The sequence below is a fragment of the Urocitellus parryii genome, chromosome 16, assembly GCF_045843805.1.
Source record: "Urocitellus parryii isolate mUroPar1 chromosome 16, mUroPar1.hap1, whole genome shotgun sequence".
Classification (NCBI taxonomy): Eukaryota; Metazoa; Chordata; class Mammalia; order Rodentia; family Sciuridae; genus Urocitellus; species Urocitellus parryii.
This window is the reverse complement of record NC_135546.1, coordinates 14,104,939-14,243,251: the sequence shown is the minus strand read 5'-3', so window position 1 is coordinate 14,243,251 and position 138,313 is coordinate 14,104,939. Positions and strand designations below refer to the sequence as shown.

Below are 138,313 nucleotides of genomic sequence, written 5' to 3'. Positions count from 1 at the left end.
AAAAGTGTGGGGAAGGGGTGTGTGTCAAACACCTCCAGACTTCAAGCTTTATGAGGGGTAAAGGTTGAGAGTTGCTGTTTTTTTTTTTTTTTTAATTTGTGGTCTCCCTGTGTTGTTCAGGCTGGCCTCCAACCACCCTTCAGCTTCGGCCTCCTAAGTAACTGCGTCTACACAAAGGCATGTGCCACAGTGCCTGGTTTAAAATAAACTTCAAGGTATGGCATGCAAACAAAGACTACATCTGCTTTTGCTCACTATTGTATCCTAACACAATGCAGAATGGGTAGAAGCTCAACAAGAATTTATGGAAAGAATAAATGAATGTAGAAAACAGCCCTTATGTGGGATTTTTTACAAAATTCATTTTAGGCAGGGACCCATTTTACACATTCCCTGAAACTGCCCAGAATAAAACAACTACCATGTATTATTACGTGATAGGCCCTATGCTATGTCCTTTACACGAGTTATTCGCTAATGCTTCATTAAAATCTAAAAGGTACATTATTTTCTCCCTCTGCAGATGAGGGAACAGAGGCTCAAGTAGAAATGAGGTTTTCAAGTTTCCAAGGTCACGTGGCATGACCAGCATTTACGCGACTCCAGAGCCCACGAAGGGCCGGATCCCCTAACGCAAAATCAATGGGCGAATCAATGGGTGGAGCTCGCGGGGGCGATGGGGTTTCCCCAGAACCGGGGAGGCCGTCACGGGCGGCGAGGGCTGGGGAGGTGTGCGGGTCTGGGGAGTAAAACGCTGAAACCGGACTGGTGTTGCCTCCCAGACCTTTGCAGGCTCCAGCCAGGAAGGCCTCCGTGCTCCTCGCCTCACTTCATACCTCATCTGGTAGTGCATGGCGACGCGCTCCCGGTGCTGAAAGTCGCTGCCGTCGGTGCCGGCTGCTCGCGGGCCTGCCCGAGACGCCATTGTGTCCGAACAGAACCCCAGAGCCCCTCGCGCCCACCGGCTACAACAACTACACAGTCAAGAACCCCAGGGACCCTGTTCGCGCCGCCTCAGCACAGTTACCCAACGGCCGCGCGGCTCTGCGAGGAGGACTTCCGGCCTCTCTGTCCCGGGAGGACCGCCTCTGTGGTTACTGCCCTCACGCATGCGCTCTCGCTCTCTCGGGCCCCTCCCCACGTCTGCGCGTGTGGAGCGCGCAGGAAATTAATCTCCAATCTAGGCGTCCCATGCTGTTTGCCCGAAGGCCTCTCCTGCATTGACAGTTTATTAAGCTCCAACTTGAATTTAAGACGCAGGTGTTCTCGTTTCACAGCCAGGGAAACGGATTGCCAGGAAGCGTTCTTTCACCCTGCTCCGTGCCAGCACTCATCATTCATAAATCCCCAAAATTTGGTTAAAATTGGGCTGAGGTTGTGGCTCAGCGGTAAAACGCTGGCCTTGCACGTCTGAGGCCCAGGGTTCGATCCTCAGCACCACATAAAAATAAATAAAATAAAGGTATTGTGTAAAAATGTGAGTGTGTAACCGATGTGATTCTGCAATTTTGTATTTGGGGTAAAAATGTTCAAAGTCAACCTCAGGAAGAGCAAGGGCTAAGCAACTGGGTGAAATTCTGTTTCTAAATAAAATACAAAATAGGGCTGGGGATGTGGCTCAATGGTTCATACATTGAGAACACAGCATCACTTCTGTGATACACCTGTCAGATGCTTAGCCTGAACCTCATCATAAAGAAATGCCAGATAAACCCAAATGGAGGGATGCTATATGAGGTAGTTGGACTGTAGTCAAACTTTTTCAAGATCATGACAGAAAAAAAGAAATAATTTCCAAATAAAATAGTATCTGTAAAATCAGAAAGTAGAAAGGTGGTTGCCTAGAAGTATGGATGGGGGAATGGGAAGTTATTGTTTAATGGGAGCAGTTTCTGTGTGAGATGATGAAAACATTCCGAAAATGGGTGGCGGTGATACTCTGTGAGATTTATGTTCTCTTTTCTGTCAAAGTTAAACCTGTAGGGCTGGGGTGGTAGAGCGCTTGTCTAGCATGTGTGAGGCATGGGATTTGATCCTCAGCACCACATAAAAATGAATAAATAAAATAAAGATTTTTTAAAAAGTTAAACATGTAGTCTGCGTTTTTTAATATGTAAAAAGAGTGTATTTATTGTCATCTAAACCATGTAGTTGAAATGTAACCATTTGAGCCCCCCCACAATCTCCCTTTGTCCTCAGTCTTCCAATCATAATGCCTACAGTGCAGTTGGTGATCAATCAACCATAGCCCTATCCTTGCCCTCCCTTCTTTTGGGAGGGGGGGGGGTGCAGGGGATTGTGTCAGGGGCAATCTGCCACCGAACTACATCCCCAGCCCTATTTTGTTTATTTATAGACAGGGTCTCACTAGGTTGCTTAGTGCCTCACTTTTGCTGAGGCTGGCTTTGAACTCAAACTCCTCCTGCCTCAGCCTCCTAAGTCGCTGGTTGCCGCGTCCGGCTAACGGGAACCGAGTCCGGCGAGAGACGTCGAGGTTAAAAAATAAAAAAAAAAAAAAAATCACAGGACACCAAGGTTCTTCATCCAGGAGGAGGCATGTGTGCCGTTTATTATCCAAGTTTGTTCCCTTATATACTTTCTATAACTGCAGTGGAAATTTAGCCAAAACAGAGGAGGAATAACACCTGCTACTCTTGGGTTACCGTGACCGTCCCTTATCAGAAAGCTCCGAGAAGGCCAAGATGTTCCCAAAAAGGCACATATGTCTGAGGCAGATAAACATGAAACCGCAAGCCTGCATCACAACCCTGTGAGCTGGCCACTTTGACATGCAGAACAAGAAACTCGGGGCTGAGCCCCAGGGGCCAGGGAAGGCCTGCCACCAGCAAGTCCCCCTCTTTAGTTTTTTGCATGTCAAAGGGAATCAAGTAGCCCCTGTCTTAGGTCGTCCACCGCCCCTGCACTGCTTACCCGTCTCTGGGGAGGCCCCATTCCCCTGGCTTAGGTTGCAGTGCAAGCGTGGAAGTTGCCCGTCACTGGGTACTACAAGATCAGCTCTTGTCCTAGTAAATGAACACTTTTCAGTTAGGATGTCATGGCCAGCAGGACACAACTGCGGATCCCAGTCATAATCTTTGCCAGTGGGATAGCTATGACCAGGGAGCTTTCTGAACGTAAGGGTCTGGGATGACGGCACCAAGTCAGCAGGGTAATTAGGGACCTGGGCAAAAGCAGGCACATAGGAGGGCTGGGTATTGGCTCCTGTCCATCTACATCTCATCTCCGGATGGGTCGTAAGTACACCTCGTGGGCGGAGTCATCCATCTCCAGGCGTTGATAGTGAACCTGTATTGGCTTGGAGGTTAAAATGTTAATCTGGTCCTTAATGAATTGAGTTATCCTATTTGCAACAGTCTGGCATAAGGTCAAGCAGTAGGTATTGTCTGCGATTTCCACTGTATTAAGTATTGCTATAACATTGGTGGTGGGCCCTTGCATTATATAAACCAACTAATGTTAAGAGATATCAGGAATAGAGATGATTAAGATGAAAGACTAAGAGGTAAGAGGGTAGAAAACTCTTTGCCATTTCAAGAAGTGAATAGGGAAAATGCAGTGGTGTTATAGGATGGGTTGCTTATGAAGAGGGAGGAGAAAAAAGTAGAAGTGAAAATTCAAAGAAGAGTGAAAGAGAACAGTCAAATTTGGCTGTTAGCAAAGGAAAAGAGAAAGAGGGAAACATGGAAAGAAGAGTAGTGAACAAGACAGTACAAAACAAAATTGAAATTCACTAATCAAAAACCCTAACCCTCAAAAAGCAGAGCAAGGAAAAAGGTCCCAATGTTGCAATCAAAAGAAGACTCAGTAAGGGCCCCAGGAGGGGAAGAAGGTAGGGCAGGAACCCATTCATCCCAGTCCAAAGAGGGTTCTCAAATAATTCTTTTCTCTAGGTCTTCTTGAAGCTCCTTGATTTTAGTGCGAACTATGCCCGATTTATTGGCATAGAAGCAGCACCTTTCTCCCAAAGCCAAGCAAATCCCTCCCTGATTGGTGGTCAGCAGATCTAGGCCTTGCCTATTCTGAAGGACTACTTCTGCCAAAGAGTCAATTTGGTCTTGTAGGTCCCCAATAGTGCCAGATAGGGTCTGCACATCATCTATAAGCTGCTGAGATAGACGGCGGTAAGAATGTATTGCTGTACCCAGTCCAGCTGTTCCTGTGCCCACAGCAGCCATTATCCCCAGTGTGGCGAGTAGCAGTAGAGCTTGTACAGCTCGCCTGTGTCTTCTCACTAGAGTCTCTAGGCTGGGGATGGGCAGGGGCTCATCCCCAGGGACAATGGTTATGTCAGGGAGGAGCAAGGCGAGGACACAGACACCTGTCCAATTTTCTGGGAGTTGGGGGAAGGCAGAGTTCCCACCACACATAAAAACAGTGCCATTAGGGGGGCAGAGGGCTGGAGTGGGTGAGGAATAATTTTTTACTGTTGAGCAATTTCCAAAGGAAGTAACTCCAACATCAACATCATAGGTGTTATTTTGCATCATACCCAGGAGACATTCTGTGAAAGTGCCCATAGGTTGGACCTTGAAAGGCAGCCCGGGCTGGCAGGTCTCATCATCAGATATGGTGGCATTGATAGGAACCGCCACGGGCATGACTGCCCCTGTTGTGATGCAGAGCCAGCAGTCACTAGCAAGCGTGGGATCAGAGTTGTTAAGTAAGAAAAGGGTGGTTTTTAAGATATCCCACGTATTGGCATCCAGATCTGGGAGCTGAGACTTAGGCAGCACCAAGGGGTGGTATATGAGGTCAGGGACCTGTGGTTGCAGCTGTACATCCTGCACTTCCTGGCGTTCCCCTGGGGAGTCTACAGATAGAAAGGGGTTGGTCCGTGGGAGGTGACGAAGCCGCCCACTCCCTGGGGCACCATTCCATTCCTGGATTGCCCCGTACACCTTGGCTTCCCGTTTTGAGGGCAGCGGCCAGAACCTGTCCAGTAATATGAGCTCCATCAATATCCTTACAAGCTCGAATCATGTCATCAACACTCTTTGCTCTGGTAGATTTAATGGCATTTTGGCAATAGGAATTTGCATTTTCAAGAGCCAATTGCTTAATGATTGGCATGGCTTGTTCCAAGTTAGGGAATATTTTTCCTGCTATCTGCATCAATCGGGCAATGAAGTCAGAATAAGGCTCAGAGGGTCCTTGAGCAATTTTTGAAATTTTTGTTTCAGCATTCGAAATAGGTAGAGCCTTCCAAGCCTGAACGGCTGCTGTAGCTATCTGAGCATAGACCCCAGGATCATAATTAACTTGTTGATTTATGATAGCATATTGTCCTGAGCCTGTTAACATTTCAAGGTTACGCCGTGGGAAACCGGCGTCCTGATTAACTCGGGCTAGCTCGCGACACCTCTCTTGATTTTCACTTTTCCACAACAAAAAATCCCCTCCGGACAACACAGCCCTGCAAAGCTGTTGCCAGTCACTAGGTGTCAGCTGATTGGCAGAGAAAGACTCGAAGAGAGTCAATGTAAAGGGGGCATGGGTTCCGTAATTAGTAACTGCCTCCTTTAGTTGTTTAATATCCTTAAAGGCTAGAGGAACATGCACTCTGGCCAGCTGTCCATTGGCATCCAGGTTTTCAATTACTGGAAAAGTTTGGGCCGTCTTAGGCTGCCACTGAACACCCCCCACCTTCTGAGGTTGTCCTCATGCCAATCGGGGTTATAAGGAGGGAGCTCAGCATCGATCGGGGCCATAGGTGCTTTAAATCTTGACTTTTTCAATCGACCCTCCAGTTCCTCTATCTCCCTTTCCAGTTCTTCCTCCTGCCAGCTGTTACCATGGAGCCCAGTTAGTAACTCCCTTATCTTAGAAATGTAGTCAGCACTGTGAAGCCCAGCTCAAGGCCAGAGGCCTTGTTTACATATTTTTGTGGAAAACTAGTAAGGGAGTGTCCAGCGCCTGGAGTGCTGATTTTTTCAGACAGTAGCCAAATAAAACAGAGCAACATGAAAATAGGAAGTTTATCTACATTGAACTTTTGTAGAGATTCTTTTGCTGAAAGTCCTAAAATAAGCCATGGTGAATATTCTGGAGAAGGTCAGTTAAGACTTTTCTGTGGGCCTGGTAGGGAGGGGGAAGATGAGAAGGCAGGGTTGAGAGCAGCTAGGGTGGATCTAAGAATGAAGAAGGAGATGTGAAAGAATAATGGGAAAGGGGTAAGAACTCTGCCATTTGCTCTTCCTGGACCTGATTAAGGGCCTGTTCACATTCAGCAAGCTGCTCCTTAATCTTTACTTTATCAGTTAAAAGAGCATCCTTTACCAATCTCCATAGGGAGAAAGTAGCAATCGGGACTCTATCCGGACCCTGGTCCCTCAACAACTTTTGGATATCCTGCTTTACCAAATCCCAATCACTGTTATTAAGAAAGCCTCCTGTCAGAAACCAAGGACAAGCCTGGGCTATAGCTTCAACGAATTCGGTTGCTGTCTTGGTTTTTATTCCTGTTCCTTGTTTGCTTAACAGTTCTTTAACTTCGTTGGCCAGACGAAGTTTCGCTGTTGAGTTACCCATGGTACGTACCCTGTCTCTTTTAAATTATCTTTATACCAATCCTCCCCCTTCTCCCTTAGAAGGTGAGCCTCGTCCGCTTACCTCTGCTTTCCGGATCTCGGTGGGACCTCCAGATGCCGAGTCCGGCTAACGGGAACCGAGTCCGGCGAGAGACGTCGAGGTTAAAAAATAAAAAAAAAAAAAAAAATCACAGGACACCAAGGTTCTTCATCCAGGAGGAGGCATGTGTGCCGTTTATTATCCAAGTTTGTTCCCTTATATACTTTCTATAACTGCAGTGGAAATTTAGCCAAAACAGAGGAGGAATAACACCTGCTACTCTTGGGTTACCGTGACCGTCCCTTATCAGAAAGCTCCGAGAAGGCCAAGATGTTCCCAAAAAGGCACATATGTCTGAGGCAGATAAACATGAAACCGCAAGCCTGCATCACAACCCTGTGAGCTGGCCACTTTGACATGCAGAACAAGAAACTCGGGGCTGAGCCCCAGGGGCCAGGGAAGGCCTGCCACCAGCAGCTGGTGAAAACAGAATTATTCAGGCAGTCGGTATAGATAGGTGAATCAAGTCAGGTTGGATTAAGTAAGGCAATTTGAAAGAGTCCTGGAAGTTGGAGACTGCCCCCTGAGGGACTGAAATGCCTTCAGAGCACTTCCTCCGCCCTATCAACCTGTTGCTAAGGTAACCAGCAATGTAAAAGTGTTTCTTTTTCTCCACATCCTCTCCAGCATTTATTATTATTTGTATTCTTGATAACTGCCATTGACATGACATGAAATCTCCGTGTAGTTTTGATTTATATTTCCCTAATTGCTAATGATGTTGAACATTTTTTTCAAATATCTGTTGGTCATGTGTATTTTTTTCTTTTGAGAAGTGTCTGTTTAACTTATTTGCCCACTTATTAACTGGGTTATTTGATATTTTTATGTAAAGTTTTTTGAGCTGAATTGTTTATGTTCTTATATTCATTTTTCTATTGTGTTGCCTTCTTAATTTATATGGAGAGGGGGAAGGGAAAAGAGAGACAGGGAGAGAAAGAGAATGAATTAGTTTCTTGTATATAATGTTAGTTGAACTGTATTTTCCCTATACATTGTATGTCAGGGTTTTCTTTGTTTTTGTTTAAGAGACAGGCATCTTGTTATATTGCCCATGTTTTCCCAGAACTCTTGAATTCAAGGCATCCTCCTGCCTCAGCCTCCCAAGCAGCAGTGACCAACAGGCTTGGGCCAGTTTGCCTGGCTCATTGCATGTCTTGACTTTGCTCATAGTGTTACAAGCTGAAAACACAGAGTTTGAGATTTTTTTTTTTAATCCAAGGACACTTAACCCCTGAGCCACATCCCCATCCCTATTTTGTATTTTATTTAGAAACAGGCTCTTAGTGAATTGCTTATCATCTCACTGTTGCTGAGGCTGGCTTTGAATTCATGATCTTCCTGCCTCAGCCTCCTGAGCTGCTGGGATTTCAGGCATGTGCCACCATGTCCAATCTTTTTAAAATTTTGAGACAGGGTCTTGCTAAGTTGCTGACGCTAGCCTCCTTGCAATCCTTCAGCCTTCAGAGTCCCTGGGATTACAGGTGTGTGCAACTATGCTTGCTCTAATGATTTTCATGCATAGAGTATGAGAATCATGCTTAGACATTGCCTCCCTCACTGGAAGATGAATTCTCCAAAGGAACAAACAAGAACAGCATAATTTGTGTCCCCAGAATCACTGACTGCCAGGCATAGTGTAAAAGTTGAAGAAAATGTTCATTGAATACATTAACTAAGCCCAAACCATCCTCCTCTCCTAGGCACCGTGCAGAATCCTCAGGTTCACCCTCCCCCGCAGACAGATGCTCTCTGGCTTTCGCTTGTGTTATCTCTTGTCTTTTTCTGAGTCTGCTTTCCACCATGTACTTGGAGTTACTCAAGATCCAGATTGCTTCTGAGTCATCCATTTGCCTGTCATTGGACACCAAGTACACAAGGAATGTTCAATAAATGTTTGAGGCGTGAATGTCCAAGGGAGGGGCCTGACCCTTTCCCCAGAACTTCCTCCCTGGTATGTAGTGTTTGAACTCTTGCACTTTTCCCGTGGCCCTTGGTCTGCCTTAAAATTTGTTTGTGTGTGTGCATATATGTGTGGGGTTTTTTTGTTTGTTTGTTTTTGTCATTCTGGGGACCAAACCCAGGGCTTCTCTCATGTAGGGCAAACACTTTATCACTGAACTACACCTCCAGCCCATTTTAAATTTGATTTTGAGGGGCTGGGGATGTGGCTCAAGCGGTAGCGCGCTCGCCTAGCATGCGGCCCGGGTTCGATCCTCAGCACCACATACAAAAACTAAGATGTTGTGTCCGCCAAATACTGAAGAATAAATATTAAAATCCCCTCTCTCTCTCCCACTCTCTCCCTCTTTAAAAAAAAAATTTAAAAAAATTAAATTTGATTTTGAGACAGAGTCTCCCTTAATTGCCCAGCTGGCCTTGAACTTGAGATTCCTCTGGCCTCAGCCTTCTGAGTAGAATAACACACAAGGCAAGCTCCACTACATCTGACTGATATCACTTTTAATCTTTGTGAAAACCTGATGGAGTAGGAGCTATTTGTATCCCCATTGATCAGCTCAAACTGAAGTTTACATAAATTAGATCCTATAGCTAGTGCTAGACCAGCAGTTCTCAAAGTGGGGTTCCAGTAGCCACAACTTTGGCTTTACAAAAGAACCTGTTAGAAATGCAAATTTTGGGGCTGGGGCTGGGGCTCAATGGTAGCACACTCGCCTGGCATGTGTGAGGCACTGGGTTTGATTCTCAGCACCACGTATAAATAAATAAAGGTCTATCAACAACTAAAAAAAAAAAGTTAAAAAAAAAAGAAATGCAAACTTGGGCCCACACAGTGGAGGTAATATCAGTGGCTAGAGAGTCTGAGACAGGATGATCACAAGTTCAAAGCCAGTCTCAGCAACAGCAAGGGCTAAGCAATTCAGTGAGACCCTATCTCTCAATAAAATACAAAACAAGGCTGGGGATGTGGCTCAGTGGTTGAGTTCCCCTGAGTTCAATCCCCCATACACCCCAAAAAAAGGGAAGAAATACAAATTTGGTCTGGCAAATGGAATCCAAAGGCATATTAAAAAACAGTGCACCCCAATCAAGTGGGGTTCATCCCAGGGATGCAAGGTTGGTTCAACTAATGGAAATCAATAAATGTAATTCATCATATCAATAGACTTAAAGATAAGAATCATATGATCATCTCAGTAGATGCAGAGAAAGCATTTGACAAAATATAACACACCTTCATGTTCAAAACACTAGAAAAACTAGGGATAATAGGAACATATCTCAACTCTGTAAAAGCTATCTATGCTAAACCCAAGGCCATCATTCTAAATGGAGAAAAATCAAAAGCATTCCCTTTAAAAACTGGAACAAGACAGGAATGCCCTCTTTCATCACTTCTATTTAACATAGTCCTTGAAAATCTAGCCAGAGCAGTTAGACAGATGAAAGAAATTAAAGGAACAGAAATAGGAAAAAAAGAACTCAAACTATCACTATTTGCTGATGACATGATTCTATACTTAGAGGATCTGAAAAATTCCACCAGAAAACTTCTAGAACTAATAAATTAATTTTGCAAAGTAGCAGGATATAAAATCAATACTCATAAATCAAATGCATTTCTGTACATCAGTAACGAATCCTCTGAAAGGAAAACTACCCCATTTACAATAGCCTCAAAAAAAAAATAACAAAAAAAAACTTGGGAATCAACTTAGTAAAAGAGGTGAAAAACCTCTACAATGAAAACTACAGAGGGGTTGGGGATGTAGCTCAGTGGTAGAGTGTTTGCCTAGCATTCATGAAGCCCATGTTTATAGCAGCACAATTCACAATAGCATAGCTAAATTGTGGAACCAACCTAGATGCCCTTCAACAGATGAATGGATAAAGAAACTGTGGTATATATACACAATGGAATATTACTCAGCATTAAAAGAGAATAAAATCATGGCGTTTGCAGGTAAATGGATGGAGTTGGAGAATATCATGCTAACTGAAGTAAGCCAATCTCAGAAAACCAAAGGCTAAATGTTTTCTCTGATAAGTGGATGCTGATCAATAATGGGGGTAGGAGGGCATGGGAGGAATGGAGGAACTTTAGATAGAACAAAGGGGAGGGAGGGGAAGGAGGGGGCACATGGGTAGGAAAGATGGTGGAGAGGGACATCATTATTCTAGATACATGTATGAAAACATGAATGGTGTGACTCTACTTTGTGTACAACAAGAGAAATGAAAAATTGTGCTCCATTTGTGTACTATGAACTATAGTGCATTCTGCTCTCATGTATAATAAATTAGAACAAATTAATTAATTAATTAATAAAAAAGGAAAGAAATGTAAACTTGGGGCAGGGGGTGTGGCTCAATGGAAGAGCATGGTGCTGCTGGAGGTCCTAGATTTGATTCCCAGCACCACAAAACAAAAACAACACCAAAAAAAAAAAAAAAAAAGAAAAAGAAAAAGAAAGAAAGAAGGAAAGAAAAAAAGAAAAGAAAAGAAAAAGAAAAGCAAATTCTTAGATGCCATTTCAGATATTCTGAGTTGGAAAATCTGGGGTGGAGCCCAGCAATCTGAACGTCAACAAGCCCTCAGGTGATTATGATTCACTAAAGTGTGAAAACCCTGTGCTAAAAGAAAGATAAGATTAAATTCTTATTTGTTTTTATTTTTTTTGGGGGGGTACTAGGGATTGAACTCACAGGTGCTTAACCATTGAGCCACATTCCAGCCCAATTTTGTATTTTATTTAGAGACAGGGTCTCACTGAGTTGCTTAGTGCCTCACTAAATTGCTAAGGCTGGCTTTGAACTGGAGATCCTCCTCCTGTCTCAGCCTCTGGAGCTGCTGAGATTATAGGCATGTGCCAGCTTATTAAAATATAATTCTATGTCAGGCGCAGGTGGCGGATATATATATATATATATATATATATATATATATATATATATATATATCCGCCACCTGTGTGTGTATATATATATATATATATACACACACACACACACACATACATACACACACACACACACATATATATATATATATACACATACATACACACACATATATATATACACATCTGCCCAATAATTCATCTGCCCAATCAAGTATACAATTCAATGAGATTTAGTATATTTATAGGGTTGTGCAACCAACACCAAAATACATTGTACTTAGATAAACAGATTAGCACATTTTCTTTCCCCTAAAAGAGACCCTGTACCCAATAGCAGCTACTCTCCATTTCCCTCTCACTCTACACTCACACCCCTAAGCAACCACTAATTTATTTTCTGATTTTATAGATTTGTCTATTCTGGGCATGTTATACATGTAGAATTGTTATAGGGCAGATTGCTCAGAAAACGTACCAAGTCTATTTTGTCCAATTTTGGTCCAAATTGGAGAATAGCATGGAGCCTGAGAATTTCAGGGTCTGTAAAGGCAAAAACTAGGGCTGGGGATATAGCTCAGTTGGTAGAGTGCTTGACTCACATGCACAAGGCCCTGGATTCAATCCCCAACACCAAAAAAAAAAAAAAAAATCAAAAAAAAAAAAATTAGTTCTTTATGGGGTTAGGGCCAGCTCAGTGGCAGAGCGCCCGCCTTGCACATGTGAGGCACTGGGTTCAATCCTCAGCACCACATAAAAATAAATAAACAAAATAAACATATTGCATCCATCTATAGCTAAAAAATATTTTTTAAAAACCCCGCAAAAAACACATCTGGTTTTACGTAGCTGCAAGCAAGCAGGGGTACAGAAGCTGAATTGAGTAGTTAGGGAAACAATGCAATGGGTACATTGGTATTTCCCAGGGGACTTTCCAGGTTGGCATAACAACAAGCAAGCAGAAGGGAACTGGGTCAAAATGACCCTAGTTGAGTACAAGATAGAGAATAGTTACTAATGTCTAGACAATCAATCTCTGACAGGCCAAGAAAAAAGGGAACCAAAGAGAGAACAATTTTACATTGTATAAGAATTGCCATTTTGTGTTGCCAAATATGCCATGCTAAGCAACTATAGATAGGTACAGAGGCAGAGTATTCCCAGGGGAGAAGCATTTCTTATATGACACGGAGTCTCGGGGTAAAATGGAGTCTGTTTGATCATTGCCCATGTATTCTGGTCCATAACAAAATCAGACAGTAGGTGTATGACATGATCTTTTGTGACGGCCCTCCTGCACTCTGTATAATGTTTGGGGTTGGTTTGTAAAACAACAATAACAAATAAATAAATAAATAAAACCCCATAAAACATTATGGGGTTTATTTTACAAAACATTATGTACTGGGATTTGGTGGAAGCTAGGCAAGCAGTCCACCATGGCACTACATTCCCAGCCCTACTCTGCATAATGTTTTCAAGGTTCATCCACATAGTAACATGTATCTTTTAATAAAATATTTTATTTATCTTTTTTTAAAAATATTTTTTATAACTTTATTTTACTTATTTATTTAGTTTTTAATGTGGTGCTGAGGATTGAACACCCAGGGCCTCACACGTGTTAGGCAAGCGCTCTACCATTGACCCACAATTCCCAACCCCAAGTGTGTTACTTTTGATGATTATCAGTTTATCAGTGTGTTCTTTTTTTTTTTTTCAAGAATTTTAATGTTTATTTTTTAGTTTTCGGCGGACACAACATCTTTGTATGTGGTGCTGAGGCTCGAACCCGGGCCGCACGCATGCCAGGTGAGCGCGCTACCGCTTGAGCCACATCCCAGCCCCTTTATTTATCTTTTTGATAAGTGATATACTGTGTATATACTCTATTTTCTTACCCATTATCAATTGATGAACGTTTGGGTTAGTTCTACCTTCTGGCTATTAAGAGATATGCTGTGACATTTGTATACAGTTTTGGTGTGAACATGTTTTCATTTCTCATAGGGGTGTGTTTGTATGTGTGTGTGAGCAAGAAAGAGGGAGAGAGAGATTGCTGTATTGTAGATCTTACTTTTGAGTTGAATCCAGGAGTGCCTTACCACTGAGTCACATTCCCAGCCCTTTTTATTTTTTATTTTGAAACAGGGTCTTTTTTTTTTTTATAAATACTATTTTTAGTTGTCAATGGACTTTATTTTTTTATATGTGGTGCTGATAATTGAACCCAGTGCTCACACATGCTAGGCAAGCGCTCTACCATTGAGCCACAACCCCATTCCCCACCCCGAAACAGGGTCTTGCTCAGTTGTTTAGGGTCTTGCTAAGTTGCTGAGGCTGGCTTTGAACTCACAATCCTCATGCCTCAGCCTCCGCAGCCAATCAAACACTCTTACCCACTACACATTTCAATTTCTTTTACTTTCTGCTATATTTAAAATTTACTGTGAATAACACCAACATCACTCCATCCATTCTCTACATTGCAAAACTGTTACCATCACTAATCCTCACCTCAACCCTATAAAACAGGAATCACCGTCTCTGTGGGGCTCACAGAAGAAAGAGGACTGGTTTGAACCGAAACAACCCATGTGGGGCAGAGGTAGAATCCTAACTTGCATATGCCTGCTTTCTGTGCCCTCTTACCTGATAGCATGGTCGGGACCATACCCATTTCCAAAGCTTTCAAAACATGCCTTCTTCCCTCCTTTCTAGACTTTTCTGGAAATCAGACTGGCTTGGAATCCCTAGGGAGAGCTGCAAACTTACTCCCTATGCTCTTTTCCCTGGCTGGGCTGAAGGCCAGGGGAGTGGCTTTCTGGGAACTGGAAATAAAATGGAGGGAGGCCTGGGCCAGGTTGGGCACAATTGCAAGGAGGCTAGGAGGCTGTGAGGGGGAGGTGAGGAGTCTGGGGTGTTTTTGCTCCTGGAGAGCAGGTGTGGTGGTGATTGGCAGAGTTTTCCTAGGGACAGGACTGAGGAGTGTGGCCAAAGCAAGTGGGCTGAGATAGTACTAAGTGCGAAAGCAGGGCTTTCCACCTCTGTGGGGGCTGGCTTGGGGAGAGCCTGGAGATCTTGGAAGAGCGATGCTACCTGTCTGGGGAGGGGGCTTTTGTTCCATGCCCACTCCTTGTGTCCCCTGCTCTGTGCCCAGCACACTCTATGCTGGGTGCTAAAAATAAGAGCGAGCAGCTCAAGGCCAGGTAGCCAGGGATTGGAGAGGCTAGAAACTGGGGCTTCAAGACTAAACATTCAGTTCCTTGTCAGGGAAAGACATTATAGGAAGGAGTGACTTGTGCAAAAGGTTTGGAGTATGCAAAAGTTTCAGTGTGGTGATTTAGGAGTAAACGTGGAGGCAGGTAAGCCCAGGGCTACCTGCCTAGACCTGTGCTGTTCAATGTAGGTGACAGGAGTCAGAGGCCACAGTGGCAATTTAAACTAAAATTAGCTAAAATTCAACAAAATTAAAAATCCAGCTTCTTAGTCATATTAGCCACATTTCAAGTGCTCGATTGCCCCATGTGGCTCATAGCTATGGTATTGGAGAGCACAAACAGAACATCTCCACCATCACAGAAAGTTCTTTGGGCCGGCGGGAAGTCTGAGTGATTTGATTGCTTAAGGACTCATGGGAGAGGGCAGACTCAGACCAGGCTGGCTGCCTAGGAAGTCTCTGGACTATAGGTGACCTTCAGGTCCCCAGAAGCAAGCATGAGGTGGTGTGACTCACCTCCTGCCAGTGTAAAGTGAACTCTGCCCTGGGGACAGGAGCAACCCAGGCAGGGCCTCTTCAGCCCCAACTTGGGATCCCTGTTCAGTGTGACAGAGCCAGTGACAGAGAAACATGGAGTGAGTGGAGCTGGGGCAGGGGAGCAGCTACCAGGGGGGCTGAGCCTGAGCACAGAGATGAGGATGGGAGCCTGTGGCTTAGTCATAGACATGCATGGGGGTGGTGTGTGTGAATTGGGATGAGAGACCAGTGTCGGGACTTGCTGGACCGGAGGCTGAGTTGTACTGTGTCCAATGACGGGAGAGAGGGACACCCTTCCTTCCCACTCTAATCACCCTTTTCTGCCTCCTTCCCAGATCCAAAACACTCCAGCTGAGGAGGATGGAATATGCCATGAAGTCCCTCAGCCTTCTCTACCCCAAGTCCCTGTCCAGGTAAGGAGAGTCAATGGTGGAGGGGTAGGAGAGCTACCTAGGAGTTGTGGGTGAGACCTTCTCAAATGTGAATGGTTGTGTAAGTCACGTGGGAATCTTGTTAAAATACAGCTTCTGATTCTGGAGATCTGAAGTGGTACCTGGGGTTTTGCAAGTCTGAGAAGCCCCTAGGTGACGTGAACGCTGCCACCCATCAAGCCACGACCACACTTGGGGTAGAGGTGGGCAGGCTCTGGGCTTGGTGCTTCCATTCCTGATCTTGGGTAGGCCTCACAATGACTATGGGAAGCAGGGGTCATTATACCAAATGGATAGATAAGGAAACTGAGGCACAGGGTGGGCACTCTCCCTCACCTAGCAGATCTGTAACAGAGCCAAGATTTGAACTTGGGCCTGTGCAAATCCAAGCTCCATCTTCTCTCCACTCCTTTGGTTCTGCTTTGTGCACCTCAGTGTCCAAAAACATCTCACAGGCTTCCCCGACTTCATCCCACTTTACAGGTGAAATTAGCAAGGCCATGAGAAGAAAGTGGTCTTTGGGGGGAATGCTGGGTGGGTCTTTTATCAACTTGCTACTCTTCATGGTCCAAGAACCAGCCAAATTGTCATTACTTGGGAACTTGTTAGACATATGAGACCCTCAGGTCCCGTCCCACCCAAACTAATCAGAATCTTCATTTGAGCAAGATCTGCAGGTGACTTATATGCCCATCAGAGTCTGCATAGGTTTTTGAGTAAGGCCATCTGGAGCACATCCCACTATCTGGGTGGGATGAAGGAGGCACATGATGATCCTAGTCTGAAGTGGTAGTTAAGTGGCTCATCCTGATGTTCCCAACTTCCCCCAGGCATGTGGCAGTGAGCACTTCAGTGGTGACCCAGCAGTTGCTGTCTGAGCCCAGCCTGGAGGCCCCCAGGGCCCGGCCCTGCCGAGTAAGCACAGCAGATCGGAGAGTGCGCAAGGGTGTCACGGCACACAGCCTTAAGGACCTGCTCCACAAGGTGAGGGGCCTGCCTGTACTCCACCCAGTCCAAGTCCTGGGGCCTTGGCTGAGAGCTGGCCCTGCCAGCTGCCCCTGTCTTCCAGGTCATGAGCTGGGATTTGACAGGGGTGGAAAGTCTTCCTTTCTGATATGAGCACCCATGGTGTTGTGGCACAACCCTCTTTCACAGAAAATCTTAATTAAGCTTCTCCAGAAATCTTCTTCACCATACTTGATCTTAGGACTATCAGCAAGAGTCTCTACAAAAGAGTTCAATGTAGTTAAACTTTGTATTTCCTATTGCTCTATCTTATTTGGCCACTGGCCTACAAGAGATCAGCACTCCAGGTGCTAAACACCCCTTTACTAGTTTTTCACAAACATTTATGGAATATCCAGTGTAGTAGTTTGTAAAAGTGTGTTTGCAAATGCAAGGTGTGATTAAAAAAAGACAGATCCTTTAACAAGGCCTCTGGTCTTGAGCCAGAGCTTCACAGAGATGTTTACTCCAAAGATAAGAGAAGATGTTCCTAATTGGGCTCTATGGTAACAGCTGGCAGGGGGAGGGAAGAAAGGGGAGAAGAAGCTCTCCCCTTCTCAGGTGTTGTCCTTGAAGGGTTAATTTCCCAGAAAGGTGAAAGAAAAAAGCTGCTTTCGTGTGAATTTCTGCAGACTGTGAACTTCTGAGCCCCTTCCCTTACATGCTGGGTATAAAGTTCTGAAACTGCCTGAACTTGGGGTTCAGGGGGACTGATTGATTACAGAGAAAGCTTTGCCCTCTGAACCTGGCTATAGCCAAATAAACCTGCTTCCTGATTCCTATGCAGTGTCCTGTCTCGTTGTCCCCGGTTCAAAAGGAGATTCTTGTAGCCACTGAGCTTTGGCATCCTCCACTCAGAGTCCTATTGCCAAAAAATGTGAGGAGGAACAACAGTGAGACTCCATCTTTTCAAGATGATAGACAGGTCTGAAGGGAATCCTACTGCAGGCTCATCTTGTATTTTCCTTGCCCTAGTCTTTGGATTGGCCATTTTTCTCCTAAAAATTCTGCTTCATTTCCAAGGAGAACGGTATTTCAAAAATCAGGATCTGGAAGCTAGGTATATTAATCTACTATGCTGACCCCAGACCCCTTTTGAAGAATTTTAAGCAGGAAAATATATTCTCTAGTGAAACAATCAAAAAATGTAAAGTGAGGGGCTGGGGCTGTAGCTCAGTGGTAGAGCGCTTGCCTAGCATGTGTGAGGCACTGGTTCAATCCTCAGCACCACATACAAATAAATAAAATAAAATGAAGGTGTTGTGTCCATCTAAAACTTTAAAAAGTTTTTTTTCAAAGAAATGTGAGAATTCTGTCATTCCAAAATAATTAATAATGTGGTTATAAATGTCCGGAATGGTCTATTCCTATATAAATATATATATTCTATGACATGTCATGGGTTTTTTCCCATTTTAATCAACACAGTATACAAGTGTAGTAAATGCTGCTTATGGATCATGTACTCTGCTAGATGATTTACAGCATTTCTTTTGGTATTTTTTTAAGATAGAAGAGAGAGAGATAATTTTTTAATATTTATTTTTCAGTTTTTGGTGGACACAACATCTTTATTTTTTTTCCTTATTTGTATGTGGTGCTGAGGATCGAACCCAGCGCCCCATGCATGCCAGGCGAGGGCGTTACCGCTTGAGCCACATCCCCAGCCCATTTTACAGCATTTCTTTTAATTAAAATCTTTAAGGCAGTTATTACAATTTCCATTTTCCAGAGGCAAAGGCTGAGTTTATTCTCTGAGATTTTTATTATCATTATTAATAGTAGTAGTAGTAGAGATTAATCTCAGGGGTGCTGGATTTACGTCCTCAGCCCTTTTTTTGGGAGGTGGGGGTGGTAACCAGGGATTGAACTCAGGGGTACTCAACCACTGAGCCACATCCCCAGCCCTATTTTGTATTTTATTTAGAGACAGGGTCTTGCTGAGTTGCTTAGCACCTCTCTTTTGCAGAGATTGGCTTTGAACTCGAGATCCTCCAGCCTCAGCCTCTTGAGCCACGGGGATTACAGGCATTTGGCACCACACCCAGCTGTAAGGCAGGGTCTCACTAAGTTGTCCAGGTTGGCTGGGCAAATGAGATCCTCCTGCCTTACCCTCCCAAGTAGTTGAGATTACAGATGTGACCATTGTGCCTGACCATATTCTGGCATTTAAACTCAGGAAGTGAGCTCAAGAACACTTGCAATTTTAGGGCCAGGGATATGGCTCAAGCAGTAGCGCGATGGCCTGGCATGCGTGAGGCACTGGGTTTGATCCTCAGCACCACATACAAATAAAATAAAGATATTATGTCCACCTAAAAAAGCTAAAAAACAAATATTTTTAAAAAGAACACTTACATTTTTTAAAAAAATATATATTTTAGTTGTAGGTGGACATGGTACCTTTATTTAATTAATTTATTTATTTTAATTAAAACCTTAAGGTAGTTACTACTATTTCCATTTGGCTCAATGGTTGAATGCCCCTGAGTTCAATCTCCACTACCAAAAAAAAAAAAAAAAAAAAACCCCAAAACAAAAAACTTGTACACAAGAGTTCCCCGCAGGGCTGGGCATGTGGCTCAAGCGGTAGTGTGCTTGCCTGGCATGCGTGTAGCCACATACAAAAACAAAAGATGTTGTGTCCGCCGAAAACTAAAAAAATAAATATTAAAAAAAAGAGTTCCCAGCAGCATTTTTATAGTAAAAAAGTGGAAACAACCCTAATGTTCATCAACTGTTGAAAGAATTAAAAAAATGATACATCTATCTAGTGGAATATTACTAGCCAAAATGAGGAATGAATCATGCTATGATATAGATGACTTTTGAAAACATTCTCAGACGTGAGTCTTAGGAGATCCCATGTTGTATAATTCAATTTATATGAAATGTCTGGAAAAGACAAACCCATAGATACAGACAGTAGAAAGTTGCTATCGGATGGGGAATGGGAAAAATGGATAGTAGGTTTATTTCGGGGGTAATGAAAATGCTCTGAAATTAGATAGTAATGATGGTTGTACAACTTAGCAAATATACTGAAAAGCACTTTAAAAGAGTGAAATTTATTGTACATAAATTATATCTCACTAAAACTTCATATATATATGAAATTTCATATATATAACCTCTGTTATATTTTATTGGACTGCACTGTTCTAGACTATTAACTCTGAAGTCAAGTACCAAGAGGTACCATAATATAAAAACCTTTGGTGGGGATGCCATGGTAGAATGATGCCTGGGTCTCTGTGCCATCCCCTGGTTTGAGACCCTGGCTCTTTACCTGGCAACTGAAGTGGTATGATGAGTGTCTTCCACACACCAGCTCTGTGGCTACATGTGGATGGCAGAAGCATCACTAACCTTATTCCCCAGGTTCAGGATGTCTTGATGCTGGCAAACAAACCCTTCTCCCTGGTGCTGGAGAAAGATGGCACAATTGTAGAGACAGAAGAGTATTTCCAAGCCCTGGCAGATGATACGCTGTTCATGGTCCTCCAAAAGGGGGAGAAATGGCAGCCTCCATCAAAACAGGTGAGCTCCTACCTATGTAGGGGAGAAAACTGAGAGCTTTAGAGAAGTCTTGAAGTATGCCAACCACGTTTGTCTTGCTGCAGGGGCTTAGGTACCAACTTTCCCATAAGCCCACCAAGAAGATTGATGTGGCCCGCATAACCTTTGACCTGTACAAGCTGAACCCACAGGACTTCATTGGCTGCCTGAATGTGAAGGCAACACTCTATAATACATACTCCCTTTCCTATGATCTACACTGCTACAAAGCCAAGAGCATGGTGAAGTGAGTGAACTGGGGTGAAGTGGGGTCGGAGTGGGTACAGAGCAATGGCAGAGCCCCTATCTGTCCATAATGAGCCCTGCCCTTCTCAGTGCCTGGGTCTGGCACTGGAGTAACAAGCATAACAGTAAGCATTCATGTAGGACTTACAATTATATCTAAGTGCTTGAGTTGCACTCCTAGTGTGTGCCAGAGGGGTACAGGTACTCCATGATGGAACCTTGATACAGGTAGTTGTTTACCTTCTACTATGGCAAACTGCATCTTTTCACCTAAAAAAGTAAGTTTTCTTAAGCAGTCTTCTAATTACCTTTTTTGGGGCAAAAGGAGGTAGGGATTGAACCCAGAGCCCCATATACACTGAACACATGCTCCAGCAATGAGCAGTGAATCAACTTTGTTTTTTTTGGGGGGTAGTACCAGTCGTTGAACTCAGGGGCACTTGGTCACTGAGCCCCATCCCAGCCCTATTTTGTATTTTATTTAGAGACAGGGTCTCACTGAGCTGTTAAGCACCTTTCCGTTGCTAAGGCTGGCTTTTGAACTTGAGATCCTCCTGCCTCAGCCTCCTGAGCCTCTGGGATTGTAGGTGTGTGTCACTGCACCCTGCGCCAGTGAATCAAGTTTTTAAAAACAAACATGTGTCAAAGATTTTATTGAACTCATCAATTAATGAGAGAACTAGCAAGAAGTTACAATCAGTTTAAAGAACAATTCAAATTCCCACATATGTAGTTCTGCTGATAATGATGAGTTAAAAATTTACAGATAACAAACTGAATTTTTCCATGGCGGTAGAAGAGATGAAATAAACTTCCTTCCATAGGGACAAATTAATTTGTATGTCTATGGAGAAGAAGCATTTGTGTTGTCTTAAACTTTTTCTTTTGAAAGTTTAATCAAGTATCACAAGAAACATGAAAGGATATGAAATCATAAAACAAGTACGGTTATGATGTGTTTCCCAAATCCTACTGCCCCAGTGTTGTTCTGGAGAATTCTTATCCCATTAGGCGGCTTATGATCCCTGAGGCTAAAGTGATACAATCTGTCCAAAGCCACAAAACTAGATAGCAGCAGAGCATGGCCTCCAGCTAGTTTCTTCTGCTAGATTCTAGTTGTCCACAATTGTTTTATTTAGTGTTTCCTGAGTACCTACTGTGTGCCTGGTCCTATGCTACAAACTAAAGATACAGAGATGAATCAGACGTGAGAACAAGAACAAGGTTCCATGAGAGCAAGAATGTCTGTTGCTTTTGGAATCTTGATGAATGCCAGCACATAGTAGTTACTCAAATAATCATAGAATTATTCAATAATCATAGAATTATTCAATTATTCAATAATCATAGAATTATTCAAATAATCTGCTGGGGGTGTAGCTCAGTGGTAGAGTGCTTGCCTATCACCACCGAAGCCCTGAGTAGAATGAATAAAAATGTATGTGATTGGGTCTGGGGATGTGGCTCAAGCGGCCCGGGTTCAATCCTCAGCACCATTTGGCTTGTTTAGTTTCCCCTCTGTGTAGCCAGTCTCAGATGGGGGAACTGAGGCTGTGAGGTGCTACCTGTCAGAGGCAGGTCAGGGGCAGGCTGGAGCCTGGTTCTGTGGCTAAAGCTTCTATTTTCCCCGTCATATTGCCATACCATTCCCTGTCTTGATATGAGATTACTGTCAGTATCTACCAGATTTCAAAATCTAAAGCAAGAAGTTTTAGCCTTTAAACTCAGTCCATTTATGGGAAATGGAACTCTCAGACCTAAGCAAAGTAGATATATCATTATCAAAAATCAAAAGCAGCTGGACACAGTGGCACACACCTGTCATCCCAGCAGCTTGGGAGACTGAAACAAGGGGATTGCAAGTTCAAATCCAGCCTCAGCAATGGTGAGGCACTAAGCAACTCAGTGAGACCCTGTCTCTCAATAAAACACAAAATAGGGCTGGGAATGTGGCTCTGTGGCCGAGTGCTACTGAGTTCAATCCTGGTACTGCTCCCCTCCCTCCCCCCAAAAAAATCAAAAGCAAGCTGGACGTAGCTTAGTATTGTCACTACTTTAAATTTTTTTTTTTTTTTTGTAGTTGTAGATGAACCGCATGCCTTTATTTTATTTTATGTGGTGCTAAGAATCTAACACAGTGCCTCTCACCTTACACGTGCCAAGCAAACACTCTGCCACCAAGCTACAGCCCTAGCCCCATCACTACATTTTTTAATAAAAATTCAGATAAAATATTGATAGCATAAAATTTACCATCTTCATCATTTTTGAGTGTACTATTTGGTAGCGTTGAGTACATTTACAATGTTGTGCAACCATGGCCACTATCCTTTTCCAGAACTTTTTCATCATCCTAACACAGAAACTGTACCCCTTATATAATAACCCTCATTCCTCCTGCCCTTAGGCCCTGGCAACCTCTATTCTACTTTTTCTCAACTTTTCTATTTAGGTCCCTCGTAAAAGTGGAATGACACAATATTTGTACTTTGGTGACTGGCTTTCTTCACTTAGCATACTGTTTTTCGTTTTGTTTTGTTTTAAGAGAGGGGGAGAGAGAGAGAGAGAAAGAGAGAGAATTTTTCAATTTTTTTTTATTTTTTAGTTTTCAGTGGACACAACATTTCCATTTCATTTTTTTTTCTATGTGGTGCTGAGGATTGAACCCAGAGCCCCGCACATGCCAAGCGAGCACACCACCGCTTCCGCAGCCCTAGCATACTGATTTTTTTTTTAATATTTATTTTTCAGTTATAGGTGAACACAGTGTCTTTATTTTATATTTATGTGGTGCTGAGGATTGAACCCAGTGCCTCATGCATGCTAGGCGAGCGCTTTACCTCTGAGCCACAATCCCAGCCCCATAGCATACTGTTTTTTGAGGTTCATTTGTATTGTAGCATATGACAGAAATTCATGGGGCTGGGGATGTGGCTCAAGCGGTAGCATGCTCACCTGTCATGCGTGCTGCCCGGGTTCGATCCTCAGCACCACATACCAACAAAGATGTTGTGTCCGCCGAAAACTAAAAAATAAATATTAAAAAATTCTCTCTCTCTCTCTCCTCTCTCACTCTCTCTTTAAAAAAAAAAAAAAAGAAATTCATTCCATTTTACGGCTGGTGAGCTAGGTTTAAAGCCTCAGTTTTCAAACTTAAGAAATGGGCTATTTCTCAGCTATATCCCTTAAGTATATTATTTCATTTTATAAATATATGTGAGTATATGTATGCGTGTATATATGTATGTCTCTCTATTTTTTTATTTTTATTTTTTGCAGTGATAGGTATCAAACCCAGGACCTTGTACGTGCCAGACAAGTGCTCTACTGCTGAGCCACAAGCCACACTCTTGGCACCCCTCCCCACATATTATTATAAATTAATCAAATAGGGCTGGGGATGTGGTTCAAGTGGTAGTGCGCTCGCCTGGCATGCGTGTGGCCTGGGTTCGATCCCCAGCACCACATATAAACAAAGATGTTGTGTCCGCCAAAAACTGAAAAATAAATATTAAAAAATTCTCTCTCCTCTCTCTCTCTCTCTTTAAAAAATAATTAATTAATTAATTAATCAAATAATTGGAAAAAATCTAGAGGTGGGCTAGTAGCTCAGAGGTAAAGTGCTTACCTAGCATGTACCAGGCCCTAGATTCAATCCTCAGTACTACAAAAAATACAAATAAAGGCCTTATTCAAGGAGCCTAAGTTTGCATGAGAAAGTTGAGGTTCCAGATAGCTTAGCTAATTTCTGTTAACCCAGTTCCATGGGCAGAGGGAAGACAACCCTTGCTCCTTTTTGCATGTTGCTCTAAAATCAAGAAGTGTTTTTAGTCTTTCTATCTCAGTGGACATTTCATTTTATTAATGGAGAAAGCTAACTTGAAAGTACTTCCTCCAGGCCAGTGTGGGAATCTGGGGGAGGATGCATTTGAGAGGATGCAAGGAGGGACATTGTTCATATTTTTGACTTGAGTGCTTTTTCATCCCCGCCCGTCCCCAGGGAAATGATTCGCTGGGTCCTCTTCAGCATGCAGGCCACAGGCCACATGCTGCTGGGCACCTCCTGCTACATGCAGCAGTTCCTGGATGCCACAGAGGAAGAAGTGCAGCCCTCCAAGGCCAGGGTCTCATCCCTCATTCCGAGTTGTCTGAAGATACTGCAATGAAAGCCCAGATCTCAAGGTCTTCCACCAGCCCAGGACGAGACTGGGGACCCTGTGCTCAGCTGGTAGCACCCACAAGCCTGGCAGCTACAGAGCTTCTTACCTCCCCCATACTTCCCTCACTGCAGAAGACCATGAATAAGGAAGCAGAGGAAGGACTGAGACCCTGGGGTGGGCTGGTCAAAGGAGAACTTTGGGTTCCTGGCCTAACCCAGCTCCTTCCTTCCCCAGGTAGCTTAGCTGACCAAGACTGGTCACCCTCAGTCTGTCCCTCAAAAATCTGTCTCTACATGCTGCACTTTATGCCACTCCCTCTCTCTTGCCTTCCCACCCTACTCCTGAGTGAATCCTCAAGCCCACTAACCTATGAGAGTAGAGAGTTCACAATAAACTATTTATACAAATACATCCTCTTTGCTTGTGTTCTTTGGGGGTGGGGTTCTGTTTGGAAGGTTGGAAAAGATCAAAGCAAGAGAAGAATCCCTGTCAAATAATTCTGTATGAGGTGGCATTACAGGGAACAGCACTTTTTATTTAAAAAAAAAAAAAAATCACAGCTGGGTGCAGTGGTGTGTGCCTGTCATCCCAGCAACTTGGAAGGCTGAGGCAGGAGGATCACAAGTTTGAGGCCAGCCTCAGCAACTAAGCCAGATCAAACGCAACTTAGTAAAAAATAAAACCAATAAATAAAAAGGGCTGGGGATGTAGCTTAGTTGTAAAGTGCCCCCTGGGATCAATCCCCAATTACCCCCGCCCCCCCCCCAAAAAAAAAACCCACAAGTTTGGATTTAAAGTCTGCTGAATCTGAGCCTTGAACAGACGATGTAACCAATACCAGGTCAACTTCAAAATGAAATTTGCCTATTGGAAGAGCTTCCATTAGTGGATTTAGTCATTCTTCTAACTCCTCAGTGTCACATTTTATAACAACTTTTTAAATGTTGAGGTGGAAAAGTACTAGTCAAGCAATAAGGCAATTCTCTGTTAATGCCTATCCTAGCTTGCTAGTTTATCTTTCATGATAAAATTTTGTCGTCTTTTTTTAGTACCTGGGTATTGAACCCAGGGGCACTGTGCCACTGAGCTAGATCCCTAACTCTTTTTAATTTTTTTTTTTTTTGTAGTTGAAGATGAACAAAATGCCTTTATTTTATTTGTTTATTTTTATGTGGTGCTAAGGATCGAACCCAGTGCTTCACACATACGAGGCAACTGCTGGGCCACTGAGCTACAGCCTCAGCCCCTCAAACCCTTTTTATTATTCATTTTGAGACAGTATCTTGCTAAGTTGCTGAGGCTGGCCTCAAACTTATGATCCTCCTGCCTCAGCCTTCAAATCATTGCAATTATAGTTGTACATCACTGGGACTGGCATGTTCAGAACTTTCAACCTCAGGATTTCAAGTGAGCTTTTATTGGTGGTAGAGCGCTTACCTAGCATATGTGAGGCACTGGGTTCAATCCTTGGCACTGTATAAAAATAAACAAATAAAATAAAGGCATGGTATCCATCTACAACTACAAAAACAAAATTAAAAAAAAAAATAAGCCCGTAGGGTAGCTTCAAATGTAAAGATTCATGTCTCATTGGTGTGAACTGGCATTTTTCAATCTCATGCAACTCACAAAACAAGCATGAAGGCTGGTGCATGGCACACTCTATAATCCCAGCAACTCAGAAGGTAGAGGCAGGAGGATTTCTTCAAGGCCAGCTTCAGCAATTTATTGAGGCCATAAGCAATTTAACAAGATCCTGTCCAAAAAAATAAAAAAAGGACTAGGCTGTGGCTCGGTGGTACAGCACCCCTGAGTTAAATTCCCAGTACCAGGAAGAAAGACAAAAATACATATAGTTCAATAAGTTGTGGCAAACATGGTCATGGTGGTCACGTAACCACCGTTTCCGGCATGCCCTAAATTCCTCCTATGTTCCTTCATCTATCCCCCCTTCACCTATTCCCACCCCAAACCTCTGGCAATCACTGGTTTCTGCCAATATAATTTTCCTTTTTAAAAATGTCATATAAATAGGATCATGCTGTCATTTATTGACTTAGTTATTGATACTGGGGCTGAACCCAGGGGTGCTATTGTTAGGTGCAGAACAGGCTGAACTATGTTATCTGCAGGGCAGGCTGAACAAATGTTAGCTGCAGGATGGCCCACACACTCAAACCCCCCTCTGTCTGGTCCTTTATCACCTGTTTGCGTCAAAGCTGAACAATTCAACCCCCCCCTTGTGCTAACAAGGCAGCTTGCAGACCCAGAGGCCCCGTTAGATTTGGGCTATAAAACCCCCTCCTGCTGGGCCCCTCTCTCTCTTGTTCTCTTGTTCTCTTGCTCTGTCTCTCTCTCTCTCTTGATCTCTCTGTCTCCCTTTCGCGCATGCTCTCCTCCCTCTCCCCCCCCCACCCTTTCTCTTTCTCTCTTTTCTCCTCTGTTGCACTGCTGCAAAAAGATCTCTTGGTCGCTTGAGTGCTGTGGTCACTTTCCTTTCAGCTCTATCATTGAGTTACGTCCTTTTTATTTATTATTCTGAGACAGAGTCTCACTAAGTTGCTTAGGGCCTACCTAAATTGCTGAGGCTGGCCTCAAACTTGAGATCACTGGGATTACAAACATGTGCTACCATATGCCCAAATAGTTAATTTTAAAAAATATGAATAAGACTAGCCGTGTCGCACACCCGTAATCCCAGTGATTTGGGAGGCTGAGGCAGGAGGATCATGAGTTCAAAACCAGCCTCAGCAGAGGTGAGGTGCTGAGCAACTCAGTGAGACCTTGTCTCTAAATAAAATACAAAATAGGGCTGGGGACGGGGCTCAGTGATTGTACCTCAGAATTCAGTCTCCAGTACAAAAAAAAAAAAAAAGATGCACAAGACTGACAAGAAATTTAGCAAAAATGTTCCACCTTGAGGGTATAACTGCATTGTTATAAGCTCTCAGTATTTGAGAATCCTTTTTAAAGTTCCTCTCTGCACTCAAGTACCAGTTGGAGCAAGAATTAAGGAAAAACTAAGTTTAAGGGTCTGGCTCACAGCCCACCGCAGTTGCAGCAGACCTCTCCTCCATTGGCTGTGCCTGGTCCAGGAAAGGCCATTCTCCCACTCGGACTGGCCCCTGGCACTCCAGAGGCCCTGGCTCCTTTGCTCTTTGGAATTTTGCCTTCCCAACCCCCCAATTCCCCCAAGGACTGCATTTTTCTCTTCACTTCCTACAGCTGCTTTGACTCCATTAGACCCTGAGCTCCTGGAAGAAAAGGAAGAACCTAATTTCCCCTGGGCTGAGAGGGCTCAGTGCCAAGAGACCACAGTCAGTCACTCAAGACTCACTTGTGAAACTCCTGGTCTTGAGAGGAATGGAGCTTGGGACAAACCAGCTTGCACTGCCCCTCTCCAACTCAGTTATTAATAACTTTACGGGAGCACAGAGTGGGTAGGCCACTGTTTCTGTGAGAGTGGAACAGGAATAACTTGTGTGCTAATACAAATGTTATGCCTCCCTGCCAGAAGACCCACCCCATGGAGCCAGCCTCCACCACAACTTGCAAGTTGCAGGACAGCCCAGAGTAGAAAGCTCTCTTTGGCTGAATTTGGGAGCTTTTCCCACATAACTGCAGGGCAGGGGACAGCTGCCAGCATTAGCTTCCCAGACTAGCTTTGATAACCCAACCCTTTGTCTTAGTAATTACTGAATCCAAATAGGCTTTATACTAAGTGTTAGGAATGACATAATTTTCAAATCTGAGAATCACAGATTTATACAAGGCCAGACTTCTGTATTTGTCTTTTTAAAAATTTTTAGGTGCTGGAGGCTGAACTCAGAGGCACTCTACCACTGAGCTACAGACATCCCCTGTCCATTTATTTTTTTTTTTTATTTTGAGACAGGGTCATTCTAAGCTGCTTAGAGACTCCTTAAGTTGCTAAGGCTGAATTCTAACTTGTGATCCTCTTGCCTCCATCTACGTAGGTGCTGGGATCACACCTGACTTTGTCTTTTAATTTTTTAATTTCTATTTTTGCATATTTAAAAAATATTATAAATCAGTCTTTTGTATCTGGTTTAGTTGTGTCTTTTTTTTTTTTTTTTGGTACTGGGATCACTGAGCCACATTCCCAGCCCTTTTAATTTTTTAATTTTGAGACAGGGTCTTAATAGATATGGAAAATGAAAAATCCCCAAGATAATATGACCTGAGAAAGAAAACCATCCATTGACAGCTTTCTTCCCTCAAGACAAATGCTTGTTGCAGGTGGGAGGAGGTGTTTCATTATACCTAAAGTAACAAATATCTGGGAGGCATTGATCTCCCTCAGAGTAAATTCCCCTCAGACATGGAACACAGATCCCCAACTCAAAAGTCCAAATTCCTAATCACTAAAACTGACACATTCACTGATCAATTAGACTCCAAATTCCTGAGTGCCCAAGAAAACTGATCACCTTTCAGGATAACCTATATAATCCAAGTCCCTTTTTTTGTTCGGGGGCTCATTTTCCACCAGGAAAGTGGGTCCCACCATGCAGTCACTTCTTCCCCTGTTCGTGTGTGAAACTTTGGTTCCTGAATAAAAGCACTGAGCTGTTTTGTGAAATTTGGTCTTTTTGTGCTAGCAGGTCTCACTAAGATGCTGAGGGTCTTGCTAAGTTGCTGAGGCTGGCCTCGAACTTGTGATTTTCCTGTCTCAGCCTCCCAATTGCTGGGATTACAGGCGTGTGTCACCACACTGGACTTTTTCCTTTTTTTTTTTTAGTTACAGATGGGCACAATACCTTTATTTTTATGGTGCTGAGGCTTAAACCCAGTGGCTCACATATGGGAGGCAAGCGCTCTACAGCTGAGCCACAACCCCAGCTCTCTGGCTTAGGTTTTTAAACTTTGTGTGCAAGGGTGTGAAGAAGAAATACATTGACGAAGTAAAAAATTTGAGTAGTTTTGTGTTTTTCAGCATTTTGTCACTATAACTGGAAAACCCAACAAGAACAATTTGGAGGAGAAGTTTAGTTTGACTCACCTTTCAAAGGGTTAGTTCGTGGTCAGCTGACTCCATTGCTCAGGGTCCCCATGAGGCAAGGACATCATGGCGGGAGGCCTGATGGAGGAGCACTGATCTGCGCATGGAAGCCCAGAAACAAAGAGTTAAAGGAGCCAGAGACAAAATTATAATCCCCAAAGGCACACTCCAGTGATCTGCTTTCTTCAGTCATACTCAATCTGCCTGCAATTACCATCCAGTAATCCAAATTATTAATCTATCAAATGGATTAATCCACTGGTGAGGTTACAGTTCTCAAAATCGAAAGTTTCACTTCTGAACTTTTTCTGCACTGCCTAACATGAACTTTTCCTGGAACACCTCATACCCAAACCATAACAAGTCCTAAAGGATAAAAATAATTAATCATATTTATCTCTACCTTTGTCTGTTTTTTGTTGCTATAACAAAATAGCTGAAACTAGGTAATTTATTTTAAAAATAGTTTATTTAGCTCATTTTCTGTAGGCTGCCAAATCCAAGTGTATGGCATAGGTTGTTCTGGGCATATGGCGAGGTCTTTTTTTTTTTTTTTTTTTAAGATATACATCATGACAGGGGCTGGGATTGTGGCTCAGCGGTAGAGCACTGGCCTAGCATGGGCGGGACCCCGGTTTGATTCTCAGCACCACAAAAAAATAAAGACATTGCGTCGTGTCCATCTACACCTAAAAAATAAACATATAAAAATATTTAAAATATATATATACATGATAGTAGAGTGTATTTTGATATATTATACACACATGGAGTATAACTTCCTCTACTTAGGATCCCATACATGATGTGGAGTTTCATTGGTGATGTATTCATACATGAACATACAAAGTTATGTAAGATTCATTCTACTGTCTTTTCTATACCCCCTCCCTTCCCCTAATCCACTGAACTTCTACGCACCCCCCCACCCCCCCCAACCAGAGCTTTCTTGCTCTGGAGGAAGAGGGTCTATCTTCCTACATAGACACTAATGCCATCATGTGGGCCCCACCTTCATGACCTCATGTAATCCTTACTACTTCCCAAAGGCCCCGCCTCCAAGTGCCATTAATATAAATCTAAGAAATAAATTTCCAACACCTGAATTTTGGGGAGACGTTCAAACCATAGCATCTCCTTTGACTCCTCCCCATTTCTGTATGCCTTTAAGAAATAGATTAGTATATAACACAATGAATAAATATATACACACACGTGTGTATGTTCTAGTCGCACTGTGCTTTACTTTTCTTTTTTGGTAAGGGGGATTGAACTCAGGGGCACTCAACCTCTGAGCCACCTCCCCGGCCTTATTTTGTATTTTATTTAGAGACAGGGTTTTGAACTCTAGATCCTCCTGCCTCAGCCTCCCGAGTCGCTGGGATTACAGGTGTGCGCCACTGCGCCGGCCCCTTTACTTTGCTTTTTTGATTTCATATGTTGTGAAGTTTGATTTACTTGGAACTCACAATAAACTTACGTATGTGCGTGCTGCAATTGATTTAACCACTCCTCTCGATGGATTTAGATTTATTTATAGTCTTTTGCTAATGCGAGCAATGATTTGAAAGTGACAGCGCCCTTAGCCTGCGGTGGTGACACGAGCCAGGACAGGAGCTCTGCCCCTGAGCTCATCTCCAGCCCTGACACTGGTAGCTTTAAATTGGAAGGTTCCTAAGAGTTTGAACGGCAATCTGAACACCTCGCCCTTACTGGTTTTGTCTTAAAACTAGATCTCCACCCCGGGTAAACACCGCTGTAGCGCTTTGGTTTGTCCTAAATCAACAGCGCGAATTTACGCTTTCCCTCCCGAGCGGAGGCAAAGCCCCACCTTCTCAAGGTTCTCAGTCCCTCCCCCAATATTCGGATTGACAGTTGACTTGACCAATCACCGTGCAGTGGGTGAGCCAGGACGCCCTTCTGAACGCACATGCGCACTAGTCTTATTCAGAAGATGGGTGGCTTCCGTATTTGGGGTCGGGGCACGAGTGGCTGGTGGAGGGGCCTGGGGGCCCACGCACCGCCCAAGGATTCAGGCTACAGCACCAAATCCCGGTGATTAAGCTCCCCCACCTTCGTGTAGGAGGGAGATTACGACAGGGGGAGGGGATGTACAAAATAAGGATTTAAGTACGTTGTAGGTTCCAATCCTGGTTCCGCTGTGTGACCCTAAACTAGTTCCTGAGCCTGTCTGAACCTCAGAGCCTTCCGCTGTAAAGTGGAAGTTAAAGTCGAACCTCAATTTTTCCAAAAACCCAGCTTGGACATTTTGAGGCTTTTGGAGGAGGCAGGATTTGAGAAGAGGTGGGCGGAGTTAGAAATGGAATGGACTTCGCCAAACCAGTGATTCCCCTGTTGCTTCTCCCACCTCTTCCAGGAATCAGCTGCAACCACAAGGCTCCAGTAAACGGTCGGGTGTCCCCCGGGACCAGCCCTTCCCGGGGGTGCTGCAGCCAAAGAACCTCAGCAGGGAGGAGCTGGTTGATGTGCTTAGGGAAGCCGTGGTGGACCAGAAAGGTGAGGGATGGAGGGACTGCTGCACAGAGACCCAGAACCGAGACTCACTCCTGAGCCAGCCTTCTGGGGTTTTGGCTACAGCCCTGGAGCCAAATCCTTTTCTGTTTCCCACTAGCAGCGTAAACTGCGACTAGCCACATAATCTCTCTGAGCCTCAGCATTATGGGAATAGGGTGGTGGGGCTGGGGTGTAAATAACCAGGCAGTCTTACCAATAGTAGGCAATCAGTAACAAAAATTGCTGTAATGATAAATTGTTCATTGATTGTCAAAATACTAACTTTGGAGTCACATGTATCTAGATTCTGTAAGCAGTTTGCTGTGTGACATTTGAAAAATAACCTCATTTTCCTGAACTTTGGTAAACTCTGAACCTTTAATGATTTGTTCATTTCCTCAATTATGTGCTGAACATGTGCCACCCACTGTCCTGGGTGGACTCTGCAGTGCTGTGAGAGAAATGGTTCCTATCCTACTTCTAGTGGGAGAAATTGCTTAATCAGCAAATAAATGTTACTAGTGATCAGTGCTTTGAATAAATTAAAACAGAGTTATCATGCCTGTAATCCCAGAGACTCAGGAGGCTAAGGTAGGAAGATTGTAAGTTCAAGGCCAGCCTGGACAACTTGGCTAGACCTTGGGTCAAAATAAAAAATTAAGAAGGACTGGGGATGAAGCTCAGTGATAAAGTGCCCCTGGGCTCAATCCTCAGTACAAAAAAAAAGTAGTTTAAAAAAAAAAGGTGGGGGCTGGAGATATAGCTCAGGAGTAGAGAAAGTGCCCCTAGGTTTTATCCCCAGTACCACAAAAATCAGTCTGTTAATCAGGATGTTATGATGGCAAGGAACTGGGTGGGGGGACACAGTACATTGGGAATTCACACCTCTGTTTCATGACATTTGAGCCAGGATGATATGGAGCCAGGCCTGTGAAAATCTGGGGCAGTGGAAACAGCAAGTGCCAAGGCCCTGAGGTGGCAGGGAGTTTGGCTTATGTGAGGTTGATAACTCTTGTCCAAGCGTCCTTGTGGTGTCCCATGCTAAGATGAATGGGAAGGTGCTTTGTAAATTCTTAAGTTCTGCATAAAGATTTAACGTTGCCTTTGTTGCTGTTCTTGCAATGTATGTTTCAGGACCCCTAGTGACATTGAACAAGCCCCAGGGTCTGCCAGTGACAGGTATGAGCAAGGGCTATGGGGAGGAAATGCAATGAAAGGGGGTTCAATGTGTCTGAGAGGGGGAATATGAATAGAAGGGGATGGTGGAATTCAGCTTTGGCTTCTGGCAGGAACTTGTACTTTCCCCTCTTATTTTCCAGGAAAATCGGGAGAGCTTACATTGCTCTCAGTGCTGCCAGAGCTGAGTCAGTCCCTGGGGCTCAGCGAGCAGGAGCTTCACATTGTCCAAGCACCTGGGAAGTAAGTGATGCAGATGGAGAATGTAGTTATTTGACAGTTAGTATATGTAAAATTCCAGGTACGGCACCAGGCATTTGGTAGACACTTAGTAATTGGTGCTCATTGTTGACATTTGACTCTGAGTTCCCTGGGAGCAAGGGCAAAATGAGAAATACATTGAGCGACATAGTCTTGGTATTCAACAAGGGGAGACCTTCCCTTTTTCTCAGGAAGTCTGGGTGATAGTCCTGGCGTTTCTTTTTGCCCTTAAGTGAGTCATTGTTCCTTCATAGGGTCTCCTTTTTTGTGAGCAAGCCCAAAGTAACCTGTGTGATTTATCCTGTTCTTTTAGGGAGGCCTCTGGGCTTGTACTTCTCTCCAGTTGTCCCCAGACAGCAAGCCGCCTCCAGAAGTTCTTCACCCACTCAAGAAAGGCCCAGAGACCCACAGCCACCTACTGGTGAGAGTGAGGGGAGGGCTTCTAGAACAATGGGGAGGTCCCAGAAAGCCACTTGGTGACCTCCTCCTGTCACCATTCTCAGTGCCATCACCAATGGGATCCCAGCTACTGCTGAGGGGAAGATCCAGGCTGCCCTGAGGTTGGAATGCTTTGATGGCGTCAATCTTGTGAGTTGGGGACTGGCAGGGAAGTAGAGGGGTCCCTCCAGATATATTAGTCCTGCAGAGGAATCCCAGGTCCAGACTGGGGTGGCTGGCTCTCTCTTGTCCCCTAACATAAGTGGGTGACCTTCTCTTATACTATGGGCCTAGCCTGAGTCTATTGGGAACAGGGTATAGCTCCCAGGTATATGTGAAGTTTGCTCACACCACAGGCAGTTCCAGTAAAGTCCCCATCCCGAAAGGACATCCTGGAAGGAGTCAAAAGGACTCTCAGCCACTTCCGTGTGATGGCCACAGGCTCAGGCTGTGCCCTGGTCCAGCTGCAGCCACTGACAGGTGGGTCTGGAGCCTCACGGCCTTTAGAATTGTACTTGGATCTGGGAGGCAAGGTGGGTGGGTGGAAGAGGGTGACTCCCTAAAAGCCTGGGGGGCATTTGATGGACCTAAGGGTATAAGTGACCACTCCAGTGTCACTCTCCACAGTTGAGCACCCCAGCAGGAAAGAGCAGTCCTCTTTGCCAGAAGGTGGAGACATCAGGGTGAAGAGCCCCAAAGGCTAGGCACATTGCCAGGTGACAGTCCTGAGCTGCTCCTGTGCCCTGCCCATAAGGCAGGGGCTACCTCACCGCCTCCTTGTGATCTGAGAATGGGGTAGTGTTTCCCCAGAGGGGAGCAGGGCGGATAGCTCTGGCTGAGATGAAAACAGGAGCTGCCCATCATCTCTCCTGTGTCCTGTCACCCAGTGTTCCCTGGTCAGCTGCAGGTACACATGATGCTGCAACTCTGCCCTCTGCTTGGGGACCACACCTATTCTGCTCGCCTGGGCACTGTCCTGGGTCAGCGCTTCCTGTTGTCAGCCCAGAGCACCAAGCCCCAGAGTCAGGTACCAAGCTCCTACTTCCTTCCAGGTTTGGGGGTGAGGGTGGCCAGCATCTCCAGGTATTAGCTATGTAGCTTGGGACTAGGAGACATCCCTCTTGGCCTCCAGGGCTGTCTGTACCCCTGTCTTGCTGTGTGGCTCAAACACTTGCTTTCTTGGGCTTCATTCTGCCCATCTGTTCAATAAGGGAGTTGAAGTGTCTGATTTCTAAAAGCCCTTCTGAGTCTGATGTTCTTTGAGTCTGGTGCAGGGGAGTAACACAGGTTGTGTGTATGAGGGCCCCTCTGCCTACTCTAACAAGTAATCCTGACGTCCAGGCTCTGAATCAGTGATCTCCTCCTTACATGAAATCTATTACATGGGAGTGGATGTGGAGTGGGCTTTGTTCCAGGCACTCAGGAGCCCAGGCTGTTGATAATCCAGCCAGATGATGACAGTGTAGATTCATATGGATGAGGATTTTATGAAACAGGTCTGGAAGTGGCATGTGTACTTCCACTCAGTGGCTAGAGCTCAATCACATGGCCTTACCAAACTGCATGAGGGGTTACAGAAGAAGCTTTAGCTGTGCGCCAGGAGAAAACTGGTTTGGTGGACCCCAAACCAGAATGTGTATGTGCATGCATGTGTGTCTTCCTACAGAGAGAGGAAATGAATAATAGCTGTAGGCCATAAGAGGAAGGGGAGGAGGAGGGAGGAGGTGCTTACTTCACTACCATTTAGATTAGAGCTGGTCCTTAGCTGGTGGGAACATGGGTGGCTGAGTGCTCACTCACTCCTCTCCAGGTCCTGGATGAAGCTCTCCTCAGATGCCTCGACCTGACTCCCTCCCAGTCTTCCCAGCTGCCCTTGCACCTTCACTTGCATCGTCTTCTCCTCCCAGGCCCTGGGCCCAGGGACACCCCCATGGAGCTTCTGGCACCCCTGCCCCCTTATTTCTCCAGGACCCTGCAATACCTGGGGCTCTGCCAACAATAGGCCTCTGTTCCTGACCCCACAGCTGGAGAGCAGAGTGCACTGAGGGGAAGGGGCCTGTGGCCAGCCAGGCCCAAAGAGAATGAGGTCAGTGTTCAACATGGTAAAGGCCCTGATGTAAGGTCCTGGGCTCTGTCGTCAGGCAAACCTGGTTAGGCCTCTTGCTTGCTGTGTGGTGTTGGGCAAGTGACTTCTGTCTGGACTTGAAATAATAGAAGCTCCTACACCTCATGATCTGGATTTGGAGATTTGTTGAGAAAGTAAATATTTACCATGGACCATGCTTTCTGCTGATTTGAATATGTGGTCTTTTTATTTGACAGTTTCTGTTGTGAACCTGACTAGGAAAAGATTTTAGATTTTTTTAAATTGTGGTTAAAAAAAAATACACCATAACTTACCATCTTAACCATTTCTCTCTCTTTTGAGATGAGGTCTTGCTATGTTGCCTAGGCTATCCTCAAACTCCTGGGCTCAAGTTATGCTCCTGCCTCAAGCTCCCTGGTAATTGTGTACTTAATGTATTCTATAACCAAAACCACTGTCGACCTCCAGAAAGGTCTTCATCTTCTAAAAGTGAAACTTCGTACCCAACTGGACACTAACTCATAATTTCCCCCACTCCCAGTCCCTGGTAGCCACCATTCTACTTTCTATGAAACTGACTACTCCAGGTATCTCCATTTAAGTGGATATATTAGACTTTTTACTTTAAAAAAAAATGTGAGGCTAGGTTTGGTGGTGTAATCCCAGAGGCTTGGGAGGCTAAGGCAGGAGGATTGCAAGTTCAAGAACAGTCTCAGAGGGCTGGGGATGTGGCTCAAGCGGTAGCGCGCTCGCCTGGCATGAGTGCGGCCCGGGTTTGATCCTCAGCACCACATACAAACAAAGATGTTGTGTCTGCCGAAAACTAAAAAATAAATATTAATTCTCTCTCTCTCTCTCTCTCTCTCTCTCTAAAAAAAAAAAAAAAAAAAAGAACAGTCTCAGCAATTTAAGTGACTGAGACTCTGTCTCAAATTAAAAATATATAATTAAAATTGCTAGGAATATGACTCATTGGTTAAGCACCCCTGGGTTCAATCCCCAGAACCAAATAAATAAATAATAAAATAAAAAATTGTGAAACAGCTGGGCTCAGTGGTGCTTGCCTGTAATCCCAGTGACCCAGGAGACTGAGGTTGGAGGATCATAATTCCGGGCCTGGGAAATTTAGCAGGACTCTGTTTCAAAATAAAAAATAAAACAGGCTGGAAATATATGTAGCTCAGTGGTAAAGTGTCCCTGGGTTCAATTCTGAGTACCCCCCCAAAAAAAGAAGTGACATAGAGTAGGGCTTGGGGTGTAGCTCAGTGGTAGAACTTATGCTTAGCATGTAGGAGGCCCTGGATTCCATCCCTAGCCGCTCCCCACACAAAACTTTTTGAAATATATCAAACATGGTGACAATGCCTAAAATATCAAAGACTAATGATAAAATGATACTCATATAAACCCCACTTGGAGCACATAGATATATTCCCTCTCCTTTCTGCAGAGCAACATTCCCAACCCTGAGCCCATGTTAGAATCCTCCTCCCCTCCTAGGAAGTTTAAATCCCTAGGACTCCCCATGATTCTGCAGCTGAAAGGTTCTAAATTGGCTTGGCATGGAGATCCTGACTGCAATGCTTGTTTATTTTTGCAGTGCTAGGGATTAAACCCAGGGCTTCCTCACACATGCTAAGCATACCCCCTTACTACTGAGCTACACCACCCCCAAGCCATCAGTCTTTTAAAAAAAGATCCCTAAGGGGTTCTGTTCAGTCTAGGTTAGAAGCCACTGCCCAACTTGCGAGGATTCGTTCCTTGCTTTTCTTTCTAAGTTATACTGCATGCTTAAGTATCTCTAAACAATACTCTTCATTTTGCCTTTTTCCCCCCACCTTTGGTACTGGCGATTGATCCCAAGGGTACTTTACCAGTGACCTATATCCCTAATCCTTTTTTTTTTTTTTGGTCCTGAGGATTGAACCCAGGGATGCTCAACCACTGAGCTATATCCCAGCCCTTTTTTATATTTTATTTAGACAGGGTCTTGCTGAGTTGCTAAGTGCTTCGCTAAGTTGCTGAGGCTGGCTTTGAATTCACAATCCTCCTGCTTCATAGCCTCCCGAACCCCTGGGATTACAGGCATGCACCACTGTTGCCCAGCCCTAACCCTTTTTTATTTTCAAACAGTGTCTCACTAAGTTTGTGAGGGTCTCATTAAGTTGCCAAGGCTGGCCTCTAACTTGTGATCTCCCTGCTTTGGCTTCCTGAGCTGCTTGGATGACAGGTGTGCTCCAACCACACCCTACATTTTTGTCATTTTTGATGCTTCTATAAAAGGGCTCATGCTGCCAAGTATGGTGACAGATACATGTAATCCCAGTGATTTTGGAGGCAGAGGCATGATGATTACAAGTCTGAGAACAGCCTCAGCAACTTAGAGAGGCCCTAAGCAACTCAGTGAGACCTTTTCTCAAAATGAAAAATAAAAAGGGTTGGGGATGTGGCTCAGTGGTTAAGCGCCCTGGGGTTCAGTCCCAGGTACCAAAAATAATCAAACAAAAAAGAGCTCAGGCTGTGTGTATTCTTTTGCAACCTGCTCTTGTTCTACATTGTGACCTGCAGTTGTGTTGTTTGGCATGTAAGTTTGAATTCCAGAATTTGAACAGACCACAATTATCCATTCTACCATTAATTGGACACTTACATCTTTTGGTTGTCACCACAAAGCTACTGTGAAACTGCTTGCACTCATTTCCTGGTTCAGGGATGCAAGAATTTCTGGGTCATAGCATTTGTATCTTCAACTTGACTAGTGTCAAGAGCTGCCTAGAGGGGCTGGGGATGTGGCTCAAGCGGTAGCTTGCTCACCTGGCATGCGTGCGGCCCGGGTTCGAGCCTCAGCACCACATACAAACAAAGATGTTGTGTCCGCCGAAAACTAAAAAATAAATATTAAAATTCTCTCTCTCTCCCCACCTCTCTCTCTTAAAAAAAAAAAAAAAAAAAAAAAAAAAAAAAAAAAAAAAAGAGCTGCCTAGAGCTGCCCTAACAAATTATCACAAGCTTGAATAGTTTAAACAAAAAAAAAAAAAAAAAAATAGAAGTGGATTTTCTCCTTTTGGGAGACCAGAAATCCAAAACCAAGGCTGCAAATCCAAAATGAAGAGCTCTAGGAGAGAACCACTCCTATATTCTTCTGTGGTTTCCAGTATCCCATACTAATTTGTCTCTCTTTTTTTGTGTGTGCTGGAGATTGAACCCAGGGCCTTACACATGCTAGGCAAATGTTCTACCACTGAGCTATATCCCCAGCCTTTCTTTAAAATTCTGAGACAGGGTGTCACTCAGTTGCCCAGGCAGGCCTTATACTTGTAATCCTCTTGCCTCAACTTCCCAAGTAGCTGGGGTTACAAGTAGGCACCACCACACCCAGTTTCACATGGTCATTGAAGGAGTTAAAAAATATACCACCCTGGGCCAGGTGCAGTGGTGTAGGCCTATAATCCCAGTTACTTGTCAAAATAAAAAGTTAAAATGGCTGGGGATATCATTTAGTGGTTAACTCTCTCTGGGTTCAATCCCCAGTACTGGGAGGGGGAAAAAAAATCCACCCTGGCAGATTGACTGTATGGAACTTGAAAGGCAGTAGGTGTGAGATCACTTTCGGGCTGTGCGTGTAGCTCAGTAGGAGAGTACTCACATAGCCTAATAGGCCCTGGATTTCATCCCTATTGGGCAAAATAGAAAAACATCACTTTGACCTTTGTGCAGCTTCTTAAAAGCAGATGAAACTCCATTCCAATATGAAAGGTACTCTCCCTATGCTAGAAATATACAGCATCCCTACTTATACCTAAGATGTCAAAACCAAGAGAATTCTCTGAAGACCTTGTTAAAATAACTCCAGGGCTGAGGACTGAGGTTGTAGCTCGATGGTTGAGTGCCTGTGTAGGATGCGTGAGGCTCTGGGTTCCATCCCAAACATGGCAAATAAATAAACAACTCCCATCTTTTAATCCTCCTTGCATAATTTAGTGGCTTCTTCACAACTATTCTTTATCTGAGCCGGAATCATAAGTAACTGACTGTGCCTCTTTGGGTCTTCATTTATAAGGGCTCCCCTGCCAAGTCAAACTTACATTAAATTTGTAGGCAGATTTTCTCTTGTTAATATAGCTTATGTAATTTAATTCTATGATCTAGTCAGGATCTAAGAAAATGGAAGTAGAATTTTTTGGCTCCCATATCTCTTATCATCTCTTCTGATTCTTTTTTTTTTTTTAAAGAGAGAGTGAGAGAGGAGAGAGAGAGAGAGAGAGAATTTTTAGTATTTATTTTTTAGTTCTCGGCGGACACAACATCTTTGTTGGTATGTGGTGCTGAGGATCGAACCCGGGCCGCACGCATGCCAGGCGCGAGCGCGCTACCGCTTGAGCCACATCCCCAGCCCTCTTCTGATTCTTATAAAGATGTTTATTGTTGGGTTTAGAGACCACTCAGATAATCTGGGTGCTTTCATCTCAAGATTGTAAAACTCCTTACCTGTTTAAGGACATACATGCAGGTGACAGACATATCTTTTAGGGGGCCACCATTCAATCCATTAAGACTAGGTAATACCAAATTTTTACACACAGGTGTGGTTTGTTGGATATTTCATTTTACCTGATATTAGTCTGTTGCTGAGAAAGGGACAAACCCACACCCTCTGGAGAAAGGCTGGGGTTTCATCAAGGTCCACCCTTTTCCCTGTGTTGTAACGTAAATGTTTCTATGCCTACTGGATGTCATTCTGCCAGCCTCTGGGGCTAGGGATTCCCAGTGGTCCACAGTCTGGCAATGTGTCCCTGACTTTTCACTGCCGTGTGATCTTGGTCAAGCCACATCTTCTTGTTCAGACTTAGTTTCCTCATATATATAAGTGAAGGCTCAGACATACCAAGGAAGTATCTGAACAGGAAGTCCCATGTCTGTCACTAAGTGGGAATTATGGCTGCTGTTAGCTCTTGATCTGGACTGTTGGGTAGAGACTTCACCCCATCTGTTTTTCACCCAATAGTGGTGGAGCCAAAGCCTACCACAATTCCACAGTTCGTTTGCTCCTCTTTATTTGGTGCTAGATCCAGGACAGAGGCAGTGCCCCACAAGAACAGAGCAAGATTTCCCTAGCCTTATAACCTCTGTACCCCTCAGCTTTTGGAATGTATCAGTAAGGGGCAGGGATATAGGATGGCCCAGCCTCTTCACAGGGTATGCCTCCGCCTTGGGTTTGTCGCAGAGTCTGGCCTTCAACTTGCCTTTGCCCTTGACCTTCCTATGGGTGCTGGGAAGAGTTCCGACTTCAAAGGTCTGAGGCCACAAGACACGGGCAGGTTGGGGACCTCGAAGGCGCTTGGGAGCAACAGCCTCGGTGTGAAAGGGGGGGAGAAAGAGAGAGATGATCAGGAATCTGTATAGGAAGGGGTTTTGAGGGGGACAAGTCCTTCCCTTTTATCTGATATTGGTCCCTTGCTGAGAAAGGGACAAACCCACACCCTCTGGGCAGCCTGGGAGCTGCTCTCTGCCTGTGCCCTCCAGCCCTGACCCCAGTGCTCAGCACTGTCCACCAGGGTATGAGTCATGGATCCAGGCCCACCTTTCTTGGTTTTGGGATGCTGGGTGCCATCTTGAGGTCAGAGTCTGGTGGAAGGGAAATCATAACCTTGGCCGTTGGTATAGTCATCAGGGCCTTGCCTGTGGGCGACAGGGCCTTAGTGCCCACCAGTTTGCAGGGCTGCACTCTGAGGATGCGCCCCTGGGGTTGGAGCACACAGGAAGAAGGAAGCCGTGCCTTGGCGTGGAGGCTGGGGAAGTGGTAAGGGGCTGTGGGAGCAAGGGAAGCTGTGAGGGCCTAGAGAGGCTGACCAGCTGCTCTGCTGCCCCATAGGGTATGTGCACAGGGTAGGGAAGACAGGGGCAGGGTGAGGGCAGTGGAGCCCTCCCGGTTCCTCCTCCAGAGGCAGTGGGAAGAATCCAGGGTTTGGAGTCCAACAGACCTGGGTCTGCATCCCAGCTCTGCCCCTTCTGGGCTGTGCAACCTCAGGCAACTTCCTTAAACTTTCTGCTACCTCGGCTGGAAAATGGGGACGATAGCACCTATCTCACTAGGTTGCTGTGAAGACTAAAGGAGCTGGTTAGGTAGTGGTAGTGAACATTTAAGTGATTAGATTCTTCCCCAAAGGCCATTCTGCATGGAAGCAAAGGAAGAATACTGCTTTGGCAAAAGCCTGGACTCTGGAGACAGAGCACCCTGGGATTGAGTCCAGGCAGGGTGACTGAGACTCTGGAGAGGACAATGCTTACTTGGCTGTATATTTTAAAAGATTACTTTGTGAGTAGTGGTTCTTTCCTTCTATTGGTGGTTCTGGTGGTAGGGCAAATCCAAGTGGTTGAGGGGCTTAGAGAACAGAAGAAATCACTTTGGGACACTGGGGTGTTTGAGGGAATGCTGTTACCCAGGGATTGAGGTCATCCTCATACTCAATGGCAGTCTTTTCAAGGAATGAGACTGCCGTTTCCCACTAACACAGGTCATGGTAACAATGTAGCCCATTTTGGTGTTGGGGGAGGGTCCCACTTATGGGGGATGGGGCAGAGCAGGGCTGTGGCACTTTTTGTCTTGCCTTTCTTCCCCTTCCCGGGGACGGAGGTGGTAGCAGTGGAGCCTGGCTTCTCAATGTGCCCCTGGCTCCTGGACCCAGCAACTTTCCTGGAAGCTGACCTGTGGGTAGGGGTCCCCAGCTCCTTGCCTTCCCCAGAGCCTTGCTGGGTTAGCAGATGAGGGAATGATGGGCGGACCCCCATCCGCTGATGACACAGTGCTGTGGGCTTCTTGATGGTGGAACCCTCCACCAGGAGCCGGATACCCACATACTGGGGCACCTCCACTGCAGGCTGTGGACAAGAAGAGAAGAGACAAGGCCTGTCAGTGGTGTTGGAATCCTTGCAGCAGGAGCCAGGGCAGAGATGGATAGAATTCACCTCTGAAGCACCTGGTCAAGTAGAATGAAAAATAAAATTAGAAATTTGCATTTTTTGCAATTCTAATAAAATAGGTAAGAATCAAAACTGAGCTGAGAAATGGGAAGCCCACCTCTGTCCTCCGGGAGACCCCTTAATCCTAGAGGGATTAAGAAGTCACAGAGCCCCAGGGACTAGTAACTCAGAAGAGGAGGGAATTCCAGTCAAGTCCCCACAACCACACCTCCACATCTACTGCCCTCTCAGGTTGCTTGTGCCCCCAGTCCATGATGAAATATGTGTGGCTGTGTTCTACAAGTCACTGCCAACAATCAGAGTCTCTACAGAGATAATTTGACTTATGATACCCACATAGACAGCAGGCTTAGAGACTGCCTGGAACCTTATATGAGCTCAAGTCACGGGGGAGCAGAAACTAAGAGCCTTAAAGAAGGCAGAGCATTGGGGCTGGGTTGTAGCTCAGTTGGTAAAGCATTTGCCTTGCACATGTGAGGCACTGAGTTCGATCCTCAGTACCACATAAAAATAAATAAAGGTATTGTGTCTGTCTACAACTAAAAAAGCTAAAAAAAAAAAAAAGAAGGCAGAGCACACCTGGTATGGTTATGTGCACCTATAGTCCCAGCTACTCGGGAGGCTGGGGCAGGAGGATCATGAGTTTGAGGCCAACCTGTCTCAAAATAAAAAGCAGAAGACTGGAGATGTAGCTCAGTGGTAGAGTACCCTGGGTTTTGAAATAAATGAATAAAACCATTGCAGAACCTGAGCTACCAAATAGCCCTAGGTGATTGGAGAAAGGTCATCTTTACAGAAGAAACCTCTTTTTTTTTTTTTTTTTTTTGGTAGTGGGGATTGAACCCAGGGGCACTTTACCACTGAGCCACATCCCTGGCCCTTTTAATGTTTTATTTTGAGACAAGGTCTTGTTAACTTGCTTTGGGCCTTGCTAAATTGCTAAGGCTGGCTTTGAATAATTCACAATCTTCCTGCCTCAGCCTCCTGAGCCTCTGGGATTACTGGCATGCACCTCCACACAGAAACCTCATTTAATAAACGTAGAGTGAACAATAAAACTAGAAATTGGAACTCTAATAGGGGTAAGAATCAAAACTGGATATCAAAACAAGTAGAAAGTATGACAAGAAATGGGTAAGTTGAAGACAGCCAAAGTACCATCTTACAAAGTGCTATGTTTGGATATTTTGAGTGTCCCTCAAGGGTTTATGTCTTGAAATATAATCACCATAGTGAGTTATTAAGAGGGGGGAACTTAATCTGACTATGATGTTTAGAGGTCAGGCTTTTGGGAGGTGATTAGGATTAGATAAAGTCATCAGGGTAGAGCCTGAATGATTGAGTGCTGGTGGCACACAGACACATATGCATGTCTGTCTCTCTTTTTTAGGACCTCACTAAGTTGCTGAGGTTGGACACAAACTTTTGATCCTCCCGATTATCTGGGATTATAGGTGTACGCTGCTGCACCAGGCTCGCTCGCTCGCTCTCTCTCTCTCTCTCTCTCTCTCTTTGTATGGTGCTGGGAATGGAACCAAGGACCTTATGCATGTGCTTAGGCAAGTGCTATATCACTGAGCTACATTCCAGTGCCTCTCTGTCTCTTGACATATGATGCCTTGTACCACCTTGGGACACTGCCAGCAAGAAAGCCAAAAGAAGCAAATGTGGCTTCTTGATCTTGCACATCTAGAACTGTGAGCCCAAACGAACCTTTTTTCTTTATATTTTTTCCAGTGTATGGTATTGTTATTAGCAACAGAAAATAGACTAATACACAGTATAATTAATAAGGTAGGAAGAGCTTCCAACGGAGAGACGTGGTAGCCACTACCTTAACCCATGGTCAAATTCAGCATCATTAATCTATCATGAGACACTCTAACAATAGGTTCCTTGTGATGTCACAAGAGGTACCCAGAGTCACCTCTGTTGTATTTTTGCTAAAAATGTTTTACCTGAACCTCATTCAAGCTGTTTGACCCAACTTCTAGTTTACAGGACATCTAGATAACAGAAGACCAAGTAAATGACACCATAAGGAAACAATCTGATAAATCCAGGATGTAGGACAGTTCTATAAAACAACCAGCTTGGTCCCTTCAAAAGATCAAAATAATGGGGGGGGGGGAGTAGTGGAGCTGTCCTAGATTAAAAAAGATTAAAGAGACAAAACCACCAGTACAGGGTGTGATTACACACTGGCCTAAAAAACAAATCAGCAATAAAAGACATTTGGAGCCAGGTGCAGTGGCACATGCCTATAATCCCAGAGAGAATGGGGTAGTTCATAGGATCAGCACCTTTCCTGTATATAACCAAACTTTGACAGAAACAGAATGCTGGTCAGAAGATCCTTAGCTGAAAAAAAAATTACTTCCTAAGCTCAAAAAAAAAAACTGAAAATAGCTTTCCAACTGATTATTCTACATTCTGTTTAGAGATGGGGTCTCACTGAGTTGCCTAGGGCTTCACTAAGCTGCTGAGGCTGGCTTTAAATTCACAGTCCTTTTGTCTCATTCTCATGAACTGTCCAGCCCTAATTTTATTTGGGGGTATGAGGGGGTACCAGGGATTGAACTCAGGAGCACTCAGGCACTAAGCCACATTCCCAGTCCTGTTTTGTATTTTATTTAGAGACAGGGTCTCACTGAGTTGCTTAGCACCTCACCATTGTTGAGGCTGGCTTTGAATTCGCGATCCTCCTGTGTCAGCTTCCCAAGCCGCTGAGATTACAGGTGTGTGCCACCACACCCAATTCCAGTCCTGATTTTTAAGAACCCTATCTTATCCTATAAAATAAAGAGCTGGGCTGGGGTTGTAGCTCAGCGGTAGAGCGCTTGTCTAGCACATGCGAGGCCCTGGGTTCAATCCTCAGCACCACATAAACATAAATAAATAAAATAAAGGTATTGTGTCCAACTACACCTAAAAAATAAATATTAAAAAAAAGGAGCTGGGAAGTAGCTCAGTAGTAAAGGGATCCTGGGTTCAGTCCTCAATACTCCCAAAAGATTATTAAAAATAATAGCAGCTGCCTGTAATCAACTCTTACTATATATATTCCAGGCACTTCACAAGTGATGCTATTTTTCATGAAACAACAATCTTATTAGGTTATAACAATAGCTAAAACTTGTACAGCATTTACTGTATGCCAGGCCCTATTCTGAAGTACCTCACTTATATTAACTATTTAATTCTTATAATCTTATGAATTAGGTAGTATTTTCGTTCGTTCTTTATAGATGAATAAACAGACCACCTAGAGGCTGGGAATTTGTTTTAAGTTATACAGCTTAGTTACTGACCCAGGATTTGAATCCAAGGATGTCGCAGAGTCCATGCCTTTTAGAAGTATTATCCAGGCATATTAACTCATTGTATTTACTCAGCTCATGAGAAAGATGGTAATATCTCTATTTTACAGATGAGGAAACTGAGGAGGGGACGTGGCTATATACTAGGACAACTTGGCAAAACCAGGCCTCAAGCCCAGGTTTTGAACTGGTCTGACTGCAGAGCCCTGTGCTTCACTGTGGAGCAGCCTAGAAAAGAAGGCACATTCCCTGGAGTTCTCCACCTCCACCTTACCTGCTTATAGATGAGTTCAAAGGCTCCTGTGTCACAGTTACGATCCAGCCGCCGGTCAATGACCACTCGCAAGGTGTCTGCTTGTACACCGGCACAGAGCCGGGCTGTGACAGCTGTGGAGGGTGCCATGGTGGGGCTGGCATTGATCTCAATCAACCAGGGCTGGAAATCCTCACCAAATACAAAGTCAGCACCATAGAGCTCAAAGCTGGCCTTCCGACACTGTACTGTGTCTTGGGAGGTCTGAAGCGCATGGATCACAGCAGCCTTCATGCCAGGCACGATGACAGTGGACCAAGCATTTGGTGCCCCTATCTCCTGCAGGTGGGCCTGGAACTTCTGGCTGGACCACATGTTGTCTGGGGGTAGCATGGGATGGCGATGGCAGGAGTTCTCCAGATGCTTCTGGATAGAGTTGTTGCAGAGGTGCACAGAGCTGAAACACAAAGTAGAAAGCTGGGATTCAAGCCGGGCACGGTGGCACATGCCTATAATCCCTGCGGCTTGGGAGGCTGAGGCAGTAGAATTGTGAGTTCAAAGCCAGCCTCAGCAACGGTGAGGCACTAAGCAATTCAGTGAGCCCTGTGTTTAAATAAATTACAAAATAGGGCTGGGGATATGGCTTAGTGGTCAAGTGCCTGAGTTCAATCCCAGTTATCAAAAAAAAAAAAAAGGAAAGAAAGAAAATTGGGGCTTAGCTCCTGCTGCCCCACCTATCCAAAATGAGGGAGGGCAGGAAAATTTCGACATCAACCCTGGGACACGCTGGTCACTTTGACTTGAAATAGGGCCCTACTGGGGAGGACAAGAATGACAAAGGCCTGGAGCCTATATTCTTCTAGGGCGACAATTAGTTTTATCTCTCAGGAGGCTTTGTGGGTGCCAATCATGGTAGCCACAGTATTAAGTGCTTGTGCCTAGTCTCAGTTTGTCCTCCCAATGCCTGGAAGATAAGCAGGTAGGTAAGAATAAAGCCTTGTAGTCAGTCTTCCTGTCTCAATCTCCAGAACTGCTAGGATTACAAGCATGTGCCACCATGCCCAGCCAGGTTCAAGTATTTTTGTATGTGTGGTGCTGGAGATCAAACTCAGGGCCTTACAAATGCTAGGCAAGGACTCTACACTACATCTCCAGCTCTTAAATAGGTTTTCACTTGAACAAAGGCCCACAGCTTGGAAGCTACAGAGATGGAATTTGAACTGAAGCCTCAGCAAGGTTTCCTCTCACCCCAACCAAATTAATACCACATCTTGCCTTTCTCCTCTGGAATTTCCAATGACATCCTTTAATCCTGTTCTATATTTTCTTTTTTTATAACACATATTGCACTTTATCCTATTAGATCAATGCTTTTGTGTTTCTCCCTGCTAGAATATGAGCACTTAAGAGCTGGGATCTCCATTTGTTTCTGTTGTATCCCAAGTGCCCAGAATAATGAATGGCACAGGGTACACTCTTGGTAAATATCTGTTGGATGGAAAGATGGTTGGGTGGATAGAGGTCCTGCCTGCCTGCTCAGTTTGTGTTTGGAACCCAGCAATGCTGCATAGATTCCACTGCATATTTTCATTGCCTTTTTTTGTTGTTGTGTTGTTTTGTTTTGCCAGCTCCCCAACTAGTCTGGGAGTTCATGGGAGGTGAGTGGTAGGGCTCACTTGTCCAGGTTCTTTAGGGAGAAGGGCTGTGTGGAAAAGCGAATGTAGCTATCGCGGTAAAACCACACAGTAAGTGGGTTCCAGTCGGTCACCAGGAACCACTGTCTCAGGTCGAACTTGGTGCCAAAGATGAGCAGGGGGCGCTCAATATACTTCTGTACCACCCATTTGCCATCCTTCATCATCATGGGGTTGCAGTCCACTAGCTTCAGCATCTCCTCCAGGTGGTCCATGCACATGATGCCTAGCAGGAAAAGGGGTAATCAGGGTCTAGGAGGTCAAACTTGGGCTGGCCCTTATCCCCACAAAACTGTCAGGCCACATGGGTAAGGATGTCTTTTGTCAATTAGTATCCTGTTCCCTTTGGGAAACTGAAAATGATTTTAATTTTTTTGGTAACAAGTCATTTTGGGTTGATTGAAAAGGAATATATGCATTGAAAATTTCTGAATAGTATTGATTTTTTTGTTGTTATTTTTGAGGTACTATAGATTAAATCCAGAGGTGCTCTACCACTGAGCTACATTCCCCAAACTTTTTGAGACAGGGTCCCACTAAAATGCTGAGGCTGTCCTCAACTCTTTGATTCTCCTGTCTCAGTCACTGGAGTTATAGGAATGTGTCACTGTGTCCTGCCATGTAATGGGCTGCTGCTTTTATTTTTTGTACTGGGCTTTAAAAGTATGTGCATACATTATTTTTCTCCAATAATTAACAAAATATAAACCAAAAAACCCAAAAATTAGTAAAAAAAATGGCATATTAAAAATACATCTCCCTTTTCAGAGGCAGCCAACTACTGCTTCTAAACATTTATGGAATCCTTAAGGATTTTCTTCCAGGTTATGGGAGAATAAACATGCCTTGGTTACACAGTATTACACAAATTAAAGCAGGATAAGGGTTTGGGATAGGGCTTGGCAAAAGGTAAACATTCAATAAATGTTAACACATATTACTATCACCTGTTTAATAAATTTCTACCCATCGGTTTGCTGGCTCAAAGGGTGTGTACATTCTTAATTTTTTTTTAGAGAGAGAGAGAGAATAAATATATATTTTGTAGATGGACATAACACAATGCCTTTATTTTTATGTGGTGCTGAGAATCGAACCTGGGTCCCGCCCATGCTAGGTGAGTGTTCTACCGCTGAACCACAATCCCAGCCCCACATTCTTCATTTTATATTGCCAAAGATGTTCTTCTAATTTTCAGTCCCAGCAAGAATGTATGAAATTGTGTTTGTTCAAATCCTACCCAACACTGTTGATTATGATGATCTATTTTAGACTTTCTTCTAGATAGAAAATGTTCTTTTTTTTTTTTTTTTTTTTTTGAGGAAAAGGAAAAAGAAGTTTTATTGCTTTGCTAACACAGCGGACCTGTGTCCCAAAGATTTTGATTCTGCCCATCAAGGTTTTTCTTTTTAGACAGGGTTCTCACTATGTTGCTTAGACTGGTCTGGAACCCCTGGGCTCAGGCAAGCTTCCAGCCTCAGCCTCTGAACTGGGATTTTGAATGTGCACCAGCTTGTTTGGCTTAAGGCATTGCTTTAATGCTAGTAAATATCAGAATCATATCACCAGACACAAAATCACAAATAATCTCATTTGCCCAAAGTAGCCTATTGCCTGCCAATGGCACAGAAAAAACTTGTGCCTGGTTCCCGGTCTGGATCTTTTCCTAAAGGGCCAGATTGGGGCTGGGGTTGTAGCTCAGTGGTGGAGCACTTGCCTAGCATGTGTGAGGCACTGGGTTCAAATTTTAGCACCACATATAAATTTAAAAAATAAATAAATAAAGGTCCATTGACAACTAAAAAATATTTTAAAAAGGTGGTGGGTAGGGCTGAGGTTGTGGCTCAGAGGCAGAGCATTTGCCTCCTATGTGTGAGGAACTGGGTTTGATCCTCAGCACTACATAAAAATATATAAACAAAATAAACGTTATTGTGACCATCTACAACTAGAAAAATATTTTTTAAAAAAAGGGTGGTGGGTAGACCAATCATCAGGATTTCCAGAATATAATATCTTTTTATTTTTTCTGAGTGGGGTGGTTATCAGGGATTGAACTCAGAGGCATTTGACTACTAAGTGCCTCATGCCCCCTTTTTTGAATTTTATTTGGAGACCGTCTCACTGAGTTGCTTAGTGCCTCGCTGTTGCTGAGGCTGGCTTTGAATTCACAGTCTTCCTGCCTCAGCCTCCCAACCCTGGAATTATAAGCATGCACACTGTGCCTGGCCCAAGACCATAATGCCTTGTATAAGAAAAGATTACATCTGCTGAGCTGGGGTTGTAGCTCAGTGGTGGAGCGCTTGCCTAGCACGTGTGAGGCATTGAGTTTGATCCTGAGCACCACATAAAAATAAAATATACAAAGGTATTGTGTTCATCTGCAACAAAAATATGTTTTTTAAAAATTATAACTGCCAGGTGCAGTGTAATCCCAATGACTCAGGAAGCTGAGGTAGGAGAATCGAAATTCCAACGCCAGCCTCATCAATTTAGCAAGGCCCTAAGCAACTTTGTGAGACCCTGTCTCGAAATAGAAAATAAAAAGGGCTGGGGAGTTGGCTCAGAGTTAAGTGCCACTGGGTTCAATCTCTGGTACCAAAATTTAAAAAAGGAGAAAGACTTATAATACACACACCAAATGCATAGAAACAAGTGTAGATAGAAACACATTAAAAAGTTAATAGGTTATCTTTTGGTGAAATCAAGGGACATTTGCTTCTAATTTCCTATATTGTTTTGTTTTATTTTTTTAAAACAATAAACACATATTTTCATGATTGGGAAAAAAAATCAAGTATTTCTAAAGTATAAAAAGAAAAGAATCTAATGCTTTTTTCGTTGTTGTTGTTTTGTGGGATTGATCCCAGGGGTGCTCTACCACTGAGATTTATCCTCAGACCTTTTTATTTTGAGACAGTGTCTCGTGTCAAGTTGCCCATATTGGCCTCGAACTTGAAATCCTCCTGCTTCAGACTCCCCAGTGGCTGGGATTACAGGTGTGTACCACTGTGAATGATAGTTGTTTAACAGTTTCTTTTGGTGATGTTGGAGATTGAAGCCAGAGACTCAAGCATGCTAGGCAAGTACTCGACTATTAAGCTATATCTCCAGCCCTCCTGGTTTTAATGTGACATCCTCCAATGTTTGGAGCTGCAATGGCTTCACCCTAGCATAAATAAACCTACTCAAGAGCAGTATTCGAAAGAAGCTGATACTGAAATCTGTTTTCTAGCTCTTGGGCATCCTTTCACAGTCTTTAAAGGCGGGGCTAAGGCACTGCTGGCTTTCCTTTTCAAATTCCAGTCACACTTGGCTGAGGAGTCTGAATAACAGCTAATAATAGAAGCATCAATGTGGCAGTTACTATGCACAGGTCCAGGACCTAAGTACTTTTTTTTGGTCCTGGGGATTAAACCCAAGGGCATTTAACCACTAAGCTACATCCCTAGCTTTTTTTATTTTTTATTTTATTTTTGCCTCCCCAGTTGCTGGGATTACAGGCATGTGCCACCATGCATGGCTTCTAAATGCTTTATAAACATTATACTCATTTAATTTTCTCAGGAAGTATTGGCTCCATTTTACCAGTGATGATGATGAGGCACAGAAAAGGTTAATTAACCCTGCCTGAAGTCTTATAAGTAGGGGAAGGATAACCTTGAACTAGGGGTCCTGGCCTTAGGACTATAGAGATGTGCTGGTGAAATCTGAGATCCTTTAGATAATAAGCAACTAAGTGCTTGTGAGTGTCACCAAACTTACCTAAAGCATTGATCCAAACTCAGGGGCAGGAGAGGAACAGTTGGGACTATCATCCCAGCAGCTCTCATATGGGGTTGACTATGCTGATCTACAACTTAAGATGTACTCTGCATTTAATCTCACCTGGTAGAAGGCTTTATCAATCTTCACTTCACAAAGGAGGAAACTGAGGTTCAGATAGGTGATGTGACTTGCTCTAGGTCACAAAGAATATTAGTGACAGAGCTGGGCTGTCAGTCCAGTTTGGCAGACTGCACTATTAACCTCCCTGGCCTCTAATGGGGGATAAGATCACAGGGTATTGGTGCAAAAAGCAGAGGCTGATCCCCCACCTCGTCCACGAGACTTGGCTCCTGGCTTCACGATCCAGATGTTGCGGTCCCCTTCCATATCAATCTGAGGCATCACAGCCCGAAGCTGCTGCAGGAGATCCTCACAGCGCTGGACCTGTGCATCCAGATGCTTGAGTTCTGCCCCCTCACTGTGGAGAGATGGTGGGACTTAGGCAGGGCAAGGCCTGGGGGCAGGCAGGAGGGCAGGACAAGGGGAGACATATCCTCCTTCACCCTAGGCCATGGTTCAACCACCTTGGTCATGCCTTCCCCCTAGAGATCCACATGGATCTCTCTCAAACCTCCATCTTCACCCTCAAGCCACCCCACGAGCCCTCTTGCCCAGACCATAGCAATAGGAATGACTGAGTAAATCCCATTTACTTCACAGTTCACATTCCACTCCAATATTCCATTTTCTGCCCACTCCCTTCCTATTAAAACTGAATCATTCCAGCTCCAAATGATGGGGCACCACACCAAGGGCTTTCCATATATTATCTCTAATCCTCTAGCAGCCCTTTCAGGGAGGTATCACCTGTCCCATTTTAGAGGAAAGTAAACTAAAGCTTGGAAAATTAGGGTATTTGCCCAAGGCTACCCACTTGGTGGCTGAACCAGGATTCAAATGCCTGATTAGTTCATCTGCAGGTGCTTTTTTGGCATTCCTGTCCTCTTTATCTAGACCTAATAATGCTTAAGAGGTGGGTTCCCTTCTAGATTAATTCACTCAAGCACATCTGTATCATAGCTCCCCTACCTTTCTCTTCCCATCACTCACCCCCACCTGACCCATTCATTTACTTGGTTATCATCTGGCTCCCCAAACTAGAACTTGTCTTTTTTTTTTAATGGTGCTGGAAATCGATCCCAGGGCCTTGCATATTCTAGGCAAGCACTCTTAACTATACCACCAGTCCAGAAAAGGAAAGTTCAAATAGATTAGTGATGTTGCCAAAGTCATAGAGCTTGGAAGTTGCAAAGCCAGGACTTGAACTTAGGTCTACCTGACAGCACAGGCCATCATCTTAGTGCCTACATTGTGCTAAGAGCCAGGAAGAGTGGTCTGGACTCTATCAAGGAGGCAGTGAGAATCCCTGAGGGTTCCTGAGCTGAAGAGTAGCAACAGGAACAAAAATGAGAGGCTTCAGGAGGAGGCGAGGGCTGTGTTAGATTGTGAGAGTCTGTTCCTAATTACCTGCCTCAGCCCATAGCCCTGGCTGCAGGAGTACTCACTGGACCACTTGATAGTAGCGCTGGAGGAAGAGGGTCCAGCCCTCAGGGCTGAGGTACAGTGGAGCCTCCAGGTCCTTGTCGATGTCCATGTGAGCCAGGTTGCTAAGGTGCTCCTCACATGCACACAAGGCCTCATCCACAAACTCTGGGGACACTGTCATGAGCTTTTTTTCCTGATTCTTGAGGTTCTTCTCTCCTGCAGAGATAGGGAAGAGTCTGTCTGTCACTAGAACACACCAAGGAAGGTGAAATGACACATGCTACAGTGCTTACCAACCCGAGGCTTGTCACTCACCTCAGGCCTCACCTGAAAGACACCTGAGGCCTACCATGAACCCAGATCCCCAGCTGCCCTGGGACTTGTCACTTACCTGAGGTTTTGCTCAAAATTTACCTGCAACTCTAGCACTTCATCCCTGGCCCCCACTCCACCCTAAATGTCCCCAAAGTCCTACAGCACCTAAAGCCCCAGCACATAGCTGTAGCCTCTCTAACCCTGGGACCTCTGACACATCTGAGACCCTGCACCTGGAAACCTTGGCCTTTGAACCTAGATATACATGAAACCAAACCTGACATGGCTTCTTTATTTATTTTATTATTTTTTTCACAGTGCTGGGAATTGAATGCATGCCAGGCAAACACTCTACCACTGAGCCACATCCCCAGCCCCCAATATGACTTCTTAAGTCTTGAAACACAACAGAAATCTACTCACTCCCAGAATCCTGACATAAATCAACCATCATCAACCCATAGAAACACTAACCTTACATGTGCAATGCGAGGCCCTGACACACACCTGAAAATGAATCTCTAGAAACTGACATCTCAGAAGACTCAATGCACACCTACAGCCCTGACTCATTCCTGAACATCCTGAAATATAAGTGAGCCCTTAACCCCCTGCAGCCTGACCCACACCTGAGCCCATTGCCAGAGAAAGCTTAAGTGCAGGGTCTCTGCCCAGTAGGGGACCCCTGTGCTACTAATCCTAGCACATAATAAGAGTCATCTTGTACCTGGCACAGTTATGTAAAAGACAGAATGGAGAAGAGACAGGGATTTTTTTCTCCTTCCCTTATAGTTGCCCTTTACTTCTCTGAATCCCTGGCTAAGGAGCCCTTGCATTTAAAGGATTAGTGGCTTGGAGGTAGGAGCTAAATACATAAAGGGAAGGGGCAAGTAATGGGCTGTGTTCTTCTGTGTGCCCTTTACTCCCAGATGTTCCTTATTTTTAAAAAAAAATTTTTAATATTTATTTTTTAGGTGTAGATGGACACAACACAATGCCTTTATTTTATATGTGGTGCTGAGGATCAAACCCAGGTCTCGCCCATGCTAGGCGGGCGCTCCACCGCTGAGCCACAATCCCAGTCCCAGATGTTCCTTATTTTTGGTCACATAGGGTGCTCAGGACTCCTGTAAACTGTGGGTTCACTTCTTCCTTCTCCTAGACCTATCTCCCTCAGACAAGGATGGACCATGTCTTCTTAGTCTGCTCTCTGTAGGGTGCTCATTTACATGCCAGGCCCATGCACAGGCTGATCACCAAACAAACCAGAAGACATGTATATGGGAAGTTGGGAAATAGAAAAATGGTTGAGTGAGCAGACTAGAGGGTATATAAACAGTAGTTAGGAAGATAGAATAATACATGGATAAATGGTTTTGTAGAAGGATGGGAAGGAGAGTGGGGAGTGGATAAATGGATAGGGAATGTGCTGATGGCAAGTGGGTGAATGAGGAGATCAACAGTGGGTTGGTAGGTGGGAGGATGGATACATGGATGGATGGATGGATGGATGGATGGATAGGTGAATGAGTAGACTGGAGGATGGGTGAACACATGGATGAAAAGAAGGGTGGGAAGGGTGTTGGATGGTCATATGGATATGGATAATGGAAGCACGGTGGGTAAGGGAGTGAAGGTAACCACAGTACTTACTTGCGGCTTCTTCCTTTTCTTTTTCGACAGAGTATGACTTCCATTCCGACTTCACCACCAGCTTGAGAACGTTGCGGGCAGCTGTCAGCCAGAAGTCCTCTGCTCCCAGGGCAGGGGATACCCTGCTCAGCCCCTAGGCTCGAGGCCTGTTCTGGTTCTGGAACCTGATCGTGACTTGCCCCATTTTGGATGTGGAACCTGACTCTACCTTTTCTGACTCTAGAACCTGAATGAGAACCTGGATCCTGTTTCAGTTGTATTCTCAGACCCAGAATGTGACAATGAGACTGGACTTGGCTTATACTCTGTCTTCAGAATCTGGTGTGGACCAGATTGTCTGTTGTCTTAGTTCTTTCTTCAGTTCCTCATCTACTTTTTTTTTTCCCCCTTTTGTACCAGGGATTAAACCCAGGGGTGAGTAATCACCGAGCCACATCCTCATCCCTATTAATGTTTTTATTTTCAGACAGGGTCTTGCTAAGTTGCTTAGGGTCTCCCTAAGCTGCTGAGGCTGGCTTTAAACTCGTGATCCTCCTGCCTCAGCCTCCCAAACCACTGGGATTACAGGCATGTGCCACTGTGCCCGGCTCCTCATACAGTTTTAAAAAATATTTTTAGTTGTAAATGAACATAATAACTTTATTTTATTTATTTTTGTATGTGGTGCTGAGGCTCAAGCCCAATGCCTCACATGTGCTAGGCAAGTGCTCTACCACTGAGCCACAATCCTAGCCCCCCTTATATACTTTTGATACTTATTCTAGCCTAAGAACCCAAACCTTGACCCAAAACCTAGTTCAGATTTGGAACATAACTTAAGACCTAGCGTCTAACCTGGATCCAAATTCTATTTAGAACATACTGTGGAGCTGGAAGCCATTCTGCCTTAGAATCTCACAACCTATAGTCTTTCATGGAACCCAATCCAGCCAATAGAACTTGACATAAGCCTGAAATCCATTCTGGATTCCAAATTCAACCAACCACTAACTTTTAGAACCTGCTCTAGAATACAAGCAAGCTACCTAAGTTTTCTGGAGGTCAGGGCTGGCCAAGCTAGGAGTATCATTAAGTGAGGGTATAGTAGGACTGGGGATAGGGAAGAAACTTGCTGGGGTAGATGAGGGCATAAGGAGAGGCCTGCTATTCCCTGGTGTGAGCCAGAGATTTGGTCCAGGCATGGGGCTAGGGGTTCTCCTTACCTATGAAGGCTTTTTTGTCATCTTCAGCACCCAGGCGGTAGCAACGTGGGAAGAAGGAGTCAGCGTCAGCCTCATCAAACCAGGGCAAGTTCCGGAGATTGAGACACAGACCCACCTATGGAGTTAGCTGCTGAGGGGGCAGGGTAGGACTTGCCCAGGGAGCTCTAAGAGACTCCCCCACAGGCAGCACACATCCAGTCAGGAAGACCTTGCCCATATGCTCTCAGAGCCTCTATTCCACTCACTAGGCTTAACTTACTCACATCTATATCCATGTCTGCCTGGTGGTCCCCTTTGTCACAAATCCCATTCACCCTTCATTCATATCCTTAAAGACCTGCCTCATCTAGGAATTCCTCTCCAAGTCTCTGCCAATGATAAAATGACAGACCATTTTATAAAGTTCTTCATCCTTCACCCTAGAAAACAGGCCTTACTGCTACTGTCATTTAAAGATGAGGACACTGAGGCTCAGAGATGTACAGCCACTTGCTATCAGAGATAAGACAGAATGAAGCCATCAGCCAGATGTACCCTTGCTCACAGTTTGGATTTGGTGTTTGTGTGGGCTTCAGATCCTATTTGAATCCTGCAGCCCAGTTATTTGTTTGTTTTTGGTACCAAGGATTGAACCAAGGGGCACTTAACTACTAAGCCACATCCCCAACCTTTTTTGTTTTGAGACACAGTCTTGCTAAGTTACTGAGGTTGGCTTTGAACTTTTGATCCTCCTGCTTCAGCCTCCCAAGCCGTTGGGATTATAGGTGTGCACCATCACATCCAGCTGAAGTCCAGTTTAGTCAAGATGTCTACACTACCAGATATCCCACAGGGGTTGAATTAGAGTCCAAGTCTTTCTGACTTCAGGTCTCACTGGATTATTTATCTCCTGCTTTCCTGAGAACTTTCTTTTACTGACAAGGGGAGAGACGGGGTTGGGACTACTAGTCTAAGGGTGGGGTTGGAAGCTGTCCTGCCTACTGCCCTGAGGAGCCCACCTTTGTAGTAAAGGAGCCAGCTCGAGCATAGTGGTTTATCATCTGATCCTTAGAGAGGAAGCGACAGTCCATCACATCTCGCCGGGTGGTCCAGATAAGGTAAGGTGTCTCATTCCGAACCATGCGGGACTGGGGAGGAGACAGAGACAGGGAGGCCAGTGTGGGCAGCTTCTCCCCAACCCTCCTGAGCACAAAGGACAGGATACTTCCAAACTATCCTGTGGTCCTCACAACGTTTCTGTGTAAGGCATGAAGGGCATTTCTTCTCCAGGGCACATGCTTGGCCAGAAGAGAGCAGGCTTAGTCTGAGTGTTACAACAAAATGCTGGACCTTTCTCTGACCCATGGCCATCAGTCACTTGCCAGAAGCTGGACACAGCCTCCAAACTGATGTGCACACAGCATGTAACAGAGGTTCTTTTGTGGTCCCCACCTCTCCATCCTTTCTAAAAATCTGGGAGGTAGGATTATTAATAACTAATAACACCATATGCTATGCTCTGTTTGAAATACTTTCTATGTTAATCCATTGACTCCTCATCCAACCCTATGAGGTAGGAGCTACCATTTCACAGATGAGGGAATTGAGGTACACGAAGGGTAAACGACCTACCCCAGGGTTCACAAAGCTGAACCACATGAAACTACCGATTTTCATCTTATCTTGACGTGCAGGAATGGCTATTTCATATAGTTCAACTTAGTAAGAGTTGGTGCCAATCTAATGAATCCAAGTGTCCTTAACCTCCACACACATGTCCTCCACACCATCTCACCAGCCTCTCTCAGAGTTGTGTAAGACCTTCCTATGAGCCTTCAATTGCTAAGGGCAAAGGAAGCAGATGAACAAAGAGATTTTTACCTGGAAGGGATAACTAGCATGCACAGAGGATGTGACAGCCTTGTCAGAGCCCCACTGAGTCCTTCACTGCTCTGGGGGCCTATCCAGCCTTTAGAGAAACAATCATCTTTATACAGATGGGGAAACTGAGACCCAGAGAAGAAAAGGATTTGTCTGAGGTCACCCCATTGGGCGCCAGACCTCTCCTTCTGAATAGCCACCCTCCAGCCAATCCTGTGCTTCAGCTGGCCCCCAGGACGCTCACCATCAAAGCATGTGTCCCATCTAGGTCATCAAATTCCAGAAGGCCATTTAAGTCAAACAGCTGTGTTTGTTGATAATGCTCTTCTTCATCTTCAATGTATGCAGAGCCCAGACCTGATGAGAGCCATGTCCCTGCCCCATAGGTACAAATCCTCAACCCTGGGATGGTGAGAACATAAGGAAGAAGACTGGGAGGGGTCTTGTGGAAAGAGAGGGAACTGTTCACCTTCCTCAGTGGTGTCACTATCACCTAGCATTGAGCTGTCCAGATCCTTCTGGGATGGCATTAAGGCAGTGCCCGGAGGATGGATCATCTTCTTCTCTACCCAGCCTCTCCGGCGTAAGAGATACCGGATCACTGGGTAGCGGCCTTGGATCATAAAGATCTTCTTCTGCTATAAGGTGAGAGATAGAGACTTGTTCAATAAGCATTGCCAAGGTGCCAAACACAGGGGATATAGTAGTGACCCAGTTACAGTCTCTGCCTCTAAGCTGGCCTCTGTAGGGAATTTTTATATTCTACTGGGAAAAATAGCTAAAAAACATGGAGGGAAATAAATATGCATAGTGTCTGGGGGGGGTGGTATATGATTGTTAATTCCAATGACTTGGGAATTTGGAGCAGAAGGATTGCAAGTTCAAGGCCAGTTCCTGCAATTTAGCAAGGCCCTAAGCAAGAACTGTCTTAAAAAAAAAAAAAAGAAAAAGGGCTCTATAGAGATGTGGTAATATGCACCTGGGTTCAATCCCCTAGTACCAAAATAAACAAATATGCATAGTAACAATGTTGGCAATAATAGCTGATATTTACTGAGTATTTACTATGTGGTAAATGCTTCATGTATTACTTACAATGACATACATTTTTATTAGATGCTCACTGGTTATGAAATAAAGATGCAGAGAAATTAAGTAGCTTGGACATACCATGGTTAAGTGAAAGAGATTTCTTTTTGTGCTGGGAATTAAACCCAAAGCCTCACCCATGCTAAGCACAGTTCAATCACTGAGTTACACTCCCAACCCCAAGAGTATGGATTTAAATCCAGGCAGTGTAAAATCTATATACTTAATGAGACCCGGAGAAACTACTTAGGAATACATGGTTAGAGAAGATCAAAAGAGTCATGAATATACAGAGCTGAGCAAATGGCAGTGTAGGCAGAGGGAAAAGCATGTGCAAGGGCCCAAAAGCAGAATGGAGACCAAAAGGAACTGAAAGGGTGAGTGCAGTTTGGAAAATGAAGGGAGAGCCCATGAGAAGGTAGGTAGTATGGACAGACCATGGACAGCCCTGCAGGCTTGAGCCCTTGGATGTGGGTTTTTATATGAGTAGCACAAAGCAATAAAGGTTAGGTGAGGAAGTGCTTAGTTGGAAGCTTTGCTTTGTTAAGTTTGGCTTGCTACTGTATGGAAAAAAGATGGGAACAAGTATGGAAACAGACCATTTGGAAGGCTGTTGTGCTTACAGTGAAGATGGGGCAAAAGTGGGGGGATGGGATTCATTTTGGAATCAGAGATGAATGATTTTGCTGATGGGATTAGATGTGGTAGTAAAAAAAAAATTGGAAATATTGGATTTGAGGTTGAACAACTGAGATGAGAAAGTCCAGACGAGAAGGAATGACAAGTTTGGGTAGGATATCAGAGCATGAGATTGAAATGTTGATAAACTCTGGGTAGAGATGTCAACTAGGGGGCTGGAGAGGGTACGCAGTGGGTGCAGCACATTGGACTCACAACCAGAGAGAAGCATGCATGCAGCATGCATGGGTAGGGATCTATGGAGCCTCTAATATCTAAGAAACTGCCCAAAGCAACTGAAAAGTAGCAGCCAGAAAGAGAGAAAAGAAAAGTAGGAGTGTGCAGTCAGATAGCTAAGGAGGATGGGTGTGTGGGGCATCAGTGCACACCCACAGGCAACTCAATCAAGATGGCAGGACTGAAGAGGCGCTGCTGGGTTTGGCTCCTTGGAGGTCACGAAGGGCCTTAATGAGAGTGGTTTTTAAAAGGAATGGGATGGGAAAGGCAGAAAATCAGAGGGAAGGGAACTGAGGAGTGAATTCCAGGTAAAGAAGTGGAACAATGCCCAGACAATTCTGTCAAGAAGTTTGGCCCTGAATGAGAAGTGAAAATGGGGAGGTATTGGAAGATGAGTGTAGAATTAAGGAGGTTTTTTTTGGTTGCTTTTGAAGGACATGACAAAAATACCACAAGGAGGCAGGACAAAGTACTCCAGGGTCCTTTCTAAACTCCTCCCCACCAACCCATTCCGACCTTGACAGCTCTCTCCACGTGGATTTTGGCGTTTCTGAGCCGGCCCATGTGGTGAGGTGTCTTGGAGAATCCTCGCCAGAGGACAAGGGATCCTGCAGAAAGAGGCGTTATAGGGGCTGGGATAGGTTGGGGCTTAGCCGGGGTCATTTTGGCACCCTCTTCCCTCCCTCCACCCTTCATCAGGACGCCCACACCATTCGTTCCGTCCCCATGCTTCTTCTTGCAGCTGCCACCGGCCAGGGCAGGCAACGCTCTGGGCCTCACCGTCTTGCGTGGGGGGATCATCCAGGACCTGGGCAGGCCGGGGGCTGAATAGGTGGGGATCCGCAGGGCCCTGGGCGCGGGTGCCGCAGGCAGGAGTCTCGGAGGCGCGGCCTAGGCAGGGCATGAAGCCAGCACTGCTGGCCAGGCGCTGACGGCCAGCACCACTCGCCTCGGGCTGGGTGGAGGCGGGCCCCGGCCATGGCAGCCTCCCAGGCAGCCGGTATTGTGGGTAGGGAACCCAGGGCCAAGAGGCGGGGGAACTGTTGTGTGGATCTGGTGGCTGGGGCTTTCGCCGCCAACTGCACGCTGGGCCTTGATCCTGGCTGAACCAGGTGGCCGAGCCCTGGCTCACGGGGCCCAGTTCCCTGGTGCTCAGAAGTGCCCCGCCAGGGCCCTGCATGCGCCCCTCGCTGCGCGAGCCCTTCCAGCGCTGGAGCCCGCCTCCCTCCCAGCGCTGCCTCTCTGAGAAGCACTCAGGCCCCGCCCTCTGTTTGCTGTCACCATAGAAACCATCCCCCGGGCACAATCAGACCAGAGGGTTCCGGAGCCGCCCCAGGTCAGAGGAGCTGGGGTTTTCCAGGGTGAGCCAGGCTCTGGGCCTCATTTATCCCCACCCCTTTGATGGGCAAGGCACTGAGGGTAGAACAGAACGTTGGGCTGGAATCCTGGTTCCTTATCCAGCGGTTCCTGCGTGGAATGCCCCCCACCGTATTTATAGGGGGCCACCCACGTGCTAAGCACTGGGCTGGGGACTGACAAGTGAACCCCAACCCCAAGAGGCTTATAGCCCAGTGTGGGATAACAGCAAGTAACAAAATAGCTACAGGTATGAGGGCAGTGAATAAGCAATGAGCTGAAACCAGGAAAGAAGTACACATTAGGGCAAAGATGTCCTCTCCGAAGAGGTAACATTTTAGCATTGTAGGCAGGGGAAACAGTTTTGGCAACCTCGAAAGGGAAGACCCTTTCTGGGGAAATACAAGGCAGCCAGAGTGGCTGGAGCCTAGTGAGCCCAGTTCAGATCTGAGAGCCTAGCAGATAGATGCGGCTAGTAAGTTTGGTGGTGGTGGGGAACAGATATGAAAATCAAAGTCGAGGCTGTATTTGCGGGGAGCAATCATGGGTACAGAACACATACCTCCTCTCCTGGTAACTCAAACAGAAAAACTGATCATCATTCAAATCAAATGCAAAATAAATTTAAAAGGTCAAGATTGTAAATGACCATTTAGAGAGAGTGGTAAAGTATTATCCTCAAAAGTCATAGGGGCAATATGGCTCCAAGATGTCAAATAACTGCCACAAATCACAGGCAACACTGGAAGCCAGGTCTGAGGCACACTTATACATATCTTCCTGTGATTATCACTCAATGGGGTTTGACCTGTTGATCACAAAGGACCAAATCAGCAGTTTGACAGGCTAACTTGAGCAGTGCCTATGCAAGTGCAGTCCAGGAGAGTCCTGGCTGGAACCCAGTCACTGGGCAGTTCTGTTCTTACAGTGAAGGTAGGTCCCTTAACTAACTACCTGTCCAACTGACACCAAAGATTACATTTCCCAAACCTCCTTAGCTGGGGTATCCTAAAAGACCTAAGAGAGAACCAGCTGACTAAAACCATACAGTCTGTTCTCATTAGCCTGCAAATCTGGTTTTAAGGATCTTTGGATCCTGGGAGAGAAATTTGCCACAAATCAGGGTTCTTGCTGGCTCACCTGGTAAATGCCATCCTGTGAGAGGGGAGTAAGAAACTGCCACACACTCGTGGTCACGCACTTTGCTGCGAGTACCTTTCACATTCATTGCAATGATACAACATAGCCATGTGCCTCTGAGGAGAGCCTAGCTAATTTAGCAAGGCAGGAGGTCACAGAGGTAATGTCATAAAGGGGATTATACCTATTCAAGTTGTTCCCACCACTAGCCCCTCCTTCCTTTATTATTTCTTTATTCTTCCCTTCAAAAGACCCCTTTGGCCATCTGTAAGAAAATCTTTTTGTGAAGTTCAGCTCAAAGGCCAACCATTATAGAAGCTTTATACCCTCCTATACATATGGCCCCCTCCCAGTCCCCAGACTTCCAACAATACATATGAAACATTTCAATATATTTATTCACATGCCTAGCTCTTTTACTGGACTCCCAAGTCTTCTCAAAGCAGGGATATCCCCAAGCCTAGCATGTTGGAGTTTATCAGACAACTCAGATACTGAACAAACAACCAGTGGTTCATTCAGTGCCTGTGTGGCAGAGATTGTGTCAGTTCACTTTCATAGTCTCCATGTCAGAGATCAAGAAACTGACCCAGGCATGGTGGCACATGCTTGTAATCTCAGCTACCTGGGAGGCTGAAGCAGGAGGATCGGAAGGACTAGACCAACCTGGGCAATTTAGTAAGATCCTGTCCGAAAAAAAGGAAGAGTTGGAAATGTAGCTCAGTGGTAAAAATACCCCTGAGTTCAATCCCCAGTTTAAAAAAGAAACCGAGGCATAGAATATACACAGCTTGTCCAAATCCAGCAACAAGAGTCAGAACTCAAACGTAAATCAGTTTTGTTTACTTCAAGTTATCACTAAAAAAGGTCTAGCATTATCCAATATAACTTTTTTTGACAATGGAAATATATGTGCTGATATGGTAGTTACTAGTCACTGTAGCTACTGAATACTTAACATGACATCAGTGAAACTGAGGAACCAGATTATAAACTTCACTTAACTGTAGTAATTTAAATAGATAAAGGTGAAGCCAGGCACATTGGTGCATGCCTGTAATACCAGAGACTCAGGAGGCTGAGGCAGATGGATCACAAATATGAGGCCAACCTCAGCAACTGAGCAAGGCCCTGAGCAACTTAAAAAAACCCTGTCTCAAAATAAATCATGAAAAGGGGCAAGGATATGGCTCAGTACTTAAGCACCCCTGGGTCCAACCCCTGGTACCAAAAGAAATAACTACTGCTTTAGCCCAGGCAGAAGTCTAAACTTCTTGCTCATGGTCTGGAGACTTGCAGCAAGCTATTTCATCTCACTGAACCTCAGTTTTCTTATCCAAAAATAGGACGGATGTTTCTCTGAGGTTATCTTTTAGCCCACATGAGATCATGTGAAAAGCACCAACACTGAATGGACAGAACATTTTCAGAAACACATGGTACTTGGACTGCAATGGTCACTGGGTTGGAGTCTTTGGCAGGGATAATGGTAGGATCAATCTATAAGACTGATGGGGAGCTCCAGGCCCAAGCACCAGCTGCTTGGTCTCAGGAAATAAAAATAGCACCACCTCCCTTCCCTTCACATATACACACAGAGTTCAGACCTCATGCAGCCCCAAAAGGGCAAGAAGAGACTTTAATCAGGGGTGGGAGGATCCACTAGAATCAGAAAAGAAACCGAGCGTGTGGGAGCAGAGGAGCCAGAGCAGGCGGAGAGGGCCCAGGGGGAGCTCTGGAGGAGGACTTACCTCTCCACACCTCTAGCACAGGCACTGCACTGAGACAAAGCATGACAGTGGCCCCTCTCAGCTGGAAGGGCACCAAGCGGCCCCATGCAGCCAGAAGTTGCCTGGCTTTTGGGCTCCAGCTCCTAGGTATGGCTGGTACTCATGGATTCAGCCCTTGTCCCCATTGAATGCTGGGAGGCCATCTTCAGGCAGAGCTCAGGAAGCTCATAGAAGGTTCCCACCACTTCTACTGGGCCCAAGGAGGCTTGGGATTAAGAGAGCAATGGAGAGAAACTGGAGTCTAAAACCTCCCTCTCTCCCCACCTGGGGTAGCACAGGGGAGAAAAAGTAGTCGCCTTCTGGCTCCAGGCCCGCCCAGACCCACAGCGACCAATAAGGTACAATCACTGGGACCAGTCACAGCCACTGGAGGTGGAGGTTGTTTGTTTAAAAAAAAAAAAAAGACAAAAAGGTTACAGTCTCCTACAAGCACAAAGTTTAAGTTTCAAGACGTTAAAAAAAATCTGTCCCAGCCCAGGGGACTGAACATCAGAAGCCAGCCTGACCAGGCACGTGTGGCCTTGGGGCAGGTCCACTGCTGCTTTCTTGCCCAGCTAGCAAGCACACCACCCCCCTCCCGCATCTAGTGCCCACCCGACCCAGCTCCCCGCTTCTGCTGCCGCTGTTGCCGTTGCCGCTCTGGGGAGTGACTCCAGGATGCTTTCGCAGAGACACAGGGAGAGGCTGAGGGGGTAGGCCGCGAGATCCAGCCAGATGGTTTAAAACTGTCAAGAGAACCAAGAGGCAGTGAATAGTGGTTATTATTGTATCCGGGTGGGCCTGCTCCAGGATGGTGGGTTGATCTGAGAGCTGCCACTGTACACAGAGTTCTGAAGGGTGGGGCTGGGTCCCAGAACATCCTTTGAGCATACTCTTAACTCAGCCAATCTTCAGCAGAGACCTGTGGGGGCACTGACCCTAAATCTAGCACTAGATAAGTATCGAGGGCTTCTCCACAGTTCCCCTAGACTGTTGCTATGGATGCTACCATAAAGCTCTGTCAGTGTCTTACATATAAACTGAAGGTGCCTTCTTTAGACATGGGGACTCAGAGCTGGGTGCAGGGTGCACTCCAGTAATCACAGCAACTCAGGAGTCTGAGGAAGAAGAATCACAAGTTCAGGGCCAGCCTCAGCAACTTAGAGGCCCTAAGCAACTTACCAAGACTCTGTCTCAAAACAGAAAATAAAAAGGGCTGGGGATGTAGCTCAAGTGGTCAAAATCTCCTGGGTTCAATGCCTAATACCAAAGATAAAATAAAAAAACAAAAAGACATGGGAACTCTGCAGGCCAAGGTGAGAGGGATACAGCTTTGGGTGATCCTCCAACCAGCACAGGCCTTAGAAAATTTTCTGCCCTCAAGTATCCCCCATGGTGCCAAGAACAATACTTAATAAGCCAGAGGCTGTGAATCAATGGCTGATGACGGAGCATAGCCCAAAGATTAGCCCATGTGGTGCTTAAAAGACTATGAATTAGCTGCCAACCTTGATAACATGGAAGATGTCATATATAAATCTAGATTTGGAATTCTTTCGAAAAGTACAACAGGCTGGAGCTACGTGGTGGCAATGTTCCTCAAATGAGGCCCAAGCTCACCAGGTCCCCACTCAGCCCACCTCGATCACATATGCTGCTGCCTGACCTGTGTATGTACCTGAATTTGTAACCCCACTAGGTACTGAGGTACTGTCTTAGATCTTTACATCAGAAAACCCAATTCCACATCTAGTTCCTCCACTTCCTGGCTCTGGAACTTTAGCAGGTGATTAAATAACTTCCAGACCTCAGTTTATTCATCTATAATTATGGTAACACCTGCTGGGCACAGTGGCATACATTACTGTAATCCTAACAACTTGGGAGGTTGAGGCAGGAGGATCACAAGTTCAAGGTCAGCCTCAGCAATTTAGTGAGGCCCTCAGCAACTTAGTGAACACCTGTTTCAAAATAATAAAAAGGGCTAGGGATATGACTCAATGGGAAAGCACCACTAAGTTCAATCCCCAGTACCTCCACACCGCAAAATCACACAGTAACACTTAACTCAAAAGATAAGTACCAGAAATTGAACCCAGGGATACTTGGCCACTGAGACACAACCCTATCTCTATTTTATATTTTATTTAGAGTCAGGGTTTCACTGAGTTGCTTAACGCCTTGCCATTGCTGAGGCTGGCTTTGAACTCGCAATCCTCCTGTCTCATCCTCCCAACCCACTGGGATTATAGGCATGGGCCACTGTGGCTAGCAGAATTTTGTGTTTTTTAAATAGGAGAAAAAACACACCACATTTTCCACATGTCAAACGCATGGGAGTATTAGACTCCTGTTTTGAATATTAAGTAGGAATTGTGAACATGCTAGTTGAATCTAGAGGCCTCCTAGTGCCCTGGGCATAAACTTTCGTACCACCTTACACAGAAAGCTTACTAGGTATCAGGTGTTACATTTGACATACGTGATCTCATTTAAAGTTCAACCACTCTGAAAGGTAAATATTAATAGCATCCTCATTTCACAGTTGAGGAAACTCAGGCTTAGTTGAGAGGCTCAGTGACATAGCTGAGTAGGCAAAGGAAATAGACTGACACCCAGGAGGTCTGACTGGTAGGCAGCTGGACTACTCCCTTGCACACATGGTACAGTGACTTTGTGCACTGGGCCACCCTCAGTATGATTAAATCCCAGGGGAAGTATGTTAAATTTCCATTTTTAGAAATCTGAGCTCCTTCTGGGTGATCTGTATTAACTGGGAGGAGTAAACACTAAACCTACCATCTGGGGATCACAGTCAACTTTGAGTGGAACTTATCAACAAACCAAAGACTGTTTGGAAGAAAGGGGGAAAATGCCTAAGAAGGCCTATCCTGAATATCTAAACAAGAACAACTATGTCATCAGTTTCTCAATGTAAACACTACCTCCTCTTCAGAACTGCAGTCCTTTCTGTTAGAAAGGCACAAACAATTTCAGAGGGATCCAGAGGCCTTAAGCCATCAAAGTGATGGGAAACAGGCTGAGGAAATCAGGACCTGAAGCCTCAGAAACAGACACTAAAGAAAGATATTTAATTCTGTTTGAGAAATGGAATTACACGACGATTAACTGTTATGTTTCTGGAAACCTGGCACATGCACTTCCCTAGCCTCACTTGGGGGCTGAACTAGAATAGGTTAAGAATTTTGTGGACATTTTAAGATGTGGAAATTTGGCACCTCTTTCCCACCAGGTGCTAACTCCACACAACCCATGGCTCCTTCCACCTCAGGCAGGAAAGCAGGAAGGCCCCCTACTTACATTTTTGAGAAACTCCTCAGCCACTATACGTGCACGGGCATTAACTGACAGCTTCATCTCACTGATCTCCTTGTCTATCTCCTCCATGAAGTGGATCACAAAGTCCACCAACTTGTGTTTGTACATCTGTTCTGTGTGGAAGTTGGTGATCAGAAAACTGATGTCATAGCCCTAGGGAAGGTAGGGAGGAGGAAGAGAAGAAACAGGAGAGAATTAGCCCCAGGGGACACTTAACTGGCCAGGTTTTCTGCTCTACTTACTCACATGCTTCCAGCTGGCTGTGATCTTCTCCCAAGATAACTGGCCCTGTCAGTTAGGAGTCCACATCCTGTGGATCCAAACAACTGAACCCAGAAGAGAATTTTGTATATATCAGATGCCTCTGGAAATATCTGTGGCACAAAAAGCCCTGCATTCAAAATAAGTTAAGGGAGAATGAAGGGACTTGTAATCTTGCTTCAGAATAATCCAAACAAACAATAAAGAAGACTTTATTCCAGAGAATAGATAACATGGAAGAGGGGTGAGATTTGGCAGGTAAGAATGTCTTTTATTACAAGAGGGTGTGTAATGAAGAGCAATTTTATTTATTCTATGTGGCCACTGAAGTTAGCTCTAAGACCAGGAGAGAGAATTTGGCTCAAGATGAGGAAAAACTTGGCGGACACATCTGGTGTGTCTAATCAACACATCTGCCTGTTCTGCCCATGCTCTGCCTTGCAGCTGGTAGGGATATTTTAAGTTAACCTGGTAGGGAGTCTGTGTAAAGGAGTCAAGTACAAAGTCAGACCACAACTGACCCAATGTTAACTGTGGCTTTGAAAAACTAAGATTTAAATTGGTGGCAGAGTTTAAAATGATTTCTTTTTCTTTCTTTTTGTGGTGCTAGGGATTGAACCCAGGGCCTTGTGCATTCTATCAACTAAGCTATATCCCCAACCCGTTTAAAAGGATTTCTAATTCATTGTGCTCTTTCTGCTGTTATATTGTAGACTCTGGTAATGAGTGATGTATAGACCCTAAGATTTTAATCTTGTCTGCTACTGCTCCAGCTGAGATGAAGGCTGACTCTCACCTCAGTCAGGGGGTATCCTATTGCTGCAGAAGTAGCAGGCTGGGGCTGTAGCCCAGTGCCTGCCTTGTGTTCATGAAGCCCTGGGTTCAATAGCCAGCACCACACACACACACACACAAAAAAAAAAAAAAAAAAAAAAAACTAAGAAGTAGCAATCCTGGCTCAACAGACAATTATAGGCCACTCAGGCACAGAATCTCAGGAGTTAGGGACATAGATATATAAGGTCTTACCTCCACTGGCTTCCTTCGAAGGATAAAGAAGTTCTCTGCTCTCATCATCATAAAGCGCATGAACTTGTGGCATAAAATCTTCTCAATCTCATCAGCCTGGTGAGAGCAAAGGAAAAAAGATGGTTCTCTAAAGCTGACACGGGGAGGCCAAAAACAACTAGTAGCTTGGTATTTGGACCCAATTGTCCCCAGGCCCATGGGAGACAGTGGGATTTGGTACTGGGATCAATCACTGACAGAACTGTGAATGGTGGGGACATAGATGCCAACTGAAAGGAGGATCTACTTAAGGGCCCCTCTATCCTAATGAAGCATTACTGTAACAGCATCCTAATCCATTCCAGGGGGGCAATTCTGGCAAACCTCTTATCAGCTCTTTCACAGTCCACATCTCCATTCAAAGCTGCCCTTTTTTTTGGACTGGGGATTGAACCCAGGGGCATTTTACCATTGAGCCACATCCCCAGCCCTTTTTGAGATAGGGTCCCACTAAGTTATTTAGGATCTCGCTAAGTTTCTTGGGTTGGCCTCAATCTTGTGATCCTTCTGCCTCAGCTTCCCAGCTCTCTGGGATTATAGGTATGTGCCACCATGCCCAGCAAAATGATCCTCAATCGTACTGCCTAGATGATTCCTGTTGATTTCTTTCATTCTGCTTTTTCCAGTAGTGAGAATTGAATACAAAGATGTTCCACCACTAAAGCTACATCTTCATCAGCTCTTTTTGTTTATTTTGAGGTCTTGTTAAGCTGCTGGGGCTGGCCTTGAATTTGCAATCCTCCTGTCTCAGCCTCTAGAGCAGCTGGGATTACAGGCCTAGGCCATTATTTAAAAAAAACAAAACAAAACAAAACAAACTCTCTTTTTCGTTTCACAGTGCACTACTTCTCGAAATATGTGGCACATACCACCCAGGGTAACTGAGACAACTTTAGGTAGTCTCTGTTTTAATGTCACTATACATCAATCAACAGAGTTTTCACCTTTTTTGGGGGGTGGTAGTGGGGTTCCGGAGATTGAACTCAGGGACACTTAAACACTGAGTCTCGTCACATCCTCAGTCCTTTTTTTTTTTTTTTTTTTTTGAGAGAGAGAGGGGAGAGAGAGAGAGAGAGAGAGAGAGAGAGAGAGAGAGAGAATTTTGAATGTTTAATTTTCAGTTCTTGGCGGACACAACATCTTTGTTGGTATGTGGTGCTGAGGATCGAACCCGGGCAGCACGCATGCCAGGCGAGCGCGCTACCGCTTGAGCCACATCCCCAGCCCCTCAGTCCTTTTTTGTATTTTATTTATAGAGATAGGGTTTCACAACTTTTAGTGACTTGCTGTTGCTGAGGCTGGCTTTGAACTTGTGATTCTCCTGCCTTAGCCTCCCGAGCTGCTGGGATTATAGGTATACACCCCTGAGCCCGGCTAAGTTTTCACCTTTTGAACTATTTCAATATTTCTTAAAGAAGAATTCTATAGCTGGGTGCTAGAATGCCCTTAATACCTCCCTATACCCGATGATCTTCCATTTATTTATTTTTTTTTAGTGGTACATTTTAATTATACATAATAGTGAAATTTGTTGTTACATACATGCACTCAACATTATTTGATCAATTTCATTTTTTTTTTTTGTACTAGGGATTAAATCCAGGGGCCACATGCACTGAGTTACATCCCGAGTCCATTTTATTTTTTTAATTTTGAGACAGGGTCTCACTAAATTGCTGAAGCCCTCCCTATGTTGTTGAGGCTAGCCTCAAACTTGAACTCCTCTTGCCTTAGCCTCCTGAGTCACTGGGATTACAACCACCATATCTAGCTGATCTCCTTTTTTATTATCAGGGATTGAATCCAGGGACACTCAACCACTGAACCACATTCCCAGCCCTTTTTTGTTTTCTTATTTATTTTGAGACAAGTTCTTGCTAAGTTGCTGAGGCTGCCTTTGAATTTGTGACCCTCCTGACTCAGTCTCCCTAGCAGCTGGGATCACAGGCTTTTGCAATATTACATTTTGAATAAAGACAGCAGACCTCATGTTGGAGCTTTATGTAGGCAATAGTATCTAGTTTGAATTGAATAACATTGTTTTTATTGTGTTTATTTTTAGAATTGTAATAGATTGTGGAAAGTGATACTGTATTTCCATTTATGGCATAAAGTTTCTTTTCCAATTTGAGAAAGGGGAAATAAGTCAAAAATTCAAAATCTATTAAGTAAATTAACCATCTAGGTCGTACATGAATATGTCAAGCACTGTAGGGGTAGCAGGAAGTACAGATATTGGTGAAATGCTGTTTGAGGAAACATAGTAGAATTGGTACTTTTTTAGTTGTTGATGGACTTTATTGTCTTTATTTTTATGTGGTGCTGAGGATCGAACCCAGTGCCTCATGCATACTAGGTGAGCACACTACCACTGAGCCACAACCCCAGCTCCGGTACTTTATTTCTTAAACTAAGTGGCAGTGGCAGACAGTATGGCTATGAAATTGGTACCAGCATTGCTTTTTTTCTTAAGTAAATGTATTCCTCATTCCTTAAGAATGGTTCTGTGACCTGATCCCTAACTTGTCATACAACCTTGGCTGCATTCTAATCCAGAGCAAGGTCTACTGGACATAACTGCTCATATTATTCTTCTGACCTGCTTTGGCAAACCATTTCCTGAGTACATTCAAGCAAGCAGAACCTAAACTAAATATGCCACATTGGTCTGTTAAATGGGGACCCTTTACTTCAAAGAGAGCTCCTAACTATGGGCCTCCTGCATGGTGACTCACCTGTTTCACAGCGATGCTGACCCGGACAGAATTGATGGAGCCCTCAATCAGCACCTTTTCTTTCTCATTTCTGCTGATGGTAACAGGCTGTAATAGGAGTTCTTTGCTACTCCTGAAAACACAAAGTCACAGAGACCTCATTATTAGAGAAAGAAGAGTTAAGGTGACCTAACAGCAGGTCCTAAAATCACTGAAACCACAGAATCCAAACTATAGAAGATTAACAAGCAAGTATGCTCCAAGACAGAAGCCAGGGAGCATATTCTGCAGCAAAAAGAGCACAGGCCCTGGAGTCAGGACAAAAAGGTTTTGAAATTCAGCTTCCTGTTATGTTCCTTGGACATGTCACAGGATTGGAATTTTAACTTCCTCATCTGTAAAATGACTCTGATTCTTATTTCACAGGTGAAGATTCGGAGAAATCAAAAAGGCTCAAATGTCTAAACAGTGTACCTACTACATGTTAAGAGCTTTGCCAAAGATAGCTGATTTTAATAATTATAGGCAAACCAGGGGATGAGGAAAGCATCTGTTCCAGAATAATGACAGGCTAAAACTGAATAAACACAGTTTGGCTTCTTTTAAATTCTTCTTCTTTTGGGGGGACATGGTTGAGGGTTGAGCCCAGGCATCATGCATGTTAGGCAAATACTCTTCCACTAATCTACATCTCCAGCCCTAAAGTCCTTTAATTATTAACCTAGAATGAATCACTTTTGTACCACTGGGACTCCTAAGCTCAGGTCTCAATTTAACACCTCCAAATCTCTGATATCTCTAGGGTAGTTAACTGTGGCAGTCTGTGAGCTGTTAATATTTTTAAATGTCTAGTAGAAACCATGTATATTAAGAAGCATAACAGTAGCTGGGTGTGATGGTGCACATCAGTAATCCCAGAAACCTGGGAGGATGAGGCAGGAGGATCACAAGTTTGAAGCTAGTCTCAACATTAAAAAAAAAAAGGTATCAGGGGGTGGTCCTGGGGGTGTAGCTCAGTGGTAGAGTACCCCTGGGTTCAATGTGCAGTAATAACAACAACAACAGAGACGTGTAGAGATGGCATCTCAGATAACCAAATTATCCAAACTCTGCTTAAACTGCCAATGAATTCAATAAAGCCACAGGAGTTACTTCATGAACAGTCCTGTTCAGGCAATCTTGGCTCCAGAAGAAATATTCCCCTGGGTTTTGCCCTGCCAACCCACTGACCCTCTTTTCTTCACTCCAAATCAGGAATCACTGTTCACCTTGGCAGCAAGACAAATTATGTGAACTGAAGCTATCCTGACAATTCCAGGACACAGGTTCATGGCACTGCCTAAATAGCACTAATACTTTGCCCCCGATGATGTTTTCCTTTCCTACCTAACTTCCACCTCTGGCTTGTTGTGTCGTTCCACAACCTGGGAAGAGAAGTTCTCCAGGCAGAGGGCAGCCTGCAGTGTGGCCCGCACGGCACTCAGGTAGGGGCGGAGAGTGGCAGTCTGTAGGAAAAAAAACAAGAGTTGGGGAGAATCAGAATCTGCCTCACCCACCCCACTGGTCCACTACTCCAGCTCTCCTGGAGCCAGGCTGGCCTGAGAGCATCCAGCTATGGGATGTCACAGTGAACAGAACCCATTAGGCTTTCAAGATGCCTTTCAGTCTTAAGTGTAGAGCAGTGGTTCTGAACAGGAAGCAATTTTGCCTGAGAAGAGACATTCAGAATAAACATATGGATTGTCATGACTTGTCTGGGTACAACTGGTATTAAATGGACAGGGTTAGGGTTATGGTTAGGACAGAGGTGATGCTGAACATCCTGTGACATACAACAGAATCATCCAGCTCCAAATGTAAAAGGTGCCAAGTAATTGATCCAGAGGTACCCAGGTGAATGTTCTTAACCTCTACATTAAGCCAATAAGCACAGAAGTCAACTATTTGCCAGGCAGTGAGCTAGCTGGGAATTCAAAGATATGTAGATCATTTCTGCCCTCAAATAGCTCAACTGGGTGGAGGACATGTGGTTTAATGTAGGACGAAGTACAAAACAATCAGAATTATAAGAAATCTATATTGACAGAAAAAAAACTGGTTTTGACTGGATACAGGATCAGGAGTTTACAATGAGGAAAAAAAAATAGAATAAAAACATTCCCAGTAGAGGAATCAGCTTCGACCTACACGGTTAATTACATTAGTCAAGTTCTTTCTCACCTCAAGACATTATACAAGTTGAACACCTATCTGGAGGCTTTCCTCCTCTTTCTGCTCCAATCCTTCAGAGCTCAGCTTATTAGGGAAGGCCTCTTCCTTCCTCAAAGAAATCTTTCTTGACTTCCCCCTTCTTTGCATTTATTATAATTTACCATGACATATCTTTTATGTCTCCCTGTAAAGTGATTTCTTTTTCACACTAGACTGTAAACCATGTCTACCTCATTCAGTTACATAGCTTGGACCTAGCTAGCTCAGTACCTCACATTTAATGTCTTACCAACTTTCTGTAGAAAAAAATGAAATAACAAGGATAGAATAAAAAAGGGCATTAGGGGCTGGGGATGTGGCTCAAGCGGTAGCGCGCTCGCTTGGCGTGCGTGCGGCCCGGGTTCGATCCTCAGCACCACATACAAATAAAAATGTAGTATCCGCCGAGAACTAAGAAAAAATAAATAAATATTAAAATTCTCTCTCTCTGTCCCCCCCTCTCTCTTAAAAAAAAAAAAGGGCATTAGGAGTTCCAATAGCAGTAACAAGTATAAGGTTTCTGTACATGTGAAGCACTTTAGATTGTATAGATGAAGCTGCCAACAGAAGGCTGGTCTAAAATCATGAGGATCTTATACGCTAGGCTACTAAGTTAGCTTTTCTTTTAAACTGGGGCTTTCTGAGGAGGAAGTTACATGACTTCAGCTGCACAGTGGCTCTTTGGGGAATGGGCTGGAGAGGGAAGTGAGACATAGAGCAGAGAGGGTTATTCAAGAAATTCTTATGAGAACCTGGACAGGGACAGTAAAGAGGACAGAGAACCACAAGGACTGACATTAGATGCAGAAGATAATGATATTAAAAAAAACCAAAACATTGTCCACTCATACAATAAAATGCTATTAAGCATTTTATAAAGGAATAACTACTATGATACACACAACATGAATGGATCTCAAATGTATTAGAGCAAAAAGCCATACTTAAAAGTATATATATTAGAGAACAGGGGTATAGTTCATTGGTAGTGGTTGCCCAGCATGTGCCAGGCCCTGGGTTTAATCCCCTGCATCATGTAAAATAATAATAATAATAAAATAAAAAGCTAGTACATGAAAGAATTCCATATATAAGACAATATGGAAAAAGCAAACAAAACGATAAGGGCAAATAAAAAATCAGGGGTATTTGGGGTTGGGGAAAGAAGAGGATTACAAAGGGACTGGAAAAAATGTTGTGAGGTGATGAAAATATTCTGTACTTTGATTGTAGCAATGGTTACATGCCTGTCAACATTTATAGATAATACATATAAAGGTAAAATTTAGGTGGCCAACCCTGTGATGCCTTACTTTTATGGATAAAATAAGATAGTATGATGAAATGTCTCAAACTTGAATTTTTAAAAAAAATCAAGCCAGATACGGTGCATGCCTGTAATCCCTGCTACTACAGCAGCTGAGACAGGAAGATCCCAAGTGGGCTGGGTGACTTAGCCAGACCCTAATGCAAAATAAAATAAAATAAAAAAGGGCTGAGAATGTGGTAGAGCACCCCAGATTCCTTTCCAAGGACATTCCCTTCTCTCTCTCTCTCTCTCTCACACACACAGGCATGGAGAGGTAGTTCAGTGTCAGAGAGCTTGTCTAGCATGAATGAGGCCCTGAATTTTATCTCCTGAACCGCAAAAATAAACCATATTTCTCAGCGAGGTATGAAAAGTAGCACAGGAGGAATAGGTGGTTTAGATGGCTTTTGAACTAGTGGTCTAATTTCAAAACAACTGGGTGATCCTTGAATGACAGCTGGGAATGCAGACTGAGGAGTCACCAGAACACAGGTCACCAAAGCCTGGAGGCAAGAAAAGTGATAAGAGGGAGAGGTGGTGAGCCACAGTCACAACTCTCTGGAACTATCACATATATGAAAGGGAAAGATTCCCAGGAAGGGAGGGATGGACAGTACGACTTTACATAAAGTCAACACAGTTTAGCTCTGAATAGGATGACCCGTGAATGGAGGCAACAAAAAGAGTGACCTTCCACTGGGATAGAAACAAGGTTGGTGGTACCCACCAGAGGTCAAGGAAAAGTGGGCACCTGTCTCGGTAAAACAGTGGAGTCAAGAAGGAAAGAGAGGACGAGGGGGTGTATTCACTGAAGCTCTAATCTAGACAAGGAAGTGGCCCTAATACATACTTCAGCGGCCTCAAGACAAGGCTATTGGGCCTACTGCGGGCCTTCAGGCACTACCACAAGCCTAGATGCCCCGCTTCCGGCTTCCTCCATACTTCAGGAATATTCTATACCTGCCTTGCATGCCCAACCAGGAAGCCGCAAGGCCTGCTTCTTATCAGCCAGTTCCCCTGCTTGCCCCTTCCTCACTTTGGCCCGCGCCCCACCCTTTTTCCAACCCTCATTGTGCCCCCACACTCTCTGACACCCCTCGGCCCCAGGTCACCGCGGCGAATTAGCATCTCCCGTAAACCCGTAGCCTTAAGACAGAATTGAGGGGGTCCCTGGCGCGGGGCCCGGCTCTCTCACCATCGCGGGCGCTGGCTGGGCCGGAAAGCGGAAGTGCGGAAGTGGCCGGCCCCGCGACGACTGCCCTTTCTTGAGCAGCGCAGCCGCAGTCTCCGCCCAGACTTCCGGGCGGCACCATCTTGTTTTCAGAACAGGGCAGGACAGTCTAAGAACGTTTGTATCTTCATGAAATTTTCACGCTCCGACTATCATGGTATCTTTAAAGTCCTGAAGCTCCAAATCACTAATCAAATTTTTTCCCTCTACCCATGCATCTTTCCCTCATGCTTTCGACTCTTGGGCCACCTTTTCCCGAAGCCTTCCCCCTATCATACAATAGTACAGCCCGACCTTAGGTTGGGCACCAAATTAGGACAAGCCGAGGCGGAGAAGCTTACGTTCCTTCCGGCGCTGCGCCCCCATCCTTTTTCCGCGCCCCTCCTACCTGCAGCCCCTGGGGCTTGGTGGAGCTAACTGCCGCGCGGAGATCTCGGCTGCCGAGCCCCGCCCCCGGCCTCGGGCTGTCCCCAAGAGTCCTCTGGAGGCCTATTACAGAGGCCTTCCGCAGGCTCGCTGGCTGCCCGCACCCCAACCCCCCGCTGGCCTCAGTGGGCTCGCCCTAGCCGTCTCCCCGCCCCCGCGTCAACTACAGGGTTCCGCCCATAGCCAGTTCCGGGGCGGTTGCTCGGCTAGACCACGGCTCCCCGCCCCCTCCTGCGGCCCGGGGGCCGCGGGAGGCCGTAGAGAGGAGGCAGAGGGGGCGGGGGCTGCGTTAGGGGCTCCCTAGAGGACGGGGACGCTGGAGGCGGGACGTTGAGGCGACCCACGGGTGGGGCAGCCATTAAGCAGTCCCACTTCTTCGGTGCCAGGCACTGAACTGGGCATCATCTCTTAATCCTCAGCACATCCCAGGTAGGTAGGTACTGTTGTCCCCATTTTACAGATTCATACTTCTATGGGGGAAAGAGAGACCTCTTGTTTTGTCCCCATTTTGCATATGGAAAAACTGAGACTCCGTTTAAATAACGTGTTCAGAGGCACATAAATAGAAAATGGGCTTGAACTCAGTTTTGTCTCCCAACCAGCCTTCCAAACCAGCCAAGGTGGCATAGAAAGGGGAAAAGGTGGAATAGGATGAAACAAGGAGAGGCTGGGAGGCACAGAGAATGTTGTAAGGAGGGGGATGGTTGAAACTCAGAGGCTCAGGAGACGAACAGGAGGGAAGGGCATCAGGAAGCCTGGGCACAGAGACTGCACACTCAGGAACTACCTGGGGTCAAGTTGAGTTTTGGAAACTTAAGCATGTCCTCACCCTTTCAGAGTCTTAGTTTCTTTCTCTGTAAAAAAGAGCATCACAGTGGTCCCTGCTTATGGAGGTGGGTGAGGAATTCAGTAAGATAAGCTCTGCACCTAGCTTAGTGGATGGTAGGTGCTTTGTAAATAGGATCTGTGCTGTCAATCTTGTTAGTAAGAATGAAACTTGACTTTCTTGTTGAATTCCCCAGTGGAAGAAGCCTTTGGGCTTTTCTCATGCCACTGTCTCCCATCAACAGCCCTTTCTTCTCCAGCTCCACAGGGTTACATCTCTTGGGCCATGAGTGAGCTAAAGGACTGCCCGTTGCAGTTCCATGACTTCAAATCTGTGGACCACTTGAAGGTGTGTCCTCGCTACACAGCAGTGCTGGCCCGCTCTGAGGATGATGGCATCGGCATTGAGGAGCTGGACACCTTGCAGCTGGAGCTTGAGACTTTGCTGTCCTCTGCCAGCCGGCGTCTGCGTGTGCTGGAGGCTGAAACCCAGGTGATACCCCAAAGAGGGGACATCACCGGAAATGCACTGTGTCAAGTTATGGGGTGGGTCATTAGGTTAGCTTCATATGCTGAGGTTGAGGGACTGATGGGAAGAGAGAGATACACAAACAGCCCATGTGATACATTAAATACATATAATGTTCATAATCCTTGTAAATTGCAAGTGTTCTCATTCACTAAGCTTTTATTGATCCCACTTACCATTATGTTTTGGGTCCTGTGCTAATCAGTAGAGGGAGATAATTTAGAACCATTTTGCCATCAGGGAACTTGCCAACTAAAAGGAATGGGGAGATCTAGATTTGAACCTTTGCCTAAGCACTTTGTAGTGTTGATGTTTTTTACCTATGTGACTTTGAGAAAGTTAGCTCCTATCTCTGAGCCTGTCAGCAAAGTGGGCTTAACAATAGAATTCACTTTAGATCTTTTGTGAGAATTAAAAGAATGTTTGCAAAGGCTCAGCCCAGTGTCTGACACTAAGTAAACATTCCAAATGTTATAGCTACTATTACAGTTATTTTTATTCAGTGTATTAACATCCCCAGAGCTCCAAGTCCTAGGCACCAATCTGGATCTTGGGGAATAGAGATGGTTATGATAAGTTTCCTGATCTCAGGTAGCTTAGTCCAGTAAAGAGACAAGGTACAGTGCTTTTGCAGTGTGATCAGTCAACATGATTGGGTCTCCAGTGAAAGTACAAGATGCCAGATTCAGAGAGGGAGGAGATGCCATTTTAACTTTACCTAAAAGTATTTGTGGTACAATCAGTTGTGTTTTAAAACCAAGGAAGCTAGGTAACTGAGGCAAGGAAAGCTTTGCAGGCGGTTGACATTTGAAATTAAAGTTTACTGGGAGTCTTCACAAAAAGTCACCTCCAGCATTTTTCCCCAGGGCTGACATGCACTGGGGTCTGATCATTTATTTGACTTTTCTACTGTGTGTGACTAGCTTGGGTGATACATAGGTGAATAAGACTACAGACAGATAGGTGAATGGAAAGTTGAGAAGTATGTGAGTAAAATCCTATGAAAGCTGAGTTTTAGGGGCTAGAGTTGTGGCTCAATGGTAGAATACTTGCCTGGCATGTGTGAGGCCCTAGGTTCACTCCTTAGCACAGCATATTAAATAAATAAATAAATAAATAAAAGATCCATTTAAAAAAAAAACTGAGTTTTAAAGGATGATTAGGAGTTTGTTAAGCAAAACGGTAAGGGGGAAATCCTGGAGCCTCCTTGAATTCTAGATCCTAATTTATTTATTGGAAAAAAAAGAGTTATTCCCTCCTTCTCAGTGACAATCTCTGTAAATTTCAGATCCTTACTGACTGGCAGGATAAGAAAGGTGACCGAAGATTCATGAAACTGGGTCGAGACCATGAGCTTGGAGCTCCCCCTAAACATGGAAAACCCAAGAAGCAGAAACTGGAAGGGAAGGCTGGACATGGGCCAGGCCCTGGCCCTGGGCGACCCAAATCCAAAAACCTTCAACCCAAGATCCAGGAATATGAATTTACTGATGACCCAATTGATGTGCCACGGATCCCCAAGAATGATGCCCCCAACAGGTTCTGGTCAGAGAACATAGTGGGAGGACCCAAGACTGAGGCCCAGAAGGGTACTCACTCAGGATCTGCTTCTCCCTACAGGTTCTGGGCTTCTGTGGAGCCTTACTGTGCTGATATCACCAGTGAGGAGGTGCGCACGCTGGAGGAACTCCTGAAACCCCCAGAAGATGAAGCTGAACATTACAAGGTAGAAATGCTGGGCCTGCACAGACAAGGGGGAGAACAAGAGGATCAGTGGTGCCTCAGAATCATAGACAGCAGAGCCATGCATCATGTGCCCTTCCCTACCCTGGCAGCCCCCTGTATGCTGCATTAGCCTATCCAGACTCTAGGCTCAGACTCTCAGCTTTCTTCTTGCACCACTTTCTCTGGACCCCAGACATGGCACCACAGCCTCAGGCAGCTACATCAGTGAAGGTCCCCCTTGTCCCCTCATCTCTATCCTCTCTGCTTTGGTTTATGCCTTCACCTTTTATAGAGTTTCTTTTTTTGTGGGGGTGGAGTGTACCAGGGATTGAACCCAGGGGTGCTTAACCACCAAGTCACAGCCCTTTATATTTTTTATTTTCAGGCAGGGTCTCACTATGTTGCTGAAGCTGACCTTGAATTTATAGTCTTCCTGCCTCAGACTGAGTTTACTTTAATATATGAGAATTGTATGTGTGTGTGTGTGTGTGTGTGTGTGTGTGTATGTGTATGTGTGTGTATGTGTATGAGAGATACTAGAGATCAAACCAAAGGGCACAATAAATAAATAAATAAATAAATAAATAAATAAATAAATAAATAGGCTGGAGATACCCGTTTATATCTCCAGCCCACTTATTTATTTATTTATTTATTTATGGACAGGGTCCTACTAAGTTGCCCACGCTGTCCTTGAACTTGTGATCTTACTGCCTCCTGTTTCCTGAAGCTTGTTTCCAAGCTTGTGCCACCATACCCAGCTTAAAAGAATTTTTAAAGAGACAGATCTCACTATATTGTCCAAGCAAGCCTTGACCCTTGGGCTCAAGCGATCCTGACTCAGTCCCCTCGGTGGCTGGGGACTACAGACATGCACTACTATGCCCACATTAAAAGTTAGTTTTTCTACAATGAAAATAAAAGCATATTTTATTAAAGAAAGTATGAGAAATACTTGGAGGGGGTCCTTTACAATAGCTCACCTGCCACAATTAGAGGTGCTTATGACGTGGGCCTGCTTCCAGGCCTGGCCTAGCTGCTGTTATCCACAGGATTGAGTTCAAGTGTCTTGGTTCATGGTGATACGGCCCCAGTGCCCCTCTCTAGTTTCCTTGGCCACATCCCTCTTCTTTGCTGTATTTACCAGCCCTGCCAAGTACCTTGCCATCACTCTAGGTCTCTAGGCCCGTACATAAGCTCTTCTCCCCTTGAGGGATTGACTTTCCCTTCAAGGCCCTGATCTCATTACCACCACCAAAATGACTTCACATTTCACAGCAAAATATTCTCATATTTGTACTACCACAACATCTTGATTCTACCTCTTTAATTTCACGTGTCTGAATTTTTTTAAAATTTGAGGACAGGCTCTACCTCTGTGTCAGAACCCATGCTTAGCTTTTGAGAGGCTCTATGGTCAATACTCAACCAACAAAACAAAACCACCACCAAATTACTTGAAAAAGCAATCCATATAGGCAGTAGTAAGCTCAAGCAACACAAAAAATAATTTGCTTTCACCCAGAATCTCCTAGTTCTCTTCTGTGGAGGCAATAGTTGTGACTGAGACAGCCCATATGTCCATATTATTTTGGGTTCTATAGTTAGGAAATCATTTCAGTTCAGGAATGAACCCAGGTAGTGTAAATAGCCTGCATGCCCAACTGAAGGGGATTTATTGGCTCAGTTGTCCTATTTCCATATGACGAAGTAACTTGCAACTGAGAATCATATTAAAGAAAATACTTAATTGACATAAAAGCATATAAACAATGAGCTACATCCCCACCCCTTTTTATTTTTTATTTTGAGACAGGGTCTCACTGAGTTGCTGAGGTTCTTGCTTAAATGACTGATGCTGGCCTTAAACTTGGAATTCTCCTGTCTCAGCTTCCCAAATTGCTAGGATTACAGGTGTGCGTCACTGTGCCCAGCTGTGTTTTGGTTCTTTATGTGCCTGTCTAGAATGTGAGTGTAGAGATTTTATCTTCTTTGTCCCTTTCCATCTGTATGTGGCACCACCTATGACCCTGGGTTAAGGACTTGGGAGACAGTAAAAATAAGTGAATGGAAAGCTTGCTGGCAATGTCAAGTGCAAGCAGAGCCTTCCATGCTCTAGGCATGGCCAGCTAGTGTTTACCCTTCAAGGATAAATGGCATTTCTCCCACAGATCCCACCCCTGGGGAAGCATTATTCCCAGCGCTGGGCCCAGGAGGACCTGCTGGAAGAGCAGAAGGACGGGGCCCGGGCAGCAGCTGTGGCTGACAAGAAGAAAGGTCTCATGGGGCCACTGACTGAACTAGACACTAAAGGTAAGTTCCTTCCTCCTTGCCCCTCCCTTCCTGTCCCACCCCAGGCCAGGACTTGGGTTTCCATCTTCAGCCCACCTGTCCTTCTCTATTCTGTTTACCTCAGATGTGGATGCCCTGTTGAAGAAGTCAGAGGCCCAGCATGAACAGCCAGAAGATGGGTGCCCCTTTGGTGCCCTCACACAGCGCCTCCTGCAGGCCCTGGTGGAGGTGAGTATGCCAGCTCAAAACAGGAACCACATTTCCTTTTTAAACAAATGCTTTAGGGCTGGGGTTGTGGCTCAGTGGTAGAGGACTTGCCTAGCAGGCATGAGGCAGTGGGTTCGATTCTTAGCACCACATAAAAATAAATAAAATAAAGGCATTGTGTCCATGTACAATTAAAAAAAAAATGCTTTATCCAGTGTGGTGACTCAGGAGGCTGAGGCAGAAGGATGGCAAGTTTGGCTGGACACAGTGGTGCACACTTGTAATCTCAGCAGCTTGAGAGACTAAGACAGGAGGATCATAGGTTCATAGCCAGCCTCAGCAACATCAAGGTACCAAGTAGCTTACTAAGACCCTGTCTCTAAATACAAAAAAATAGGGCTGGGATGTGGCTCAGTGGTTGAGTGTTGGTCCCTGATTTCAATCCCCAGTACCCCCCCCCCAAAAAAAAAAAAAGATGGCAAATTTGAGGCCAGCCTCAGAGACTTAGAAAAACCCTGAGCAACTTAGGAAGACCATGTCTCAAAATTAAAAATAAAAAGGACTGGAATGTGGCTCCGTGGTAAAACGCCCCTGGGTTCAATCCCCTGTACAAAAAAAATTAAAAAAAAATAATAAAAGGAGAAGGAGCTTTATGTTTATCAGCTTTATGTATTACCAACCTAGAGATCACAAAATAAAGCATTACTATATTCTAGAAGCTAGTCTCACATCCTTCCTAGTCTCTAACCTCCAAAGATAGCTTCTCTTCCACAGTCTCTTTTGCTGAGTGTAGGCAAAGGGCTAAGTCTTGTGTGAGGCTTTCCACACATCTTATGCGAGCAATGACAGTGGTTAGCTCTGTGTTACATGTGAGAAAACTGAGGTTCAGAAAAGTTTCCTTAAGATCACACAGCTAATAGGCAAAGGTAGGATCAAACCCTTACTTCAGGGTCTTTATCTTAATACCCACTGCCTGACCTTGGGCACAACCTCTCACCTCACTGAGCCTCAGTTTCTTCTTTTGTCTCAAAGACAATAATTTATTTCTCTCTCATATAACAATCTGGGGCACATGTTCCAGGTTGAATAAGGTAGAGGTAGGGGAAGGTCATGGCCCTACACCACCAAGACAGATGCCCACTTATGGTGGCTTTGCACAGTCACTCTGGGTGTGATTGCTACTTCAATCCTACAAAGATTGAAAATGGAAGAGTATGTTTGGTTGGTTGGTTCTGAGGATTGAACCCAGGTTCTGAGCTACATCCTTAGTCTTTTTTAATTTTAATTTTGAAACAAGGTCTCACTAAATTCCTTAGGACCTTGCTAAGTTGGCTGAGGCTGACCTCAAATTTTCGATCCTCCTGCCTCAGCCTCCTGAGTCACTAGGATTGCAGGTATACACCACTGTGATGGGCAACAAGGAGCAATATGTAAAGGAAGCTTTGGGGGCCTTAACTAGCTGGGACATCTCTTGATTATTTTCCCCTGGAGAAAAGTATTCCATGGCCACACCTGACTACAAGGGAACTTAGGAAATGCAGTTGTGCCCAGCTATTATGGAAGAAAGGAGAGCACAGTTGGGTCGGCTCGCCCCCTCTCCCACACATGTCCCACAGTGCAGGGTTCCTTGCAAATGCTTTATCAACCTTAGCTGCTCCTACTACTGTTGTTGAGTTATTATCATTCTTTTGTGTTTCCTGTTTCTGGTATCAATACCCAAAACAACAACAACAAAAAAGGAATTTGTAGAATGATCAACACTTTTTTCGAAGGCTTCCCAGAAAAGGGTGAAATGAAAAAATTAAAGGGTATTTCCGGCCCCTGAAGGCTTATCTATGAAGATCAGTAGGAAAAATGAAATACTACAAATCTTTCTCTTTCCACCCCATTTCTGTGGTCTTCCAGGAAAATATTATTTCCCCTATGGAGGACTCTCCTATTCCTGACATGTCTGGGAAAGAATCGGGGGCCGACGGGGCAAGCACCTCTCCCCGCAATCAGAACAAGCCCTTCAGGTGAGTGGCATCCTGTCTACCCCTCATAGCCTGGCCTTTGCTTGGCTTTTGGCTTCTGCTCTTCTTGATGTGGGGAGATTTGTATTAACAGCAAGGCTGGGGAGTCTAGTAAAGTCCAGTAGAAGTCTCATCATGAGTGCTAGCCCAGCATTTCTGCATACACAGGCTGAGTACAGGCTAGTTCATACTGCTTATAGTGTAAGTAGCCTGCATGCCCAACTGAAGGGGATTTTATTTGTTGGCTCAGTTGTCCTACCTCCATATGATGAGGTAACTTGCAACTATGAATCATATTAAAAAAAATACTTAATTGACATAAAAGCATATAAACAATAGAGTAACAAATGGTGAAACTATTCATTATAGTCCAGTATGGACAGTATGATCCTATTTTTATTTAAAATATATTAAAATGTGAACACATAGTTTTCCCTGGAATAATTTATAGCAAACATTATAATTAATATATAGCAAAATCTGGAAAATATGTATATGTATTTGTGTATTTATATTTGGAAATAGAGGGGGTTCCCAGAGCAAATAGAAAGTGTTCCCTGACCTTGGGAATCCCTGGGAACCTCTGAGTACACCCCCTCCAAGATAACCCTAGAGCTGAGGGGCCATTTTCTGGAGACTAAGGGGGCCTGCCATGCCCCACAGTGTGCCGCATACCAAGTCCCTGGAGAGCCGCATTAAGGAAGAGCTGATTGCCCAGGGCCTTTTGGAGTCCGAGGACCGCCCTGCAGAGGACTCAGAGGATGAGGTCCTTGCTGAGCTGCGCAAACGACAGGCTGAGCTAAAGGCACTCAGTGCTCACAACCGCACCAAGAAGCACGACCTGCTGAGGTGAGTTTGGACCGGAGGCATGATCCAGGGGCTTCAAGGAAGAGGCCAAGGAGGCCTCAGCCACTGCTGGTCACCTCTCAAGGTTTTAGACAGGCTTTTCAAATCTAGCTGAGCCTTTGCATCACCAGGAAAGTCTTGGAAAAAAATATCAGTGTTAGGCAACACCCCTCTGGTTATGCCTCTGAGGGAGTCTCATTCCACAGGACTAAGGCCTTCAGGCACCTGTGATTGATTGATTTGAGGGATTTTTGTTTTGTTTTTCGGTACTGGGGATTAAACCTAGGAATGCTCCACCACTGAGCTACATTGCTAGCCTTTTTATTTTCTTACTTTGAGAAGATTCTCACTAAGTGGCTGAGGCTCGCCTTGAATTTGTGCTTCTCCTAACTCAGCCCTCTAAGTCACTTGGATTACAGGTGTGCTCTACTATGCCTGGTGTTTGAGGGTTGTGTTTTGTTTTGTTTTGTTTTGTTTGGTACTGGTAGAATCCAGAAGTTCTTAACCACTGAACTACATCCCACCCTTTTTTTTTTTTTCAGTTGTCGGTGGAACTTTATTTATTTATTTGAGGCAGGGGAATTGAATTCAGGGGCACTCAACCACTGAGCCACACCCCAAGCCTTATTTTTTATTTTATTTAGAGACAGGGTCTCACTAAGTTCTTTGCACCTCGCCATTGCTGAGGCTAGCTTTGAACTCACGATTCTCCTGTCTCAGCCTCCCGAACTGCTGGGATTACAAATGTGCACCACTGAGCCCGGCAAATGGACTTTTATTTTATTTATTTATAGGTAGTGCTGAGAATTAAACCCAGGCCTCACACATACTAGGCAAGCACTCTACCCCTGAGCTGTCCCCTGCCCTCACCTTATTTTCTTTTTCTTTCATGTTTTATTTCATATTATGAAAAACTTCATTCAAAGAGAAAAATCAGAATAATACAATAATACCAATATGCTCTCCACCTAGATTGATCAACTGTTAACATTTTTTTGGACATGTATGATTTTCATTGGTCTATCACTTGAAAGTGACCAGTGTTTTAAAACTTGTTCTGCACAGTGGCATACACCTGTAATCTCAGTGTAAAAATAAGATGAAAAAAAAAAAAAAGCCTAGGGATGTAGCTCACTGGCAGAGTGCTCCTGGTTTTAGTCACCGGAACCAGGTGGGGAAAAAAAAAAAATCTTTAGGGAATCAGTTATGGTGCTATTCATTTTATATGAATTCCCATCCATCTTGCCCTACATTGATCACAACAAGGATATAGGTGACATTTGGAGGAAGACCATGGTAGGAACTGTCCTGTTATTAGGGAGATAAAGAAATAACCCAAGCCAGGCACAGTGGTACATGCTTGTAAACGCAGCAACTTGAGAGGCTGAAACAGGAGGATCACAACTTCAAGGCCAGCTTCAGCAACTTAAGCCCTAAGCAATTTAGCAAGGCCCTGTCTCAAAAAATAAAAAGGGCTGGGAATGCAGGTCAGTGGTAAAGTACCCCCAGTACCAAAAAGAAAGAAAAGAAACAACCTACACAAGATTGTTTGCTTCTTTCAGGCAGGTACTGTGTCTTATTTTCACAGAACCCTGACAAGGCAAGACACTTGTTCATTTGGCCAGCTCTTAGCATCTCTTCTGACATTTTCCTGGGGACTAGGAAGAAAGGCAGAGCAAAGGACCTCCAGTCTATTGGTAGATGATCAGTAAAGAGATGCGCCATTCAGTATTGGCCACATTATATTGTTATATTGTATGCATGTACTAATATATAACAACAAATCCCACCATTATGGACAACTATAATATACCAATAAAAAAGAAAAGAAAAAGAGATGCATCACTCCCAGAAGTAGTTGCTGACAAGCTGGTAGGGTTTTAAGGATAACAGGAACTAATGTGTCCTGAGTGCCTACTATGTGTCAGGGCTTTCTGCACACCTTCTCTTTTAATCTTGACAACCACCCAGGTAGTAGGTAGTATTTTCCCTGTTTACCAAATGAGGAAATAAAGGTCCAGTGAAATGAAATGCTCTGCTGAAGGGTCACATGGCCATTAAATTGCCAAGCTGAGATTGGAGCCCAAGGCTGAATCTAAGCCTCTTTCTAGTTCAAGAAGAAGAAATACAAATGAAAGAGGCACAGAGGGAAGGGGAGAAAGAGCTAGAAGAGAGAAGAGTCACATGTGTAGCTGCAGAAGTAGTGAGCAGTGGAGAGTTAGTTTAAGACTATCAGAAGGCCAGAGATAGCCCTGAGCCCTGCTGTGGACCAACTTCCAGGTCTTAAACAAGACACTCCTTACCTAAGCAGCAGCTTCCCTTCTAAAAAAGTAACAGGTTGGACCAGATCTCTTAATGAACTTCAGTTCCACCATCAGCGGAATTTACAAGTCAGATCTTACTTGGAGGGACTGATTGAGCACTCCCTACTTTATGGGCCTCAGGCCTACTAAGGCCTTAGGCTGCTATGGAATATGGATGCTTAAGTAAATAGATCTCCTGTTAGCGCCAGAACACTTTTTAAACAGTGTTATTTAAAAACAGTTTGGAGCTGGGTGAAGTGGCACCTGCCTGTAATCTCAGCAACATGGGAACCTAAGATAGGAGGATCACAGGTTCAAGGGCACTTTGGGCAACTAGTGAGACCCTGTGTCAAAATTTTTTAAAAAGGGCTGGGTGTGGTGGCACATGCCTGTAATCTCAGTGGCTTGGGAGACTGAGACAAGAGAATCTCAAGTTCAAAGCCAGCCTCAGCAATGGTGAGGTGCTAAGCAATTCAGTGAGACCTTGTCTCTAAATAAAATACAAAATAGGGTTGGGGATGTGGGTCAGTGGCCAAGTGCCCCTGAACTCAGTCCCCAGTCCCCCCCTCAAAAAATCTTTTTTAAAAAGGGATAGGGATGTAGTTGAGTAGTAGAGTGCCTTGTGTTCAATCCCTAAGACCCCCAAAATAAATGAGAATAATTTTAAAAATTTGGGGGGATTGAACCCAGGGGCATTTTACCATTGACCTACATCCCCACTCCTTTCTATTTTTTATTTTATTTTATAGTTGTTGAATGACCTTTATTTTATTTATTTACATGTGGTGCTGAGAATTGAACCCAGTGCCTCACACATGCCGAGCAAGTGCGCTACCACTGAGCCCCGCCCCAGCCCCTCTATTTTTTATTTTGAAACAGAGTCTCCCCACTAAGTTGCTTGTGATCCTCCTGCCTCAGCCTACCTAGTTGCTGGGATTACAGGTGTGAACCACCACACCTAGCAGAATAAATAAAATTTTAAAAAACAAAAAGAGTTTGGAGCCAGCCTACTCCAAATCTCCCTCACTAAGTGTGGGATCTTGGGGCATCTCTTGTCCTTCTTGAGCCTCAGTGTCCTCATTGTTAACATGAGAATAACAGTACTTATTTTCCAGGATTGTTAGAAGGATCAATCAAAGTCTGTGTGTCTATATATTTTTTAGAGCAGTTTTAAGTTCACAACAAAACTGAGAGGAAGGTACAGAGATTTCCCCACATACCCCCTGCCTCACATGTGCACAGCCTCCTCCATGATCAATATGAGTTCGTATTTTTCAGTGGCTAGCCATAGCACCATATAAGCGTGTTCATTAACTTGACACTTTGGTCATGGTTGTGTGAAATGGTCACAGGAGTGCCAGCCTAGGATGATGGGCTGAGTCTGGAAGGAGGGGCCACATTCTGGAGATGGGAAGAGCATGGCCCCTTTTCCCCACAGGTTGGCGAAGGAGGAGGTGAGCCGACAGGAGCTAAGGCAACGGGTCCGAATGGCAGACAATGAGGTCATGGACGCCTTTCGCAAGATCATGGCTGCCCGGCAGAAGAAGCGGACCCCCACCAAAAAGGAAAAGGACCAGGCCTGGAAGACCCTGAAGGAGCGTGAGAGCATCCTGAAGCTACTTGATGGGTAGCCCTGGTGCAGGCCCACTTCCTTCTTTGGGTGCAAAAGCCTTGGCCTATGGTTGCCCATCAAATGGTGACAGTAGTTAGAGGACTGCAGCCCTCTTCTGAGGTCTTTAGGCCTAGCTCTGTACAGCTAGGTTGCAGGAGGCCCTACTGGGCTGTCCTGGGGTCCAGTTTCTGCTTGGTCCCCAGGGGCAAGGCTTAGTTTCTGGGTCTCCTTCTTTTCCCTCTTCACCATCCCCCACTCCCTTCCCCCACCAAGGACTTCTCCTTTGTGGTTTTGTAAAGTGCAAACTTAAGAATAAAGTGACTGCTGTGGTTTTTAAAAAAAAACAGAAAACATCCAGGTGTTTTGAGTGTCTGTGACTGTGAGGTGGGAAGGACTGTGTGCGTGGCAGGGGGTCTAAGAGGGCACACTAGGTAGCCCAGCCTGGCCCACTCAATGGAGCATTCAGTCAGGGACGCCTTCCTGTGGATATTTGTTGCTACAGTTAACAGAACACCCCAGAAACATGGTGGCAGGGCTCCTGGCAGTTCTAGGGCAGGGTTGAATTCAGGATGGGCCAATCCAGCGACTCGCAGGGCCATCAAGGGTGCAGTTCTTCAGTTGTCACCCCACTACCCTCCACCATGTCAGCTTCCTTCTTTCAGGTTCCCTGCCAGCTGTGGGGTGGCAGGCCATAGCAGCTGAGGCCAAATGCTCCCTCATTTATATCCAGCACTGGAGAGAGCAGGAGCTGGCTGGCTCCCAGGGCCCACTCAGAAGAGCAAAAAGCTCTTTCTCAGGATCTGTATGTCTCAGCTACCCAAACGAGGGCTCACATGCCTGTTCCTGGAACATTCCCTTGGCAAGGGATGACTCTAATGGGTGTAAGCTAGCCTATAGAGTGGAGTTTGCTACTTCACTATGCCACGGCCTTGGGAGGAAAGGGTGGAACCCAACATGGTTTGAGTAGGGAGGAGGCAGTGAATGCTAGACAGGCCACCAGCAGCAGCTCAGCCTGGGGAGGAAGCTAGGCCTGAGAAACAGATAAATAAGCTCTTGTCCCTGCCTTGGGTTCCCAGACTAGTCTGAAGGAGAGTCAGAGAATAATTTACTGTGGGAAAGTTGAGGTCCACAGAAGGCACAGGGGAGGAGAAGCTTCCTGAGGAAATGACATGTGAACTGAGCTGTAAGGAAGATGGCAAATTTCTTTCTGCTAGATAAATGTCCCTTGCCTCTTGCATGTGGATATTGTGTAACTGTCACTGTCAAATGAGGGTAGATGCATGACCCCAGCTTGGTCAATCACAGCACCCCATCCCTCTGGTCACAGTGGTTGGCCTGTAGAATGGCCACGTAACCCAACCTGGCCACTCAGGCCCTCCTTAAGATTCCTGTATGGATGCTGAGTGTCACTTCCTTCTGGATCATAAGCCACAGATGATAAGCTTTGACCACCCACTGTCCCGCTTGCCTGCCATGTGGAAGAATCTGCTTGAGAATAAAATCCACTCAGAGAAGCAGAGCCAAGAGATGGAGAAGGAAATAGAGTCCCAATGATGTAGCTAGAGGCCTGGATCAAGCCACGCCTGATCCTCCCTTGAACTTCCCAGTTACATCAGCTCATAAATCTTGCTTTTAGCCTAAGCTAGTTTGCTTTGAAGTTTTGTCATCTATAACTTAAAAAATGCCCTAACTAGTAGAAGTGGACTTTGGCAAAAAGAGAAATAGCATAGGGTCCTAAGAGGGGACAACATGAGATCCTGCTTCCCTTTAGGTGCAGGGATAAGCTGCTACAATTTTTGAGTGACCCATTTTCCCCAAGTTGCTCATAGCCTTTTCAGAGAAAAAAGAAACCCATACATGAAATGAGAAGTCAGCTATAACAATAATAATAATGAAATTATGTGCTCAGTAAATGTTAGCCAGATACCAAGTATTGTCCTAAGCTTGTTCAACTACCTGATCTTCCCAATTATCCCATATGGTGGTACTAATTGCATCCATACCATTCACAGATGAGGAAACTGAGGCTTAGTCAAACAATTGAGTAGTTGAGCCAGTATTCAATGTCAGGCCATTTGATTTGATGGTAGAGCCTCTTCAGGATATAACTCGGTGGGACCCCAGTCCCATTATTCTACATGAATAGTACTTCCTACACTTGGGGAGTGCCCAACCTGTGCAGCCATACATGGTAGCCCTATTTGTGGACACCTCTGCTCTTAATTAACCACTCAATTTCCATATGCATTAGGCCAAGACCATAAGTATGGTAGGCGTCATTGGTAGAGAGTTCCAGAAACAGAAATGGTTTTGTGGAGGAGGTGGAATGGGAACGGAGGTCCCATAGTTGAGTAGAATTGTAAGGGAGAGGAAGGTAGATCTTATAAACAGAAGGAAGAATGTTAGAAGACTGAGTGGGCTTGGCTCACTAAGGAAAAGACCAAACTTTCAAGGATCAGTTGTGAAATCACCAATTATTTTCTCTCCCTCCCTCACCCCCAACCCTCTATACCTGGGGTTGAACCCAGGGGTGTGTAACCACTGAGCTACATCCCAGATCTTTTTATTTATTTATTTTTATTTTGAGACAGGGTCTCACTAAGTTGCTGAAGCTGACCTTGAACCTGTGATCCTCTTGCCTCAGCCTCCTGAGTTGCTGGGATTACAGACATGTGCTACCTTGCCTTGCCCTTGACAGTTCTTACATCTGGAGTCAAAGGGACCTCCCTTGTGAGGTTTGGAGGAAGCTGGGTTCCCCGTGAAGAGGGGGAAATTAGTTCGAGGACTTTATTTTAATTTAAAAACATTCTGAAAAACATAAATAAATAAAACCATCCCGTACTTTATCAGTAATTTGCACAAAAGGCTTTTGTGTCTTGGCCCCAGCAGGCCGCCACCATGTACAACAGTGTTTCTCTAGAATCCCAAGTACCCTGAGAAACAGCAGGGGGAGCCAGCCCAGTGGCACACGCCTGTAATCCCAGCTGCTCATGAGGCTGAGGCAGAAAAATTGCAAGTTCGAGGCCAGCCTCCTCAGTTTAGCAAGACCCCGTCTTAAAATAAAACATAAGAATGCCTGGGGACCTTGGTGGTAAAGCACCCCTTGGTTCAATGTCCAGTACCAAAAAAGAAAAGGAAACACCAAGGGGAATAAAAGTAGAGGGGTTCAGCTCTGACCCATGGTGTGTGTGTGGGGAGGGTCCTGAGTGCTCTGGGGAACACTTTGCCTCTCAGTTAACTCCTGCTGAGAAGGAAATAATGGCTGGAACTCTGGAGAAACAGAGTCAGGGAGTAAATTTCATTCCTGGCCTGGGGCTCAGGACTCAGTGGAGAGAACTACACATGGGCCATGTCCTCCCTCAGGGTTCATTTATTCTTCACGTGCCCAGTTATTCCATTCACTTATGACCCCCTCTACTTGCCTCCATTTCTTCTTTCAGACTTCTGTGTCTCACCCAGTGACATTATTGACATGGCTGAGAGCTATGAAGTGACTAAAGCTCAGGTGATGGGAAGATACTGGATGGTCAAAGGTGACAGAGGCATCTTAGAAGAATGCACTAAGTCTGCAGGCGCCTGGGGCAGACAGTGACTTAACAACAGATCAGAGGGGTGTGGGGGTGGGACGGACAGTGGAGTGATACAGATATTATTACCATATCTACAAACATGATTATACTCATATACAGCCAGAGGAATGAGAAGTTGAAGTTGAGCTCCATTTGTGTACAATGTGTCAAAATGTATTCTTTTTTTAAAAAATTACTTTTGTATTTCTGGAGACAGTTTTTGACATGAAGCCTGTTTTGTCTGAGGTATAGCTATTCCTGCTCTATGAGATTACCTTTTGCATGAACATCTTTTTCCCATCTATTTAGTTTCAACTTATGTGTGTCCTTAAGTGAATTATTTTGCAGAAAACATATTGGTGGATCTTGATTTTTATCCATTCTTTTTACCCATTCATCCAGCCACTGTGTGCTTTTTTTTTTTTTTTTTTCTCCTATGGTATCAGGGATTGAACTCAGGGGCACTAGGCCATTGAGCCACATCCCCAACCCCATTTTGTATTTTATTTAGAGACAGGGTCTCACTGAGTTGCTTAGTGCCTTGCTTTTTTGCTGAGGCTGGCTTTGAACTTGCAATCATCCTGTCTCAGTCTCCTGAGCCGCTGGGATTACAGGTGTGCTCTACCCACCCGGCCACTGTGTGCTTTTTTTTCTTTTTAATTTCTAAATTTGTTTTAATTAGTTATACATGACAGTGGAGTGCATTTATGCACTTTGACATAGCATATATAGATGGGGTATAATTTCTCATTTTTCTGAGTGTACATGTTGCAGAATCATGTTGGTTATGTAGTCATATATATACATAAAGTAATAATGTCTGGGCCCTGGGGTTGTGGCTCAGGTAGTGCGCCCACCTAGCGGGTGCAAGTCCCTGGGTTTTAACCTAACCACATAAAAATAAATAAATAAAAACAAAGGTATGTGTAGAACTAAAAGAAATAAATATTTTTTAAAAATGTCTGTTTCATTCTACTATCTTTCCTATCCCCACACCCCTCCCCTCGCCTCGCCTCCCTTCACTTCCCTCTACCTAATCTAAGGTAACAACTATTCTTCCCTAGTGCCCACCGCCTTATTGTGAATTAGTATCTGCATATTAGAGAAAACATTTGGCCTTTGGTTTTGTGGGATTGGCTTGTTTGGCTTAGTATGATATTCTCCAACTCCATCCATTTACTGGCAAATGCCATAATTTCACTCTTCTTTAAAGCTGAGTAATATTCCATTGAGTATATACACCACCTTTTCTTTATCCACTCATCTATTGAGGGACACCTAGGTTGGTTCCATAATTTAGCTATTGTGAATTGAGCTGCTATAAATATTGATGTGGCTGCATTACTGAACTATGCTGATTTTAAGTCCTTTGGGTATAAACCAAGGAGTGGGATAACTGAATCAAATGGTGGTTCCTTTCCCAGTTTTCTGAGGAATTGCCATACTGCTTTCCATAGTGGTTGCACCAATTTGCAATCCCATCAGCAATATATGAGGGTACCTTTTCCCACATCCTTGCTAACATTTATTGTTGCCTGTATTCTTGATGATTGCCATTCTGACAGGAGTGAGATGAAATCATAGTTTTGATTTGCATTTCTTAATTGCTAGAGATGTTGAACACTTTTTTGTATATTTGTTGATCAATTATATTTCTTCTTCTATGAAGTGTCTGTTCAGTTCCTTAACCCATTTACTGATTTGTTTTATTTATTTATTAATTTTTTTGGAGTTAAATTTTTTGAGTTCTTTATATATCCTAGAGATTAATGCTTTATTGGAGGTACATGTGGTAAAGATTTTCTCCCAATCTGTAGGCTCTCTCCTCATGTTATTAATTGTTTCCTTTGCTGAAAAGAAGCTTTTTAATTTCAATCCATCCTATTATTGACTCTTGATTTTACTTCTTGTGCTTTAGGAGTCTTGTTAAGGAAGGCAGATCCTAGGCCAATGTGGTGAAGATTTGGGCCTATTTTTCCTTCTATTAGGCACAGGATCTCTGTTCTAGTGCCTAAGTCTTTGATCTACTTTGAGTTGATTTTTGTGCAGGGTGAGACATAGAGATTTAACTTCATTTTGCTACACAAGAATTTCCAGTTTTGCCAGCACCATTTGTTGAATAGTCTATCTTTTCTCCAGGGATGTTTTTGGCACCCTTGAGATAACCGAATTTATGTGGATTTGTCTCTGTGTCCTCTATTCTGTACCACAGGTCTACAAGTCTATTTTGGTGTCAATACCATGCCATTTTTGTTACTATAGCTCTGTAGTATAGTTTAAGGTCTGGTATTGTGATGTCTCCTGCTTCACTTTTCTTGAAAAGGATTGCTTTACTATTATGGGTCTCCTATTTCTCCAAATAAATTTCATGATTGCTTTTTCTATTTCTATGAAGAATGTCATTGGGATTTTAACAGGAATTGCATTAAATCCATATAACATTTTGGTAGTATGGCCATTTTGACAATATTAATTCTGCTTATCCAGGAGCATGGGAGATCTTTTCATCTTCTGAGGTTTTCTTCAATTTCTTTCTTTAGTGTTCTGCAGTTTCATTATAGAGGTCTTTCACCTCAATCTGATTCCCAGGTTTTTTTTTTTTTTTTTTTTTTTTGAGGCTATTGTGAATGGAGTAGTTTTCCTGATTTCTCTTTCAGTAGGTTCATCACTGATATATAGAAATGCATTTGATTTATGGGTGTTGATTTTATATCCTGCTACTTTGCTGAATTCATTTATTAGTTCTAGAAGTTTTCTGGTGGAACTTGTTGGATCTTCTAGATATAGAATCATGTCATCAGCAAATACTGAAGTTTGAGTTCTTCTTTAATTACCTTTAATTTCTTTTGTCTAATTGGTCTGGCTGGCTAGAGTTTCAAGGATGATGTTGAATAGAAGTGAAAGAGGACATCCTTGTGTTGTTCTAGTTTTTAGTAGGAATACTTTCAATTTTTCTCCACTTAGAATGATGCTGGCCTTGGGTTTAGCATGTATAGCTTTTACAATGTTGAGGTATGTTCCTACTATCCCTAGTTTTTCTAGTGTTTTGAACTTGAAACTGTACTGTTTTTTGTCAAATGCTTTTTCTGCATCTATTGAGATGATCATATGATTCTTGTTTTTTTAAAAAATATTTTTTAGTTGTTGATGGACCTTTATTTTATTTATTTGTATGTGGTGCTGAGAATCAAACCCAGTGTGTCACACATGCTAGGCAAGTGTGCTACCACTGAGCCACAACCCCAGTCCCTGATTCTTGTTTTTAAGTCTATTAATATGATGAATTACATGTATTGATTTCTGTATGTTGAACCAACCCTGCATCCCTAGGATGAACCCCACTTGATCGTGGTGCACTATCTTTTAAATATGTTTTTGTATGCAATTTGCCAGAATTTATTGAGAATTTTTCCATCTATGTTCATCAGGGATATTGGTCCGAAGTTTTCTTTCCTTGATGTGTCTTTGTCTGGTTTTGGTATCAGGGTGATTTAAGCCTCATAGAATGAGTTTGGAAAGGTTCCCTCCTTTTCTATTTCATGGACTACTTTGAGGACTATTGGGTGTTAATTATTCTTTGAAAATCTTGTAGAACTCAGCTGAGAATCTATCTGGTCCTGGGCTTTCCTTGATTGGTAGGCTTTTGATGGTATTTTCTATTTCATTTCTTGAAATTGATCTGTTCAAATCATGTATGACCTCCTCATTCAGTTTGGGTAGGTCATATGTCTCTAGAAATTTGTCCATGTCTTTGAAGAAGTTGTCCTCCATTTGTGTACATTGTGTCAAAGTGCATTCTACAGTCATGTACAACTAATTAGAACAAATTAAAAAGCAAACAAAACCAAAAAAACAATAGATCAGAGTCCAGAGAGGCTCAGAAGGATATGGAAAAGAAGTTGCCAGGCAGAAGATGACATTTCAGACAAAAGGAATAGCAAGGCACAGAGGTGTGAACAGCTGGCCTGCTTAGAGAGAGGTGAAAACTTCAGTGTGACTGGAGCCCTGGGTGTGTGGAAGGGGGAGGAAGGATAAAACATGAAGCTGGAAAGTAGGTTGAGACGAGGCTGGGAGAGGCTTTAGATGGCGGACTTAGCATGGAGTTTATTCTCCAGGCCAATTTTTTTTTTTTGTACTAGGGGTTAATCCAGGGGTGCTTTACTACTGAGTTACATACCCAGTCCCTTTTGAGACAGGGTCTTGTGAAGTTACTGAGGCTTACCTCAAACTTGCAATCTTGCCTCAGCCTCCCAAATCACTGGGATTATAGTCATGTGCCACCATGTTCAGCTTCCTCCAGGCCAATAGTTCTTAAAAGTATGGTTCCTGAACCAGCTGCAACAGCTTCACCTAGGAACTTGCTAAAAATGCAAATTCTCAGGCCCCAGACCTCCAAAATCAGAAACTCTGGGAATAGGACTTAGCCATGTTTTAGCATGCCCTCTGAGTCAGATGCTGAGATACATGTCTGCAGCTTCACCTGCTTGGGAGGCTGAGGCAGAAGGACCACTTGAGCCCAAGAGTATGTAGCGAGCCTGTAAAATACAGTGAGACCGTGCCTTAAAAAAAAAAATTAAGAATTATGGGCTAGAAATGTAGCTCAGTGGTAGAGCATTTACCTAGCATGTGTGAGACCTTAAGTTTAATCCCCAGAACTGCAAAAAAAAATGAATAAATAATTAAAAATAACATGTCCTCTACATGATTCTTGGTGTCCATTAAAGTCTGAGACTCACTTTCCTAGGTACTAGGGAACTATGGCTGGTTTGCAGATTAGTGCCATAATTGCACTCTGAATCAGAACATACTCTGCTAGTGGACTGATTAGAGGGGGTAAAAGTAAAGTCAGGGAGATGGGAGCACAAGCATGTGCAAAGAAAAACACTGGTTGCAGCAGATGTCCTCCAAAGTCTTTCTTCTATAGGAACAGAAGCCTTGACTTTTAGTTAGACCTGTGCCTCAGAAAGACTCAATACCCCAGCTTCTCTTTGAACATGGGCCTAAGTTTTGATCCATAAGATGTGAGTAGAGGGTGGAAGAGATTTGTGTAACTATGTGATCGGTTCCCAAGGGCTGTGCTATGTGCTCACTTCCGTTGAAGTCAGATGAAATGTGGTGTCAAGCCATCTTCAAACAGGGTCAGAGACAATCCCAACCAACTATGGAGCAATAGAGGAGAGGCAGCCAGGGTCCCTCTTACCATGTAGTCACCATGTCAGACAGGGTCTGTTTTTGGCTAGGCTGTTGTACACTTCCATTTTATTTGAGTCACAGTTATTTTTGGTGTTTGTTAGAGAAACCAAACCTATATCCTAGCTGACACCGTTAGCATGTGGCACACTGAGCATTCCTTTCAGACTGTATCTGCTTCTTTCCCTTCCTTCCTTTTTCCTTTCTCCATTTTTCTTTCCCTTTTCCTCAGGAGGACTTAAGCAAGCATCAAATGAAAGATACCCACAGTGAGTTTCATAAAATACAATTAAGCTCATTAGCTGGGTATGGTGGTGCACACCTGTAATCCCAGCCATTCGGGAGGCTGAGAGGAGGATAGCAAGTTCAAGGCCTGTGTTAGCAATTTAGTAGGCCCCTAAGAAGCTCAGAGAGACCCTGTCTCAAAATAAAAAATAAAAATGATTGGGTATGTAGCTCAGTGGTAGAGTACCCCTGTGTTCAATCCCAAGTACCCAATTTTAAAAAGAAGGAAAGAAAGGAAATTAGTCTCAGAATGTTTAATATTAGAAGCAACAGCATATCCAGTTTTCCTGACAATTTCCAACAATTTCTCATTTGAACATCAGAATCAAATATTGAAAAATATTCTCCAGAAATTTCACAGCAAATGAAAATTGAGCTCCTCAGAGGATTTCCTATCTCAACACTGGTTGAAAACTCAGGAAATATTAAGACACAACCTTGGGAGGATGATTCTTTTTTTTTTTTTTTTTTTTTAAGAGAGAGTGAGAGAGGGGAGAGAGAGAGAGAATTTTTAATATTTATTTTTCAGTTCTCGGTGGACACAACATCTTTGTTGGTATGTGGTGCTGAGGATCGAACCCAGGTCGCACGCATACCAGGCGAGCGCGCTACCACTTGAGCCACATCCCCAGCCTGGGAGGATGATTCTTTAAAGGACCCTCTGAGGGTAGTGTTAAGCACTTTACAGGAATTAACACATTTGCTTCAATACCATGACCCTCAACAAATTAGCAAGACTCTATCTCAAAATAAATAATTAAAAAGGACAGGAGGTGTAGCTCTGATAGAGCATCCTGGGTTCAAATCCCAGTTACCTCCCAGTAACATTTTTTTTTTTTTTTGAGAGAGAGAGAGAGAGAGAGAGAGAGAGAATTTTTAATATTTATTTTTTAGTTCTCGGCAGACACAACATCTTTTTTTTTTTTTTAAAGAGAGAGTGAGAGAGTGAGAGAGAGAGAGAGAATTTTTTAATATTTATTTTTTAGTTCTCGGCGGACACAACATCTTTGTTGGTATGTGGTGCTGAGGATCGAACCCGGGCCGCACGCAGGCCAGTCGAGCGCGCTACCGCTTGAGCCACATCCCCAGCCCAGTAACATTTTTTTTAAAGGCTTGGAAATTATTAAGGTCTTTGATGCAGACTGTAAAATTGCTTTCCAAATCCTTTAGCAAGTCATTTCCAAGAGAATTTAGATGTACCCATTCCTCATGTGAACACAAGTCTTTGGTGTTACTAGATTGTTTTCAAACTTCAAATCTTTATGGCTGTAAATGACCTCCTCTTTTGTTCTGTACTTCTTTTATTACTATTAATATAGAAAATGTCCCAGGTTTATTGTGTCCTTTGACCATTTATTGGGTTCCAAGTCTGTTATGAGTTTTACGTGTTGTTTATATAATAAAAGTATTAACCTATCATCAGTTTTCCCAGTCTAAAATTTGTGTTTCACTATTGGCTATGATTTTGATTTTAGAGGAAGAAGGTGACTTTTCTTTTTCTCTAGCCACAGGATCTTTTTTTTTTTTTACATACTTTTTGTTGTTGTTGTTGTTTAAACAGAGTCCTGCTATGTTGCCCAGAATGGTCTTAAACTCCTGGGCTCAAGCCTTTCTCCTGTCTCAGCCTCTGGAGTCCTAAAACCATAAACATGAGGCATCACAATTGGATTTTGAAAGTTTTTTTTTTCTTCTTCTTCTTTGGTACTGGGAGGGTTGAACCCAGGGGTGCTTTACTACTAAGCTACATCCTTTTTATTTTTTTGGTACCAGGGATTGAACTCAGGGGCACTTGATCACTGAGCTACATCCCCAGCCCTATTTTATATTTTATTTAGAGACAGGGTCTCATTGAGTTGTTTGGTGCCTTGCTTTTGTTGATGTTGGCTTTGAACTTGCAATCCTCCTGCCTCAGCCCACCTCACCCCCTCCGATTACAGCAACCTTTTATATTTTGAGACAGGGTCTCACTAAGTTGCCCAGGGAGGGATTGAACTTGTGATCCTCCTGCCTCAGCCTGCCAAGGTACTGGGATTATAGGTCTGCACCAAGACACCAGGCTAAATACTTTTATAAATAAAGCTCTCCATTTATTTCTTCTGATTTTTTTCATTTGCTCTAATCTTAGAAAACCATTCACTCAGGCAATGGCTTATTTTCCATCAGGTTCAAGAATTAATGGAGAATGCCTGACCTGTTTTGTCATCTTTTTGAAAACAAAGAAGATGAAAAGATTATATATTTTTCCTGCATATATTTGACTGTTCTTTTCTTTTTGGGGGGAGTACCAGGGAACCAGAAATTTTTTTTGAACCCAGAAATTCTTAACCACTGAGGCACATCCCCAGCCATTTTTATTTTAAGGCAGGGTCTGGCTAAATTGCTTAGGGCCTCACAAAATTGCTGAGACTGGCTTTGAACTTGTGATCCCAAGATGCTGTGATTGCAGGCGTTTGCTACTCCACCCACCTTATATTTAACTTTTCTTTTTTTTTTTTTAAGAGAGAGTGAGAGAGGGGAGAGAGACAGAGAGAGAATTTTTTTAATATTTATTTTTTAGTTCTCGGCAGACACAACATCTTTGTTGGTATGTGGTGCTAAGGATCAAACCCGGGCCGCACGCATGCCAGGCGAGTGCGCTACTGCTTGAGCCACATCCCCAGCCCCTATATTTAACTTTTCTTGACTCATTTTTTGATTAGTACCTTGAAATATGCTCAGTGGAAGTGGGGGCTACAGGAGAAAGTGTGTACATGTATCCGTATCTAAAACCCTCTGGAAGAATATGCACCCAAAATGCCAACAATGGTTATCTCTGGTTGGTGGGAGCAGGGCTGAGATGGATTTGTTGTTCTTGCCTGCCCAGCACTCCTATTTCCTTTGGAAAAGATAACTTTCATTCCTGTGATTCTGGTGTGGCTGCCCATCATGTAACACTTGCCCAATATAGTACCACACTGCCCTAACAGCATTGTGGGGCCCAAGAGGGAGGCATGTCATTCAAGGCTCAAGCAGAGCCAATCAGAATCCTTCTTTGAGAGTAGGTCAAACTGAGGGTAGTTCTGCTGGGTGTAGTGGGAAAGTAGGGCCTACCACTCTATGTTTCCTGCCAGGTAGAGAATATTAACTGACAGAGGAGGAAAAACTTAACATGCAAAAAGAAATTGAGACAAGGAGAGATGAGAGAAAGCAAATTCTAAGAGCACTGTGTTTCTAGTTTCAGTCTCCAAGATCCTGGTCCTTGGTGTTTTTTCTTGAATCTTGTGCCATTTCTGGTCTGGTGAACCATAGATTCCTCTGTGTGTGTGTGTGTGTGTGTGTGTGTGTGTGTGTGTGTGTATGTGCGCGCGCGCGCGCGCACACACATTGAACTAGAGCTTTTTTTTTTTTTTTTTTCTTGGTACTGGGGATTTAACCCAGTGACACTTAACCATTAAGCTACATCCCCAGCCCTTTTTTATATTTTATTAGAAACCTGGTCTTGCTAATTGCTTAGAGCCCTCCTAAATTGCTGAGGCTGGCTTTGAACTTGTGATCCTTCTGCATCAGCCTCCCAAGCCACTGGGATTACAAGCGTGTACCACCATGCCCAGTTGAACCAGAGATTGAACCAGAGATGATTCAATCATTGAGCTACATCCTCCAAACCTTTCTGTTTTTCATTTTGACACAGTGTTTTGCTAAACTGTCCAGGCTGCCTTGAACTTGCACTCCTCCGGCTCAGCCTCCCAAATCGCTGGGATTACAGGGGATTACAGGCGTGTCCCCCCTGCATCCAGCTCATAGATTCCTCTTTGAATTCTACCAGGGGCAAGGATAGTCTGTGTGTTCTTAATATTTTATGTAATTTTCTTGCAGTGACCCATGTATTACTTGCTTACTAGAAATATTTTTAAAAAAGAAAAGAATGTCAAAGGAGGGGGGGGGCAAAAGTGCCCTCAGAAATGCTTAAAAGCAACAAAATATAAAAGAGAACAAAAGTTGTACAAGTTCTCAGCAGGACAGAGGCCACTTTATCAACCAGGGAGTGTTGTCATAGAGATAAACAGGAAATTGGTGCTGAAACAGCTCAGTGGGTGTGCGAGATGGGTGAAGGGGAGAACAGAGGCTCAGCCTTGGGTCAGAAGTTTTTTTCATGGGCCAGGGAGTCTGTGATGCTGAGATTTGAGAGACAGAAAGTATCCCTTGGTCACCATCTCTGGCCAGATCAGGTCCTTTCTTAAGTCTTGGTTTACAGAGTCTCACTCTCATGTTTTGAACTGTAGTTCTGAGTATTTTGTATTCATTACTTCACAGGATTCTTAGAAGAATCCTGAGTCAGTCATCAATATTTCCATTCTCCAGAGGAAAAAAAACTAGACTCAGAGTAAAGCAAGGGATGAGACAAACTCCAAAGCCCTTCTAGGACTCTCAGCCATTATCTTCTCTTGTCTGTAAAATGGGTATAATAAATTGACCACCCTGTGAAAAGGGAAGGAAAAGCCAGCTGAAATGTGTTGGGGGTCAGCACCATCCTGTCTTCAAATTCAGCTGGAAAATTCAGGAATCCAGGAGAGAAAGTGGTACTGGAAGGTGAGTGGAGGTAGGGTGGGGGTGTCAAGCTGTATGTCTTCTCTGGCCCCACTCCAATCACACCTTCCATTCCTATGAATTGCTCCCCCTTCCTAGCCAGCACTGAATTTATTCCCAAGGAACCGCTTGCATAAGCCAACTTGGGTCAGGTCCCTTGGTCCCTTGCCTGCAGCCCCAGGAACTGGCTTCTGCTCCACCCCCCAACTTGGCCTCCAGCCATGGGTCTCTGGCTTCTGCCCAGTCACGTGGCACCTTGGTCCTCTTTGGCCTGCTTCCTTCAGGATCCAGACTAAACTTCCCCCTCCCTGTTTCCCTCTCTGCCCCTGTCCCTCTGGTCAGCACACAGGCTCTGAGGGGCAAGTTCTGGGGACTGGAGACTCATCTCAGTCTCTCTGAGGGACCTCAGACCTCAGATGACCCGCCTGTCAATGGGGCCTAGACTATCCTCACTGCCTGCTCTTGCCTTGTTTCTCCCTACTCCCCCCATCCTCCTATCCCCACTAGTCTTTGGGCCCTTCTGTGGGCCTAATTCCCTTGGTCCAGGAGACTAGGAGCCTTAAGGGTGACTCTAACTGGTCTGAAAAAAAAAAAAAAAAAAAAAAAAACATGAGCTGGCTGGGTGAAACTGGCCAGCCTCTGGCATCAGTCAGTGCAGGTTCGAATCCTGCTTTTCCACTGAGCAGCTGATAATTTAGAAACCCTCATCTCCCTGGACATCCGTTGTCCCCTCTGAAGTGGGGCTCTGCTGCAGAAGAAGGGCATGAAGCATCTAGCAGAGGGTCTAATCAGGCCCCACGGGTCTCCCCCCGCCCGCCCCTTTCCCCAGCGGGGTAGCGACACCACCCACCGCTCCCAATCCCCGTCCCTCCGCCACAGGCTCCTCCTCCATTGACATCAGAGCCGCAGGCGGGCGGAGGGAGCAAGCGGAGCCGGAGCAGAGCCCAAGAGAGAAACGGGCGGGCGGGCCAGGCGCAGAGTGGCGGCGGACCGCGGCCGGAGCTCAGCACCAGCCACCTTGGGCCTTCCAGCCAGCCCCGCGGCGGGGCAGCTGCAGGTAAGGTTGGGGTCTGCCCGCTTGCACCCCTGCACGCTGAAGGGGCAGCGGGAGCCTCCAGCAGCTGGTACCCTTGCCCAAGGATGGGAAGGGGTGCCCGGGAGGGCTGCACCCGGGAAGGACAGGGCTGGGCCTTTCTCCCCATCTCTGTTCTAGGACCAGCAGGTGCCAAGGAGGCCCGTGGAAAACTGAGAGGTGACAGAGTAGGGTGGGGAGAGGTGGTCAGTGCCCGAGCCGGAGTTCTTGGGGCCTGAATTTGCAAGGGCGTGGGCATCTGGCTATAGATGTGTTTATGTGGTGGGGGGGCATGTTAAGGTGTCCTAATGTCAATGCTGATGTGTGGATCAGATATGGGGCTGCCGTGCTAATGTGTGAGGATACCCTCATGGGTCCTGGGTGGGATGTCCCGATGCGTTTTTTGCTGCAGAGGGTGGTGTCCAGGTTCAGTGTGCTGGTGTCTGGCTCTAAGGATAGTTAAGTCAGAGTTGGGGGTGGTGTTGAATTGTGAGGTACTGTTGGGGTTTGAACTATAGGAGCTTCTAGGGTGTGGGTGAGGACCTGGAGGGTGTGAGGTGTAAGTAAATTGGGGATGTCTGGTGGATGTGAACGTGGGTGTGTGTGTGGATGTGTTTTGAAAAGTGAAAGGGGTCTGAGGAATATATGGATGGCGAGTAGGTGTTAAGGTGTGAGGCTGTCTGGGGAGTGTCCTGTGCACACGTATAACCAGGTGCTGGGTGTGGGAGGCAGGGGTTTGGGTTTGGGGTTGTGGAGGAGGCTTGGCTGGAATGGCTAGTACAGGGTGTGGACTGTAAGGGTCATGATGTGCCAGCCTTCAGATGGGTTTAAGACTGCCTCTAGAGCTTATCATGAAGTCTCCTTTCTTAGAAGTTTCTGTCCCTGGGAAGGGTGGCCAGAACCCTGGGAACAACATTCCATCCAAGGAGTGGGATCTCACACCAGGGCTCTGGTCAGGGCACCTTCCCCTCATTGTCCCACAGAAGAAACAGAAAAGGAAAGCATCCTCCCTGAGACCACACAGCATACTAGGCTGTTTTGCCCTTACCTTCTGTGGTCCTGGGATGGGCACCAGTCTAGCTTCATATTGGAAAGACTAGTTGAGAACAGCTCCTCCATGGCCTCTGCCCTAAGCAAGCTTAGCTTGGGCCCCAGCTGGGTGTCATTTGGGCCACTCTGGACCCATCACTACCGATTTCCTCAATCTCCCCTGTTCTCCATCTGAAAAATGGGAAGAGAACTCACCCTCTCCTGAGTGATGAGACAGAGGCCTCAGTGGGGGGAAGGTCCAAGCTGGATCAAGGTAAGATGAGGCCAGGAGGGGACAGACTGGGTGGGACCATTTAGGGAGTCAGGAGGGAGAGGCCTGGGGAGCTCCAGCTGTGGCTGTTGTTGCCTTAGTAACAGTGAGAAAGAGCTATTTAAAAACGTGGCTGAGATACTGCTGGAAGCCCAGGCTGCCGGAAACCTGATTTCCGAGAGGCCAGGGTGGGGAGAAGGAGGAGGGAGAGGAGACACCCCAGCAGTTCCCAGGGTAAAGCTGGGATATGACTGGTTCTGGGGATGGAGGGATCCTCCAGAGCCCTATGCATGTACAAGTTGTCCTTGGGTTTTATCTGTTGCCCTTCCAGGGATCAGGGTTTCTCTGGGTGTTTGGATTTGGGGAGGGAGAAACTGGGAAGTGAACATGAATACAAAAATGAAGGAATGCATGACTTTGTTGAATAAAGAATTTTGCTGCCACCATGAAATATATTTCTCTAGGCAAAGAATTTGCTGAATGGATGTTGTTGAATGAACAAATGACTAGTAAATGAATGAATGTTGAATGATTTTGTCAAATGAATGGATCAAGGAGTGAATGAATGCAGGTTGAATAACTGGATGGGGCATGCAGCGCATTCTCAGAGCAACCTATTGAGTCTCCTTCCTTCATTCTCCTTCCAGGAGCCCTGGCTGTGGCTGGGGGGCAGTGGGCCATGCCGGGGGCAGTGGAAAGCCCCAGCTGGAAGCAGGCAGAGGACATTAGGGACATTTATGACTTCAGAGATGTTCTGGGCACGTGAGTCTCGGGGGTGGTTGGGAGGCTGTTTCTGAGCTGGGGGTAGAACTGGGAAGGGCCTCAATAGCTGGGGGAGGCTGAGTCCAGGATGGTGCTTCCTCTGGTCAGCCAATCAACATTTCCTGTTTCCTACAGACTAGGGCCTATGGCAAACTTGTCATGGCACAGAATGGACCACACTTTTCATTTCTGTTTGGCAATGGTTGGGACGGGGGCTGTTCTTGCACAGGCAGTTTCTAATGAAGAGAAGGAAGTGGGGGAGAACAAAGGGCCAACTAGTCAAGAGCTGGGTGTTCTGACCTAGGTTTGGAAACTGCATACATAGTTCTGTTACTAGTACTGGGTCAAGACTGGAAACCAAAGATGAAATCACTGCAGGCACTAGTTATCCCTGATTATTGAAATGTCACCAAGAGGGATGCTTTTGACTTATTACTTCTTATTCTCCCCAGCAAAGCTAAAGATGTGCAGAGAATACCCTTGAAAATCTTCCTTAGTCAGTGAACTTGAGTATAAATGGATTTATCTGTTCCTCAGAGCCTACTTCTTAAACTTTGGTACACACACAAATCCCTTGAACTATTTGTTAAAATGCAGATTCTGACCCAGGAAATCTGGGATGGGGTCTAGATTCACCATTTACAAAAAGTTCCCAAGTAATGCTAATGGTTCTTCAAAGTTCTAAGGGTATTATTTATGACTCAAATTTGCTTTAGCAGAAAACAATGAATGAATTAAACATGCACATAGTTATCAGGAATTATCTTTGATTATAATTCTTACATCTGATTTCTTCTGTGCTATTCAATCCCAGATAGGCTCTTGCCAGGAGGTGGTACAGATGGCCACCATCCACTCCATCCACCTTGGGCTAGGGATGTGGCTCAGCAATATAGCACTTGCCTAGCAAGTGAGGCTCTAGGTTTTATCCCCAGTACCATGAAACAGATGGAAAACAAATGAATGAATAAATAATATAGCAATAAGTAAAAAATAAACGAATAAACAAATAATATAGGAAAGAGAACCTCATTCTCATAGTACCAGTAACTTGGCTTATACCACATGAACAAATAGTGTGCCACGGGCAGACTATTCTAACTGGCCAGGTCCAGGTCATGTGGCCACCTCTAGAGCCAGCGGGTAGAAGAGTACTTGGTCTAGAGACATACAATCCATAAGAGATGGAGGAGAGGCTGAAGGGAAGCAGGGCTTCCAGAACCTCACCTTTGGAATCCTCTCTCCCTGCAGGGGGGCCTTCTCGGAAGTAATCCTGGCAGAAGATAAGAGGACTCAGAAGCTGGTGGCCATCAAATGCATCGCCAAGAAGGCCCTGGAGGGCAAAGAGGGCAGCATGGAGAATGAGATTGCTGTCCTGCACAAGTGCGTGGGCTATAGCTTGTCCCTGCCCCAGGGTGACCCTGTCTCAACCCCTCCTGCCCTCCTCCTTCCCCTGCTTTTGGCAACTCATTCAACCCTCCAAGCCTCAAAGTGCTCATTTATAAAGCAGGAACAAGAACTTCTGCTGGGCAGGGTATGGAGAGAACTCGAGGCCCTTTATTTCAAATGGCTGGCACAATAGCTAACATGACAGATATGACTTAGATGTTAGGGATTAATCTGTTCAGTCAGGTCTCAAGGTCAATGCTTAAACACAGCTTGAACTCACATATCTTAATTACTGTTAACTCTGGACCTACCTTGAGTTCCTCCAATATATTAAAGTCACTCAGCAAGTTTAAAACCGTCTGCCAACCCCTCTTGTCACAATAGACAACCAACTGTTCTATGAACTGCTCATGCCAAGAAATCTCCTGCTCTCACTGTAAATCTTATAATCTTCATTTCCAATGTCTTTCCTGAACTTCCCAACCACCTTGGGCAGGGAAGAAACAGATCATTCTCATTATCAAGGGGTGACGGTTGGAGAAACAGGCCCAGAGAGCGCAAGGGACCTTCCCAAAGGCACAGCAAGTTTCTGAAAAAGCCAGGTCTTCCTCATCATAAAATCAACCACCAGCCAGGTGTGGTGGCACACACCTGTAATCCCAGCAGCTCAAGAAGCTAAGGCAGGAGGATCTTGAGTTCAAAGCCAGCCTCAGCAATGGCAAGGTGCTAAGCAACCCAGCTAAGGGCTGAGGATGTGGCTTAGTGGTTGAATGCCCCTGAGTTCAATCCCTGGTACCCAAGGTCAACCACCATTATCAGTTCATTTATTGTTTACATTATGCCAGGCACTGTGCCAAGCTTGTCATCTGAATTATCTCAATATGATCTTTTTTAAAAAATATATTTTTAAGTTGTAGGTGAACCTTTATTTTTATGTGGTGCTGAGGATAGAACCCAGTGCCTCATGCATGCTAAGCAAGCACTCTACCACTGAGCTACAACCCCAGCCCCTCAGATTTCTTTTTATCTTTTATTTTACTTTTTTTGTGGTGCTGGGGATTGAACCCAGGGCCTTGTGTGTGCAAGCCAAGTACTCTACCAACTGAACCATATCCCCAGCCCTTTTTTTCTTAATACCTTTATTTTATTTGTTTATTTTTATGTGGTGCCGGAGATCGAGCCTATGCCTCAGGCATGCTAGGCAAGTGCTCTACCACTGAGCAACAACTCCCCGTAGCCCCTCAATATGATCTTCATACCTGGTCTTTGAGAGAAGTACTACCACTAGCTTCATTTTATAAAGAAGGAGACAGGCTCAGTGAGGTTACATTGAATTCTATCTGTATTACTGAGCACCAACTCTGTCCCAGGGCCAGAGAACACTGGAGACTGAGACAAAGTCTCTGAACTTGTGGGACCTGACCTTCTGATGGGGAAGGCTGACAAATGGGTAGACACAGAAAATTCTTAGAAGTTTTCTACTGATCAGTGCTATGAAGGGAAAAGACATCCAAACAGCATGTGACAGATGCAGGATTTGGACCCAGTTCTATAGTTTGCTCAAGTCCAGTGTTTGTACCGCTGCCTCGCCTTCTAAGAAATTTTAATAAATCTTGGCACATCTGCTTTTCCAGGTGGTGGTGGGGGGAGATCCTTGGTTGGCTTGCCTGGGTCTGTAGGCACTGAGGAGTCCCCAGCTCTGAACTGCTCTTTTTTCCTCTCAGGATCAAGCACCCCAACATTGTAGCCCTGGATGACATCTATGAGAGTGGGGGCCACCTCTACCTCATCATGCAGCTGTGAGTGGCCCTTCCCCTGCACTGCTCACATTTCTCTCCCTGCTGTCCTCACTTTCTTGGCCAGACTGTCCTGTCCCCTATTGCAGGGTGTCAGGGGGGGAGCTGTTTGACCGCATTGTGGAAAAAGGCTTCTACACGGAGCGGGACGCCAGTCGCCTCATCTTCCAGGTGCTGGACGCTGTTAAATATCTGCACGACCTGGGCATCGTCCACCGCGATCTCAAGGTGGGTGTGAGCTGGGGAATAGTGAGCAGGGGCCGTGGGGGCACGGCCTTTGGAAACCCCTCAATATCCACCCTGAGGGTGCTCTCACCTCCTCAGTGAGCCTCAACTTCCTATCTGCAAAATAGACCTTGTGACCTCCAAAGTGCCTCTTCCCATTAAAGTTCAGACACTCGAAGCCACACAAAAGTTAACTGGAATCCTACTCCTCAGAGACAATGATGGGGTGCATGTTTTGTAGTACATCTCATTCTGGCTGTGCTACTCCATAACTGGGCTCTTAGGCAAGTCACTTCACCTCTTGAGGCATCAGTTTCCTCATCTGTAAAATGGGTTTGTTCAGACTGACCTGGAAGAGAAAGTGGGAAGGTGCAAATCCACCAAGTACTCCAGGACCTGGCATACAGTAACTGCCAGAACTTCTTTAGGGCTTTGCAATACATACCTGAGGTTTACATAAAAATTCCTTCCCATACCTCTGGGGCCCTTGTCCTTTCTGGAACTTTTGGCCTTCCTGAGAACTTCCTTGCACTTCCAGTCAAGATGGCAGCCACAGTGGCTTTAGTGGGGGATGGAGATCCCATTGCTTCTCAAGTGGTGCTTGGGATGGTTCTGCCAGCTTCTGGCCATCTAACTGCTCCTTCCCCTCCTGCCTGCCCTTCAAGCCAGAGAATCTGCTGTACTACAGCCTGGATGAAGACTCCAAGATCATGATCTCCGACTTTGGCCTCTCCAAGATGGAGGACCCAGGCAGTGTGCTCTCCACAGCCTGTGGGACACCAGGATACGTGGGTGCGGAGGGCCCTGGGCTGGGGCTGTGGGTACGGGAGGAACCAGAAGCTGCAGGGCAGAAATTTGTCACTGCCATGTCCCATTTTCTCCACAGCCCCTGAGGTCCTGGCCCAGAAGCCCTACAGCAAGGCCGTGGACTGCTGGTCCATTGGGGTCATTGCCTACATCCTGTAAGTGGGGGTGTGGCCAAGTAGAGTGTAGCTCCAGAGTTGACCTTTCTCCTGCTTTACTCTTCCACCCTGTTATTCCTTCCTTCCCTCCATCCATAGTCAACCTACCTATTAATTACTAATATCACTTCATTCAATAGATACTATGTTTCAGGAACTGCGCCAAGCACGGGCACTTAGCAGAGAACAAACCAGACCAAGTGCTGGTCCTCGGGGAGCTGATATTATAGTAGGGGAGACAGAAAAATCAACAAGTAAATAAATCTATACAATAACATTAGATGGAAAAATGAATAAACAAACAACAAAAAAAAAAAAAAAGGAGAAGAGAAATGGGGATTGCTACCATTTCAGATAAAGTCAGGGAAGAGCACTTTCTGTGGAGGTGACATCTGAGTGGCCTCTTGAATGAAGTGAGATGTGGGGTAAGGTTTGGTAAGAGGGAACAGCAAGTACAATGGCCCTGAAGTTGGCAAAATTGGTCAAGAAACAGAAAAGGCCAGTGTAGCTAGATAGGAGCGAGCAAGGCAGGGAGGGGCAGATTTTACAAAGGGGTAACTCTTTTCCATGAGTCCTGCCTGATGCTTGGGACTGCCCCAAAGCTGTCCCAGAGCCACTGGGTACACTGAGAGTGGAAATCAGGATGAGTTTCTTCCTGCCCAGGCTCTGCGGTTATCCCCCCTTCTATGACGAGAATGATGCCAAACTCTTTGAACAGATTTTGAAGGCCGAGTATGAATTTGACTCTCCTTACTGGGATGACATCTCTGACTCTGGTATTTTGGATTTTGCCTTCTTTCACTGGGCCCTGCCTCTGGCGCCTTCCTCATCTGCTCTCGGGGGTCTCCCTAGTCAGGTTCCCCAGTCCTAGAATAAGTTGTCTGAGGTCAGAACCCTTACCTCAGGGGTTTCCCTCTGCTTGGCTCCTAGTCTGAGAAACTTGTAGGCATTCATTGATTCAGTCTTCAAACATAGTATTTTTGAAAATACCTCCCCTACTGACTTCCTAATGCCTAAGACACCACCATAATCATTTTCATCCCTCCTTTTGTGCCCTCTATTAAAAGCAAGCCAATGAAGGCATCTCTAGTTGTTCACACATACTGTGAATATACTGAAGGGAGTCTTCTCCAAGAACATGTTTTTGAGAGAGAATGGAGAGAGCTGGGAGGCTGGAGTGAAGTGGGGTGGTGCACGGACAGATCTGGCCCCTATGTCTTGCTTTGCGGTCAGCCTGGATGTCAGGGAGTGCTGTCCCAGGAGTGTCCACAGGCACTGCCATGCCATATGTCTTTGCTTTTGTCTTGGGGGTTCAGCCAAAGATTTCATCCGGCACTTGATGGAGAAGGATCCAGAGAAGAGGTTCACCTGTGAGCAGGCCTTGCAGCACCCATGGTGAGGAAAGTCTCCACGGACTGTGGGTGGGGGTGAAGCCTGGCCCCCCAGCCTGCTTCTACCCTTACTGGCAACCCTCCACATATACCCACCCTAGGATTGCAGGAGATACGGCTCTAGATAAGAACATCCACCAGTCGGTGAGCGAGCAGATCAAGAAGAACTTTGCTAAGAGCAAATGGAAGGTGAGCCCATAGCTCTAGTCCGGGGTCCCAGCCTTGCCAGGACTCCTCCCCTCCCTTGCCCAGGCTGTTTGCACATTGCCAAGACATGCAGTAACCACAGGGCTGCTTTCTGAAAGACCTCACTCTTTATTCAATAAGTACTTCCTGACACCTACTCAATTTGAGAGGGTCCCTGACCTCCAAGTCTAGAGGGAAAATAGTATACTTAAGAGGCATTTGATGCAGCCTATGAGTTCCAGGAAGGGTCATAAAGGTGGTAATAGCCTGAAGAATCTGTCAGTTGAGTAGCAATTAGTCAGACACATGGAATAATGTCCAAGGCACAGAGAAGAGGGGTGAAAAGTTCCAGAAGCAAGAGAGTGGAGCTGGCCACACAAAAATGCACATGATAAACCTGGCTGGACTGGAGGGGCAGAGGAGACTGACTGGCAAGAGGGAAGGCTAAAGAAGTCAGTAAGGGCCGCACAACTCAGGACCTCAAATACCATAGTAGAGCACCAACTTGACATTGAGGGTGCTGAGAAGCCCCAGAAGGATTTCAAGTAAGAAATGGCCATTTAGAAAGAGCTCTCAAGCTACAAAAAAAAAAAAAAAAAAAAAAAAAACAGCAAAGAGTGAAGATTGGGAGAAAAGTAGGAGGCTGTGGCAGAGATGCAGGCAGAAGATGGGAAGGACTTGACCTTGGGCAGCAATAACAGGAATAGAGAATAATGGCTGAGAACAACAATCATTTAGGAGGTAGGATCAACAAGAAGTGATAGTGGAATGGATGCAGAGGGTGTGAGTTGAAATGTCAAGGGCTGTCCCAATCTTCTGGTTGGGGACACATTAGCCTGGAAATTATCATAACTGATCCCAGGGGCAGGATGTGTCTTGGGGGGAATGGTTTTAGTTTTCAACATGGTTTTTGAGGAGTATATAGGAAAATCTAGGGGGATATGATGAAAAGAAAATTACATACACAGCCTGAGTGGTGATGCACATCTATAATACCAGCTACTTGGGAAGGTGAGGCAGGAGGATTGTAAATTCAGGGCCAGCCTGGGCAATTTAGAGAGACTCTGTCTCAAAATAAGAGGGCCAGGGTGTAACTCAGTGGTAGAGTGCTTGTCTGACATGTGCAAGGCCAATATTGAAACAAAACAGAAAAATAAAAAAATCACAGAGGTTAAGTTTCCTGACCTTTCTATACCTTAGTTTCCACCTTTGAAATTTGTGATATTAAAAGTGCTCACCTGAGAATTTTGGAAAGATTAAATGAGTCACCATGCAAAATACTTGAAACAGTGCCTGACACACAATGCTGTGTAGTGTTTGCTATTACGTATGAATATGAATAGTTTTATTTATATATATATATATATACACATAAACAAAGAATGTTTATGTATACATTCTATATATACATGTGCACACATAATTGAACAGAATTCACAAAGCTTTGTAGAGGCTGAGCACAGTGGCACATACCTGTAACCCCAGTGCTTTGGGTGACTTGAGATGGGGATTGCAAGGTGGAGACCAGCCCGGGTAACTTAGTGAGAAACTGCCTCAAAATAAAGTTTAAAAAAGGGCTGAAAGGGCTGAGGTTCTAGGTCGTGGTAGAGCACCCTTGGATTCATTTTCCAGTATGATTTAACAGTATGGTTTAAAAAAAAAAAAGCCTTGTAGGGGGGGTTGGAGGGACTTATAAGAGTCACTAAATAACCCATGAATGAAGAACAAACAAATAAAAAATACCACTGAAAGAATTCTACTGCCAGGCCCTCACCTATAAGCTCCCACCTTCTCAGAAGTCCCTTCTTCCCTTTCTCCACAGCAAGCTTTCAATGCCACGGCTGTGGTACGGCACATGAGGAAGCTACAGTTGGGCACCAGCCAGGAGGGTCAGGGACAGACGGCGAGCCATGGGGAGCTGCTGACGCCAACGGCTGGGGGTGAGGAGCAGGGATGCTGGGAAGAGTGTGGGTGGGCCACGAAGAGACACCCAGCTGGAGTGCAGGGTGTGCCCTACTGCCAACTGTATTCTGTCCTCCCACACAGGGCCGTCAGCCGGCTGCTGCTGTCGAGATTGCTATGTGGAGCCAGGCCCGGAACTGTCCCCCACAATGCCCCCGCAGCTCTAGGGCCCTGGATCTAGTCAGGGTTTCTTTCGTGGGAGGGGCTGGGGGTAGCCTACTCCCTTCCCTGAGTGAACTGGGGAGTTACCCTACCCACTGCCCTCCCCACCCCTTCCTCTCACTCCTCACTGCATTTTCCATACAAATGTTTCTATTTTATTGTTCCTTCTTGTAATAAAGGGAAGAAGATAAAACCATACAGCTCTCTCTCCAGAACAGCCCCCACCCTGTCCCGCTGTGCAAATTGATTGCTTATTTGGGGGGTGCCTGGCACCTGAGGTAGTTTCAGAGAGCCCTCCCCAACATAAGCCTAAAGAGGATGTGGGGAGAGAAGCAGGGAATGGCGGGGAAAGGTTTTGGGGAATTCCTTTGTCCAGTGCTCCTTGCCTAGACTTCTGGCCCTTTGGACCTTTTTTTGCGCTTTGCTGGTGGCTCCTGGGAACGGTGGGGTTGGTGCAGGTCAGCACTGAACAGCACCTGTGGGAGGGGTAGTGTGTGGGCAGAAAGGTACAGTAGTATAGGAGTAGAGGGGCTGGTGACAGTGCAGGAAGGTGGAAGAGTCCATGGGGGTCAGGGCTGGGCTGGTTGGAGTCACCTGGGATGGTGGAAATGAGAGTTCATGGGGACAGATGGTTGGAAGAGTCCACTAGGGTCAGGGATAGGGGAGAAGTTCTTTGGGGTCTGGGCTAGAGAGGAGGGGAAATCTAGGTACACTCACTGCTTGGGCCCAGCCAGCATAAGGTCCCCACAGGCGCCGGAAAAAATTTCCTAAATCAGAAGTGAGGAGGCTAGATTAACTGGCCTAACCGGCCCCCCCAATCCACAGAGGTGGGGATTGAGGAAGAGGTGATTAAGAGACAAATTTCTAACATCTCAGCCCAATGCCCCAACTTCCCACTCTCTCCTCACCCAGTTCCTTGTTAGCCTGAGGGCTGGGGCCCTTGGCCTGGGATGTGGTAGGATGCCAGCTGTAGTCACGTTGGGCTATCTGCCACACATGGACGTCCACGGGCACAGCCTGAGGTTTTTCTAGGGCCATGAGGCAGATGCAGTCAGCCACCTTTGACAAAGAATGAGCCACTGTGGAGGAATGGTAGGATCCAGCCAGTGTCCTCCATCTATCCCCAAAGCAAATTGCTTCCTCCTGTACTCTGAGGTCACTATTGTTCTGTATTCTCAATCGGTATGTATTGATTTTTCTAAAAGTGCTACTGAATAATCACTTCTGTGGCCCACATTCTCACCATAATCTAGGGAGAAGATATTACCGTACCCACTTACAGACCACTATTAACTTCCCTGCCATTCCTTCTGGAAATTTCTGTATACACAGAGCAACATACACATGCACTGACACAAACAGCCTTTCTATGAAGGCATTTAAAGGGTAAAGTCTTTCATACTCTCCTGGCAACCTGCTTTTTCTAATAAAACATTTGCTTTTATCCTTTTTCTTTCCTGCCCTGCCTCCAAAAGCCAGGCCTCCACCCACCTCTCAGACCTGCCCTGTGTCTGACTCCCTCCTCTCAGTTTGAGTAGATGGGACAACTGCTATCTTCTTTGGGCCTCACCTTGGTGCCCACCCCAGGCAGGGTGCAGAGGGCCTTGTGTGCCTCTTCATAGGGGGCTTCTCGAAGCTGCTGCAGCCAGGCCAGACCACCCTGTTCTTCCAGGATGGCTCGGGCACTGGCACTCACATATTGGGCACGGTACCCCAGACCCAACTTCCTGAGGCGAGCTTCCACCTCTGAACCTGTGGGGAGTGGGGAGAAGAGCAAGGATTAGGCATCTTCGAGTCCTTCTTATGCAAGGAAGGGATAGTATATAAGCTCTTTATCCCAAGGGAATGCTTTTCCTAAAGTATCCCTCTCTCCTCACTGCCCTCTAGGAGACAGTAGATAAAAGTATGTGCAAAAAAAGGAAAGCATGGGTTCTCCCCTCTACAAGTGTTTTCTGAGCATCTATTACATACTGGGCTCTAGAGAGAGATGGATGCGTTGCCTCGGAAGAGCTCCCTATTTTGAGTTTCTTAACCTTTCCCAAGAGTGTTTAAAGTTATGACCTAAAAATATTATACTAATAACAGCAACTGCTTCTATTATCAAGTTCTGGTATCATGCAAGGGCTAAGTGCCTTAGGTACATTATCATCATGTTTTCAAGGGCCCCGATGATAGCACTGTTGTTTCCCCATTTCCCAGATAGAGAAAAGGAAGGCTTAAAAGAGGCAAAGTAATTTGATCAAGAAAGGACATAGGTTGCTTATAATCCCAGGTATTAGGAGGTTGGCACAGGAGGATTGTAAATTCAAGGCCGGCTACACAACTAGGTGAGATACTGTCTCAAAACACAATTAAAAAAAAATAAAAGAAAAAATAAAAGAAAGAAAGAGGCCTGGGGATATAGCTCAAAAGTTCAGTGCTGGCCTAGCATGTGCAAGGCTATAAGACCCTGGATTCAATCCCCAATTCCACCAAAAAAAAAAAAAAAAAGAAAAGAAAAAAAAGCAGCAGCACCCATGATATAGATGGTATCTTGTACCCAGGTCTAGAAATCAGTACCTGTGTTCCCATTACTCTTCACTGTCTCATGACTGATGTATTAACCAGCTCCCCAACCCCTTCTAGATAGAAACTTATTTCCATGCTATAAACAAGAGAAGACTGAAGTGGTGAATAAATTCCTTTAGGTCATGACTACTAAACTAAGAGCTGAGACTCAAGACCAGGTTTCTAAGCACCAAAAACATTCTTTTTCTTCTGAGGCAGGTTCTCCCTGCTATGCAGTCCCCAACCACTTCCCCTAGCTTAGTTCTCACACCTACCAACTGATACACTTGCTTCTGTAAAACACTTGCCTTAAAGGGCTGCTGTGAAGATACCCTGTGTTCCTGAGTGCAAAACTGTTGGGTTTACTGCAGTGATAGCAGCTTGAGTTTTCCATATACTTCCTGTGTGCCAAACACTGCTGAGTGCAGGATGTGTATTCCTTTATTCAATTCTCATAATGACTATAATTACCCCATTTCACAGATGTAGACACTGAAGCACAGAAATGCTAAATAATGTGCCCAACTGACAGGGCAGGGATTCAGCCCCAGTGAATCTGTCTCCAGAATGTGTGCTCTTAACTCCAAACTACTGAACACTGCATACAGATATTTCTCTGATGAGGCATCAAAACTATTGGCAAAAAACACACACTAGACCGGGGCTGCAGCTATATGGTAGCGAACTTGCCTAGAAAGCTCGAGGCCCAGGTTCAATTCCTAGTACCCCACAAAAACAAAACAGAACAAAAGGCACAGACTAGTAAGGTGCTGACATTTTTTTTTTTTTTTTAATTTGGTACCAGGGATTGAACTCAGGGGCAGTCGACCGACCACTGAGCCACATCCCCAACCCTATTTTGTATTTTATTTAGAAACAGGGTCTCACTGAGTTGCTTAGTGCCTTGCTTTTGCTGAGGCTGGCTTTGAATGCAACATCCTCCTGTCTCAGCTTCCTGAGCTTCTGGGATTACAGGAGGCGCTGACATTTTAAGGAGGTACAGCTGGGTCTCAACAGACCAGGCAGGGTGGTTCTAGATGGGGAAAGTGTTTGGGAAGGAGGAAGCTTTTAGATGAGAGATGGTGACCACAGAAAACTGAACAGTTACCCTTGTTCAAAAGCTGTATGGAGGGCTTGGGGGAAGGGGATCCACCTACTCACCAGCCAGGGCTTGCAGGGTGGGGAAGCCATGGTAGGTGACATCATCAAGCTGAATGAGCCGAGGTCCAAAAGCCTGGCACAGCCGCTCCACCATGCCAGTGATGCGGGTAATGTTGTTGTTGGAAGAACAGATAAATGAGAACAGGCATTCGATGGGGTCAAGTCTCAGCAGTCGCACACCTGGAGACCAGAAAGGCAAGGGGCAAGAGAAGCATCTGCTGTAGGTAATTAGCTTCCTTTCACCCTCAGATCAGATCAGGGAGAACCCAGGATAATGAGGGGCAGCACTATTAGAGAAAACACCACCAGACTTCTAATTCCTAATAGCATCTTGTGAAGGCCAGGTTACTGATATAGAAGCCACAGTTTAAGCACCCTGTGGGGAGGAATTTGGATCCAATTTGTTCTTGCTACATTCTAGTCACATAGCAGATGCTCCGTAAGTTTACAGAATGAATGAAATCACCTGCCCCAAGTCCCATGGCCAGGATTAGGCTCCATATTCTTGTCACTTCACTATGGTGATCAGCAGGATAATAATAATAGTAATAATAATTACAATGTGTCCAGTACAATCCTAAGTACTTTACATATATTAGGTCCTTTAATCCTCATCAAATCCTATAAGTAGATACTACCACCATTTTACAGATAGAATTTAAAACATTCTCAGGTATTTAACTAATGTACCTGATCCCCAACCCCTGCCCCAGGCCTGTACTCACCTTGGAATTTCTGAGCCATCTTTTGGAAATGGGAGTCCACGGAACTCCAATGGCTGTACAGTTGAGCCAGGCTGACATCTAGCTGGAAGTACTTGTGCACTGTCTCCAGCTCCTCAGGTGTGGGTTTGCCAACCCAGCCCTTGTCCCCTCGGTACACAGTGCAGTATAGCAGCTCCTCAGTTTGAGTCAGTGTCCACACTTGATCCGCCAGCACGCCACTCCAGTGTGCAGGGCTTTGCTCCTTCCACCTGAATTCCCAGTGCAGGCAACCCTAACACTCAATTTCCCTTCCCACACACTCTGGGAGTCTCTCCTATTCCCAAGTGCCCCATTTATAAAACTGACTTAACAGCTGCAAAGTAAAAGTAGCACCTTTGGTTTTACTGCATGATCCTAACAATATTGCAGACTTACTACCCCTACTTTGAAAGGCGGCAACAAGCTCGCCACTAGTGCTTATTTCCTTAATATCCTGAGATACTATCCCATCCATCACTCCCAACATTCCTTTGCATCTTTGGTGGGCTGTAATAGGCAGTCAGGAACCAGGGTCCCAGGGGAGGAGCCCCCCAGGTCAGCCACTCACCGGAAGGACTGTCCCGAAGCTAAAACCAGATCCAGCCGCAGTTCAGAGCGTGGACACGGGATGGAGGCCCAGAGGGCCGGGCTCGAGGATAGAGTACGATGCTTCATGCTACCAAGAAGGAACCGGGCCACCATGTCGGGCTCCGCTCCACCATAGCCCCGCCGGCTCAGAACCAAATCACCCGGACGGCAAAGACCCCCGTTTACACAATGACCATGCCGCTTAGGGCTTCGCCCACAGTCACCAAGGCCTCTCTCCCCTCTCCCTCTTTTTCCTCCTGCTTTCCTGAGGGGCAGGTCCCCTCCCTTCTTCCTCACGTATCCCTCTACAGCCTCTGGAGCCTCCGGGCATTCACTGCAAAGATGCCCTGGATTTTGGAAGCTCGCGCGAGTGTGTTCTTCCGGCTTTTCCAGGGGGTGGCCTTGCCGAGACCGGAAGTAGAGCTCCGACTCCTCTTATTTGACCTAGTGGCAGCCAATCCGAGAAGGAAGTGGGAGGGCTAATGAGGAAGCGGGCGTGGCAGAGGGGGCGTGGCTTTCCGCGGCGCCCAGGCGGTTGGCGCGCTCTGGGCTCGCTGCCGACTATTGGCTTTTCCTCCGAGATGCCTTGCACTCGTCCCGCGCGCCTGCGAACCCGGTGCTGCGCGGGCCCAAATCCTGCCCTTGTTTCACCGAGCCCTCAGCCTTCCCAACTCGTCCTCAAAGACCCCTTCTCCTATGAGTCTTCGGAGTCTGATACTCGCCCTCATCGGGCCTTCCTCTTATGACCTCTTTCTTCAACCATGAATCTGACCCAAGCCCAGTTCTAGGCCCTTAGAAGTGTCTCCAGAACCTTTCTCGGGAGGACTCTCTCTTCAGCGTTTACCCGCTCAGCTTGTCCCCGCTCAGGCCTTCTCCTAGCCTCTACCGCGCCTGCAGACCTCTTAAGTCCTTCAGAGGCCTGTCTCTTGGCGACCTCCTCGCCACATCTGCTCCTTCCGTCCAGAGCAGTCCTGAGCACTCCTAAGCGTACACCCCGCTGTTCACTCTTGTGCATGGAGTGAGGCCCACTAGGAGCCTTTCCGGAGGGCCCCAGGAGCCTAAGCCACAACCCAGAGTACAAATGTGAGACCCTGAGGCAGCTTGTCTGGTCCAGTTGCCACTGCCAGCCGCCTGGACCCAGAAAAGACTATGTAATTTATTACTTTCTGGAGGAAGATGGAAAAATGGACTTAGGGGTCATGAACTTGGGAAGTTAATCTGGGGCATTTCCCACCTAGCATGGTGTTTGGGGTTGTATTTAAAGGACTAGACCCCAAGTTCTTCAAGGGCAAGATCTGCAGGTGATTAATCTTTGTGTCTCATTCACAGCATGGCACAGCTGGGTGCATGGAGAATCAACAGATGGGTCTTTGACTTAAGTTTTATTCCTCAGTGGCTGCAAGGCCTTGGGCAAACCATGTCTTGCTGTTTCACCTGGTAGGCATGCCACCTCACAGGCACCTAGCACTTGGAAGTCACTCCTTCAACAATTGTTGGTTGAATTGGAAAAGGTGCCACTTTTGGGAGTGAATGAAAGCAACCTTTACATCCTTTCTCTGTTCCCAATCTCAGCTGTAGTGACAGAAGCACTTGGGCCATGCTCCTGGCAAAGGTCTTGAATGAAGCCACCCACTGAAATCCACAAAGGAATTAAAAAAAAAAAAAAAAAAAAGTGGACTTTTCATTCCCAGTTCAGCAAACTAGTTGAACAGTCAGCTTTGCAGACAAATAGACCTGAATTCAAATCCTAGCTGTGAAACTTCCTAGTTGTGGGAACTTAGGCAAGTTTCTTACTTTTTCTAAACCAAAGTATCTTTGTGGAGACAACCAGTCTATTATCTTATTACCCTACCCTATATTTGCTATAAGGTATAAGTAAAATTGTGTATCTATATACTTAGTACAAGGCCTTCCACTCAAAGTATGGCAAATGGGAACTCTCATATTTCTTTTGCTGTTTTGTCAAAACTAGCATGCATAGCAGTATCACTGGGGCCCAATTATATACCATCCCTAGGGCATAGATCTACCTCCCATTGAATCCCTGTGCCCTAGCAGAAGGCAAGAACAAAGAATTCTAAATAGACTGTTTATTTTTCTAAGAATCAATATATTTTCTTCCTTTGAAATAAATACAAACCAGTTTGAAAGGTAAGGGGGAATCTATGGGAAAGACAGGGAAGTGGGGACAGGCCCCAGTCTTTTTTTCTTTTTTTTTTTAGTACCAAATGACTCTGGCGCGACCCGGAAACGCAGTTACAAATGAGAATAATTTAAATTCTCCAATAATTACAGTATTTACAACAGCAGGGGAGGGGGTCACCTAGTGCCCCTCTTCCGGGCTGGACAGACATCAATCCCACTGCTAGGCTGGGCAGATGCCGGTATGCCTCACCACCTGCAGGGGCCTCAGGCCTCTAGGCAGTATGTATTCTCCTGGCATGAGCAGGCAGAGGTGGTAGGATGGCCTGTTTTAAGCAGCGTCCTAACCTTGGCCCACCACCCTGCTCTACAATGCCATGAGGTCACTGGAGCTCTTTCTGACCTATGAGACCTCTCCTCTCCTTGCACTGAGTCGCTGTGGGCCCTTGGAGTGTTCTGTACAGTCCAGCTGCACTCAGGGCAGGAGGGACCTCCCCCACCCAGCTTCCCCTGAGACTGGCCCCAAGACCAGGAATGAGTCAGTGCAGAGGCCGGTGCCACTCCAGGACAGTGAGCAAAGGGAAGGAGAGAAGTCACAGGGCACTGTAGGTTGGGCAGTATCAGTCGCTATCGCTGGTCTCGCTGCTCTGTTCACCCTGAACCTTGCTACGGTGCTGAAGAGCCCTGTGGTAGGCGATTTGTACTGACTTGCGGATATTTGACTTGCGGCCCTCCAACATCTTCTCTTTGTCTAGGTCCTGGTTCACACCCAGAGGGACCAACTTAGTCCTGGGTAGCCACTGCCTATAGAGAAAGGTGAAGATCAAATAAATCATCTCAGTGAGAACAAGCACTAGCTTTCCTCACTCCATGCTTTCAAAAACATCTCTCCTCAGAACCCACACTGGCAAGAGACTGTTGGGCACTGGGGTTACAGAGACCCAGAGACACAGTCCTTGTCCTCAAGGACTTGCTCACAGCCTAATGATGGAAAGAGTCCAGTCAACAACTACACTATGGGGTAACCACAAGGTATTTATGAGTGCTAAGAGGAGAAGCCCTGACCTAACTGTCCCATAAGCTCCAGGCAGACTTAACTAGCACTGAATATCACTGGCAGGCAATTAATAAAGACGACATATGTATATGCAACAGAACAGGGATTTAGAGCCTAAATATTTATGTGGGCTTTATCCTTGATACCATAGAGGAAGAGCCGGGAAAATTAAGTCCAGAAGCCCTCTAAATCAGGGTAGGGAGTCACCCACATATCTGGTGTTCAGTCACCGGTGTTCCTATGGTTTCTGCCCACTTTGCTTGTCAGTCTCACGGTCAACACAACCCTTTTGCTCAAAGAGCTGTCCTTTCATCCCTTCCCCATGGATCTGTGACAGCCTAGTCTGCTGCTGTACTTTCCTGGTAGTCTGCCCCCATACCACTTTGGGTTGCACCTATGGCTGAGTCACACCAAATGCTCCCCACCTTTCTTACCAGGTTCTTTTGTTGTCAAAGAAGAGAACGAGGTAGAGATGCTCTCGGGCTTCCTGGGTCATCTGCTCCCCAAGTTTCAGCACCTCCAGTGGGGGCACAGGGATGGGAACCCCATGGTGGAACATACCTTCTCGGGGCATCTTTGGATCAATGATCTGAGGGTGTAATACAAGCCCAGTTTGGTTCCATTCAATTCCTCCCCAAAGCTCTCCCCTCCCAATAATCTGGAGACTACATCTGAAACAGGGACAAAAAAGTTATCAAGCTACTAGGACTATTATGCTGACCCTTCACTTTTTTTCTATGCTAAATTATTTCAGAGCCTACGGGCAAAAAGAAGAACAAAGGAGTGACAGAGACTGACTGGAGGCCTCTATGGGGTACTCAAGCTACATCTTTTTCTACCACTTATCTATTAGGGAACCCTGTGTTCCACAGTTCAGTAGAGAGCAGGGAAAGACCTACAATTGTGAACCTGAGTTCTGGGGTTAGAAAGCAAGAGGCAGGAAGAGAAGTGGAAGCCTACCAGAGCTGGGTATGATGGATACCCTCGGCATTTGGCCCACACCAGGTCCAGAGCATCCAGAGGGGAGTCCTCATCCTCTGAGAGCCAGCCAGCTCCCCGACCCAGACTCTTCCTCACCACTTCACAGGAAAGGGAGAGAGGAGGTGGATCAGTGGCTGGGGGGCTGGCAAGGCCCTGACACTGGGTGCCCAGCAGCCCTGGCTTTGGGTGAAGGTACTTACTGCTGTGGCCCACGCCGCGGCCAGTGCCCACGGAGTAGGCCTCATTCTCAGTGCCTGAGGTATCTTCACTGCTATCCTCTGGGAATGTGCCCCGAGAGAAGGAGGGCTTGCCCCGGCCTTGTTTTGAGGGTGTTGTGCTGTAGACAAAATAGGGGAACTCAGTTCAAAGAAGGGGAGGAATGGAGAATGGCTTGGCACATGTCTTTTCTTTTAAGCCCCCAGTGTCTAGACTTTTGGAAAGCAGAGACTATATGAAGAATTTCAAACACACACTCTATGGAGCTGGTCATCTTACCAAGGTGGGCTGGAATAAGGTGTGGGGAGTACATGCCTTGTCCAAAGGTGATATGCAGGCACACCAGGCACCCCTGGGATTGAACCCAAGGGCCTTTGACCACTGACCAACACTCCCCAGGCTACCTTATTTTTTATTTTGAGATAGGGTCTCACTAAGTTGCCAGAGCTATCCTTGAACTTGCCATCCTTCTGCCTCAGCACCCCTAGTCACTAGGATTACAAGCCTGTGCCACCACTGCCTAGCTGATCCTCTGAATTTTTTTTAAAAGAATAGAGATTGGGAATTTTATGTGGCATATCTGGATTCATTTTCTAAAAACACTATGCTGGCCAAAAAAATATATATCTGCAAGTCAAAACCAGGATACGGGTAGCAGTTTACACTCTTCTGCTCTAACCATCAGCTTAACCCAAGAAGGTTTCTTCCCTTCCTTTATGACGACACTGATGTATCCCATTTATTTTGCAGAGATGAGAAACTTGGGTTTGAGCCACCTACTCTAGGCTGAGATGGCTGCCACCCCACTTCTAAAAGGGAAACCTGGAAAGGCTCATTTCTTTGAGTCCCAGAAGGCAATCCCAGAAGGTAGCTTTGATCTGGAGGACTGGTACCTGGTCCGGTCTGAGGCAGCACTGCTGCTGCTACTGCTGCTGGATTCAGAGTCTGAACTGCTCCGGGGAAGGCTGCAGTCATTGCGGTACACCAAGAAACTCTTCTTCACTGGCTGGTTTCCACTGCTGAAGCCATTGGCTGGTAAGTCTTGGTTGGAGGGAGGGGGAGGAAGGAAGGAACCGGTCAGGAGGATGTAGACCAGAGATAACACAGGGGTAAAAGGGCTTAGAGTGTGGGTTCTCCTTTTAGGCTGGACAATTCCTCCAAACTTGGCCAGCAGAGCTAGCTCTGGGCAGTGTCTACAAGAGCTGGCCACAACCCTGCCCTACTCTTTGCTTTCCATGGCAGATACTAGCCTTAGGACACAGATGGAATAAAAGGCAGAAGATCCCTGAGGAAGGTGAGAAGAGAAAAAGTGAAGTGATACAATGGAATTGGGGGTAGGGGGGGACCCTGCAAAGAAGCCTAGCTGGGTCACAGTGTATCTGGACCTGTTTTCCCAACTGTAAAATGAGAGGATGGAATAAAAGGATTCCTAAGGGAGCCTTTAGCTTCTTTTATGGGAAAATGAAAGGAGAGTTGGGAGTATGCTGGAAAAAAATGGCAGCTTTGCTCACTCTCTTGGGGGTCTGGGTGATGGTGAGGCTCACCCATTGGGGGGTCTTCTGTGGACTTATCACTGTCGCTGTCTGAGCTCGAACTGGGCCGGGGGCTCCTACCCCGCTTGCGCTGACGCAGGGAGCCCATGATGGGGAGCTGGGGGGGCCCCACAGGACTGCCTCCGTGGCTGGGGGTCATCTGGCTCTCCCGGTTTTTGGGGGGCCGGCCCGGCCTCTTGGGCGGTCCAGCTGTCTTCGGGTTCTTTTTGGAGAACAGAACTGAGGTTCTCCTGCCCACCTCATGTGCGGGGGTTGAGGACATGTTGGGACCCAGGCCTGGAGCAGAGAAAGAGAGAAGGAGAGTTGGTGAGGGGCCTGACAGGAGAAGGGTAGGTGTCCAGGGTCATGCCCTGAGTATACGGGACCATTACTCCAGCTAGAGTTGGGAGAGGATTAGGGGTTATGGAATTTGGAACAGTGACTCACACAAATAGCCAAAGAGGCAGCTAAGAGGCCCCTGATGGGGGAATGAGGGAGAAAGCATAGCTAGCTGTGCAGAAAGGACCTCTGCCTGGAGGCCACAGGGGCTTCAGCGTGTGCTGCAGAGCCAAAGTCTGACTTGCTTTGGGTCCACCTTGCTGTAGGGTTCAGACCTTTGCTCGTCTCCTGGCTGCTGCTCTCCTCCGCGGCACTGTCTGTCTGCCCGTCCTTGTCACAGGCTGCAGGGTGGGGTGTGAGACTGCCTCGGCTGGAGGGGCCATGCCTTTCAGGCCCATCTCGTCCAGTCTCCCGCTGGTGGGCAAGTTTCCGCCGCAATGCTGTCATCTCTTTCTTGATCATTTTCGCTCGCCTTGAGCGGCCTACACTCTGCTTGCTGGCATTCACCTCATCCAGCCGCTCCAGCAACAACTTGAGCTGCTCTTCTACTGGCAGGTGCTTCTGATTCTCCAGCAGGACCAGCCGCTCTTCCTCTGCTGCTAGGGTTAGGGTTGAGGGGAAAAGGTCAGAGTCAGGGCAGCCCACTGGGCCCCATTAAACCTGGGCAGGCAGCAAGAAACCCACTCTTCCCCCCTTGGCTTCTCACCAGGAACAGCTGTAAAATAGCAGCACCAAGATGTGGAATGGCGGATACTGCTATCCATTCACCCAGTCTGGCTTCTTGGGGAGCATTCCTGGGGATAGCTTGCCACTGCTCAGCCTAGCTGCTTTCTGCCTACACTGCCTGCTCCCAGGAGGGGACTTTTGGAAAGCTGTCCATCCCTGGCATTGGCCTCTATGTGTGTATATGACTTATCACCCACCATCTTCAGCGTGGTGTGGGGCCTCATCTCCAGCCAGGCTGTGAGGAATATGCATGCCCGTCTCAAAGTCAATGCCCATTTTTTCTGCCTGGCGCCGGGCCTGACGAAGCACAGCGCCACCCTGCTCACGGAGCCGCACTGCTGCCCTGTAGAAGATGGTGTCCTTGGCGTTATACTTGAGGCAGTTGCTGACGATGAGGTTGAAGTCCTCCTCAAAATCATCAAAGTTCAGGTAGCGGTAAGCCTCCAAGTTCTGCTTCATGGTGAAAAAGTCCATGGGCTTTTTGATGTGATCTAGGTAGTCAGGTACCTGGGAGAGCAGGGCAAGTATGTCTAAGTAGAGGTATGTTCTTATTCCCCTGAAACCTGTTCCTAATAAACCCCCTAAAATGCATCCAGCAACCTCCTCCCACCAGATAGAGGCTGGCATGTAGCACAGGAAAAGGAAAGCTGGATTATAGTCCTAACTTGACCAGTCACAAGCTGTGTGACCTTGGTATGTCTCTTAACGTCTCTGGGCCTTGTACTCCTATTGCTTTTCATTTATCACTAAGACTTATAAGCAGGCTGCTGCCTCAGGCCTCTTATTTTATACCTTTTACACAGGTCCTGCCAGTCAGGACCTAGGGCTTCAGAGCTGGTTCTTTAGGTGCTGAGCCTTCTAAAGTCTCCGTTCTAGGGTTCAGCACCCGGAAAGTGTCTTCCTGCCCTTGGGGTTATTCATTTGGCAGACTCAGTCCCTGTCTCTGGGGAAGGAGTGCAGATTGCCTCCCATTCTGGGCCCTTGGGGTGTGACAGGGACAAGACAGAGTCCAGGTGATACATGTGGCTCCAGTTCATCCTGCCCCAGAGCCACCAGCCCCTCTCTTCAAGGTCCCAACCTAGTTCCTGGCCCAGACCTGCAGCAGGGGTCCAACGGGGAGAAGAACAGAAAGAAGGTGGAGTGAGGGGAAGGGATTCTTACTTCGTCCAATTCGGTTACCTCAGACAGAGGGACCGGCTCGCTGAAGATGTTGCCTGTGTCCTTCTCTTGGAGCTGTTCCAAGGTTTTGCGAAGGAGGATGAGGAAAGGAGTCAGTTGCATCTCCATGGCAATCTGCTGGACCTTAATCTGACACACAAAAAGGCCTGATCAGCCAGGCTCAGGCCAGTTCCTTGGCCTACAAATCCAAAGAGATGGTCCCAGCTGGTTTGGGAAATCACCTTCCTTCCCACCCCCACAGCTGGGAATGCTCTCTCAGGTCTACCTTCTACAAGGTTCTGTCAAGTAGGACAACTACTCTGCCCTTCCACTTCCATGAACTCCCAACATGAGCTACCTGGACTTTGTAAGTTAGAATTCTGTTCATATTCTCTGGGGACATTCTGCTTCCCATAGGCCTGAAGGCACTCTCAGTGCCAGAAGGCCTGACTCCAGCATCAGCCGTGATGTTTCCTGGTCTGTGCAGATACTTTCCCTTCTCCTGAGTCTGCATTCTTCTTTGAAAAATAAGGCTGACTCAGGAGCACTCACCGTCTCCCTTTTGAGTTTCTCCCGCTTGCGGATCAGTTCTACTAGCAGCCGAGCTCGTTCTAGGTCATGCCGGAGTCGCTGCCAGGACTTGAGCTGTTCTTTGAGGGCCCAGTTTTTATCCTCAGAATCTCTCTGTAGAGGCAAAAAGGGGGATTATCAAGGGATGATCAGACAGTGGGAGGAAAGACCAGAAATGACAGAAAAACCCAGGAGACTTGGGTCAAGGGCAGGCCAAGTCAAGAAAGTGCACAGTAATTTGCTGGTAATGCTCAATCTGTGTGTCCCCAAGGCCTGGCAAGAATAAATGTTCAGCATGTGTCTGTTGAATGAATGAATCAACACACATGAACAAATACCTTTCCACTGAGCTGATAATGTATATAGATTTCATGCTGACCTTGGTTTGAGGGCTGGTTTAAAGAAGGAAACAGCCTAAGCCCTCTGATACTGGAAGCTACAGATGCAAACTTTGGTCCTGGTCCTCCTGACACTAATTCCCATAGTCCACAGGGAATTGGACACAGTACCCCAACTTGGTCACAGTTCCTCTGAGACTGGAGGTGTGTCTGCAGGCGACGCAGCAGTGGAACCCCATTCCGTGACTGCCGTTTCAACGTCCAGTAGCTGTGCAGCCTCTGCATGAACTGGCTCTTTCTCTGGATGGTCAGGCGATTGGTGATTTTACTGAGCCTGGGAGCCAAGGAACAAAGAGGAAAACCTGATTCTCTGAAGCAGAACAGGCGTCTCTGGCAAATGAGAGTTCCCAAATTGGGATGAATAGGAAATATGTCTCTGGTCGAAAAGGTCTGTGACTCTGGGCTTAAGGCAAAGATCACAGAATGGTATCTTCCATGACAGTGCAGCAGATCAGAACCCAAGCTTCCAGCACTATGCCAGATCCTTGACTTCCTGGTGTCTAGGTAAAGCTCTGCCTCTAGACTATATTAGCCACTGCAGTCCAGAGAACTATTTGACCTGGAATTTCCTCTCAGATTGGGCCTTTGAAAGCTGAGACATAGTTGGAATCACCTGTCTCATTGGCCTTTTGGCCAAGATTAAGTGAAGATAAATTACAACTGTATTGTATTTTTGTATTGGAGCAGAGATTTCTGGTGAGAGTTAAAAGTAACTGATGATCATGGCCCAAATGAGCAGCAGCTCACACTCCACTACTGGGATTGACCAGGTCTCGGACACACCAAATATGCACTCTACCACTGAGTCTCACTCCAGCCCTCCACAACTTCTTGAGTCTTCCCTTCTGTGCTTTTCACTCTACTACTGTCTTCATGATCAGACCATTTTTTCATTGTGGCTGTTTCATCCTCTTTTTTCCTCACAAACCATACCATCAAAATGTAGGCAGTTTAAAACACCTGTTAGGTCTGTCAGTCAAAGGTTCGGGATTCTGGCTCCTACTGTAAAAGTCAGGTGACTTGGGGCTGGGGTTGTAGTGCTTGCCTAGCATGTGTGAAGCACTGGGTTCTATCCTTAGCACCATATGAAAACAAATTTTTTAAAAAAAATCAGGTAACCTGAGAAAGACAACCTCTTTAGGAATTTTTTTATATTTCTATGCAGCTCCTGATAGGGAAAGGATAACCCAGCCTGGCTATTCTACTCAGAAGCCTGTCAGTTCTTTTCCAGCTGAGCTCATTCTTCCGTCACCTGCCTGTCCAACTGTGCCCCACATACCTGTGTGGTGGGATGCAGGGCACTGACACCACAGGTGCTGCTGCCCGCTTCTCTGCCAAGATCTTCCGTGCCTTCTTCATCTTTATCCGGGACTTGGCCTTGGCCTTCTTGACCTTCTCTGAGCTCCAGCTTTTACCCTCATCTTCCTCTTCATCCTCATCTTCCTCACCCTCACTGTGGGATAGGGCAGGCAGGCGGCGGGCAGAGCCTGGGGGTGTGTGGATGTCGCAGTAGGCTGTCTTGCGGACGCTGAAAGAGGTGCCATTGGCACCCGTCTCCCGTACTGGTTCCATTTTCATGTAAAGGCCAGCCTGCTGGGCGCATGTCACATGGAAGGCTGTATAGCAGTTGGCCTTGTGGCACTGAATACAGGCCCCTGAGCCCCGCTGTTTGCAAATGTAGCAGGTAAGCTTCCAGCGTGCTGGTGGGATGTGCTCGATGCTATCAATAGGCTCTAGGAAGACTGTGTTGGCGAAGCAGACCTCGGGGATCCACAGGGCACACACCACATGGGCCCAGCGCCCGTCATCTGTCTGCTTGAAGGCACCACCCTTGTTGGGACACAGGGCACAGTCCACAGCACGGGAGGGTGACTGTAGGCAACGGCGGCACAGCCACTGGCCCTCAGGGATATAGGGGACACCGTAGCACTCCTGGTGTACGGCCAGGTTGCACATGTCACAGAAGAGGATGACATTGCTGTTCTGGCACTCACCATCATTGCAGATACAGCACACAGCATCCTCGTCCACTAGTGCATTGGGGTCACCTTTATTGTGACTCTCAAAGTAGGACTCTTTTTCCAGCCGGTCCATTAGGTACTCAAAGATCTCCTGTGGGATTGGACTCACACCCTCTGTCTTTCGCCGCTCATTCATGATATCCAGCCAGATGTAATCCTCCTCATCCATGTCATACTCAACTTCCTCATCCAGCTCTTCTGCAGACTTCTCAATGTACCTGAAGTGTACAAAGGCAGTTCAGCATCACATGGTTGAAATTCTCCTATCTTAGAGAAAACGAGTGGTGTCCATTGCCAAACACTTACTCTAAACCTGTGCCTTTACACATGCTGGCTTGCTCGATCCTCACCCTAATCCCAGGTACTAGAGACACTATACTCATTCCTGTTTTGAAGGAAATGAAGTGTAAAGCTTGGATAAGTTAATGCACCTGCCCCAGCTCACTTGTGAGAAAGTGGTAGAGCTAGGGTATGAATCCAGGCCTGTCTCTGCAAAAGCTCACGTCTTAGCTGCTATGAGACACCATCTCCCTTTTGGTATAGAACTGAGGATCTGATTCCTAAAGGGAAGACAGTGGCAGCAGGACCCATTGTGGTAGTCTGGATGACAGTACAAAGAGCCAGGGGAAGGAAGGTCCTTGATATCACTGGCAAATTATTTATAAATTGCTTTAGCACCAACTCAGGGCTCCCTCAAACCCTAGGTATTATGTTTGTTCTCAAAACTAGATTTATTGAGTATTTACAATGAACTTGATAATAATCAAAGCTAGATTCATTGAGTATTTACAATGAACCAAGCATTATGCTAACTTACCACAGTAGGCATAGGGTCAATGGTCTTTTCTTGTGGGGGTGGTATTGGGAATTGAACCCAGAGACCTTCCACTACTGAGCCATATCCCTAGCCTTTTTATTTTATTTTATTTTATTTATTTATTTTTTTTTAGAGAGAGTGAGAGGAGAGAGAGAGAGAATTCTTACTATTTATTTTTTAGTTCTCGGCAGACACAACATCTTTGTTGGTATGTGGTGCTGAGGATCGAACCCGGGCCGCACGCATGCCAGGTGAGCGCGCCACCGCTTGAGCCACATCCCCAGCCCTTTATTTTATTTTTAAGACAGGTCGTGCTATGTTGCCAAGGCTGGCCTAGAACTTGAGATCCTCCTGCCTCAGCCTCTTGAGTCACCTGGATTACAGAGTGTGCACTGCAGCTGGCTAAATGTTCTATCTTCATTTTGAAGATGAGGAAACTAAAGCTTTGAGAAGTTAACTAACTGCCCTATTTAATATAAGACAGGGGAGTGGCAGAGCTGGCATCTAATCTCCAGTCCCAGAACTCTTTACCTCCACCCTGTAGCACCTGCTGGCCTAGAATGGAGAGTTGCTCCTGGTACCTGTAATACAGAGCAAGCACCCCATGTTTGCCATGTTTTTGGTGGCCTGGACTCTGGCACTGTAAACTATAGAGTACAATGAAAAGATTAGGGTTTCAGTTTCTAATAAACCTGGACTTAAATCCTCCATCTGCCACTCTGACCTTCAGACGTCACCTTTCTTCTCTGAACCTTGGTTTAATTGACAACAGAATGAGAATAATGCTACCTACTCACAAACACTATCAAGATTACATTGAATCACAAGAATGAATGTCCAAAATCAAGTAGCACACAGCAGATCCTAGCAACATTTTAGTTCCTATCTCTACTCTCCTCTTTCCACCTGGGGAATGGGGCTCTGAGCTGGCCTAGTGCACACAGGCTCTGAAGCCATATTGCCTGGGCCCTGTGGATACGTGAGTCAAGCTCTCTGGGCATCTGTCTCCTCATCTGTGAAGTGATGATGCTAATATAAACCTACTTCACATTGCTGTTATGACTGTGAAATAAGTTATAGCTAAAGTGCTTCGGACAGTGCTTGGCACAGATTGAGTACTCAGCAAATGTTAACTTTATTAGCTTTTGTACAGTCCTGACCCACCCTGCCTTGCATTACAGTTGTTTATGTGTCTCACTCCTCCACTACAGGACAGGCAGGGAGATCAAGTCTGATTCACTACACAGAAATAGGCGCTCACTGTTGTGCATTTAAAAGGCATTCTGGAGGTGGCAGGGAGGAGAGATTAAAATGTTGTCTGTAGGATGCAGCTTTTTCCTTAGTCCTTTACCTCTTACCCAGGGTGACTGCAACCTGTGCTCTTTGAACACAGTATGACTCAGGGCTGGTGTGAACCATCTGGATCCTTTCAGGCCCTGCACCAGATCTCCTGAGCACTGGGTCTCACCCTTTCCTCTGCCATGACACATGTGACATATTGTCTTGGTGCATAACACACTCCCACAGCCTCCCAAGATTACAGGCTGCAGCACAGATAAGGTGGCTGCATGTCATGCACAATTCCTGGCACACTGCCCTCTCCCTCCCCTACAAGGAAGTATATCAGAATGCAAGCAAGAGAAAGTGATGTGATTAGAGATGACCTCAGATCTTCAACGCTAACAGAAAAGAGAAAGAGACTCTGGAAAGCTAGAAGGAGTGAGAACTGGGCTGAACAGATGAAAGAATAGGAAAAAGAAAAAAGGGAGACTGGTTGAAACTGAAATGAGAGAAAGTATCATAATGGGTCATATCACTTGTGTTCCCACAGATTTGCATTCAGAGAACAGAATTTCATATAACACCATGTAGACTACATTTTTGGTTAAAAAAAAAAAAAAAAAAACAGCCTCAGCAATGGTGAGGTGATAAGCAACTCAGTGAGATTTGTGTATCTAAATAAAATACAAAAAAGGGCTAGGGATATGGTTCAGTGGTTGAGTGCCCCTGAGTTCCATCCCTAGCAGCACCCCTCTACATCAAAACATAAAAACTGCCCTACTAAGATCATCAGAATACCCTCTTTGTCTTGAAAACTAAAACTCTAATATCTGGGTTTTATACTTGGTTTTTGTCATATGTGTGACTTCAATAGGAGCTACTGAGGCTAAATCTTGGAAGGAGTGGGGTACACTCCTTCAAAAGAAGGAATACAAGAAGTAAATGAAATAAAGGGCCCCTGGAGAGGTACAAAACACAGGCAATGGAATATTGGCTTAAGCATGCTAAAGGATGGGGGACAACAGAATGCTGGGGAAATTACCTCTACAGATTCACAAACTGCTTTGAGAAACCTTATAGAGGAACACTGTGCCTGCTCTACAGATGGGGTCTCTAGAACACCAGAAGCTGGATGTATTCCTCATACTCACACAGTGAGAATTAAAAGAGGGTGAGAATTAGAAATGAGATTTGAGTATAGTGGAAATAATGCAGCTTTACCTGGAGTCAGAGGGACCTGGGGTTAGTTCATCTATCTACTTTGTATAGATCTGACACACATTTTTGGACCATGGCTTCCTCACCTGTAATGGGAACAATACCTAACAGAGAGTTGTGAAAATAAAATAAGGGAGTGACTATAAAGTACTCAATGTAGGGCCTGGCATGTGGCAGTGCAGAGTAAGTACCATCATTAGCAGAGGTCCAGTTCCTCTCACTGCCCTGGAAAGATCAGTTCACTTCCTATCCTTTATCCTATCACCCTCCTATCTATCTATCACTGGTTCCTGAACCCTGCTTGACCAGTTTTCCAGGTGGGAAACAGAGGTGGCCTTACCGGTAATAGGAAGTTGGTCGGGGTGGGGCATCAGGGGTGTCCTGCTCCAGCTCTCGGTATACCACCTCTGGCAGCTTGGGGGTGGCACTTGCAGAAGCATTATGGTGGTGATGATGGTTGGAGTCCTTGCGTTTCTCCTTGTTCTTATGCTTGCCTGACTTAGGAGTAGCAGCAGGCGTCTCAGTGTTCTCCTTGTTACTTCCATTCTCAGGGGCCTCCTCGGGGGCTTCCTCGTCCTCTGATACCACATCCAGGTTGTCAAAGATGCTGATGCGGTGGACACGGCCATGCAGGTCCACCTCCACCATGCGCTGAGCCTGTGCGTAGCTCATCACCTCACGGCCTGGTGACTGTGATACCTCTGAGGGGCTGGGTGACTGCTTGTTGGCTGGGCGTGACTGCCGTCCCTTCTTCTTGTGCTTGCGGAGTGGAGTCTGCTGTGGGGGCGGCGGGTTGTCGTGGTCATAGTGGTATAGGTGGTATTCAATACCACTATAACTCTTGTAAACCTTGCGGCAGGTCTCCACAGGGCACTCGTATGGTGGTTTAGTTGCCCGCAAGTTGTGGCAGAAAGTCTTCACGTCAAAGTCCACCCCCATGCTGTCACATCTAGAATACATGGATAAGTTAACATAGGCCTGGGAAAGAGTTCCTGGCTGTGTGAATCAAAGACACCAACTCTTTACTCCTCCTTGTCCCCAGGGGTCATCTGGTCCTGGCCAGCCCCCTTGTATAGTGTTTCCAAATACCATCACTTCCACCACAGTCCTGGTCTGGGTCCTCATTACCTCTGACCTAAGTCTCAATTCATCTAAAATAATTCATGCTGTAGCCAAAGTGATATTTTAAGGATCACTCCAAGCTCTTAACAAAAGGTCTCCTGATGTTCTCTAGCATAATATTCAAATTCTTTGTGATAACATCCAAGACACTCCTTTCACTGCCTAGTACCAATCTCCATTTCTAGATTCTTTTCACCAGTTACAGTTCTTTCTATCTTTATAAGGCAACCTGCCAATCCCTGAACCTTATAACCTCCCAAGATACAGATTATCTCTATTAGGAATACCCTCCAGTCTCTCTGAATGATGGGTTCCTCTTCATTCTTCAAAACCCAAGAGTCACTTAAGTTATGACTTCTTTGACTCCCCAAGAGGAGCAGTTTCCACAATGTTCCAGTCTCACTTCCAGCATGGCACTTAGCATACTGGAATTTATATACCCTTTAACAGCTAAGCAGTACACACACCAGCACCTCTCCCTTTCTGTGTACTCAGTACCCCAGCATGCCATGGGCACAGCTTTTGGCAAACAAATAACCAGTGAATGAACAGCTGAATGAGGAGATCGCCAGATCTGGAGTTGAGAGGTATGGAATGAAGGCTAATATTAGCCCATGGAGAGCCCTGAATGGGTAGTCAACAATTTAGTCAACTCCAACAGAAATCACTGAATTTGTTCACTTCTGAGATCTTTATGGGGATCCTCACCCTGGATATGATGGAGCTAAGTGAAAACAGGTTATTTACTCAGAGAAGGTGGCATGCACTACATTTGAGATACTTATCCACCCATTCATGCACCATTAACTGAGTGCCTACCAAGTACAGCGCCCTAGGAGTACAAACAGGAACAAGACAATCTAGGCATGCTGGGCTACATGCCCAGCGTCAGGGGCAGCCCTTCCCCCTCCCCAATGTTCCTGGGTGAGTGAAGACAGCAGATGGCACCAAACCCCAGGACGCCCAGCTTGGTCAGAGACTGCCCCAATTTCTCTCGGCCTAGTTGAGTTCAACAATTCAGCTAGGGGCTTGGTACAATCACAGGCAAAGCCACCCTGAACTCCCTGACAAGCCTGACCTAGGGGCCTCTCCTTTGACTTAACCAGGCAAGTGGGCGGTTCCAACCCCTTGGTCAAAAGCCCCTGAATTCCACAACAGGAAAGCTACACCTTCAGCTCTAACTCTCTTCCACTTCGTAGCTGGGGCTGTGTCTTTAAACACAAACCAACTAAGGCGCAAACAAGATCTCCTCTTTCCAAGTCGGGTCCCAGGTGAATGCTGTAGCTCTGGCTTTGCTGCCCTAGCTCTCAAAGTGGCACAGGGCCCCTGCAATGTCCCGCTGGGACCCGGCAGCAGAGGCACAGCGGTGAGAGGCGAGAACTTAGACTTGAAAGCCCACAGGGAAGGACCGTAACCCGGGGGTAAGGTTGCTGTATAAGTCCCCACCCCGCCTCGGAGCTTTGGGGCTGCAGGAAGTAGGAGAAAGGGGCGGAGGGACGTGGTTGGCCTCCGCGGAGCCCAGAGCCCTCTCTGCCGGATGAGGTGCCGTTTCCCTTTTGTCGAGGTGTAACAAGTTCAACAAGGCTCCCCTCCTGCCATTGGCCCAGGCAGCCCCGAATGATACACTGTTGCCCGGGGATGCCCGCCGGGAGCTAATGCACTGTCAGTTCTGCCGGCTGGAGTGGCCCGAGGGGCACCAGAGCCAGGCCGCTGAGTGCGCGCCCCATAAAGGTAAACTATCCTTTTCCCCCTGGCCACCTCCGCTTTGGTCCCAGGCGCATACTCACCGGCCACCTCGAGTCCGGGTTCATCGCCGGGGGCGCCCGCCGGGGCTCCGACCCCACTTGGGGAGGCCGGCGGGGAAAGACGGGCCGGGAAGCGGGAGCCCCAACTCCGGAGACAGTAGAGCTCGCCACCCCGGCCCCCTGCCGCCCCACGCTCCGGCCCCGGCTCCCCGGGATTCCCGCGCTGACCCCCGCCGTTCCCGGTCTCGCCGGCGCCCCAGTGTCTCAACTCCGTCGGTCGCTGCCGGTTTCGCGAGCCTCTAGATTGCCTAGCCTCGGGACCCGGCGCCGCCGAAACAATGGAGGATCCTGGAGGCAGCGCGGGGACAGCGGCGGCGGAGACCGTGGCGGCAAAGGCAGTGGCAGCGGCGGCGGCGGCAGCAGCGGCGGCGACGGCGTCTGCGCAGGTAAACGCGGCGCCGCGGCGCTGCCGAGCTGCGCTTTCGCCACGGATCTCCGCCCGCCCTCTGGGGCGCAAGAGGCCATGCTCTGGGGCTTGGAAAGGCCCCGGACACCCCCACAGGGCTCGGCTAGCACCTCCACCTTAGAGTTGAGTTTCTGGAGGCTGAAGTCGCAGTGCTTGGGATCGGGGGTCGTCAGGCCGTTTGTGGCGAATCTGCGGCCGCGGACGGTGAGCGCGGGGCTGGGCCTAAGGAGCCCGCCCTTCTCCCCTCCCCCTCCGCCTCCTCCCTCCCCGCCCGCCCTCCCGCTGGCGCGGCGGCTGCGGTAAGGACCTGGCCTTGGTCTCCGAGGAAGGCGGCGAGGCGGGGCGGGAGCGCGGGGCGGGGCTGGGGGCAGGGCCGGAGCCAGAGGGACGCGGGCTGGAGCCTAAAGGGGCCGGGAGTTGTGGATCGGGGCGGGCGGGGTGGAAGAAGAGACCGTCCTGTGGGGCGGGGTTTGAGGGTAGGGGGCGGGGCTATGTGCAAAGCGGGGCCCAGTCAGGAGAATAGGGGCAGGAGGACGGCGGGGTAAATAGTGGGGCTCAACAGAAGAGTGGGCCTGAGGAAAGAAAGGGCGGAGCTTTGGATGGGTCTGGAAGGTGGAGCTGGACTGGGGATAAAGGATGGAGCTGGGGAAAAAAACGATGCTGAAGGGAAAGGGCGGGGCTTGGGAAGGGCAAA

General features: G+C 45.8%; 9 protein-coding genes across 21 annotated transcripts in view; 4 read left to right on the top strand and 5 right to left on the bottom strand.

The window, feature by feature from the left end:
* Positions 1-1,073, bottom strand: part of Jagn1 (jagunal vesicle mediated transporter 1) — a 2,833-nt gene extending 1,760 nt beyond the window's left edge. Inside the window, exon 1 of the mRNA XM_026383055.2 lies at positions 837-1,073. Within this exon, the coding sequence (XP_026238840.2) occupies positions 837-925 (89 nt within the window). The 5' untranslated portion in view covers positions 926-1,073. The remainder of the gene's footprint in view (positions 1-836) is intronic.
* A 13,257-nt stretch (positions 1,074-14,330) lies between these two features.
* On the top strand, positions 14,331-25,076 carry Cidec (cell death inducing DFFA like effector c). Its single transcript, XM_026383067.2, has 6 exons — positions 14,331-14,416; positions 15,603-15,680; positions 16,529-16,682; positions 20,085-20,243; positions 20,327-20,508; positions 24,508-25,076. Exons 2-6 carry the CDS (start codon positions 15,628-15,630, stop codon positions 24,671-24,673), a joined length of 714 nt encoding a protein of 237 aa, XP_026238852.2. The 5' UTR covers positions 14,331-14,416; positions 15,603-15,627; the 3' UTR covers positions 24,674-25,076.
* A 6,544-nt stretch (positions 25,077-31,620) lies between these two features.
* On the top strand, positions 31,621-55,743 carry Rpusd3 (RNA pseudouridine synthase D3). 3 transcript variants are annotated; one of them, XR_003300273.2, is made up of 10 exons: positions 31,621-31,745; positions 32,068-32,207; positions 33,339-33,383; positions 33,524-33,623; positions 33,955-34,062; positions 34,145-34,229; positions 34,436-34,559; positions 34,967-35,106; positions 35,890-36,165; positions 55,725-55,743. XR_003300273.2 is itself a non-coding variant. In XM_026383127.2 (9 exons), the coding sequence occupies exons 1-9, from the start codon at positions 31,621-31,623 to the stop codon at positions 36,079-36,081; spliced, it is 1,059 nt and encodes a 352-aa protein (XP_026238912.2). In that variant the 3' UTR covers positions 36,082-36,991. The 3 variants fall into 3 exon arrangements, 1 of the variants encoding a protein (XP_026238912.2); XR_003300272.2 differs by lacking the exon at positions 55,725-55,743 and adding an exon at positions 42,332-42,593; XM_026383127.2 differs by lacking the exon at positions 55,725-55,743 and having other exon boundaries at positions 35,890-36,991.
* On the bottom strand, positions 40,526-61,754 carry Ttll3 (tubulin tyrosine ligase like 3). Of its 2 annotated transcripts, none has more exons than XM_077793494.1 (14): positions 61,541-61,754; positions 61,277-61,368; positions 59,226-59,394; positions 59,001-59,131; positions 57,895-58,023; positions 56,897-57,011; positions 55,695-55,793; positions 53,747-53,942; positions 52,511-52,659; positions 48,396-48,639; positions 46,741-47,176; positions 42,774-43,044; positions 41,747-41,973; positions 40,526-41,517 (listed from the first exon to the last, which is right to left on the bottom strand). In XM_077793494.1, exons 1-14 carry the CDS (start codon positions 61,662-61,664, stop codon positions 41,218-41,220), a joined length of 2,682 nt encoding a protein of 893 aa, XP_077649620.1. In that variant the 5' UTR covers positions 61,665-61,754; the 3' UTR covers positions 40,526-41,217. The 2 variants fall into 2 exon arrangements, with proteins under 2 accessions (XP_077649620.1, XP_026238910.1); XM_026383125.1 differs by having other exon boundaries at positions 41,747-41,844; positions 59,001-59,113.
* A 3,110-nt stretch (positions 61,755-64,864) lies between these two features.
* On the bottom strand, positions 64,865-77,238 carry Arpc4 (actin related protein 2/3 complex subunit 4). Its single transcript, XM_026383128.2, has 6 exons — positions 77,162-77,238; positions 73,794-73,912; positions 72,429-72,540; positions 69,655-69,750; positions 68,347-68,517; positions 64,865-65,771 (listed from the first exon to the last, which is right to left on the bottom strand). Exons 1-6 carry the CDS (start codon positions 77,162-77,164, stop codon positions 65,766-65,768), a joined length of 507 nt encoding a protein of 168 aa, XP_026238913.1. The 5' UTR covers positions 77,165-77,238; the 3' UTR covers positions 64,865-65,765.
* A 295-nt stretch (positions 77,239-77,533) lies between these two features.
* Positions 77,534-90,306, top strand: Tada3 (transcriptional adaptor 3). Of its 3 annotated transcripts, none has more exons than XM_026383122.2 (9): positions 77,534-78,052; positions 78,709-78,941; positions 80,266-80,522; positions 80,598-80,703; positions 82,874-83,015; positions 83,119-83,222; positions 85,107-85,216; positions 85,877-86,062; positions 89,801-90,306. In XM_026383122.2, exons 2-9 carry the CDS (start codon positions 78,735-78,737, stop codon positions 89,991-89,993), a joined length of 1,305 nt encoding a protein of 434 aa, XP_026238907.1. In that variant the 5' UTR covers positions 77,534-78,052; positions 78,709-78,734; the 3' UTR covers positions 89,994-90,306. The 3 variants fall into 3 exon arrangements, with proteins under 3 accessions (XP_026238907.1, XP_026238908.1, XP_026238909.1); XM_026383123.2 differs by having other exon boundaries at positions 77,534-78,056; XM_026383124.2 differs by having other exon boundaries at positions 77,535-78,052; positions 80,266-80,516.
* Positions 90,307-104,500: 14,194 nt separating this feature from the next.
* Camk1 (calcium/calmodulin dependent protein kinase I) lies at positions 104,501-114,895 on the top strand. The gene is made up of 12 exons (XM_026382974.2): positions 104,501-104,641; positions 106,604-106,718; positions 107,970-108,101; positions 109,832-109,906; positions 109,993-110,131; positions 110,794-110,920; positions 111,015-111,090; positions 111,754-111,866; positions 112,407-112,485; positions 112,583-112,670; positions 114,490-114,607; positions 114,714-114,895. Exons 2-12 carry the CDS (start codon positions 106,636-106,638, stop codon positions 114,794-114,796), a joined length of 1,113 nt encoding a protein of 370 aa, XP_026238759.1. The 5' UTR covers positions 104,501-104,641; positions 106,604-106,635; the 3' UTR covers positions 114,797-114,895.
* Ogg1 (8-oxoguanine DNA glycosylase) lies at positions 110,275-120,224 on the bottom strand. Of its 3 annotated transcripts, none has more exons than XM_077793496.1 (7): positions 119,811-120,224; positions 119,225-119,472; positions 118,500-118,679; positions 116,362-116,543; positions 115,700-115,850; positions 115,504-115,558; positions 114,916-115,279 (listed from the first exon to the last, which is right to left on the bottom strand). In XM_077793496.1, exons 1-7 carry the CDS (start codon positions 119,942-119,944, stop codon positions 114,916-114,918), a joined length of 1,314 nt encoding a protein of 437 aa, XP_077649622.1. In that variant the 5' UTR covers positions 119,945-120,224. The 3 variants fall into 3 exon arrangements, with proteins under 3 accessions (XP_077649621.1, XP_077649622.1, XP_026238760.2); XM_026382975.2 differs by having other exon boundaries at positions 115,088-115,267; positions 115,509-115,558; XM_077793495.1 differs by lacking the exons at positions 114,916-115,279; positions 115,504-115,558 and adding an exon at positions 110,275-110,477.
* Positions 120,225-121,953: 1,729 nt separating this feature from the next.
* Brpf1 (bromodomain and PHD finger containing 1) lies at positions 121,954-137,572 on the bottom strand. Of its 6 annotated transcripts, none has more exons than XM_026382969.2 (14): positions 137,196-137,572; positions 134,627-135,235; positions 130,229-131,188; positions 129,061-129,223; positions 128,534-128,665; positions 127,985-128,131; positions 127,021-127,330; positions 126,373-126,696; positions 125,771-126,055; positions 125,120-125,267; positions 124,211-124,347; positions 123,990-124,108; positions 123,464-123,618; positions 121,954-122,776 (listed from the first exon to the last, which is right to left on the bottom strand). In XM_026382969.2, exons 2-14 carry the CDS (start codon positions 135,223-135,225, stop codon positions 122,593-122,595), a joined length of 3,663 nt encoding a protein of 1,220 aa, XP_026238754.1. In that variant the 5' UTR covers positions 135,226-135,235; positions 137,196-137,572; the 3' UTR covers positions 121,954-122,592. The 6 variants fall into 6 exon arrangements, with proteins under 6 accessions (XP_026238754.1, XP_026238755.1, XP_026238757.1 ...); XM_026382970.2 differs by having other exon boundaries at positions 126,373-126,693; XM_026382972.2 differs by having other exon boundaries at positions 128,003-128,131.
* Between the last annotated feature and the right edge of the window lie 741 nt (positions 137,573-138,313).

What these genes read in the sequence shown, in the direction of transcription:
- Ttll3 (XM_077793494.1), bottom strand. Translation starts at nt 61,664, where the DNA reads ATGCCCTGCCTAGGCCGCGCCTCCGAGACTCCTGCCTGCGGCACCCGC. An exon ending in TTGAACTCATCTATAAGCAG is followed by an intron (nt 43,045 to 46,740) that starts GTAAGGTGGAGG and finishes TCTTGTCCACAG; the next exon opens with CCTGCAGTGGAGGTGCCCCA. An exon ending in GCATCCCAAAACCAAGAAAG is followed by an intron (nt 41,518 to 41,746) that starts GTGGGCCTGGAT and finishes TTTCACACCGAG; the next exon opens with GCTGTTGCTCCCAAGCGCCT.
- Brpf1 (XM_026382967.2), bottom strand. Translation starts at nt 135,225, where the DNA reads ATGGGGGTGGACTTTGACGTGAAGACTTTCTGCCACAACTTGCGGGCA. An exon ending in CCCTGCATCCCACCACACAG is followed by an intron (nt 129,224 to 130,228) that starts GTATGTGGGGCA and finishes CTTGGCTCCCAG; the next exon opens with GCTCAGTAAAATCACCAATC. An exon ending in CAGCCAGGAGACGAGCAAAG is followed by an intron (nt 126,056 to 126,372) that starts GTCTGAACCCTA and finishes TCTCTGCTCCAG; the next exon opens with GCCTGGGTCCCAACATGTCC.
- Camk1 (XM_026382974.2), top strand. Translation starts at nt 106,636, where the DNA reads ATGCCGGGGGCAGTGGAAAGCCCCAGCTGGAAGCAGGCAGAGGACATT. An exon ending in TTCAGAGATGTTCTGGGCAC is followed by an intron (nt 106,719 to 107,969) that starts GTGAGTCTCGGG and finishes CTCTCCCTGCAG; the next exon opens with GGGGGCCTTCTCGGAAGTAA. An exon ending in TCGTCCACCGCGATCTCAAG is followed by an intron (nt 110,132 to 110,793) that starts GTGGGTGTGAGC and finishes CTGCCCTTCAAG; the next exon opens with CCAGAGAATCTGCTGTACTA.
- Ogg1 (XM_077793496.1), bottom strand. Translation starts at nt 119,944, where the DNA reads ATGGTGGCCCGGTTCCTTCTTGGTAGCATGAAGCATCGTACTCTATCC. An exon ending in GATGGCTCAGAAATTCCAAG is followed by an intron (nt 118,680 to 119,224) that starts GTGAGTACAGGC and finishes TCTGGTCTCCAG; the next exon opens with GTGTGCGACTGCTGAGACTT. An exon ending in TCAGGCTAACAAGGAACTGG is followed by an intron (nt 115,559 to 115,699) that starts GTGAGGAGAGAG and finishes CTTCTGATTTAG; the next exon opens with GAAATTTTTTCCGGCGCCTG.
- Tada3 (XM_026383122.2), top strand. Translation starts at nt 78,735, where the DNA reads ATGAGTGAGCTAAAGGACTGCCCGTTGCAGTTCCATGACTTCAAATCT. An exon ending in GATGCCCCCAACAGGTTCTG is followed by an intron (nt 80,523 to 80,597) that starts GTCAGAGAACAT and finishes TTCTCCCTACAG; the next exon opens with GTTCTGGGCTTCTGTGGAGC. An exon ending in GACTGAACTAGACACTAAAG is followed by an intron (nt 83,016 to 83,118) that starts GTAAGTTCCTTC and finishes TGTTTACCTCAG; the next exon opens with ATGTGGATGCCCTGTTGAAG.
- Cidec (XM_026383067.2), top strand. Translation starts at nt 15,628, where the DNA reads ATGGAATATGCCATGAAGTCCCTCAGCCTTCTCTACCCCAAGTCCCTG. An exon ending in GGCAGCCTCCATCAAAACAG is followed by an intron (nt 20,244 to 20,326) that starts GTGAGCTCCTAC and finishes GTCTTGCTGCAG; the next exon opens with GGGCTTAGGTACCAACTTTC. An exon ending in AAAGCCAAGAGCATGGTGAA is followed by an intron (nt 20,509 to 24,507) that starts GTGAGTGAACTG and finishes GCCCGTCCCCAG; the next exon opens with GGAAATGATTCGCTGGGTCC.
- Arpc4 (XM_026383128.2), bottom strand. An exon ending in AAGCCAGAGGTGGAAGTTAG is followed by an intron (nt 72,541 to 73,793) that starts GTAGGAAAGGAA and finishes TTGTGTTTTCAG; the next exon opens with GAGTAGCAAAGAACTCCTAT. An exon ending in TTCGAAGGAAGCCAGTGGAG is followed by an intron (nt 68,518 to 69,654) that starts GTAAGACCTTAT and finishes TACCTTCCCTAG; the next exon opens with GGCTATGACATCAGTTTTCT.
- Rpusd3 (XM_026383127.2), top strand. Translation starts at nt 31,621, where the DNA reads ATGCGCACTAGTCTTATTCAGAAGATGGGTGGCTTCCGTATTTGGGGT. An exon ending in ATTGTCCAAGCACCTGGGAA is followed by an intron (nt 33,624 to 33,954) that starts GTAAGTGATGCA and finishes CTGTTCTTTTAG; the next exon opens with GGAGGCCTCTGGGCTTGTAC. An exon ending in AGACCCACAGCCACCTACTG is followed by an intron (nt 34,063 to 34,144) that starts GTGAGAGTGAGG and finishes CACCATTCTCAG; the next exon opens with TGCCATCACCAATGGGATCC.